The sequence below is a fragment of the Lissotriton helveticus genome, chromosome 4_1, assembly GCF_964261635.1.
Source record: "Lissotriton helveticus chromosome 4_1, aLisHel1.1, whole genome shotgun sequence".
Lineage (NCBI taxonomy): Eukaryota > Metazoa > Chordata > Amphibia > Caudata > Salamandridae > Lissotriton > Lissotriton helveticus.
In genome coordinates, this window is record NC_136063.1 from 938,241,199 (window position 1) to 938,385,377 (window position 144,179).

Consider the following 144,179-nt stretch of genomic DNA (forward strand, 5'->3'; position numbering starts at 1 on the left):
AACTCATAATAAGGCCCTAAGCCAGCTATTTTCACTGTTCTTCAAAAAGATGACTTCTCCTTTATAGATCTGGCTGTTTGCCTTCAAGACCTTTTGTAGTGAAATCATGCTCTTTCTGTGACAACTAAGATGGCTCAGCGAAACACGTTCTATACACATGTCCGGTATATAAAGAAGCGAGAATTTGCCTGCTAAAGTTATCATTGTGTCAATAATTGTATGAATAGTTTTATGTCCAGTGTGATTAAATAACACTGTACATTAAGTTATCAACGTCTTTCTTTATTACTTTTGATAAACATTGTTTCTTTCTATGTATAAGAAATATCCACTGGGATCACTGTTCCTATGCACTGTTTGATACCCAGGTCCCAGTGACTATTTGTGGGTTTACCCTTCTAGGTAACTGAACATGACATATGGCAGATTTTTTGCATGTTTTCCAAAACATGGCAATTCCCTCCAGTCTACCTCACAGTGTCATAGATACTTACCAAGAGGTGAACCTCATCATTATTTCTCTGGGTCTCCTGATCATGAAAGTACCTGACATGTTTATGTTTGCTATGGTTTTATGGTGCCCATGTGCAATAAACTGGGTGCAGTGCATTTTGAACATTTGCAAAGCAGTTGCAAGTGAAATGCTGGATGAGGATGCCTGTCTTGGGCTCTATGTAAACATAAGACAACCATTTCTTCCTAATATCTATAATGTGTCCATTGATGGGTGTCAGACTACCCTCGCCCTGATTGCCTCATTGGAGCAATGACCTAAGTACGACATTTGTCAGATTTTCAATTTTGTTTCTCCATACATGATTACTTCCTTTAGCGGTCCTCACACAGCAATGTATCCTTCCCAAGACTTTGATCCAAATCTGTATTCCCCTAAGTCTTCAATGTGTGGGGATATCAGACATTAATCAGTTCTCCAGAGTTTTGAGAATACATTTACAATCCAGACAACAGAGAATGTTCTTGATGAGGGACATTCCATGGGGAGATCTGCATTATTTGGGTGCAAGATCAGCCAGAACCCAGTGGAACCTACCAAATCGAGACATTTCCAAAAATATATGGGAATCTATGGGTAATATGGCCTACATGAATCCCAACATATGTTATCACCCAGAATACCCTATAAATGTCATGACTTCAGTCAAATGGCAAAAGACCTGCCATGCAATGTTTCCACACTTCTCCCACAAAAACTTGTACCCCGCATATCAGATTTCTTTTGCTACAAATCTAAAATCCCAAATCTGCAGGTATGACAGGTACAGGTAAGAGTGGTGGGGCGGCAAGGCGGCTGGGTGGGGGAAGGGTGAGGAAAAGACGACAGACGAAGGAATAGGGAAAAAAATAATAATTATTAAAAGCACTTACCTGGCGCCCGCCTGCTTCTTGTAATGTGTTGTAAATCGGTTCAGTAATTTTTGAAAAATTAGTGTACTTTAACTGGAAATAAACACCAACTGTATGACTAATTTATATGTTGTGTGTCACAACATGGATTACTGGTGGAGAGGTATATTTTACCCAGATTGCTCTAAAGAATAGATGCTACACGCACTGATGATGCAAGGACTATACACTGAGTCACAGAGGATGTATTTTATTTTTCAAATGTTAGTTGCCTCTGACTAATTTATATGGATAGCAGATTTTTACCCATGCCAGATAATATTATATTTAGATAGACACACTACAGTTAACACAACTATTTTTTACTTTTGAAGAGTGTCAGTAGAGGGAAATGGCCACTCCCTCTTAGCCAGGGGCCATATGTATGAAGCTACCCTTTTGCGATTCTGAATTTGCGATTTTTCGCAAATCGCAAATTCAGAATTGCAAAATGGTATGTATAAAAGAAATCGTAAATAATTTGCGATTCAGATAAAATCGCTATTTACATTGCGAGATCCCCAATAGCGATTCCTTAACTCAAAAAATCGCAATTTTGCGATTCCTTAACAGGAAAAATCGCAATTTCGCGATTTTCACAAATCTGCTAATCGGAAACTCAGGTGCAGCTTGATGACATCACAACCAGGAAGTGTGACTACCCATGCTGCACCTCAGTTGCTGATTCACAGTCAGTGAGAGGAGTGGTGGAGAGTGAACTCTGCAGTGCTGAACAGAATGGCAGACACTGTAGACATGGCCAGCTAGGAAACACAGCAGCAGCAGGCTGAAGGGCAGAGGAAGAGAAAGCAAAAATTGTCAGAGGCAAAGTTCGCGGTGTTAATCCAGGAAATGGTGGTCAGCCATGATAATCTATTCGAAAAAAAAAATCACTCAGGGTGCCTGAGACACGCAAGCGACGCATCTGGGCTGAAATTCAGCAGAAAGTAAATGCTGTTGGGGTGACACACAGGAGTGTTGACGATCTAAGAAAGCGATGGTATGACCTGCGCCAGCGCTCTAAGGAGAAGGTGGCTGTCAGGCTGGAGCAGTCCAGGAAGACTGATAGAGGAACCTCCACAGCCACTGACTCCACACCTCTTGAGGAACTGGTGGAGGGGACCCTGCTACCTGAAAGTGTCATGGGCGTGGCTGACCTAGACAGCTCCGAGCACCCGGTACCAGGACCAGGTAAGAAGCATGCCATCACACCCCTGACACCCCTGACACCCCCTCCAGTAGCGACCCAGGGGCAGGACAAAGTCCAGAGCAGGTACACAAGCACACACAGCAATGCATTATGGGAGATGTCGTCACATGCACATGACAGTGGTGCATTTACACCCAGCCAGTCCCCAATAGCATGTGCACATCAGGAAAGGCAAATGCAAGACACATGTAATACCAAACAGTGATATTTAATAATTGTCAAGTACAAGTCAGAACAGTTAATAAATGTGTGCATTTACATCCACAGCACCATCTGGAACACAGCCTACAGGCAGTGGGAGACAGGCAGATTCCACAAACATAGCAGCAGCAGGGCAGGAGGAGGAGGACAGACCCGTCAACCCTCCGAAACAATGCAGGAGACATGTTGTCACACCACTACCCCCACTGGAGGACGAGGGCCAGGACAGTGATGTCAATGTGCACCCTGAGCCAACACAGCCACAGTGACAAGAACGTGCGCGTGTTGACCTAAGCCAACAAGTCACAACCAGGCGCAGGTCACGCACATCCAGCAGTGGTGCAGATCCTGGGGAGGAAACAGTCTTTGCCGGCCTGGACTGGCACATGTTGCAGGTACAGCGCCTGCAAGCAAAAAACTTCAAAGCGTTACAGAGGGAAGTGAGGGCAGGCTTCAGGGGCATGACAGGTGCCCTGGAGGCACTCTGTGAAGAACTCAAGGCTGACCGTGCTGCTAGGCGCAGAGAGATGCAGCGCCTGGACCTATACACAGGGGTGGTGAACCGCCTGTCCTCTGCCACCAATGTTCTATCCAGGTGCAGCATCTGCATGCAGCCCGAGGTGGCACACAACAGCCAGGACATTGCAAGGGCACTGGTTCAAATTACATCAGCAGTAGATGAGCTGCAGGCAGTTCGCACTACTGGGCCAGGTGTCCTGACTCCCAGTGAAGAGGACGCACTATCAGGGAGGAGCAGCGCCACCCCCCCACCATGGATAGGCGCCATAGTGGCCGTAACAGTAGGCCTACTGGCCCAACTGAGGAGGGCTCTGTGCAACCCCAAACAGGGGCTTCCTCACGACAGCGCCGCATGTGAGGTGCAGCGAATGTGAACACTGGATGGGTGCAGCTACCCACTTTACTTGTTCACTTGCTCATGTTTACATTTTTGCAATGTGACAATACCATGTGCTAGACATTGGGAGAGACATTGGGTGTCATTCAGGTTGTGTGACATAATTGATCCTGCAGTTAAGGAATAAAACACAGTCGCACAAATGAGATCTAGCATTGTGTCATATTTTCTTACCTAGAAATAGTTGCCTGTGATCTCATCTCGCCTCTGGCGCCCAGCAGCTGCACCAGCTACACCGGCTGGCATACGTCCTGGGGCAGGCCCCTCCACGTCTGATGAATCCGATTCAGTGAACTCCACCGGTGTACCTTTCCTGGTGGCGATGTTGTGCAGCATGTCACATGCTACCACTATCTTGCAACAGGTCTGGGGGCTGTATTGCATTGCCCCTCCGCTCTTGTGAAGGCATCTGAATCTGCTCTTGAGTATCCCAAATGTGCGCTCAATGGTGCCTCTGGTTGCTATGTGTGCTCTGTTGTATCGCCGCTCCCCAAGGTTGGCAGGATCCAGGTAGGGCGTCAGTATGAAGTCGCGGACCGCATACGCACTGTCACCTGTGGGGTGGGATGGATGTAGTTACACATAGTTCTGCACATGCTAGTCTTTACAAATGTGGCCTCTGTTCAAATGCATTTACCTAGTAAATATCCCTCGCCAAACTCCCCACTTGAGAGTCTACGGTGTATCCCACCGTGACGGAATATGAAAGCGTTGTGCGGGCCTAGGTATTTTGCAACAATGTCTATGATGATGTGTTTGGCATCACACACCACCTGTATGTTCAGGGAATGGTAGCATTTGCTATTCCTGAACACCTACTCATTCTGGGAGGGAGGGGATATTGCGACATGTGTCCCATTAATGCATCCTATGACATGGGGGAATTGGGCTATTTGATAGAAGTCCTGCTTGGTCTGGTCTAGTGCCTGTGGGGTGCTTGGGAAGTGAATGTGGTGATGCAGCCTCTGTACCATGGCATCAAGGAACGCGTGAAAAAAGCGCGAAAGTGCACTTTGTGACACCCCTCCTGCTGAGGCTATCACCCCTGGAAACTACCTGATGCCAAGAGGTGCAGTGAGCACAGGACCTGGATGTGGGTGGGGATGGATTGTGTCCTTCGTGTGAGGTGTTCATGGAAGGGTTTGAGTTCCTCAATTAAATCAAGGATACTCTCTTCATCCAGTCTGTAGTGTGACTAGATGTCCTCCTCAGTGCGCTGGAAGATGGAAATGCGCACACGGAATATCCTCTCCTGGCGTCTCCTCCTCTGTGCATCAGCTCTGAGTCGCAGTCTTCTGGCTATCACATACAGCCCAGTCATTGTGGAGAACAGTCTGTTGCATTCTGGGACTCCCTAAATAGTTTGCATCTGGTTACCACCTGCTCCTACTTGGTGGTAATTGCGATTCTCTAAACTGTGATTTTCGTAAATTCGCAATTCGCGATTTTTTGATACATGCCATAGCGATTCCTTACTTTGCAGATTTTCGAGTCTCCCAAAGGAAGGATTTGCAATTTTTGCGATCTCCCATTTCGCGAGGCTTTTTGGCTTCATACATTGGAAAGGGCGAATTTTTATTCGCAAACGCTGTTTTTTGCGATTCGCAGCGTTTGCGAATAAAAATTGGCTTGAGACATATGGCTCCAAATAGGGTGAGTTAGGTAACTGAGCATTGACAGTGTTGCATCTTTCACCTTCATACGTCGGGGTCGATTAACAACTATATCTGTGGGAATAGTGCTGGGTGCCATCGACGAATGACATCTAAGAATGTTCACACACACTTGATGTGGAGGTTAGTGGTTTCACAATAGCATTTGAGATTGTGTTTTGCAGTGACCACTGAGATTAGTGATGCATATTATTAGAATTGACTCCCTGATCAATAAGGGCTAAATGAATTTATAAGAATATTCTCTTTCACTTTGCCTACAGGTTCTACAAAAACTGTGTTGACAGGTAGGGTATCCATCTGGCTCCTTGATAGATACACATACTTAGTGTAAGTGGTAGGTAGACAGCGAGTCTGTAGCCCTGATGGAAGCCAAGTGACCTGTATGGGGAGCTTGACTTTTGCTGAACCATGGAGGCAATACCATTATGGAATGCAGAAACAATTGTGTTTTAAGACACATCCAGACTGTGGTTTTTTATAATGACATAGATGTAGAAATAAAAAACCTTTTTAGGGGTTCACTGATACATCTGGTCCTTTAAACGAACAAAGAAGAGATTGGCATGGAAGTTGTAATATAAAAAGAATGCATTTATTAACCTCACATGAGGGAGACTGCGTCACACAGTACCCTCAGGCCACTGTAGGAGACAGTCTAAGGAGTACAGAGAACAGGGGCGCTATATATGCATTTGTTGCATAGTCAGCATAAACCCAAGGGGAGGTCCTGGCACATACAAGCATGGTTATTGACATATATGGGTATACAAAATGTGCTTGCTCAACAAAGTGGGACGGGTGACTAAACTGCTTACATCTGTAAGATTAGCCTGACAGTTCTACACTAGGAGCAGGTGCATTCTGGCAGCTACAGGTCTTTCTGAGCATGTGCAAGGCTCTGGAAGAGGGGGGAAACACATGGCGAGCACATGGCTAACTAAAATGGCTGTCAGGAACAAAATGGCTTTTAGCTCATGCTAACAGTAATTCCTGCAATCTTTAACATAGATACCCGCTAAATAAAGATAAATCCACGGTTTATCCATAGTCATTTTTGAGTGGAACCCTGCACTCGCCCAGAGGTACAATTATCTCTGTCTCCCAATTCCCTTCTTTTTGGTAAAACCGACTCATGTAGTATTCACCTACCTGAGTGGTATGAGGCACCTATGATGAAGCATTCCATCATAGACTGGGTGAGGTGTCTCTTCTAATATCTTAAAGATACTCCTTTAGGATGTTAAGTTGTGTCTAAAATTAAGGAATGACTGAGATACGAGCCATCACATTATTGTGTTGTAGATTATTTTCCTGATTATACCACAAACATTGTCTTAACCAAGAATAAACACATGAAGTGTGCCATACTTTGCACAACACCTAAAAAGCGTGTTTACACAAGTTCAAAACTGCTCAGTTTTGCAAATGTTATCCACATTTTTAGTTACCTAATTCTCCAATGGAACAGGGCACTTTTATTTTGGTGCCAGGGTATACCTATTTTGACCCAGACATGACTATGGATGCATGACTGCCTTCCTTACTGAGTGCATGTAAGTCTGATTGCAGAATGCTGTATGGTTTCAGGGAGTGCAGTATTCTTTAACTCGTTCCGTGTTAGTGACGGAACCAAGCCACATGAGCCACAGGCGCGCTGTGCTCATGACGGAGTGGTTCCGTCACGCCGCGGCCGCTCCACCCATGCAGCACTAATACCCCGCCTGTGTGAGCAAGTTAGTGAGTGGGCGGAGCCGTGACGGAACCACTCCGTCATAATCACAGCACGCCCGTGGCTCGTGATGGAGTGGTTCCGTCACAAGCATGGAGGCGCCGCGCGACCCTCCCCCCCCACAGCGCCGTGGAGGAATTACCGCTGCGGCCAAGATGAAGTACATGGTTATGCCAGAGGTCTATTCCAGGGTGAGTGACATGGATTGCATTGATTTGATTTGTGAAATATACAGAGGATTGTATGTTAGGTTTTGATGTTTCCAGAGATATTTCTATTCTACTGTATGACGTGGCACAAGTGAGTTGATAGCAAGAGGGTCATGTGTGACAGTCTTGTAATGCCTCTGCCCTGCTAATCAATGGAATGGGGCATAAAATGTTGCAATCCATAATACTGCATTGATTTCACCATGTGGACCCATAATTTCTGCAAAGGACTCTAGCTATGACCTAGCGGAATAGTCAGACAGTAAACAATGGTATTTTACCACATGTGAGAATTCGTAGTGTGGCAAAATAACACACTTATAACCCAATTCAGTCTGATTTTCCATAGATACATACTTGTAGATTACATAATTCTCTGGCATCTCTTTTATTCAGCTGTGCACCATTGGAGAGAAACTCAGGGGCATATTCACGAGGAAGTGGTGGTGAGAGGCGTTAGCCTCCTTGGCTTAACGCCTCTCACCGCCACTTTGAAAACGCCAGGCTGCACACTATTCTCAAGAATGTGGTGCAGCCTGGCGTTTCCCCCTGCGATGGCGCTATGTCTCACAACTTAACACCAATGCAGGCACCCTTGCACCAGAGTGCAAGGGTGTCTGTGAGTAGGGAGGTTTGTTTATGTACAGGAAGGTGTCCCTCCATTTTTGTATATATATTTCTACATGCCCCTCTTACCTGGCCCACCCAGGGCTAACATTCAAAACAAGAATGGGAGACCCCACTTGGCCTTTTCAATTCATGCCAATATTCGTGAATATACATGAATTTTGCTGTGAATTTTGTCCTGCCTGGATTTATCTTGGACACCCGGACCAAGACTAGGGGGTTAGGGTATTTGTTCCCAGCCCCCTTTTCTTTTTTTGTGTTATTTTTGGGATAGGGCTGAAGCGGAGTCTCAGTCATCAGTGATGTCACTGACCATGTCATAATTGATGTAATATGTGACTTCTTTAGCAGTGTAATGTGGGTGCGCGAGTTATAATTAACTGAACTGACTATAATGGGGGAATTTCTATGGTTTTGTATGAGAGAAATGTCCAACTAACTATAATGTCCCTGAAACCTATATTTTTTTCAGTGATTTTCTAAGGTTTTTTAAATGCTTATTTCTAACTATAACGTGCCTGAAACCTATGTTTTTTTTAGTGAATTTCAAAGGTTTTTTAAATAAGGAACTACTATTTTGCTATTAGTCATTAGTATTGTTTTTTGCACTGCTGTTCACGTCACATGTTACATCACTGATGACATGCTCAGTGACATCACTGATAACATCTCAAATGACATCACTAATGACATCACGGATGACATCATCCACAGACTGTGTGTTTCTAAAAAGTAAAAAAATGTTTTATGTTTATATGCTAATGTATATTCAAGAGTGATTTAACATCCAGAGCGGAACTAGGCAGGGGTGCCCGATCTCGCCCCTCCTATTCAACCTGTATGTGGAGACCCTGGCGCAGATGTTGAGACTAGATGATACAATCCTTCCATTTAGTTCAGAACAATATAGCTCCAAGTTAGCTCTGTATGCCGACGACGTAATACTGTACACAAGCGATCCAGAGGTAGCAATCCCCAGGGTGGAGGAGTGTATGAGTGAGTTTGGGTCCTTATCCGGGTTTCTTGTCAATAAGACCAAGACAGAGGTGATGTGTTGGAATTTAGAGTGGTCAGGAAGAGTAAGTAAAGAACTGAGATACCTAGGGATTTGTGTAGTAAAGGAATTGGAGAAGATACCTGAGCTCAATTTAAGCAGGGTGGCGAAGGAGATCGATAGTCTCTTCAGTAGAGGGAGGAACCTCCCCTTGACTATTTACGGAAAAACCAACCTGGTAAAGATGGTCATTCTACCCAAGCTGACATACCTTTTCTCCTCTATACCCTTAACATTTCATAACAAAAGTTTAATGAAGATTCAGAGTAAAATCGGGAGCTTCATTTGGGGTAATAAGGGAGTCCGTCTGGCGTGGAAAAAATTAAGACGCAGGTTAAAAAAAGGCGGGTTAGCCCTACCTGATGTTAGGCTATATGCTGCAGCATTTCATTTTAAAAGCATACGGACGCTTCTGGTTAAGCCGGGTGAGTCAGCCTGGGGGAGGCTGCTGGGTGAAATGGTGCGAGTAGTAGGGGGTGGAGACGGTGAGGCTTTTATGTACAAATTTGGCTCGCCCAGATTCTTCAAGCGGGTGCGCCTGAAGGTATTGAGGGCAGCTTTGGAGCTATGGTATAGACTTAGAAGGTGCTGGGGCATTGGGTACTATTCTGACAATGCTCCGGTTTGGGATGCGCCGGGAACGCCAGACTGCCTACGGGACAGTTTGGCATTGCCGATAAGAAGGGCAGGCATCACAGTATGGTCTGAACTGTTAGACTCCGGGGGGATACATCCATGGGAGTACCTGAGAGCAAAGATCGGGCCAGGGCTCTCAAGATTTAAATATATACAGCTAACATCTTGGTATGAGGCAGCAAAGGGGGAGATCAGAGGGAATAGAGAGATCGAAGCCTTGTGGAAATCCACTCTCCCAATAAATAAAGAAATCTCTGTTTGGTATAAAAATATGTTGGAGATGGAGGACCACGAGATGCCCCCCTCAGCGTTGGTATGGGTGGGAACCCCCCTCGGACAGTCAATAGAGTCATTGTACGAGCCATCCCTATTGACCCTATACAAATACATTAAGCCTGCTTGTTTAAAGAAAAATAATTTCTTTGTGATTAATAGACTCTATTATACCCCAGCGAAAATCACAAAATTCGCCCCAGATCCAGCTCCCAAATGCCCTAGATGTGGAACCCCTCTCGCAAATGACCTACACATTTTTTTTGAGTGTCCATCTCTTTAAAAATTTTGGAATGAGGTGGGGGATAACATTCGAGATATTTTTAACATCAACATTGTGATTAACATGACATTAGTGTTTTTCGGGGATGACGGCGGCCTTAGTCAAACCCTCCCCCAGAAGGCCAGAGGGCTATTACTTTACTTGATCCTGCTGGCCAGAAGGGAGATGTGCAGGAAGTGGAGGGACCCTCTACCGCCGCAAAGAGAGGATTGGCTCAAGGCTGCATTTTCTATGGCTCGCTTAGACTATGATGGTGTGGAGGACAAGATATTGAACATCTGGCACCCCTTTGTGAACTGGGGTAAGAATTTAAGTCTAACTTAATATAAATGGTCCAATGATTACACCAGGGTCCCTTACAAATATGGGGACCGGTCGGACGACCCAAGCGAGTGCGGTAAGCCGTGGGGGCCACAGATTACGAAGGCGGCTTCATAAGACCCGCAGAGGCTTGAAAGGTGAGATGAGGACAAAAAAAAAAGATGAAAAAAATAAAAAGAGTGATTTCTTGCGTTAGAACCTGTTTATGTGCTAAAGTGTCTGTAAGCGTGGGTGGCTATATGACTGTTTGCATGGATGTATGACTGAATAAATCTGTGCATGTATGCATTTATGAGTGTATGAGCCAAGGACTGTATTGGTGACTGAACGTATGTATAGCTTTGTTGGTAGATGCAACGATGTGTTACTGATATATGTGTAAGTAATTACAAATGTAACAGGCCGTATTTAATAGAATTAGAGTATATAAGTGAGTATATGTGACAGCAAGTGATTGTGACAGTGGGTCCATGGATAAGTATGTGATTATGTCACTAATTGTTAAACACAGTACATATGTATATGAATAAGTGATGTGCGTGTGTGTATAACTGTGTTATAAAAGTAAATGGCAATGGAAATAATTCTTTGGGTTACTCACTATGTTTTAGATTAACTGTTAAGGTAAGTAGCAGTGTGTAAGTATTTATATAGGTGTATGAGTGGATATATTAGTCGCTGTATTGAAGAATGATAGTGTGTATAACACACTGTATGAATTTGTCGGTGGATGTGTACGTAGACCTATAATTCAGTAAGCAGCTATGTAGTAACTGCTATTGGAATGACCATGGTTTCCATATTAGTGGTATGAACTTTTGAGTGAGTGTATGAAAGGTATTTTTTGGGTTGTGAAGAGCTGTATCAGATGATCAGTAAACAGCTATGTAGTAACTGCTATTGGTATGAGCATGGTTTGTATATAGGTGGTTGTACTTGTGAGTGTGTGTATGAAAGGTGTTATTTGGTTTTGAAGAACTGCATCAGATAATCACGTGAATGGTGTCATCAGTGATGTCATCAGTGATGTCATTTGAGATGTTATTAGTGATGTTATGAGTGATGTCACTGAGCATGTCCTGAGTGATGTAATATGTGATGTCATCTGCAGTGCATTGAGGGGGAGAAAGTTATAATTAGCTCCACTAACTGTAACGGGCAAATGCCTCTGCTTTTATATCAGCGAAATGTCAAATTAAGTATAATGTCTCTGAAACCTATTGTGTTTTAGTGAATTTCAAAGGTTTTTTAAATGCTAATTTCTAAATCTAACGTTCTTAATACCTATGGTATTTTCAGTGAATTTCAAAGGTTTTATAAATGCTAATTTCTAACTACAATGTCCCTGAAACCTATATTGTTTTTAAGTAAATTTTAAAAAGACGTGCATACTTTTTGTAGTGAAAAACTAACTGTAACAGTAGTCTGTTATAAGTTATAATTTAACAGTGATCAAAACTTAATTATCACTAATTAACATATCAGTGTGGAAAGAGTGTGATGCAGCAGCTATGATACCTGACTTCGATCAACAGCATTCACATTTGATTCCCGGTGGCATGTTAGCCTACCACTATGTCACTGTGGGCAATACTTTGCTTAATCTTCCCGACGCCCCCGAGCACCGGGACACCTCTCTGGACGTAGCTGTATGCTTTACAAATGATAGCATTTTTTTAATTTAAAACCATAGTGATAAGAAATATTAGCACATATTTTTTTTCTTTTATTCTGAACGATATTTTTATATGTCTTCTAATTAGAATTAAGGCAATTAATAGATGTTTTTAGTCATGAGAAAGGAAATAACACGGTTTGCCGGGTAACAGTTTTGAAGCTCCCAGAGTATGTCTATATTATGCTGCTTATATGTGTGAGGATCGAAATCGAAACCTTTACCTCTTCACATTTTGCAACTTTTCCCAACACGTGCACAAGTAAAACAGTGAAAACATGAGCAAGTATCAACTGTAAAATGTAACATCTAAATGGGCGGAGCCGCATGTTCCTTTCATAGACTACGCAATAACCTAAAAGTATATAACCCCACATCCGTTGATCGATTAGTTTTGTTTTAGCGAGTTATTTACGCGTGTCCATTCTGTGATTGAGGTTCCGTTTTTCAGCGTCAGGTTCTTCTTTTGCGAGAACAAAACATATTATGGAGTTATAAGTTGTTTGATTATAGCATAGTAGATATTTATAATACGTAGCTATTTATGAATATTTAAAGATTTGCATTTAGAAAAAAAGTGTTACTGGTTGTTTTTACCATTTATATGTAACGTCAGCATCTTGTATTTAAAAACATCCAGAATAGAGGAAACACTGTTCCTTTTCTGGCTCCTTTGAGGTCATATACTCTGACTATGTACATTGTAATAATCAAAGTATAGTAGACCTCAGAGGTGTTGGTGACCCGTCGATGCGAAGACTACAGATTTATATCTAACGTGAGCAGCTTCTGGTTGTTATTCTGTTTGCCCCCTGGGATCATATAGTGTGAGTATATATATTGTAATATTCACGCTATATATGCTCTCAGAGGCATGTCCATTCTGTGATCGAGGTTCCGTTTTCTAGCGTAGGATTCTTCTTCTGCGACAACAAAACATATTACAAAGTTGTAAGTAGCTTGATTGTAGCATAGTAGATATTTATAATACATAGCTATTTATGAATGTTTTTAAGATTTCTATTTAGAAAAAAGTGTTATTGGTTGTTTTTGCCATTTATATGTAACATCAGCAGCTTGTATTCAGAAACACCCAGAATAGAGGAAAAACTGTTCCTTTTCTGGCTTCTTTGAGGTCATATACAGTGACTATGTACATTGTAATAATCAAAGTATAGCGGACCTCAGAGGTTTTGGTGACCCGTCAACGCGAAGACTAAAGATTTATATATAACGTGAGCAGCTTCTGGTTTTTATTCTGTTTCCCCCCTGGATCATATAGTGTGAGTATGTATATTGTAATATTCGCGCTATATATGCTCTCAGAGGCGTTATTGACCCGTCGGCGCGAAGATGAAAGATTTCGAAGTCCCGGAGAAAAGAAGCTTTGAACATATTCACCGCTGGAAAACATTGCGTCAGAAGAGGAGTTGGAGATCTGTCGGCGCCAGGATTAATCTGAAATACAGCTTACTGACCTTTAAACTTACTTGATCAGATATTTTTACAGTGAGAATATTTTTCGAAATAGCAGTTTAAGAAAAGATTGTATGCATAGATATTTTCTTACTGAATGGGTTTGATAAACCCTACATTTCTGAATTATATTTTTGTATTTCTCTTTTTCTTTGTTGTGGTTTCTATTCTCCTTCTCCCTATGGAAAATATAGGAATAGTAGTGTATATTATACTGCTATCCTATATGTTCTTAAAGGAGTATGTGATCTGTCAGAGGGGCAGTGAGCGACCGCTAAGCACTACGACAGAACTTTCCAGAGTTCTACAGAATAGAAATTGTAAAAATTTAGATTTTTTTGTTGTGATCCTTGTTCTTGTTCTCCTGTGGAATACTATAAAGTCACTGTGTATATTTTAAAACTGTGACTTTATAGTAGTTTAAAGGTGTTGGACATCTATCTGTGCGAGAAATTAACAACATATACTATATTTATTTCCGTTGATAACTTACTACCTCACAGTTTGTAACACTGCTAATGTTTTATGAAAAAGTAGTTGCTAAAAAGAAATTGTATACATAGTGCTTCATTTAATGTTTTGATGAAGCATACATTTATATTTAATATGAGCATATTTGTGTTTAACTGTTTTTTACTTGGTATTGTTGTTGTGACTTGAGATGATGTAGTGTGGGAGTGTTTGTTGTAGCACTTCTTTTCTACATTATCTAAAAGTAACTGATGCCCTCTTATATTAACAAGAATATGGGGCAACACTTTTACAAACTATAGGCGAGAAAATATAGCCTGCGGGGAAAAAAGATAGGGTATGGCCACTCTTAAGGGATATCTTATGAATTGTATTTTTATTTGTTACCCCTTTGATATATACAGCTACACTTTCCTAAGAAAGTATATTTGTGATTACTTAATAAAAACTGGTTCAAATCTGGACTGTCTGCAGCGCAACCACAACTACTATTTTGCTGTGACAGAAGTAAGCACTGCACTATAAGTATACATTATAAGTAAACATTGCTCCCGAGAAGTAGTCTACTCAGAACCTTATTTAAATGAAGACCGCGACAGCGCACTTTGTTTTTGCAACCCCCTCCTCCATATTATAATATTTGCTCCAAAGATGTAGCACTCCCCGTCAGAAAAGTAAACACCACATTATAAGTAAATAGTGCTTCTGGGAAGTATCCCACCCACGAACTTAATAAAAGGAAAAAAGCAGAACATGATGTTATTTGCCCGCCGTGATTTGTAGGCCCCATGCAAATTATACAAATGGTCCTTAAAATATATTAAAAACATGATTTACCTTCACAGTCCCTGTCCACCACCATGTGACCACTGTAAAGACTTAATAGTGTTCCTACCCTCCCCTCTACTACTTTTTTCCCGTACTCCTTTGAAGTGCGTCACAAAATGGCTGACAACAGTGAACCATTCCCAGCCAATAAGGAGACACCTTGTACTGGAAACACTTTAGCCGAATAAAATGTCCAGGGTGTTCTGCAGAGGGGGAGGTAATGGCTGTCAACACTTCTACTTTTAATTCTTCACAGCCAATGAACATTAAGCTTGGGAAGGTCCTGCTTGGAACACGTTAGCCAATCAGATGTCCCTGATACTCCGCAGAGGGGGAGGGAATCGCTGACAACACTTCTGCTTTCAATGGTTTACAGCCAATGAACATTAAGCTTGGGAAGGTCCTGCTGGGAACATGTCAGCCAATCAGATGTCCCTGCTATTCCACGGAGGGGGGTGGGGAATGGCTAGCAACACTTCTACTTTCAATGGTTCGCTGCCAATCAACATTAAGCTCATTGTTGCAACACCTTAGCCAATTAAATGTTAAATTTGTTCCACGCACGGGGACAGAACACGCCCTCCCACATAATATTGCATTTCCTCTAACAAAGTGACACTATCTGTCATAAAAGTGAACACCGCATTATAGGTAAATATTACTGCACATTATATTAAAGGAAGGCTGCAATACGACGCGTTGTTGTTTTCCCGATATGATTTCCACAACCTACGGAACATTGAAGCAATACCACGCACCGTTGTTTTGCGGACGTTTTTTCCACGGCCTACGCAACATTCACACTAACTGTGTGTGCACCCTACACACTGCTTGCCGCAATACAGCGCATTGTTTTCCCATCGGGATTTCCACAGCCTACGCAACCTTGCCGCAATACCGCGCACCGTTGTTCTGCGGACGTGATTTCTACGGCCAACACAACATTCAAACTCCCTACCTCTGCACTGTACACACATTGTTCCTACTATACGCTCTTATACAATTTTTTTCTTTTTTTCCCCTACTCCTTTCAACTGAGTCACAAAATGGCTGCCAACACTTCCTAGTTTCAACTGTTCACAGCCAATGAGCCACAAGCTTGTGCTCATAACGCCTTAGCCAATCAGATGTCAGAATTCTCAAATGTCGATATCTGAGAATGTTTATATTTCTCAAAAACTACTGAATGGATTTACACCATTTGAACAAAAGCGTGCTTTCTGGACCAAGACCTTTCTCCCTGCAAAATTTGGCGTAATTCCGTTCAGCAGTTTGACCTGTAGCCTTGTCTAAAGCTTCCTATGGAAATTGCATGGAGACAACACGTTTTGGGGACCCCCCTTTTTTCTCAGCCCCCCCCCTCCCCCCTTGACGAATCACCCCCAAACTTTCAAGATAGGAGCTGTTCTGCAAAAAGAATATTTTGGGACAATTCCGTAAAGATTTGTCAAACAACGCCAAGTTATAAGCAAATCAAAAAATGCATTTCCTATTTCAACGTTATTTATTTAGGCAAAGTCACTCAACGTGTTTCAGAGCATCCGCTCCTTGCTCACGAGTATCGTGAATTGCAAAGTAAACATTTTTAAAGTGAATCATGTGACCTTTTGATCATAACAGGTGAAAACAGACTTGGAAATGCCTCTCTAGCATTCATCGTGGAAATTTAGAAAATCACAATAAATTGCCCATTAGTTACAAGTTGATGTTTACCATATTTTTATTTATACATTATATAATTCGGAGACATATACTTTTAAATGCAATCTTGCATGTTAGTTAAGTGATTTACTTAAAAGTGCTGTCAACGACCGCTATTGAATCTGGTCTGAGACTACATTTTCCATCTATCCCTTGCGATGGTGTCGTAAATGAAAACAATATAACTTTATTCAAATTTGTTAAACACTGCTGTCCTTGTAGCTAGTGAACTTTAACACAGAATGAAGTGCAATCATTTTAAAATATTTCTTACAATTCTAAACTTTAAAAGATTGAGATAGGGTACATACAAGAGCTTGGTTTAAAAAAAGCTTCCCCGGTGGGTCAGGTCCCGGGGGCACTATGAATTCATGAGCGCAGCCCCGAGGACCGCCACTTCCCGGTTAAAAAATGTATGGGGGATCCCAATCGCTCCCAAGTTGCCCCAGGGACTACCACCTCCCCGGGGCTTTCATGAATAACCACGTGGGCACGCGGCCCCCAACACTGCCCCGGGGACCGCCACCTCCCAGGGGCTCTATTTTTAATAAAAATAACCTGTGTGGGGGGCTTGAGCTCCCCCAACTGCCCCAAGGACCACCACCTTCCCGGGGCTTTGCAATGGATAGGAGGGGGGGGCGCACGGCCCTCGTCCTGGAGCCCTCCATGGCCCGGGGATCGCCATCCCCCAGGGCCGGCCCCTGCAGTGTGCCAGGGTGCCTCCCCCCGGGACACTGCTGTTTGCTATGGCAGGGCGGGAGCCGTGCGGCTCCTGCCCCGTCATAGCAAACAGTGGTTTGAATTTTGGAAGCGAGAGCTGGTTTCCTGCTCTCACTTTCAAAATCCAAAGCAGATTGCTTTTCGACAAGGGGAGCTGCATGTCAGCAGCTCCCCCTGTGACAAGAAATGCTGGCTCCCTCAAGAGGCAGGGAGCCACAGTTAGAATTAGCTCTAAGCAGCAAGCTTGCCCTTCTGTACCACCTTAAGAAGTTGCTTTAATAATCAGGTATTCATGCAATTGAACTTGCATTAGTGAAAGGTTACTGACATGTGCATTATAAAGAATCTTTAGTTCTTGTGCTTTGTAAAGAATCCTAAGTTCTTGAGCGTTTAAAACTTGGTTTTGTCAATGTTTGATAGCAGGGTTTAAAAGTCCTTCAGTCATGCCTCTTGTCTAAATGCAAATGAGCGCTGCACGTTTTTAAACTGTTCCTCCTGAAACGTGCAGCGCGTGAGAGTCCCGCCCGCCTCTGGCTAAAAAGCCTGCCTCGAGCCTTGCCGATTGCTTGTGCTCGTTTGACTTAACTTACCTGCGTGACCTTCAGTCTTCCTCTCCGCTGCAGTGCCGTTCATCCTCCCGTCCAGTCCGGATCTTCAGGCTTGGTGAAGGTTCATCCTCCGATATCTTCCCTGACATTTCCGGTGCTTCCAGCAGCTACGTCCTGATCACGAAGGTTCCGCCTGAAACAGAAAAAGACACAGAATGAAAACATATTTCAGGTATCGTGTTACAGCTGAACATCGATGCAAGTAAGTGATTTCATCATTTTAAAAGCCTCAACATTTTGTTCACGTGAAGACGGGATCGTCAGTGAAGGAAACAAATGACTTTCAAAGGAGTGTTGATTTATGCTAAAGAGAAAGAATCATTTATCTGATCAAAGCGCTTTGGTAAGTGATTGCAGAACTATTTCTATGAACATCGTGTTATTCTAGCAGCTTTTGTGTTCAACTTTAAAGGGCAAAATTCCATACTTTGTATTCCAGTTTAAACGAGCACCAAAGACTCATACCTAATTTGTTTCTACAATACTTTTGGGATATAAATAGACTTCAAATACAAGAAACAAGTTGGAAATATTTATGGGCAAACTTGAACAATAAAAGGGTGAGTAGCACCACCTTGTGGCTAAAACGATTATATATGATATTCAAGCTATAGGAGAGAGTGTACACATTTGACTAATAAGGTGTTATTTTACTTTAGGAGAGAAGCTTTACCTTGATTCAAGTTCACAGCTCTGGTGCACTCATTAACCAGAGAAGAGAGGTATTCTAAGGTTAAAACAAATGTTTATTCATAACAATTGTGGAATCTTAAAATATAATTAAGTAGTGTCATGTTATTTTGTTCTATGTAGACATCACAGTTTCCAGAATTCACGCAACTCGAAGACAAGCAACCAGTGAAGCTGTGTTTTGTTTCCCTGTTTATTATTTTCTCCACTTTCCCCCTTCCCTTGGGTTTCTTGATATCTTTGAGCTGTTTTCATTCAGTTCCAAGGAGCAAGGTATTCAGGGGCAGGTTAGAAATATCTTCATCTTCCCAACAGAAGAAAACAGGATACTCAGGTGAGCCAGTTTTGACAGCCGGGGGGACCGGGGGAATTGGGGCTCCCCCAACGGTTTCTAGTGGAGAATGCCAGGCCCCGGGGGATGGGGTCTCTGGGGCCAGGAGTGGCCTGGGAGGGGGGCCACCGGGCCCACCTCCCCTTTAAATAAAAAAAAATTTTTTTTAAAAGGCAGACCGGGCCCGGGTATGGGGTCCCCGGCGCCAAAATTGGCCTTTAGAGGGAGGCCACGCGGTCCCCCTCTACATAATTTAAAAAAAAAAGGGGGCAAGGCCCCAGGGTTGGGGTCCCCAGAGCCAAAAGTGGCAAATGGAAGGGGAGCCACACAGCCCCCACCCCCCATAAATTTTTATAAAAGATAAAAAAAGAAACGGCAAATCACCAGAGGCTCCGCCCCCTCCCTGCACCACTCTGCAAACGCTCCCTGTGGCGTGTTTTAAGGTGGGGAAATTAGTTCCCCTTGAACCCTGAGAGTCCCTGAGGGCTATCTAGCCCACCAGGTACCTCCAGTATGCACCAAAGGGATGTATTGCCGTGAGGTGGTACGAGGCCACGCCCCTTTTTTCACTGCTGCAATGCAGCTGTGTGGTGCTTACTAGAGGTACCTGGTGGGTTAGTTGGACCCTAGGGACCCTCAGGATTCAAGGGGACTTAATCCCTCAACTTAACACAGGGCTTGGGGCACAATTGCACAGTGGTGCAGGGAGGGGGCGGGCCTGATGTAAGAAGTTAGCAATCTTGCGTGTGGGACTTACTGGTGGTAATAAAAGGGATAGTTGGGGGCTAACTACTCCTCCTGTTACCTCCAGTAAATGTCACACAGTGGGATTGCTATGAGGTGTTTGGGAAGCCAAGCTCATCTTTCTCCACCACTCTGGAAACACAACTGGTATGTTATAGTTAGAAATTAGCAATTAAAAAACCTTTGAAATTCACTGAAAAAAACATAGGTTTCAGGGACGTTATAGTTAGAAATTGAAATTTAAATAACCATTGAAATTTGCAGAAAAGAACATAGGTGTCACAGACGTTATAGTCAGTTTGACATTTCTCTCGTACAAAACCATAGAAATTGCCCGATTATAGTTAGTTCAGCTAACTATAACTCATGCACCCGCAATGCACTTCTGATGGCTTCACATATTACATCATTCATGACATGGTCAGTGACATCACTGATGACTTCACTGAAGACATCTCAAATCGCATCACTGATGCACCTTCCCATACTCTAACATAACCTTTGATACACCCACTGTAAAATACAGACTACCATTTTCGAAACCATCGACACACCAATGCCAGTTACTACATATGCTCTCACTGATTCCTAGGTCTACACACACACATCCACTCATTCACCCATGAAGTCACTCATACATGGAGTCACTCATCAATACAACACTATCATAAGCACTCATACACCTATACAGACACTCACACTCCATCACTCATCCATGGAGTTACTCACACAGCTAGTAAGTCATGCAAAGAATCAATCACACTTCCATTTACTGACCTATACAGTTATACACACACCATATCACTTATTCAAACAGAAACAAAAATGCATACTTACTCTCTTATACAATCACTGATACAAGTACACACTCATCCATATATCCTCTCACACAATCATTGACTCTCACGCATAGTCATTTATATACTCCAACTCTCACATACACTGGCTTTTACATATGTAATTACTTGGACATGTACCACTGAGATGTTCATTCTCTCACCAACACACCCATACACACACTCACCCACCCATACAGCTGTTTGCACATGCACTCTTGAACCCATACACCCAGTGAATCAACCACTCACACATCTATGCACAGAGTCACATACCTCACACCCACACACACACTCAGGCACCCATACAAATACTCAGGCAACCATTCAAAAGCCCATATAGACACTCATGTAGCTACTGACCAACCCATGCAGTAGCTTACACAACAACAGACAGACTAATACAGACATTCACACAGTTTAGTTACTAACCCATGCATTCAGTAAGACACGTTTAATCACTCACTTATACAATCAGTCAAGCACCTACAAAATCCTCCATCCACACACTTATACACCCACTCATTCTTCAATACACCTTGGCATATATATATAAAACTTCACAATAACACACAGTCACTGGATGATGTCATCAGTGATGTCATCAGTGATATCATTTGAGATGTCATCAGTGATGTCACTGACCATGTCATGAATGATGTAATGTGTGACATCATCAGAAGTGCCTTGCGGGTGCGCGAGTTATAGTTAGCTGAACTAACTATATTGGGGCAATTTCTATGGTTTTGTACAAGAAAAATGCCCAACTAACTATAGCGTCCCTGAAACCTATGTTTTTTTCAATTAATTTATAAGGTTTTTTAAATGCTAATTTCTAACTATAACGTGCCTGAATCCTATGTTTTTTTCAGTGAATTTCAATGGTTTTTTAAATGCTAATTCCTAACTATAACGTCCCTGAACCCTATGTTTTTTTCAGGGTATATATATATATATATATATATATATATATATATATATATATATATATATATATATCGCAACTTCAGTGTCCTCCCAGCTGCCGAACTCTTAAAGGTGGGTGCTGTTCAGCGTAACGGAGGTATCACCACAATATAAAAGCGTCCACAGGGCACTCACGGGGAGAAAGATGACATTTATTATGCATACGCGTTTCAGAAAACTTCCTTCCTCAGTGCTCAAATGTCATTGCAAGCGCATGCCGTTCACTCCATTTTATACTGCAAACGCCCTACTCAATGATGCGTCGCAGATAGTGGAAAGCGAAAAGGGGCCGTTGCAGTGTCCTTTTAAATCCGCCATGTTGACGGGGCAGTGTGTTCCGTGATATTTGATATCCAACAATGTTCACACATCTATTTACAATGCCAGCATCTCCCGCATTCCGACTGTGGTTGAGAGTTATTCAAACTCTGGACTAGCGGGAATTGGACCGCTACCCACTTAACCAACCCGTTTCATCTTCAGCGGTGAGGTGCGCGGTGAAGGGCGCATGATTGGCCGTGCACCGCAGCGGGAGACGCTGGCATTGTAAATAGACGTGTGAACATTGTTTGATATTAACTATCATGGAATGCACTGCCCCGTTGTCAGGTCTGCCACATCCCGAACAAGGAGTAGGCATGTTGTCTGTGCCTTGAAGAATGCAGAAGACAGACAACAAGAGAAAAGAACAACGCGGGACCGCAATTGGACTTGGGCAGTTCACACGCGGAATTCCAAGATGGCCGCCAACTCGGAAGACGAGTTGGCGGTCTAGTGTTGTTCCCAGTACACAGGTGTAAGGCTCTAGGTGAAGCGCGCAAGCTAATTCTGCTGCGCACTTCACAAGAGCTTTTGGAGGATTCGGATGTTCTTAGTTCTGTCCAGTCTCCATAGTTAGTTTCTAGCGTAACGTTTATTGTTTTTTCCTAGTAGTTAGGTTCCGAATTCCCAAACCCTCCCGAAGTGATGGTAAAGATGAAAACATTAGTCTGACTAGAATATTTGGCACCGCTCAACCAGCAACGCTGAAGAAGGAAGACTCACCTTTTCCAGACGCCTCAGCCACGAAAGAAATACCTGAGAAGACAAGAGAATACAGATAAGTTGTAGAAATTAGCGCTTAGTTAAATTCATGACAGATAACGATACTCTTGTAAAATAAGAGAAGGTACAAGTACTATTTACTAGCGCAGAGAATACTTACCAGATTGACAGGATATTCAGAACTCCTCTAAGAGAAAAAACAAACAAGAGTTAGTATTCGTCAAGAAAAGTCATAAAGGATAGATGAATTAAATACAATGCCACAGAGCTCAAATAGGAGGTAAGTCAAATAAATAGAACAACATATCTAGAAAAGCCAGTAGGAATAGAGAAAAGAGTATTATAATATCTACTATTATTTCAGATAAATCCAGAAGTAAGAGAGCAGAAGAGACAAAAATAAAATAAGAAGAAAGAAGAATAGCAAAACCTGAGATCAAATAGGTGAGGAGAAAAGCGGGGTTTTCAGATAGTTTATAACAATATAGAGGCAGGGAAGGTTTGACCATTATATTTTGGTGTATTTCCATTAGGACTTCTACGGTTCTTCAGAATAAAACTAATTTTGGAGAAGCCAAGAAGAAGAAGATCAAGGCAGCCTCTTCTTGTTGTTTATTATTTTATCCAATTTTCCCCTTCCCCCTTGAGGAATCTTGAGAGTCTAGTTAAGTTGAATGACTGACCCTGAGTGTCTTTAGGGTGGAGTTGGGAAAAGGTCTTCAGCCTGTTCCTGTGCAATTCGTGGCAAGAGCACTATATCCTTGACAGACCTTTGACAGAGTGAAGTGCCCACGTAATTATATTGCACCCGAACAGGATGACTGAAGGAATCAATTTACAAACCTTAGGAACAGTTTTGGACGCAATCCAAAAGGAATTAATTGCTGTTAGAGAAGAGAACCAGAGTCTAAAAGTAGAAGTGGTCAAATCGAGAAAAGAAACTGCAGCGTTAGCTCAAAGAATGGGACAATCACTGGGTTCTGGTAGGGAGAGCTTGGGAAACTCGACAGAGGACTCCAATAGATTAACCACTCAAGTTATTCACTCCCTATCTCCAGTAATTCATTTGGCCCCCCCAAGAGGTTTAGTGGGAACCCCCAGAAGGCGCAAATATTTCTCACTCAATGCTCTCTTCACTATAGATTCCTTGATGCGCAGTCAAGAGTTGCCTTTGCACGGTCTTACTTAAGTGGCGATGCGGCTGCATGGTCAATGCCTTTGGTCTCTAGAGATGAGAGAATTTCTCCGCATATTCGACAGGAGAAGAATTTCGCAAGCTGTGGACAATGAGCTACTTGAACTACAACAAGGTAATCGGGACTTGGTGGCTTACTTGGCACAATTTAATAAGTTAGTAGTGGAGCCAAACTGGCCAGAGAGTAAGAAGGCGGCAGTCTTTTATGGTGGTTTGAGAGACGAATTGAAGGATGTCCTGGTACAGATCCCTAACCAACCCACAGAAATATCAGAGTTGGTGGATTTAGTGTCGGAAATTGATTTTCGCTAGGGAGAACGAAAAGGAGAGAAAAGGAAGGAGTTCAGACAGGTGGTCCCCAGATTTGATAGAACTCGATCAGACTATGGTAGAGATGGAGAAGGGCAACCTAACTCGGAACCAATGCAGATAGGGACTATTCGTGGCCCCCTAACCAAAGAAGAGAAGGAGAAGAGAAGAACAGGGAATTTGTGCCTGTATTGCGGTTTGAATGGTCATTATGTGAAAGGATGCCCGAAAAAGCCCAAAACTCCTTTCAAGCCGAAGGAAAACTTGCAGCACCACCTGTAGGAGGAGTTGGACGGGTGGATGCAATTCAGGAATCAACTCCTACAGAACATCAGTTGGCAAACACGCTCCAGTCCTCTTTGCCCCACCTAATTTTACCCATGGAAATTAAATTTCGAGAAACTGTAATCGCAGATGTATCGGTAATGGTGGATTCGGGAGCCACAGGATACTTTTGTGATTTGAAATTCGCAACGAAGATAGGTTGAAGAGCCATACCTAAAGCGAACCATTGAGAGCTGTAGATGGTACGAACTTGTCATCTGGACCCAAAGTGAGCCATACCGAACCCCTACAAATGAAATCCAAGGACAGACATGAGGAAACTATTCAATTTAATTTAATCGACGCATCTCAATTTGAACTCATTTTAGGAATACCTTGGTTGACTGAGCACAACCCTACCATAGACTGGAGTACTAGAACCATTACCATGAATTCGAGCGACTGCACCGAAAATTGTATGAGAAAAGACAGGCCCGATTATAAGAATAACCCGGCCATTTCTTTGTGCATGATGGAAACATCAATATGTGTCATTAATTCACAAGAGGTACCTCCAGATATCGAGACTTCGAAGATGTCTTTAGTGAACAAGAAGCGGAAAAACTACCCCCTCATCAAACCTATGACTGCACAATCGAATTGGAGCCGGGTGCAAACTTGCCATGCAGTAGAGTCTACGCCCTAACGGAAAAGGAACACCAGCACCTGAAAGAATACTTGGACAAGTATTTGGCAAATGGATTTATAAGACCATCTAAATCACCGGTGTCCTCGCTCTTGTTTTTTGTACCGAAGAAGGAAGGTGATTTGAGGATCTGCATCGATTATCGTGCAATCAATAAAATAACCAAGAAGAACCGTTACCCACTTCCTCTCATATCGTTTTTTTTGGACCAGGTCAAAGGAGCTCAAATCTATACAAAATTAGACCTGAGAGGGGCCTATCATTTGATCAGAATGAAAGAAGGGGACGAATGGAAGACGGCATTCAGGACACAATTTGGCTTATTCGAATATCAGGTGATGCCTTACGGTCTATGCAACGCCCCAGCTGCCTTTCAGCATTTTATTAACGACATCCTAGGAGAATATATTGACCAGTGTGCAATTGTCTACATAGACGATATTTTGATATATTCCAATGACACCCAAGAATACCAGAAGCAAGTTAGGGGAGACTTACAAAAATTGAGAGAGAACCGATTGTTTGTGAAACTGGAAAAATGCTCTTTCAATGTCACCGAAGTGGACTTCCTGGGCTTCGTCCTATCCCCAACTGGTACGAACATGGACGAACGCAAGATCCAAGCAGTGGTTGACTGGAGATCTCCCACTTGTGTAAAAGAAGTCCAGAGCTTCATAGGCTTTGCTAACTTTTACAGAAGGTTTATAGATGAATTCTCAAAAAAGATTTTGCTCCTTACAAAATTATTACGTAAGGGAGTCAAGTTTGAATGGACCAATGAAGCTGAAGAGGCCTTTCAAATATTAAAGAAGAGTTTTACTTCAGCCCCAGTATTGTTGCATGCAGATACTTCAAAACCATTCTTTGTGGAAACAGATGCTTCTGATCAGGCTATTGGAGGTGTTTTGTCCCAAGTGCATCAGGAAACTGGTCAATTGCATCCAGTAGCCTACAGGTCACAAAAACTAACATCGGCCGAGCAAACCTACACAATAACTGAAAAGGAATTATTGGCCATAAAAGATGCTTTCAAGGAGTGGCGTCATTATCTTATGGGAGCCAGGCATCAAGTAACCGTTTTTACAGACCACCGAAACTTGACATTTCTAAAATCCGCCAAGACATTAACTCCAAGGCAGCTGAGATGGTCATTGTACTTTGCCGACTATGATTTCATAATAACCTACAGACCGGGAGCTCAGAATGGTAAGGCTGATGCCTTATCAAGAATCGACACTGACCAAAAGAAATCGTTTGAGCAGAGCCAAGCGATTATACCAGATCCAAAAATAGTTTGTGTCACTACGCCCGCAACATTCGGAGAACAGATAATTCAGACAATGAGTCCTGAAAACATGCAAGAGTGGGCTATGAGTGAAGAAGGGAGAGAGATCCGACATCAACTGTCTTACCACACGGGAGCCCTGTATACACCCACCAAGGAATTGCAGAATCAAGTATTGCACAAATGTCATGATAGGCTTTTGGCGGGTCACAAAGGAGAAGAAAAGACCAAAGAATTAGTGAAAAGACACTACTGGTGGCCACACATGATTCTGAAATAGAAAAATATGTAAAGAATTGCGAAACCTGCGCTTATGGAAAATCAGAACAGCAAGCTCCTGATGGAGCAAGGATTCACACGAAAAGCTACTTGCTTGCATTCAAGAACCTCGAATAACGTTAACGAATTAACCAATATGTTTGTCTTAATAATTTGCCCCTCTTTCTTCATTATTGGGTATCCGAGTGAAGCTTACTAATGTGTTTACTAATCCTAATACGCTTGCATTTAAAATGGCTGCTGCTACGTGGGAATTTCTACTGCGCATGCATCTGTCATACCCACGTGACATGACGTACTCGCAGCTTTGGAGGGAATCTGTTGCTTCTGCGCACTAGAACTAATATGGCGGCTCTGTGTTCTCACATGCGAGAAGCTTGCACCGCTGCTTTTGCTAAGCTGTTTGTTCTGCTTAATCCTAATGCTATAGTTTATTATAAAGTAATGGGTATAGTGTAGAAATTCATGGTATACAGTGTACTTAATTTATTGTGTGTTCTAAAACTGTTTCTTTTCCCTTTCATGTTGCACTTTGAAACTTGGCCTGTCGTATTAAGCTGTACTCCATCTTGGTTGAAACTGCGACTGCGCGAGATTCGCAAGTCTCCAGAGCAGTGACCTTTGGATTTTAGCCAAGGAGCTGACTGACTGAGAAGATGCTCATGGGAAACTCACCTAATGAACTCTGGAAAAATACATTGTATTTGTGAATAGAACATCCATTGTTATATAGAATGAAGACGCCATGAGAACCTGAATTTGATGGGCGTGAACATAAATTTGAATAGGAGACGGCAACATTCAAAATATTAGGTAGTGTGATGACCTCTCCCCCTCTTTTGTCCAACCGAAATTGGGGATCCTTACACTTGCAACATTTGGGAGGTGGTATACTGACCTGAAAAACAGTATAACTAGAGTAGGTTTAGCTAGAGAAATTTTCCGACTTTTCCGAATAGCTGACCTGTCACTGACCCAACGGATTCAATAGGTGACTAAGAGCAGAGGGCTGCAGAGCACTCTGTCAGACAGACTTGCTGACCCAATCGGGGTTCGGGGAAGGTGAAGTGCTGGCGAAGCACTTTGCTGGTACATGCTGTAACCCAGTCGGGGTTTTGGCTGATTCCTTGCAGAGAGGGAGTAGCGCAGGCGTTGCAACTGAACTGCGGGTGCTGGTCTTAACCTTTGGTGGTCCTGTCCTGATCCAAATCTGGTCTACCCTGTCCTGATTTCTATACTGCACCTGTTGGCCTACTGGCGACTGTATTCTTTGGGGTTCTTCTGTCCTTTAACCGACCCGTGGCCAGGGTTGGTCTTCACACCATTCTAGGTAAATATAAATCTGTGTGGGTAATTGTCATTAAACTTGCATCCTTTTTTTTACCCTCCCTAATTTGCAAAGCTTTGATTATATATGTTCCCTTTCTCACCCTTCCCTTGGTAACTGAAAATCGTGTTTCCTGTTTATTAGTGTGTTCCAATTTTCTTACCCTCCTTTTAGTTAAATGCTAAACGTCTAAGTTTTGCATAAATTGTGTCTTTTTCTCTACCTTCCAATGAAAGTGATTTAATTTGACTAGTGTGTTCCTTTTCTTACCTTCCCTTAGTTATGTGCTAAAATTGAGTTTCAATATTGCATATTAGGTTCCCTTGTCCAAACGGTTACTAATTGCGAAAGTTGTTGGTTTAGTATGTTCCTTTTCTTTATCCTCCTTTAGTCAAATTGCAAAAGTCCGTTTTTCAAATTAGCATGTTCCTTGTTTTTACCTTCCCTTTATTTCAAACTTGCTAAATGGTTGGCATAATATATCTTTTGCATAGTTTTGCACTGTTCCTAATCTTGGTTATCGATAGTCTAATTGCTTTTACTTTGTGGCTTATGACTTTTGATGATGATTAGATAAAGAGTTTGAAACTTCCCTGAGTCTGTGGTTATTATATTGAATGCAAATGTTATGGTATTTTTGACAGTTTGCCTATTATTCTAAACTCCCTGATCCATTGTGGTCAATAGGTACCAGTGACAAGGATTGGTAAGTCAATGGTATAGGAATTTGTGGAAATAAATTAGACTGTTAGTAGAGCGAAGGTTACCCGATTGAGAAAAATATGGAGAATTGAATTATGGGCGCAGGTGAGTATTGGTAAATTATAGTCGGGTGACCTGCGCGCTCTTTCACTCCCAAGGGGTTATTACAGCCATTGCCCACTCCCCCTGGTCCGTGGCACACCATCACCATGGATTTGATTGTAGACCTACCTCCTAGTCAAGGTTATATCACCATTTGGGTGGTGGTTGAGGCATTCACTAAAATGGCCCGTTTTTTAGCCTTAAAAGGAGTTCCCACCTCAAAACAACTAGCAAATCATTTCAGTGCATGTATAGTCAAGATTCATGGAATTCCAAAAGTAATCGTTTCAGATAGGGGTTCACAGTTCCTCTCCCATTTCTGAAGGCCTTCTTGACTGGACTGGGGATAGAGGCTAGATACTCCACTAGTTTCCACCCCGAAACTGATGGACAAACGGAGAGAGTTAATCAAGAACTAGAACAGTATTTGAGGTTGTTCCTGTTAGAACAAGGTGGTGATTGGTCAGATTATTTGTGGGCAGCAGAATTCGCATATAACAATGCTAAAAATGTTTCAACCGGTTATTCACCTTTCTACTTAAATTATGGTAAACACCCTAATGCCACAGTCAAAAGTACTGAACTCTGAGTTCCAGCAGTTAAGGATTTGGTTTCCCATTTAAGAGAGATTCAGCAAGAGGCTTCCAAAAATCTAGTGCAGGCCAAAAAGAAGTATAAGATGCACGCAGATATAAAGAGGAGAGAGGGCCCTAAGTTACAACAAGGAGATGAGGTTTGGTTAAGCACGAGAAATCTGAGGTTAAAAGGAAATAGGAAGTTTCTCCCCAGGTTTATTGGACCCTATCCTGTAGTGAGACAAGTGAATCCAGTTACCTATCGTCTAAAATTGCCTGAAAAGATGAAAATCCATCCAGTGTTTCACGTCTCATTGTTAAAAAAGGTGTCACCAGAATTACGTAGGAAATCACCACCCAAACCTATTCAGTTAGAGTCAGGAGTGGAATTCAAAGTGAAGGGAATTCTGGACTCTAAGATGGTGAACGAAGACTTGTATTATTTAGTGGATTGGAAGGTCTACGGTCCAGAGGAACAATCTTGGGAGGTTGAATCGGATGTTCATGCACCTCGATTGGTGAAGTCCTTTCATGAAAAATTCCCAACAAAACCAAGAGGGAAAGAATCTCCTTTGTTAGAGGGTACTGTCAGGCCTGCCAGGTCCCGAACAAGTACTAGGCACGTTGTCTGTGCCTTGAAGAATGCAGAAGACAGACAACAAGAGAAAAGAACAACGCAGGACCTCATTTGGACTTGGGCGGTTCACACGCGGAATTCCAACATGGCCGCCAACTCGGAAGACGAGTTGGCGGTCTAGTGTTGTTCCCAGTACACAGGTGTAAGGCTCTAGGTGAAGCGCGCAAGCTAATTCTGCTGCGCACTTCACCAGAGCTCTTGGAGGATTCGGATGTTCTTAGTTCTGTCCAGTCTACATAGTTAGTTTCTAGCGTCACGTTTATTGTTTTTTCCTAGCAGTTAGGTTCCGAATTCCCAAACCCTCCCGAAGTGATGGTAAAGATGAAAACATTAGTCTGACTAGAATATTTGGCACCGCTCAACCAGCAACGCTGAAGAAGGAAGACTCACCTTTTCCAGACGCCTCAGCCATGAAAGAAATACCTGAGAAGACAAGAGAATACAGATAAGTCGTAGAAATTAGCGCTTAGTTAAATTCATGAAAGATAACGATACTCATGTAAAATAAGAGAAGGCACAAGTACTATTTACTAGCGCAGAGAATACTTACCAGATTGACAGGATATTCAGAACTCCTGTAAGAGAAAAAACCAATAAGAGTTAGTATTCGTCAAGAAAAGTCATAAAGGATAGATGAATTAAATACAATGCCACAGAGCTCAAATAGGAGGTAAGGCAAATAAATAGAACGACAAATCTAGAAAAGCCAAGAGGAATAGAGAAAAGAGTATTATAATATCTACTATTATTTCAGATAAATCCAGAAGTAAGAGAGCAGAAGAGACAGAAATAAAATAAGAAGAAAGAAGAGTAGCTAAACCTTAGAACAAATAGGTGAGCAGAAAAGCGGGGTTTTCAGATAATTTATAACAATATAGAGGCAGGGAAGTTTTGACCATTATATTTTGGTGTATTTGCATTAGGACTTCTACGGTTCTTCAGAATAAGACGAATTTTGGAGAAGCCAAGATGAAGACGATCAAGGCAGCCTCTTCTTGTTGTTTATTATTTTATCCTATTTCCCCCCTTCCCCCTTGAGGAATCTTGAGAGTCTAGTTAAGTTGAATGACTGACTCTGAGTGTCTTTAGGGTGGAGTTGGGAAAAGGTTTTCAGCCTGTTCCTGTGCAATTCGTGGCAAGAGCACTGTATCCTTTGATATTAATATATATATCGGAAGCACTGTATCCTTGACAGACCTTTGACACCCGTCAACATGGCGGATTTAAAAGGACACTGCAACTCCCCCTTTTTCGCTTTCCACTAACTGCGACACGTCAATGAGTAGGGCGTTTGCAGTATAAAATGGAGTGAACGACATGCGCTTGCAATGACATATGAGCACTGAGGAAGGAAGTTTTCTGAAACGCGTATGTATAATAAATGTCATCTTTCAACCTGCGAGTGCCCTGGGGAGTCATATATATATATATATATATATATATATATATATATATATATATATATATTCAACAGTTTTCCCCGTAGGGGAAGGCGGAGCTGCACACGACAACCGAATATTTGCCAATTTCTTTTATTTATTTCTTGGATGCATTTTCAGCACGGCATTGCACAAGACGCGTTTCGTTCACCTTTGAACTTCCTCAGTTGTAAAACACCGTTCATCTGGGAAAGTCGGTTTGCTGCCACAGGTGCGCAATATTTTAAATGTTTTTAGACCTCCAATGGTCCGTTCTTTTTGTAGGTCACTTCTTGTTGCTGGGCATGGTGGTACCTGTAGTGCAAGCGGCTCCCAAATTCCTCTTTTCAAATGTCTTTCTACCCTCCAGTGGGTATATATATCGTTCCGGGCGGTTCCCTTTCTCCCCAATATATTTATATATACATACATACATACATATATATATATATATTCACTGAAAAAACCATAGGTTATAGACCATATATAGTTAGGAATTAGCATTTAGAAAACCTTATTTTACTCACACAAAACCATTGAAATTCCATATATAGTTAGTTGCACTAACTATATATCGTGCACCCGCAATCCACTGCTGATGATGTCACATATTACATCATTCATGACATGGTCAGTGACATCACTGATGACATCACTGATGACATCACTGATGACATCTCAAATGACATCACTGATGACAACATCCAGTGATTATGTGTTTCTGTAAAGTTTAAATATGTTTTACATATTGAAGAATGAGTGGATGTATAAGTGTCTGAATGAAGGTTTTAGTAGGTGCGTGATTGACTGTATGAGTGAGTGATTAAATGCGTCTTACTAAATGCACGGGTTAGTGACTAAACTGTCTGAAAGTGTGCATCAGCATGTCTGTTGTTGTGCAAGCTGCTGCATGTGTTGATCAGTAGCTATATAAGTAGCTATATGGGTTATTGATTGGTTGCACAAGTATTTGTATGGGAGACTGAGTGTGTGTATGGCTGGCTGGGAGGTGTGTGACTCTGTGCAGATCAATGTGTACTTGTATCAGTGATTCTATAAGAGAGTAAGTATGTGTTAGTATATGTTTGAAAATGTAAGGTACTCTATGTTTAACTGTGTAGATTAGAAAATGGAACTGTGATTGATTCTTTACAGGACTGACTAGGTGTGTGAGTAACTCCATGGATGAGTGGCAGAGTGTGAGTGTCTGTATAGGTGTATGAGTGCATATGATAGTGTTGTAAAGATGAGTGATTGTATGTATGAATGATTGTATGGGTGAATGAGTGAATGTGTGTGTAGACGTAGGAATCAGTGAGTGCGTATGTAGTAACTAGTATTGGTGTGTCAATGGTTTCAAAAATTATACTCTGTATTTAACACTGGGTGTAACAGAGGTTATATTAAAGTGTGAGGAGATGCATTGTATTGTCACATTAATGATATCATCATTGATGTGACCATTGATGTCAAATGAGATATCATCAGTGATGTCATTTGAGATGTCATCAGTGATGTCATCAGTGATGTCACTGACCATGTCATGAATGATGTAATATGTGACATCATCAGCAGTGGATTGCGGGTGCGCGACATATAGTTAGTGCAACTAACTATATATGGAATTTCAATGGTTTTGTGTGAGTAAAATAAGGTTTTCTAAATGCTAATTCCTAACTATATATGGTCTATAACCTATGGTTTTTTCAGTGAATTTTCAAGGTTTTGTAAATGCTAATTCCTAACTATATATGGTCTATAACCTATGGTTTTTTCTGTGAATTTCATTGGTTTTTTAACAGCTAATATCTGTAGCTGTAAAATGTATTCTTCTTTAAATCCAAAAATATATTTTATATGTTTATGAATAATTTTTTTTTTTAATATTTTTTTTTCTACGTTCCCGCTTCGCGAATCGGGAAGCTTCCCGTTAGCTGACCTTGATGCCGCGAAATAGACCGCGAGCCGGTAAACGTTTCTTTACCGCAAGTGCCGCGTTAGAAAACAACATCGTGACGCCTCCCGTCCGCATGACGTTCCACGTTGTCGCGTGATACGTCATATGACGTGCTACGTTAGCGAACTGGTACGCGAAGCGAGTCGCAAAGCGCAGGTTTCTGGAAGCAAACCGTGAGGCCCTGCAAAGCGCTTAACGTAAACACAGCAAGTCATGTGACTTGGTAATAACACTTTTCATTGGTTCATTTCACTTTTGGTTTCCTAATGATGTAAGACTAGGTCATATAATCTAAAATGAACACTTTTGATTGGTTGAGAACTCTTGTTTTTCCCAAATGATGAAAATCCCTCCTTCTTTCCTCACTCTGACTTTCATCATTGTGAGAGAAAGACCCTTTGTGATCACTGAGCAATGGCTTCTTTAGTAGCTTCAGCTGGTGCTTCCCCACCACCTCCACCACATCCAAGGAAGAGTGGACCACCTGCTCAAGTTATAATTCAACAAGAAGAGGAAGAAGAGGAACAGGACGACGAGCACGAAGAGAGGCAGTTTTTGCCTGAGCAGCCCAAGACGTCTCACCGGAAAGAAAACTTCATTTGGCAATTTTTTAAAATTCCCAAAGGTCAGAAAAAAGTAAATGCAAGATACGTAACTTGCCTTATATGTCAAGATAGACTGTCCAGAGGAACCGAGAAAAAATACAGTTTCGGAAACTACACAATGCATCGCCATATGACTAGGTGGCATCCTAACAACTACAGTGCTGCACAGTTTCGGAACGACCTAGATAATCTCCCTATTATGGCCAGAAGATCTGTTGTACCGGAAGTAACGGGACCAGAGGGCAGGGAGATGGTGCCAAATATACAAATGAAATTTGGTGAAGTAAAACACATCTGCGTATTTTGCGATGGATTCATTTCCTACGGAGAAAGAAGCATCACTCTGATCAACAGAGCTATTGACTATCATATGCAAGTTTGTACGAAACGCCCAAAATAATAAATACTTCTTTTTTTGTTTTGTTGCTCCTGTTGAGCCCTTTACAATGAATCATTTTCATTGCCCCCTCCAAGAAAAACCCCAAAAAATATAAAACTGTTCAGAAAAATTCAAAAAAAGTAAAAAAATGTTCCGAAAAATAATAAAAAAAATATAAAACAACAAAAACAATAAAAAAAAAAGTTCTTTTCAGAACTACCTCCCCGTTATTAAAAAATTGGTACAATATTTGGAACTGTGCCAACCTCTATTTCTCTTAGTTCGCTTCCCAGTTCGCTCGCCGGTACGCGAACCGGAAGCGAACCAAAAACAGTAAGTATAAGGGAAGGAAACAGACACTTATGTTAAAAGAAAGACAGCTATAGGGGAGTAAACTAGAGATACTATTACCCGTAATCCACTGCTGATGATGTCACATATTACATCATTCATGACATGCTCAGTGACATCATCAGCAGAGGATTGCGGGTTTTTTGGCAACGTGCCTTATCCACGGTTTAATAACGCTGCCTTTTGCTTTATATAAGTTTTCAAATTGTATGAAATATATACCAATAGGTCGTTATGAACCTTTAGGTAGTGCTTTTCTTCATGAGGTCTGGTCGCTTCCATACACATACAGATGTTTCAAAGATGATCAAGAAGTTTATCTGAATGGAGAGGAATGCACTGAGACGCCAGATCATTCACTAATGTGTAGGCACATACAGTTACACGGTTCATGCAACAAACACCGACCAAATATGGCTTGCGTGTTGCAAGGCACGCCAGTTCCTGCTATCATCCCCACATTCAAGTTGTTGGAAAATGGTAGTTATTTGATGCTCAATAATGAAGATTGTTCTGAGTTAATTAAAAGTATTCCTTTTATCGTAACAGTAAGTGAACGGGTTATTTGCTGCAGAAATGTTCTATTTCCTCCCACACATGAACATAGGGAGTTTTCAATCTGGCCACAAATACCAACCTTGGGAGCACATTTCAACGGCATGGCAAGAATAAGAGCTCTTTTGTCTCAGAGAGAGGTGGCCTTGAGTTCGGCCCGTGAAACTTTCGTGCTTCACATAGCGAACACCCGTACAGAGGTGCAGACCCTTTTCAATTAAGATTTGCCTTTCAATTTCAGCAAGATGGTTCCGACTATCTTTAACGCATCCTCCACAAAGGCCCTGGCGCACTTTTTTAAAGTTGTTACCAGTGGTCTCGTGACTTCATTTGAGAAAATCTTTGGAGTCATCCCTGCTTCCTTTCATTATATTTTCTCCACTCTGCTTCGTGGATTGGCATTTTTACTTGCATTACCAGCGGACGCTCTTGTGCTTTTTTACATTTTTAAATATGGATGTCCCTCCTATGCAACCTCCCACCCTGCAGATGCTGACACTGTTCCGCAATCGCATGCTAGAATATTATGGCACAATGCCGTTGGCGATATTAAGCACGGCATATGGATTATCTTTTCGATTCTCCTACTTCACCTGTGTCCAGCCTGTATTTCACTGCCTGACCTGTGATTTCGATTGGGCCATTGATTTGTGTCTCTGCGGACCGGTTTCTCCTGACGTCGACTTTAATCAGCTGATGACTCCTATCATTACTCACGAGTTGGTTTGTCCTGGCGAAAGGATTATGGCTGTGGCATTGATGCATGGACTACTTGGTCCCTGGAATTTACTGGCGGCAGCACAGTCTTTCTTGGAACAGAGCTTTCTTGAAAACCCACCGAGCTGTCCTCTGATGGTGATAGAGGATCCGGTGCTGGGAGAGCACGTATGTTCTTTTCCGCTTTTAAATTGGATGGCTGAACTGTTTTCGGATGAAGACGGTGACTTCCTATTGGAGGCTGTTGCAGCTTATTTTGCATACACAGTTATGTCATAGACCTTTTTCATGTTTGATATGCTGAGTACTAGCATTTCATTGACAATTCATTGACTTATTTGTAAAGTTTTTATTATTTACCTTGCCTATTGGCTTAAGACTCGATAAAGTACTTGGCTGTTTTATTTTTCTTTAGCATTAAATTTTCCTAGTTTTTAATGCTTTACCTTGCGGACCGTCCACATATAAACTTGCAATCTACTCTCATGAGATGGCACTTCTATTATCTTATTCAGTTCGTTTCCGGATCATGGGGAGGTGTCATCTAGGTCCTGGATATCTTTACACCGTGTTAAGTTAGCATGGGCTCATTACCGGTTTAAACGCCATTTTTCCTTTTTTGCAACTTCTGCACACGACACTTAGTTGTTGCTTTAGCTTTCCACCTAGTAGTTCATCGTGGTTTACATGAGAATAATATGTTATTGCTCTACTATCTGCTTTGCTTGTTAAACTATATCTGTACAGCGAGTGCTAAAGTTTCAAGAACAACACGATACAGAATTGTTATGAGGTCTGATCTCCACGACTTCATACTCATAACATAAGTGCAACTTCTGCCAATTCTGGGCATGAGGCGGGTTTTATATTGCTTTGCCGAACACACATACACAACAGTTGATGCGGTTCACATGAAGAGAGAGCTGGTGTATGCTGATGTGATTCCTTCAAATCTAAGACACTAAAGTATGGGCACGCCCTAAACCAACACAAAGAGACCTTCTTAGCAAATAATATAATATGTGTATTAGGCAGGGTGAGATATAAGCAGCCGCGGGCCGTGGAGGGAGTTACGGTGAGGCAGGGAGGCAGGGAGGGGGAGAAGCAGGGTGGAGCCCTCTCTACCTTGCCCCTCCCCCTCCCCGCCTCCCTGCCCCACCGTAACTCCCTCCACGGCCCGCGGCTGCTTATAAGTGTTGCTAACTCTTATTCATTTACAGCATGTTAACATACTGTCACCATTCGCTTTTTATGTACTAGTAACTATGCTGGTAATTTTGCTACTGATAATATGTGTACTTGTATTCTCCACCCTGCTTCTCCCCCTCCCCGCCTCCCTGCCTCACCGTAACTCCCTCCACGGCCCGCGGCTGCTTATAAGTGTTGCTAACTCTTATTCATTTACAGCATGTTAACATACTGTCACCATTCGCTTTTTATGTACTACTGACTATGCTGGTAATTTTGCTACTGATAATATGTGTACTTGTATAATCTAAGATACTACGCCTCAGAAGACGGCATTAGTAAATAAACATTTCAAATACACATGTGTTCTTCTTAACTCCATGTTCTGGTTTCTAAGAAATATATAACGACCGACTGTTCATGAGTTCCACGTATCCTGAGGTACTATAAGTTCATATTCTGGATTGTCTAAACATTGAGAGTTTGTTATATCCAATGTGACACTGTACCTAGCTTGCTAAGGAGTTTTTGATTACTAACGTGAGTTTTGGGACACCCTAATTCGCCGAGGTTCCAATCCTCTGTCCACAGTTCTGTGTGAGAACAGAAACCCTGCGACAGGGGCACCCCCGACCCTTGCTGGAGCTTCATCACACTTGCGATACAACTCCAGCAATGCGCCACCTTTACGGCACAGATACATCACGCATCTGTGCTGTTTTTGCCCCATGATGCGCCGCATTGTAAATGCAGCACACCATAGGTGACGGAACAGCGGCACAGAATGACTAACACATCCCTGGTGATGCGCCAGTCATCATAAATGTATCCCTATGCTTCTTATCTTGTTAGAGATGAACCGCCATATGTATCATCAAAGTTTTTTGCATTTCCTAAATAGCGAACTTTAAGGAATAAATAGCGATTCTTTACCATTCCTAGTTTGCGATTAGCTATTTGCTAATTACAAATTACCCATTCATTTCCTTCATTTCCATAGGGCGGTTGGACTCACTTTTAGCTCGAACGGCTGAATGGATTTGCACGAAACCTGGCAAAATTGTAGGGACTGGTAGCCCGATGTGCCTTTGCTATGTCTCAAGATATATGCTCCAGTGGTTTTTACGAAAATTAACTTTGAAAAATATATATTGGGCTACATTGGCCTATATATATGTTGGAGCCCAAATGTAGCCCAATGTAGCCCAATGAAGCCCAATGTAGCCCAATGTAGCCCAAAGATGGCCGCTAGACACACAAAAAAACAAATGTAGCCCAAATATCAGCCAGATGTAGCCCAACTATAGCCCAGTGACAGAATGACCAATCCGCTTCGCAAACCTCCGTTACGCGAGGCGGAGCGCTGTTACAGATATATATCTTTTTTTGAACGTTAATTTCTCAAAATCCACTGGAGCACATATATTGAGACCTAGCAAAGGCACATCGGGCTACCAGTCCCTACAATTTTGCCAAGTTTCGTGCAAATCCATTCAGCCGTTCGATTATTGTTATTATTATTTTTTTTTGCCCCGCGGGGCCCTTTTAAAACCTCCACATCAAACCTAGGGGGTCAGCGAGGATCTACTATTCCCCCTTATGGTCATTTGCCCCTTCGCTTTGGCCTCCTCTTGTCTCTCGATCCTACCGAGAGACAAGATGGCGGCCGCTACGGACTGTTTGGAATGTTGACAGATGCCAGAGAACCAATCAGCTTCGCTTCACAAAGCTCCGTTGCGCGAAAAGTACGCGTCCTGGGCCGCTGCCCGGTCCGCTGTTACAGATATATATCTTTTTTTAAACGTTAATTTCTCAAAATCCACTGGAGCACATACATTGAGACCTACAAAAGGCACATCGGGCTACCAGTCCCTACAATTTTGCCAAGTTTCGTGCAAATCCATTCAGCCGTTCGGGCTAAAAGTGAGGCCAACCGCCCTATGGAAAACTCAATGTTAAAAACACGTTTTGGGACCCCCCTTTTTTCTCGGCCCCCACTGGACGAACCCCCCCCAAATTTTCAAGGGCTGCTCAGAAACAAAATGTGTCATGTTCCTGAAAATTTCAGCCAATTCCGTCCACAAACGCCAAAGTTATTAGACATAGAATTTTCAAAAAACCCATAGAGAAAAAATCCTAACTATATATACCTACTGGCGACCGCCAGTAGGTAATATATATATATCAGCATCATCATAATACTTTATTCGGACTATCCGCCCATAACCGTGCAAAAACAGTTAATAAAAAATCCAAAACTGCATCACTCAATTAATTCAGGTTAGCACAAATAAAGATATCAACATTTAATAAACTGATAATGAGGGTGCTGTTAAGATGATAACGGTAAAGGGTGATTATTCTCCATATGGCCCGCCATCTTAAAAACATACAATTTGTCATTTGGGGAATGCACACTTCAACTGCCATGGGACCCGATAAAATACCAATCACTGTTATAAAACATGATGGCTCCCTCTGGAGTAAAATTCTTTAACCAGTTTTTAAAAGCTGATGCGAAATACAAAAAAGTTCCCCCCTATTTAAGAAGAGAGACCATGACCCACCAGAAGACTTAACAGAGTGCTCTCCTTGATCCGGTGGGTAAAGTCTTTGCTAAATGCTTGCTCTCCCAGATTAGTGAATGGGCGGAAGATCATAAAATTATCCCAGTGGAGCAAACTGTGTTCAAGTCTAAGCACGGAACAATTGATAATAGGCTTGCTTTCCAGATAATATATGAAAAACATGTCAAAGATAGAAGGGGAATAGTATATATGGCTTTTATAGACTTCTCCACAGCCTTTGATAAAGTGAATTGCTATTTGCTGTGGAGTAAGATTTTAAGTTTGGGTATGCCGGGCACCCTTTTAGAATTGGTTTGTGATCTTCACACTGACACATGGTGTAGAGTTCTCTTGGGTGGGGATAGGGGTTTATCACATCCTATCCCTACCCTAAATGGGCAAAAACAAGGGGGCTTGCTTGCCGCTCTTCTCTTTTCCCTTTTTATTTCAGATCTCCTGAATCATTTGGCCTGAAGTGAAGGGATTGCACCGATAATTGGGTGAAAGCCTATTGTCTGCTTACTTTACGCAGACAACATAAAACCTTTGATCTCAAACTGAATGGCTTAAATAGCCATCTGGAGGCACTTCAACAATTTGATAAGACTGTTTTTTAAAGTTGTATTAAGGTGTATTCGTTTGTACGCCATAGAGGTTGATAGTGTCTCTTACACAATTCTTAATAATTGCACTGATGGTACGAATTACTTTGCACACTTTTGAATAAATAGGTTGCTGCTAGTTTTTAGAGCTTTGGATATCTTTTATGACTGTTAGTTATTTTGGTGGGGTGTTTTGTATTTATTATTAATGAATACAATTGTAACTCAGAATTGTATTACATTAATTATTATTGTAATTTTGAGATGTATGTGAACCTCCGTACCATAAATAAAGATAAACTTGAAACTTGATTTACTGATAATAAAGGGATACAGTATTTTAACATAAAATGCTGATATCATATTTCCTACCCCTATTAGTAAAACTAGAACATAGTGTCTACATAAATATGTATAAAACAATTAGCACAAATGTAAATGGAAAATAACATATTTCTAGCTTATATATATATATAAAACCAAGGGGGCTAAGGAAGTGATCCTAATAGGAGAGCTATCCTTGCTAATCATTCTAACGCCTAACTTCTGATGATCCAACTCCAATAAAGGTAACTTAGATACTGCACACACAACTTTCCAGCGACAATTATGTTTGGAGAAGGTGTACAGCGACCTCAAGCCTAATTGCTTGCACAGGGGAATAATCTATGTTTTGTAAAGTCGGATATAACCAGGACAAAAGAAAATAAAGTTCACTAATGTTTCTTCGGGCTGCTGACAGACAGGGAAGACAATGCTTGCAGTCTTTGATGGATTCCAATTTTTAAATGGACACAAAATTGGTAAGGTGTCATAGAGTAATTTAAGAAAAATCACCTTTGCTGTTAGTACTGCATTTTTATGTCACAAAGCTGAGCCAGTCGTCACATTAAAAGCTACAAGGCAAACTCAGCCTCTCATTTTTGTAGTGGAAGCATTGCTACTGATATCCACATGTCAGAAACAGAACAGAGAGGCCCAGGCCTTAAAGTAGTAGACCATGCCCATGAACAGTTCTGGTATTGTGGTTGCAATTCTATAATAATTCCTACCCCTGATAAGGCGCAAAAGTGCTTTGTGGAAGGGTAGAAAGCTAGGAAAATGCAAATGTGCAAATCACTTGGGAGCTTACTTGTTTGGCCCTGCCCACCTTAGTAGGATGCAAAGGTCTTCCTGTCTTTTGCCAGGATGATGGACAGCTTAACAAATGGCCCCCCAGGGAGTTTCCCGACGATTTTGGTGAGGAGTTCTTGATGCCAAGGAACATGGGGACATCTCCATCAAACAAAGAAACACTTACTTCATATAGTTAAGAAGAAGGGCCCTTGTTTGATGGATATTGCCCTCTCTGTAGTCTCATTGTCTTCACAATAAGAGGATTCATGTTATCACATATTTCTGGATAAAGATGCACCAGGAACAATCACACTGCCAAAACACACACAAGGTTACTGGTGACATTTCCTCATGCTCCATTACGCAGCTGTAGTGTGGAATATTGTACAGTTCCGCTGTGGCCCAGTCACTGACACAGCTATTGATATACCCGAACCGACACTTGGACACCCACTCACACACTCACTCAGTCACTCACACACCCACTGCCAGGCCCACTCAGACACTCATACCCCACTCACAGACCCACTGAGACAGTCACACACCCAGTCAAAGACCCACTCACACATCCCCTCACAGGCCTACTCAGACACTTTCACATGCACTTATTGACCCACTCAGACACTCATGTACCCACTCACAGACACACTCAGACACTCACACCCACTCAGGCACTCATGCACTCATTCACATAACCACTCACACAGTCTTACAGGCCCTCACAGACCCATTCAGACACTTAAGTAAGAGGTGAGATATTATCAAGAAAATGTGAAGGGACAACATTAAAGGGAAGTCAGAACCTTACATTTTGTTGTTTCGATGGAGCCATAAAAAATTTCCAGAGGTAAGCTTCATTCCTCCTGGACCCTCCCTGTTGAGAAGAAGAAAAAGGTCTAATTTGCCCAGTAAGTCACAGCAGCAGGCCCCTGCTGGGATGGTGCTGACTAATTGAGTACAGAAGGGACCTAATGCAGGGCTGAGTTGCTGGTCTCTGGGTTCCTGACAAAAGGGTGGGGACCAGGGTTCATGAACAAAAACACCACTCAAATAAGTTCATATTTCTAGGTGAATTGTGCAGGTGATCTGGGCTGCTGCAGGTGATGAAGTCTGGGCAGGTCCCGCAGATGCAACAGCAGGTTTATTCTGATTTTCATTCCAGGTGTGCCGTCAGGGCAAGCTAGAGAACCCTTCCTACAAAAGACCTCACATGGCTTCTTTCGCATGGATGATGAGTGTCGAGTTACAGGATAATTAAGGATTCACTATACATGTGGAATAGGAGCATCATGCCTGCTCTCCAACCAAGAATCTTAAAGAGAGGACAGCAGACACCCTGACTGAAGGGTGGTGCGATCCTCCTTTATTCACGCAATCACCTCACTACAGAGTGTAATCCAGAGGAAGCAGCCAGCCTTCCTTATCTGTTCACGCCCAAGTTCCAGGTAACAAAACAGCGATGGGTCTTGGCTCCAATCAGTAAGGCTGTGCCCTTATAACCAAACCAACCAACAATGCCAGTACTGATAATCAATTAGTGATTATTTCGCCAACATCATAGAAATAAATCTATGAAAGCATTAAATAATAATTAAATACTTCAATTTTATTTTAGAATTATTTTTTCTTTTTTACCTTAATGATACTTGTTTTTCGGATTCAGGACAAAGTTATACATGAATTTAATATACAAAATCTAAATTCACAGACCCCATACTCACACTTCAACAACCATTTATCACATCCATTAGTCTACATTCAAACCCATTCATCACCCATACTACACTCCAGCCGCACGAAACAATCCCTTCCTGGTTAAAAAGTCCTATTTAATGTTTTCAAAGCCAGAGGGGACTACCAAACAACGGAACCAATTCTATACCAGTCTTTCTAGTGCACTATAGAATGACATTTACCAAGAAATTCGCTAAGTACCAAAATATTTACAGTACACAAAAGCAAAATTATTACTAAACTTTTGTTTGGCAAACAACGGTAGGTCGAATCGTTTCAAACTCACTTCCTTTTGAGGGTTCTCTTCAGGACCAAAATCGCTGAAAAACAAACAGTGCTTTTTATTTTCACATTATAGCAGCCCAGCGTATGTCAGCTTACATTTACTTTCTATAAAACGGCCTACTGCTCTCAGTATCATTAAGGGCAAGTAGTCTGTGAAAAGTAACCAAAAATAATTCAAATTAAAATAACAAATAAATCAGCCAAAAGAACTGTGTAGTCAGTCATTTGTCAGAATGAACTTACAAATAGTGTGGTGTCCAAGTCTAATCGATGTCCTATACGAAATCTGTATCAGTTGCACTCAGGGGCTAAGGGGAGATAAGACAAATCTTACAAAACTGATCTAACTTGTATCTCTCCGAGAATTTCTTCTCTACTAACGAAATTTGTACCTCTAGTGATTCAGGCACGGCGGCGTTTCCTTGCTTTAATTGGTGGCTGACTCCACTGAGATAATTCTTTTAATCTGTTGAAAATAAAGCCACGTGTGAGTGTTAAAGCCCATTACAATGGCAAGGACGTCATCCATTGGTTTATTTGAATACACCTATGAAATGGGGCGCCAATGTTTCCGTAAAATGGCTGGCTGATTGTCTTTCTGTTGACACAAAGAAGATAATAATCACCGATGGTGCCAATTATGAATCTTTTGTTCTAGACCATGGGTACTCACAAACTTTCTCTCGGGGGCCAGATTTACAGTTTGGTTTGTGTCCGAGGGCCGCATCGGTGGGGGGCGGGGTCAGTGGGGGAGGGGGCGGGGCTAGAGCAACAACATAAAACTGACCATGAGGTTGATCGCCTTCGTCCACTGAGCCGTCCCAGCATACACACATCTCTCTCTTTCTCTCTCAGTCTCCCTCCCTCTCTCTAACTCTCTCCCTAGCTCTCCCTCCTCTGTCTCACTCTGATTGTCTCACTCCTTCTATCTCACTCCCTCTCTCTCACTCCCTCCCTCTCTCTCTCCCTCTCTGTCTCCCTCCCTTTCCCTCTCTCTCTCTCTCCCTCCCTCTCCGTCTCCCTCCCTTTCCCTCCCTCTCTCTCTCCGTCTCCCTCCCTTTCCCTCCATCTCACTCACTCTCCGTCTCACTCCCTTTCACTCCCTTTCACTCCCTCTCCCTCCATTTCCCTTCCTTTCCCTCCCTCTCCCTCCCTATCAGTCTACCTCCCTTTCCCTCCCTCCCTCTCCGTCTCCTCCCTTTCCCTCCCTCTCAATCCCTCTCACTCCCTCTCCGTCTCCTCCCTTTCCCTCCCTCTCCCTCCCTCTCACTTCTTCTCCGTATCTCTCTCTTTCACTCCCTCTCCGTCTCCCTCCCTATCCCTCCCTCTCACTCCCTCTCCGTCTCCCTCCCTTTCCCTCCGTCTCCCTCCATTTCCCTCCCTTTCCCTCCATTTCCCTCCATCTCACTCCCCATCAGTCTCCCTCCCTTTCCCTCCCTATCAGTCTCCCTCTCTTTCCCTCCCTGTCAGTCTCCCTCCATTTCCCTCCCTTTCCCTCCCTCTCCCTCCATTTCCCTCCCGTTCCCTCCATGTCATTCACATCAGTCTCCCTCCCTTTCCCTCCCTTTCCCTCCCTTTCCCTCCCTCTCAGTCTCCCTCCCTTTCCCTCCCTCGCCGTCTCCCTCCCTTTCCCTTCCTATCAGTCTCCCTCCCTTTCCCTCCCTATCAGTCTCCCTCCATTTCCCTCCCTCTCCTTCCCTTTCCCTCCCTCTCCTTCCCTTTCCCTCCCTTTCCTTCCCTTTCCCTCCCTCTCCGTCTCCCTCCCTATCCCTCCCTTTCCCTCCCTGTCTCAGTCTCACTCCCTCTCCCTCCGTCTCCCACTCACTCCCTCTCCGACTCACTCACTCCCTCTCACTCACTCCCTCTCACTCTCACGCACTCCCTCTCACTCACTTACTCCCTCTCACTCACTCACTTACTCCCTCTCACTCACTCACTCCGTTTCACACCCTCTAACTCCCACTTACTCACTCACTCCCTCTCACTCCCTCTCACTCCCTCTCTCACCCCCTCTCTCACTCCCTCCCTCTCACTCCCTCCCTCTCACTCCCTCCCACTCACTCCCTCCCACTCACTCCCTCCCACTCACTCCCTCCCACTCACTCCCTCTCACTCACTCCCTCTCACTCACTCACTCACTCTGACTCCCTCTCACTCACTCACTCCCTCTCACTCACTCACTCACTCCCTCTCACTCACTCACTCCCTCCCTCTCACTCACTCACTCACTCCCTCTCACTCAATCACTCCCTCCCTCTCAGTCACTCACTCCCTCTCAGTCACTCACTCCCTCTCACTCACTCCCTCTCACTCACTCACTCCCTCTCACTCACTCCCTCTCACTCACTCCCTCGCACTCCCTCTCACTCACTCACTCACTCCCTCTCACTCACTCACTCCCTCTCACTCACTCCCTCTCACTCACTCACTCCCTCTCACTCACTCCCTCTCACTCACTCCCTCTCACTCACTCCCTCTCACTCACTCCCTCTCACTCCCTCCCTCTCACTCACTCCCTCTCACTCCCTCCCTCTCACTCACTCCCTCTCACTCACTCCCTCTCACTCACTCACTCCCTCTCACTCACTCCCTCTCACTCACTCCCTCTCACTCACTCCCTCACTCCCTCTCACTCACTCACTCCCTCTCACTCCCTCTCACTCACTCACTCACTCCCTCTCACTCACTCACTCCCTCTCACTCACTCCCTCCCTCTCACTCACTCACTCACTCCCTCCCTCCCTCTCACTCCCTCCCTCTCACTCACTCCCTCCCTCCCACTCACTCCCTCCCTCCCACTCACTCCCTCACTCACTCACCCCCTCACTCACTCCCTCCCTCCCTCTCACTCACTCCCGCTCTCTCACCCACTCTCTCTCACTCACTCCCTCTCTCTCACTCACTCCCTCTCTCTCACTCACTCCCTTCCTCTCACTCCCTCCTTCCCTCTCACTCACTCACTCTCCCTCACTCACACACTCCCTCCCTCTCACTCCCTTCCTCTCACCTCCTCTCTCACCCCCTCCCTCTCACTCACTCCCTCTCCCTCACTCACTCCCTCTCCCGCACTCTCTCACTCCCTCTCTCTCACTCCCTCTCTCTCACTCACTCCCTCTCTCTCACTCCCTCTCTCTCACTCACTCCCTCTCTCTCACTCCCCTCACTCACTCCCACTCTCTCACCCCCTCCCTCTCACCCCCTCCCTCTCATTCACTCCCTCTCATTCACTCCCTCCCACTCACTCCCTCCCTCCCTCCCACTCACTCCCTCACTCACTCACCCCCTCACTCACTCCCTCCCTCCCTCTCACTCACTCCCGCTCTCTCACCCACTCTCTCACTCACTCCCTCTCTCTCACTCACTCCCTCTCTCTCACTCACTCCCTTCCTCTCACTCCCTCCTTCCCTCTCACTCACTCACTCTCCCTCACTCACACACTCCCTCCCTCTCACTCCCTTCCTCTCACCTCCTCTCTCACCCCCTCCCTCTCACTCACTCCCTCTCCCTCACTCACTCCCTCTCCCGCACTCTCTCACTCCCTCTCTCTCACTCACTCCCTTCCTCTCACTCACTCACTCACTCTCCCTCACTCACACTCCCTCACTCACACACTCCCTCCCTCCCACTCACTCCCTCCCACTCCCTCCCTCCCACTCACTCCCTCTCACCCCCTCCCTCTCACCCCCTCCCTCTCATTCACTCCCTCTCACCCACTCCCTCTCTCTCACTCCCTCTCACTCACTCCCACTCTCTCACCCCCTCCCTCTCACCCCCTCCCTCTCATTCACTCCCTCTCATTCACTCCCTCTCACTCACTCCCTCTCACTCACTCAGTCTCACTCACTCCCTCTCACTCACTCCCTCTCACTCACTCCCTCTCACTCACTCCCACTCTCTCACCCCCTCCCTCTCACTCACTCCCTCTCACTCACTCCCTCTCACTCACTCCCTCTCTCTCACTCACTCCCTCTCTCTCACTCACTCCCACTCACTCACTCCCTCCCTCTCACTCCCTCTCACTCCCGCTCACACACTCCCTCCCTCTCACTCACTCCCTCCCTCTCACTCCCTCACTCCCTCACTCACTCACTCCCTCCCTCACTCACTCCCTCCCTCACTCACTCCATCCCTCACTCACTCCATCCCTCACTCACTCCATCCCTCACTCACTCAATCCCTCTCACTCCATCCCTCACTCACTCCATCCCTCACTCACTCCATCCCTCTCACTCCCTCGCAGTCACTCCCTCTCACTCCCTCTCACTCACTCCCTCTCACTCACTCCCTCTCACTCACTCCCTCTCTCTCACTCCCTCTCTCTCACTCCCTCTCACTCACTCCCTCTCACTCACTCCCTCTCACTTACTCCCTCTCTCTCACTCCCTCTCTCTCACTCCCTCTCTCTCACTCACTCCCTCTCTCTCACTCCCTCTCTCTCACTCACTCCCTCTCTCTCACTCACTCCCTCTCTCTCACTCACTCCCTCTCACTCCCGCTCTCTCACTCCCTCCCTCCCTCCCACTCACTCCCTCCCTCTCACTCTCTCTCACTCCCTCTCACTCCCTTTCCGTCCCCCTCCCCCTCCCTTTCCCTCCCACTCCCTTTCCCTCCCACTCCCTCTGTCACCTCACCCTGCCTGTGTGCCAGCCGGGGCACACACACACTTACAGCCGCACCCGAGCACTTCACACGTCTTCAAAAGACCATTTGCATGTTAATGAGGCCTTTGTATTTCGCCTCTTCTTAGGCCCCTGCAGTTTTACTCTGGCCATTGCCAGGATCGCCCGGCCTGGCAGCCCCCACAGAGCAGCAGAGTCTCTCGCGCTGCTGCAGACACTTAAAAAAAAAAAAACGTAAAACTCTGGAATAATGTCTCGGGGGTCCGCGGGCCGCCAGGGAAGGCTTGCCGGGCCGCCCCTGGCCCGCGGGCCGTACTATGAGTACCCCTGTTCTAGACTGTAGTAATCGGATAACTCGTATTTCCGCTGTTTACCTTTCCCGATTCAAATTCTTCTTTGAATCAAAGGGGATGCCGACTCCATATACATGTATCCCCGAGTTTGGGCTCGTCCTGTCTGTTGAATGACAGCACAATCACTAGGTCAGAAGGTGAACAGCATTTACTTCGCATGCGATACTTCGCATGCCATTACAACGCGGTTGTTATAATGACCGCGTTGTTAGTTCGCATACCTTTACTCCGCAAGTCGGAACAACGACTTGCATTAGGAGGAGAATGTGTTGGATTTAAAATCCAACACCTTCCCTAGTGTCCGCACAGACTGGAGTTGGAATAGTAAATTATACTATTCCAACATCCTGCCCCCCCCCCCCCAATGCAATTATTTGTTCCGAATTGCGTAGTAAAGGTATGCAAACAAACAACGCAGTCGTACTAACGACCGCTTTGTAATGGCATGCGTACTAAATGCTTGCTAAGTGACGAGTGCTATTCTGTCAGAACAAAGGGGGGGGTTAATCGCCGGTACATACCAAAACTACCAATATCGCTGTGGCTGTATCACCCGCCTACCTCACTGTACTCATCACTGCCGACAGTTCCAATGATATCCGTAATACGTCTGTTAATCGCTTTGAGTGCAATGTGCATCTGCTTGTATTTGAATTTCCTCAGATGTTACGGACTCGCTTCTCAGAGGATCTTGGGATTTGCAGTTCGTGTTTTTATTGGAGGACCGCACTGGAGTGCTCACAACAAGCTTTTTCGTTTAAACGACCAATGTCACTTCATCAAATCAAAACGAATATCTATCCACAGCATTATGGGAGCAGTGGTCAAAATATTTGGAACTTGTAGTTCACATTTCAGTTGAGAAAATCGCACATAAATGTCACTTCCTGGAATTGAAAATCTATCCACATTATTAATGGAACAGTGGCATGGTTTGTGGAACTTAAAGATCGCATCTCCATAGGAACAAATAGGAAAAAATCGGAAAAAATAGGTCACCAAGCCCTTTCTATTTAAAAGGAACAAATTACCGAATAACATGAGGGGCCACTTTATTTTGAGCATGCAACTCAGTACACTATCAATTTTACCAACTATATACTGTTCTGAAAAAACTGCCAAAACATGACATTGAGGGACTAAGATCCACAGACCAGTTAATTGTGGCGTATCTTTATGTTGGATCATTACTGCCCCACAACTGCTAAAAAAGTACGCTTTTAGCAAGGCGGTGGCATCAATATGCACAAGTGGCAAAAGATTGCATGTTCACAATTTGTACAGCTCTGAAAATTCATTTAAATCATTCATCACAGGGTTGAATTTCACAATAAGCATGGCCTCCCGTTGGGTTAATTTCAGATCAAGGTTTCCACCTCTTGGGTCTGCTTCAACTTTTGAGATGACTGTCCATCTAAGGTCTCACTCTCTATATGTCCTTTTAATTTCCAGTGATTAACACAAGGGGCTGTTTCCACATTTCTCTTAATTCTAGATTTATGTTGCATGATTCTTTAACGAATTTACTGATTTGTCTTCCCAACATAAAGCGTCTGACACGGGCAAACAATTCCACATACGACGAACTTAAATTTACAATTGGTAAAAGTTTCCTGCTTCCAATGTATGCCCTCATGAGAGAACAAGGAACCTTCAATTGTCTGTTCACAGCAAGAACACAACACGCATTTATGGTGTCCTCTTACTGGTGCTAGACCCATATAATCTCTAAGAGTTGGTTTTGATGTTTTTGGTAACTCTGCGTGGACAATATGATTAGCAATGCTTTTGTCCTTCTTAACCCCTTCCCTGCTGATGACGAGCTGAGCTCGTCATGGCACACACTGCTCGTGTGCTGATCAGGCCCGGACTGGCCGTTGTGGGCACCGGGCAATCCCCCGGTCGGCCGCAAGGGTGGGGGCCGGTTTTGGGCCCTGGGGGCCATTTTTGTTATAGAGCCGTTTTTGCAGCATAGCTGCAAAATCGGCCCTGTAACAAAATCGGCCGAAAAGCGGCCCTGCCAAAGCGCTCGGCCCCCCGAGGGGGGGGCCGGCCGAGCACTTTGCCAGGGCCGGTTTTGGTTCCCAGTCCGGCCCTGGTGCTGATGACGAGCTCAGCACGTCATCACACCCACCCCTGGAAATCCCTCTGGTGCGGGCACCAGAGGGATTCCCTCTTCTCCCCGAGAGCCTCGGGAGCTGGGGAAGAGCTTCCCCAGCTCCCAAGTCCCCCCCCTGGTTTCCCTGAAATGACGATCAGCGCGCACGTCGCGCTGACGTCATTTCAGTGAAACCGAAACTGAAATGAGCCAAGAGGCTCATTTCAGTTTCCCTTTCTTCGTGCTCAGGGGGCTATCTCAGCCCCCTGAGCATGTACAAAGACGGGAGAGGTATCATTGGAAAGCCAGCGGATCCCTGCTTGGGGGTCACCACAGGAGGGCGATCCCCAAGCAGGGATCCACCCACTAGACCCCAGGGAGGGGGGAGCGGCCCCTTGGGCAAGGGCCTTTGCTCCCCCCAATTCTATTTGGCAATTTTTAGTCTTTTTGCCTCCCCTGGGGGGCAGATGGGGGCATAAGCCCCCAATCTGCACCCCCGGGGGGGCAAAAAGCCCACTAGACACCAAGGATTTTACAGTAAATCTCAAATAAGGGTAGGGGCTGCCCAAAACGGGCATGCCCATGCCCCCACCCCCTCACAATTGTTACAGTCTTTCGCCCCCCCCCCCCCAGGGTTCAGATGTGGCATTGGCTGCTAATCTGCCCCTTCGGGGGCAGAAAGCCCACTAAACACCAGGGATTTCTTTTTTGAAAGTTTTTTAGGGTGGGGGCTGCCCAAAATGGGCATGCCCATGCCCCCACCCACGCCCCACAATTGTTACAGTCTTTCTGACCCCCGGGGGGCAGATGGGGTATTGGCCCCTAATCTGCCCCTACGAGGGGGTGGACACCCACTAGACACCAGTTTTTTTTTAGATAGTAAAAGTAAGAGTGGGGCTGCCCAAAATGGGCATGCCAATGCCCCCCCCCCCGGAATCATTACAGTCTTTCTGCCCCCCGGGGGGCAGATGGGGCATAGGCCCCTAATCTGCCCCTTTGGGGGACAGAAAGCCCACTAAACATCAGGGTTTTGTTTTTTGACTTTTTTTTTGTTTGGGGGCTGCCCGAAACAGGTACGCCAATGCCCCCACCCACCCGCCACCATTACAGCCTTTCTTCCCCCCCTGGGGTGGTAGATGGGGGGCAATAGCCCCCAATCTGCCCCCCCGGGGGCAAAAAGCCCACTAGACACCAGGGATTTTTTTGGGCAAATTTTTATTAGGGTGGGGGCAACGGCATGCCCGTTTTGGGCAGTCCCCACCCTAATTAAAATTTGCCCAAAAAACTCCCTGGCATCTAGTGGACTTTCTGGCCCCCCTGGGGAGCAGATGGGGGCATTACCCCCCAATATGCCCAGCCGGGGGTGGCAAAAAGCCCATAGATGCTAGGGATTTTTTGGGGCAAATTTGAAATAGGGTGGGGCTGCCCAAAACGGGCATGCCCATGCCCCCACCCCCTCCACAACAGCAATTACAGCCTCCCTGCCCCCCTGGGGGGCAGATGGGGCAGTAGCCCCCAATCTTACCCCCGGGGGGCAAAAAGCCCACTAGACACCAGGGTTTTTTTTTGGCAAATTTTTATTAGGGTTGGGGCATTGGCATCCCCGTTTTGTGCAGACCCCTCTCTAATTAAAATTTGCACAAAAACATCCCTGGCATCTAGTGGACTTTCTGCCCCACCTGGGGGGAAGATGGGGGCATTCATCCCCAATCTGCCCCGCCGGGGGTGGCAAAAAGCCCACTAGAGGCCAGGGATTTTTTTGGGGGCAAATTTGAAATAGGGTGATGCTGCCCAAAACGGGCATGCCCATGCCCCCACCTCCTCTCCCACAACAATTACAGCCTTCCTGCCCCCCTGGGGGCAGATGGGGCAGTAGCCCGAATCAGCCCTCCCGGGGGAAGCAAAAAGCCCACTGGACACCAGGGATATTTTTCTGGCAATTTTTATTAGGGTGGGGTCTGCCCAAAACGGGCTTGCCAATGCCCCCCCCCCCTATTAAAAATTTGTTAAAAAAATACCTGGCATCTAATAGGCTTTCAGCCCCCCTGGGGGGCAGATGGGGGCATTAGCCCACAATCTGCCCCCCTGGGGGGGGCAAAAAGCCTACTTGACGCCAACGATTACGCTGGCTTTTTTATGTGTGGGGGTGGGGGCTGCCTAGAATGGGCATACCAATGCCCCCACCCCCCCAAAACATAGCCACAGTGTTTCTGCCCCCCTTGGGGGCATATCGGGGCAACCCCACCCCTGAAATTGCCCCTCAGGGCGGCAGAAAGCCGACAAGGCACAGCTTTGTTTTTAGCAATATGCCTACCTGTGGATTTTGGGCTCTAACGCAGCCGGCAAATAGGAAAATCTAGCAAACCTGTACATTTTTTAAAACTAAAAACACAGGGAAATCCAGAATGGGGTGACTTGACTGGCTCTCACTAGGTTCTATTACCCAGAATCCCTTGCAAACCTAATGAATTTGCGAAAAAAATACATTTTACTCACATTTCTGTGTTGGAAAGTTCTGGAATCTGCGTGGATCCACAAAATTCCACCCATCCCATGTTCCCCAAAGGCTTACGAGACAAATGGTACCTCACTTGTATGGGTAGGCCTAGTGCCCGCAACAGGCAAGGGCCAAAAACCTATTGAGGCGAAATCAAAATTACCTAACACAATAAAACCTGGTTTTGCAAGGGGGGGGTCCCATGAGTTGGTGGCCCCGGGCTTGGCGTCCATCTAGGGAAACCCACCAAACCGACACATTTCTGCAAAGTAGACACCCGGGGGCTTCCAAGGAGGTATGGCTTGCGTGGATCCTCCAACGTTCCTTTACCCAGAATCCCTTGCAAACCTCAATTTTAGCTGAAAAAATCAGTTTTTCACACATTTTTGTGTAGGAAAGCGTGCATCACTGGGCTCACACCAATTTCCTCCCACTCAGCGTTCCTCCACGTCTCCCGATAAAAATGGTACCTCACTTGCGTGGGTGGCTCAAGGAGCCGCAACAGGCAAGGGCCCAAAACCTAATGAGGCGACATCAAAATTACCTAGCACAAACCAACCTGGTTTTGCAAGGGGGTTCCCATAGGATTTTGGCCTGGGGCTCGGCAGCCATCTAGGGAAACCTATCTAACCCACACATTTCTGGAAACTAAACACCCGGGGGAGTCCAGCGAGGTATGGCTTGTGTCGGTCCCTCCTCATTCTCCTACCCAGAATCCACTGCAAAGCTCAAATTTCACACAAAAAAACGCTTTTTTCTCACATTTCTGTGGTGGAAAGTTCTGGAATCTTCGTGGATCAACAAATTTCCACCCACCCAGCGTTCCTCCAGGTCTCCCGATAAAAATGGTACCTCACTTGCGTGGATAGGCATAGTGGCTGCTACAGGGAAAGGCCCAAATCGTATGGTGGAGACTTAAAAATTACCTATTACAAAACTACCTTATTTTTGGGGGGGGCACCTGAGTTTTTGGCCCGGGGCTCGACGGCAAACTTGGGAAACTACCAAACCCAAACAGTTCTGAAAACTAGACACCCGGGGAAGTCCAGGGAGGTATGGCATGCGTGGGTCCCCCAACGTTTTCCTACCCAGAATTCCCTGCAAACCTTAAAATTAGGTAGAAAAAACACTTTTCCATATATTTTTGCGTGGGATCTCCGTGCCGGCACAAATGTCCTACCACCCAGCGTTCCCCTTGTTCTCCCGAGTAAAATGATAACTCACTTGTGTGGGTGGGCCAAAGGCCTGTGACTAGGATGACCCCAAAACAGTAGAATTCTCTGTGCTTTATTTGTCAACCCCGAACGCTTCAATTTCTTAAAAATACATTTTTAGCCTGTTCTGCTTTGGACACCCACACAAGTGAGGTATCATTTTACCCGGGAGAACAAGGGGAACGCTGGGTAGTAGGACATTTGTGCCGGCACGGAGATCCCACGCAAAAATGTATGGAAAAGTGTTTTATTTACCTAATTTTAAGGTTTGCAGGGAATTCTGAGCAGATTCCAGAACTTTCCACCACAGAAATGTGCGGAAAATGCGTTTTTTTTGTCAATTGTTTAGCTTTGCAAGGGATTCTGGGTAACAGAACCTGGTGGGAGGCAGTTGAGTCACCCCATCCTGAATTCCCCTGGGTGTCTAGTTTTCAAAAATGTATAGGTTTGCTAGGTTTCCCTAGGTGCCAGCAGAGCTAGGGTTCAAAAACGAAAGGTAGGTACTTTGCAAAAAAAGGGCCAGTTTTCACTGCTTAATTGAGGTGCGACCACGTTGCGTTTTGCGCCGTTTCCTGTCGCAGGCACTAGGCAGACGGAGGCAAGTGAAGTACCATTTTTCTCATTAGACTTTGGGGAACGCGGGGTGGGTGGAATTTTGTTGATCCACGCAGATTCCAGAACTTTCCACCTCAGAAATGTGAGGAAAATGCGTTTTTTTCTAATTTTTTAGACTTGCAAGGGATTCTGGGTAACAGAACCTGGTGGGAGGCAGTCGAGTCCCCCCATCCTGAATTCCCCTGGGTGTCTAGTTTTCAAAAATGTTTCCCTAAGTGCCGGCAGAGCTAGGGTGCAAAAACTACAGCTAGGCACTTTGCCATAAAAGGGTCAATTTTTAACTGCAAAATTGAGGTGTGACCACGTTGCATTTTGCGCCGTTTCCTGTCGCAGGCACAAGGCCGACCCACACAAGTGAGGTACCGTTTTTATCAGTAGACTTAGGGTAATTCAGATTTGTAAATCAACTGTTATTACCTATTGAGTTTTCATGCATTTCTCCCTCCCAATGAAAGACATTGTGTAAAAAAAAAATCATTTTGAAAAATGACCAATAATTCTCATGCTAGTATGAGTATTCCCAATTTTGAAAATGTGCAAATATATACTGTTTCTAAACTCTATAATGTGTACCCAATTCAGAAATTGATAGGTGTCTTTCATACCGATTTTCCCATGTATACATTTTCCAAGAATAAGTGCTCTATACCAGGTAAATAATAAAATACTATTGCAAGTTGCTGCTCAGTTTTTGGCTCTGGGTTCGTCGGGTTCTTGGTGAAACTACAAGTCCTATATATCCCCACAACCAGGAAGGTCAAACGGATGTAACGGTATATTGTTTTCAAAGAGCTGTCAAAATTACAAGAAGTTAAAGGTGAAGTGAAAACGTTGCGACAAAAGGCTGTTTTTTCAACTAATGTTCAATTATTCCAATATTTAACTGTTAGTTTCTATAAAGAAACCTTCATGGATTTAGACAAATACCCCTTTCTGAATTCAGAATTTTGTCTACTTTTCGAAAATGTATAGCTTTCCAGGATCCATTATTGCTTTCAAACTCATTTCTACCATTAACTGGAAGGAGGTTGAAAGTTCTAAAAATAGCAAAAATAGGCTATGTCCCAGAAAAATGCCAAAACTGTGTGAAAAATGTTGGTTCTCTGACAAAAGACCGTCTTTCCCTAAAAGCTGAGAAAATGGAGATTTCAGCCCCCCAAACCCTTTTTGATAACATTTGCAGGGAAAAACCCAGAGGCTTTCATTTGCAGCCCATTTTTCCAATTTTTCTGAAAAAACAAAACTTTTCCTGTATTTTGCTTAATTTCTGGGACCCCTCCAAGGGAATCCACAAACCCTGGGCACCTTTAGAATCCAGATGATATTGGAAGACAAGGACGCAAATTTGGCGTGGATAGCTTATGTGGCCAAAAAGTTACAGGGGCCTAAGCGCTCACTGACCCAAATCGCCAAAAAATGGCTTAGCACAGGAGGGGAAAAGGCCTAGCAGCGAAGGGGTTAAAAGCAAAGAGGGGGGCACATGACAGGGTCTCATCCAGATTCTTAAATAAATGCCAGCATTGTTGTATGATTTTCTGTAATTGATTGGAGTTAGGACAAAATGTGGTGACACATACAAATCTATCTATAGGTGATCGTTCCTTCCTTTGTAGGAGTGACTCGCGGGGTGTCCACCAGGCCCTCTTCATTGCATTTTTCAAAAGTCTTTTGAACCTACTAAACAGCAACCTACTAAACAGATTGTTTGCATGCAGGAAGTACTCATCTTTGAAAAAACGATTGCGTGGATCCTTAAAAATTGCCCATAGGGCACATTTTGTTTTAGACTTCTGGGCTGATTGCTGGTGTAGTGAAGGGCCTTATTTCTATCCGTCGGTAAGGCCTGACATTTTCTGGGACATCCAAGGACATTTCTTAGAACAGTATCTGGCCAAGAGAACTCTCCTGCAGAATGGGTGTGCACTGTCCCCATTAATCAAAATAGAGGCAGATCTGAAATGTATGGATCCTTCTCCTGAACAGGGGCATCCACTTCATCCCCCTTTGTTCTGCTTTGTCTGGAAGGAAGGAATTAAAATTCCATGTGAGGCCATTTCCCCCACTGGCAAGTCTATAAGCAAGGGAAAGATGACTATCCAGTCCTAGAGGAAAGGTGCATTCAATAGATGCGTCAGCTAAAGTAATCTGTTTCTGGGCCCCAAAGATACACTCATGAGCAAATTGTGTTACAGAGGTTAGAACACCTATCAACAAGTCATCTGCATCGTCTAAGGGGGAAAATCTATCATTGTTTGATATGAATTTAGGGCCTGGCATACTAAGGAATTTCTTGGTCACAAAGCCTTTGATTTGCCAAATTACATTCTTTGCAGTCACAAAATCACTGACCGCAATAAACAATAGCTTTGCCGACCCATCTCAACTTGCGAATGGGAAGTAATATGAAAGGGGTTCTTCTCCTCCCATGTGTTTTTTATGTGTGTATCCATGGCTTCCAGTGACAAAGAAATTAATGTTAGAATCATCCGATTTGGGGTGGTAACCAGTTCATAAAGTTGAACTGTCCCCATGTGAGTTCTGATGGGCAGTCTCAGAGAGAACAGGCGGTGTTGAAAGGGATAATTGCATGCTCTCCCAGTGCCAGTGCTTGTATGCCAACATTTTTATTAAACTACTTCCTATCACCTTAGGAGACATGGGTAGATTTGAAAGAAAAAAGTTGAATAATGTAAAGAACCCGAATTCAGGAACTAACGTCTGCTGTGCCTTGAAAGACTTCAACTCTGCGTTCTCAGGTATTTGCAGATTGTCACTAAAAGCACCCTGCCTCATTCATAATAGTGAGTCATAATTCAAAATGAAACCCTGACCATATACACACATTAGTCTGCGCCCCTGGCTTTTTATACAAGGCCTATCATTCCTAGACCAATAATATTGCATTGCTAGAGTATCGTATTTGACGAGGCGGCGTCATTCCGACCCTGCTTCCAGGTGAGATCAGAAGGATCAAAGAAGACGAAAACATTGGTGCACCGCCTTAAATTGCCCCCAAGGTCCTTGCTGTGCCTCTAGATGACGCCACTACCCACTCCCCAGCACCTGCACTTCCTGTGCACAAGCAGGGCTCCGGCCCATGGAGTGACTGAGGGCACCCCACCCCCAGTCGCGAGGCGCCTGCTCAAGAGCCTTCCATGGGGCCGAATCAGTAAAACTGCATTTTTATAGGACCTATGATGCACAAGTCTCTGCTCTGTGTACTTTTCTCTCTCGCAACAGAGCTGACTGGAAGCAAAAGTCAAGCTGATTTTACATCATTATCGGTCTCCCAATCCTGCTTGGATGAATTTCTACTCAGGATATTGAGACTTTTCATCCATGAGCACACAGCTCAAGACTGAGAAAACGTAGTATTATGGTCCGTTTGTATCAATGAACACAGGGACACGTTTTAAGTTAGAGGATTTAATAACCCGAGCGCCAGGAACCCGACTTGCCGCCAGCTATTGTCACGACATACAAAATGGCTGCCTACGTTCCCAGCCTGCCCGGGGCGCACGCTCTCAACAACTAGAGCGCGTCACCACATATCTCCTCCCTTTGGCATTACATCAATAAAAGTAACAAAACACTGGATGATGGGTGGAATAGACAAAGACTACCATGGCAGTTAAAGGGAATGAGTACATAACAGTCTTACTTGGTCTCCATGTCATAGTCCTCATATCTCTTGGGTGCCTTGATCAGTCTGCCCAACCTGGTACGCATTTTCATTGGGCTTCCTCCTATCCGCAGGTCGCTGACTGGTGGGCATGCATTCACCTTCGCCTTTGCTCGCTGCGCACCTTCCCTTCCATCGTTAACTGGGCTCCGAGGTGTAATTTGATAGGTCGACCCCTCACCATCACGCTGTACAGGAACGTACAGTACTTCGTCATCCCGCTCTGTAATGATGGTTTCTTGCATGGTTCCTTCCAATGTTTGCGTCCTTTCAGGTTCTTTGCTCTCCTCAGGGATGGGTGAACCCCAAACATCCGGGTCTTCCCACTTCATAACTTTGTTGCATCGTGCCATTCTATCCTGCAACCATACTTTACCATCGCTTAGCAAGGCTGATCTGGCGTATGGTTCCACTACTTGTAATGGGGGGCTAAATTTGCTGTCTCCTTTCTTCTTCATCACTGCTTGCTTCACTCTCACCCACTTGCCCTTTTCTAGGGTCACCTCCTTGATGTTGCGACGTTTGTTGTACTATTCGGTGTACAAGGCCTGCGCTCTGTCCATGTTGCGACGCACAACAGCCGGGGACCATTTGATTTGGACAACCAGTTGTTTCCATGCTAGATTGTCCTTCATGAAAGGGTCTCGTCTCCTGAGCACTTTGAATGGGCTATATCCCCTGTTGGCAGGGGTGATGCGATATGCCCATAGCATCCGTTGAAGTTCCTTCTCCCAGCCTTGTCCTGCACTTATTGCCGCTTGTACAGAGCCCATTATCACCCTGTTGAATCTCTCTGCTGGTCGGTTCCCCGCCGGATGGTAGACTGGGGTATGTTTTACCTCTATACCGTTGCGGTCCATGAATGCATTCCACTTTGCTGAAATGAACTGTGGTCCATTGTCGCAGGTGATTACCTTGGGAATTCCTTCTCTCAAGAATGTGGCAGTGAGGAAGGAAAGTACTGCATCGGTGTCCGCTACTTCACGAATGTCCACTTCCGGCCACTTGGTGTACCTGTCTACCAAGACGATTGCTTATTTAGGCACGCCATTGGTGTCCATTATGGGACCCAAGATGTCCACCAAGAGCATTTCCCACAGACTTTAGGGGCAAGCAAACCTTCCCAGAGATGGACGTAATAGTACTTGTGCTTTGTCTGCCCTGCTGCAACTTTCACATGTCCTGACATTTTTTTCTATCTGATTGTTCATTGCTGGCCACCAGTACGCCTACTTCGCCCTGGCTTTCATCTTCATTATTCCGAGGTGTCCTTCATATAGGATGGCCAAGAGGTGATCTACCAGTGGCTGTGGGGGCAACATTTTGTCTGCTCTGAGTAGAAACATTGGATTTTCACCAATGGACAATTCTTCCCTGACTTCCAGAATTTCCTCAACTGGCTGTCAGGGTGCTTCTTGTCTGGCCGCCCTTGCGTCACGTAGCTCTTCACTGTCTTCAACATTTCATCATTGGTATACGCTTCCTCCCATTCCTGGCTGTTGATCACACTTTCGTGGTCTTGCGTGTGTCCCACTATGTAATCCTCCCACTCTGAGGGTTCCTGTTCCGCTGCAGGTTCCAATGCAGCCGCTCAGCTCAAGAAATCAGCTACTTTGCTTTTTGTCCCGGGGATGTACTCCAGTTCGTAGACAGAGTCTAGTAGTCTCAGGGTCATTGTTGCTATTTGGGGCAATGCATGGGCATGCCCGCATAAGGTCAGGACCCTCACCAGCGGCTTGTGGTCTGTGCGTAATAGGAACTTCGAACCCCACAAGAATTGCCTGAATCGTTCTATGGCCCGAACTACTCTACTGCCAACATTTCCTTTTCTATAACACTAAACTTTTGTTTGTTGGGAGCTAAGGATCTGGAGGTAAAGCTGACGGTGGTGACTTCTCCTTCCTGGGATCTTTGCATTAGCAAAGTGCTCTGGCGCACTTGGTCCACCTTCGCCTATATAAAACTATTCAACATAAAGAAAATAAAATCACTGCCTGTAAATGGCTTAGGTAATGTGTAACCAAGGCTTGATTACAGGATGTAAGCTCGCAGAAAAGTCCAGTGCCAACAAGACTCGCAATCACTCACTAAGGAATGAACCATGACGTTGTCTCCTCCGTTTACTCTTAATAAATCGTTCCTTATGTGATAAATCCACGCTCCAATGGGTAGCTTTCAACTGAAGCTAACTGTACCGTGCATGCTATTTTTTAGCATAGCCATCTGGAACATCATTGACAAGAGCAATGAAAATGGGACACAAAAATGTAATAGCAGATTTTAATATATATGTACTGCACGGAAGTGCCTGCCTCACGTTCCTCAATTTTTAGATAATTTCAATAAAATTGTAGTAAAATATCGGAGCATATGTTTTAACAAAAAAAGCATTATTATTTTTAGATGCTCTTGCCTAACTCTAATATGAAAAATCAGGTGAAGTCCCTGTAGAGATGTGAGCATTACAGTTTTTTTCGCAAACACTTGACTTCTTTGCTTCATCTCAAATAGTTTACACTTGTGCAAAACAAGGGCAAATCCCTTGGCATCATGTGTGCTTTTTATGTATCACAGAATAAAGCACACTGATTTTTTCCTGTTCATATTACATAAAATTGTTTGCACAAGGGCAAAAATGAGGACATTTGATGTGAAAACGTGAGGAAAAGGAATTGCTTACTCACTGTTTTAAAGGAGCAACAAAGGTTTTCACAAAGAAACCTTAATCCAGCAATATCCCATTTTTAAGCAAGAGAACATAACTATATTGCACCGTTTTTTGCCGCTTCTGTCATAGACAAATGGGACAAGATGTTTTTGCCTAAAACATAGGGCCAGATGTATCAAGCGGTTTCCCCGTTCACAAATAGGCTGATTCGCAGAATCGGCACATTTGCGAATGGGAAAAAGCCTTAGGGGATGTATCTTCCCAAAAGGCATTCGCAAAACAGGGAATCGCAAAAGTTGTGATTCCCTATTTTGTGAATGCATTTAAGGAATTGCAATTTGCGATTCCTTAACCCCTTCACTGCGGCGGCTATTCCGCCGCAGTGCTAAGGGGGCGGGGCGGCCACGCGGTGGGCGCATGCTGGTGACGGAACCGCTCCGTCACCAGCCGCGGTTGCTCTGTGCTCATGACGGAGTGGTTCCGTCACGGCCCCGCCCGCTCAATAGAACGCTCAGCGCAGGCGCGGAATCCGCGCCGCGCAAGCGTGCTGAGCGGGCCATGACGGAACCGCTCCGTCATCAGCACAGCGCGACCGCAGCTGATGACGGAGTGGTTCCGTCACCAGCAGGAGAGGGGTTAAATGAAATGCAGGATGCAAAAACAATTTGCGACCTGCCTTTAAGGAATCGCAAATTACTACCAATTTCGAGTTGGTGGTAGTATGCAAATTCCATGAAATATGCACTTTTTTGCAGTTTTTCAAGGTGCCATATGGCGTACATACATGCCATTAGGGCATGTATGTGTGCCACATGGGCACACATGCATATTCCAAAGGTGCAACAGGGTGTCCATTTGGCACCCTTGATATTGAAACTTAGCACCCTTGAAATTGCACATGCAATTCCTATTCATTCCTATGGGCCCTGGGGCCCTTAGAAATGAATGGGAAACAATTCCTTATTAGCGACTCGCAATTTGCGAGTCACAAATAAGGAGTATGTAGGAATCGCAATTATTATTGCGAAACCTACATACATTGCATTTTGCGATTCCATAATAGCAAATCGGTAAAATTTGCTATTATGGAATCGCAAAGTCCAATATTGATACATCATGGCCCATAATTCTTAGATTTCAGAGCTTAAGAGTTGAAAAATATATTTTATCCGCTTTTGATTTTTGTGAAGTGAGTAACCTTGTAACATAATTTTATGCTATTTTTTTTATGGTGCAAATTATATTTTCCCATTTCATGTTCCAGAAGCTCCAAATGAAGTCGACTTCCTCAGAACTGTTCCTAATAACAATATCTAGGTATAGGCAAGATGTATTCAGAAGCTATGTCCATCAATTATATACTTCTCACATGTCAATGGGACAGTGCTCCACGTTCACCCACACCATATATCTGTGTATGGCGTTGTTTTACCTGTTCATGAGGATATAGGTTCTGTTACTTTTTAAAGAATGGTATCTTTAATGTTATTGATATGAACAACCCTGATGAAGCCGATAGAGCGTATTAACCCAGCGACAAAGCACATGTTGGCTAGTGAACAATTGAGCATAACCTATTAGGCCTAGACTTTTTTATTTAATGTATGGAACTCCCTGATTGTTATTCAAGGGTTTTAAGCTGTTCAAATATTTGTATATGAGTTATGGAACCAATCAGATAAAGAGAATAGGGTTTGAAACCTTGTTTTATGAAGTTTTAGACAATAGTTTTAATGTGATCGTCTTATGACAAATTATTGCGCTTATTAGTTGTGATGTACGTTTTTATGTTCTTTTATGCACCAAATCTAATGTGAATAACATTTTCTGACTGATTCATTGTGTTGGCTATTGTTATATACAACTTGTCCACTAAGGATACTTTGAATTCCAGTTAATAAAGTATTAAGAAGACTCCTCTTCTAATTTTGGAACTTTTACTATATACCATGGAGTGAGAGGGAATCAATGTATATTGTATGGACATTGTTCTCTTTGCGGAATTTAAGATGCCATTTCCTCCCCCTGGAGCACTCAACTCTTGACTCAAAACAATAGATTTTTTTGTTGATTGGTTTACTGAATTGTAAGAAAATAAATCATTTTGAACACTTACTTTGTGTGCGCCATATACTACCCAGAAAATTCTTGTTCGTATGATTCTGCGATATTTTTGTGATAATAACTGACTTTGAATGTGGTGCCATGCCATGGTGTGGTACAGCATCAACAATGAAGAGCTTCTAGTTCTGTGAGATGACCTTGGAGCTGGATTGTGAACTAGGTACTTTATCGTTTGTGGATAGCTTGTTTGCTGTTGGTAATTGTTTTTGTGGTTTGCATAAGTTATATTGGATGTCTTTAAGTTTGTGGCTATAATGAAGTCTTGCTTTAGAGCATCATCGGGAAGTGCTTGAAAGTGAAATATCCGTGTTTGATGGTCCAGGGTGGTAGTTGTGTTGTGACTAGGTATCTGAATGGTTGTGGCACTGGTCAATGGAATTTAGGGTCTTCATGGTAATGAAAGAGAGATTGAGACTGTTCACTTTGGTGGGACTGGCTCTGTGATGTGTTGATTATTGTTCATGGTGTTGCAAAGGTTAAGAATGTTCTCTTCATAATTTTGGTTGTGAGGTCTCCTCATAGATTTAAGTGCATGAGAAAGATGTTGCATTGGTGACTGATGGATTAAATGATAGCAAGTCCTGTCGTTTTTCAATGAATGTTTTTTTTGATAGATTTGGTAGAGGGTAACTGTTTCATAAGACAGGAGGGGGAAGTGGCTTGTTAGGAGATTCATGGAGCTAGAGATTCCTCTGCAGCGTACGGTCAGGAAGATTTGTGCATGATCATGTGACTTGTGACTTGTGTGTGCAATCAATGTGTTATGTCCGCACCACCAAAAGGACAACATTCAAAGAACGACTGGACAACAACACCCACAACAGCAAGGAACTCTTCAGCATCGTCAAAGAGTTCTCCAACCCCAACGCCAGAAACAACGACATCACACCCTCGCAAGACCTCTGCGACTCACTCGCCACCTTCTTCCACCGCAAGATCGGCGACATACACAACAGCTTCGGCGCACAGACCACGCACCCAACCACCGAACCAACGCCCCCACCACCACCCTCTGCAACTGGACCCCGGTCAGCACCGAAGACACCACCCGCACGATGAACACCATCCACTCCGGATCACCAACCGACCCCTGCCCCCACACGTCTTTAACAAGGCCGACTCCATCATCGCACCCCAACTCCGGGACATCATCAACATCTCCTTCAACACCGCCACCTTCCCGGAGAGCTGGAAGCACGCTGAGCTCAGCGCCCTCCTGAAGAAACCAACAGTGGACCCCACCGACCTCAAGAACTTCCGCCCCATCTCGCTCCTCCCTTTTCCTGCCAAAGTCATCAGGAAGATCGTCAACAGACAGCTTGCCACCTTCCTCGAGACAAACGGATCCCTCGACCCTTCGCAATCCGGCTTCCGTGCCAACCACAGCACCGAGACCGCCCTCATCACAGCCACCGACGACATCAGATCCCTGCTCGACAACGGGGAAACAGCGGCCCTCATCCTCCTGGACCTATCTGCGGCGTTCGACATTGGCTGCCACCGCACCCTAGTACAGCGCCTCAGCAACATCGGGATCCAAGGGAAGGCTCTGGAGTGGATCATCTCGTTCCTCGCCGGAAGAACCCAGAGAGTCCGCCTCCCCCCATACAGGTCCGAGGCCACCGAGGTCATCTGCGGCGTACCACAAGGTTCCTCACTCAGCCCCACCCTCTTCAACGTCTACATGAGCCCCCTCGCAGCCATCGCACGCCAACACAACCTCAACATCATCTCCTACGCCGACGACACCCAGCTGATCCTTTCCCTCACCAACGAACCCACCAGAGCCAGCCTTCATGAAAGGATGAAAGACGTTGCCGAGTGGATGAAGAACATCCGCCTGAAACTGAACTCAGACAAGACGGAAGTCCTCATCCTGGGATCATCGCCCTCCGCCTGGGACGACTCCTGGTGGCCCCCTGGCCTGGGCACCACCCCCAAGCCAACGGACCACGCACGTAACCTGGGCTTCATCCTGGACTCCTCCCTCTCGATGACCAGACAAGTCAACGCCGTATCGTCATCGTGCTTCAACACCCTGCGCATGCTCCGTAAGATCTTCCACTGGATCCCCACCGAAACCAGGAAGACAGTCACCCAGGCACTCGTCACCAGTCGACTGGACTATGGGAACACCCTCTACGCGGGAACCACGGCCAAACTACAGAAAAGACTCCAGCGCATACAGAACGCCTCCGCACGACTCATCCTGGACATCCCTCTCCACAGCCACATCTCGACCCACCTGAGAGACCTGCACTGGCTCCCCGTCAACAAGAGGATCACGTTCAGACTCCTCACCCATGCACACAAGGCTCTCCACGACATGGGCCCGAAGTACCTCAACAGCCGTCTCACCTTCTACACACCCACCCGCCAGCTATGATCGGCCAGCCTCGCCCTCGCCGCCGTACCACGCATTCGCAGAGCCACCGCTGGAGGAAGATCCTTCTCCTACCTGGCGGCCAAAACATGGAGCTTCCTCCCCATCCACCTACGGCTGACCCAGGACCACCTCTCCTTCAGGAAGCAATTCAAGACCTGGCTTTTTGAGCAGTAACGGACCCCTCCCCCCAGCGCCTTGAGACCCTACCGGGTGAGTAGCGCGCTTTACAAATTGATGATTGATTGATTGATTCTGTAGCCTCTGGGCATGGGAACATGTAGAGTATGTTCAGAGGTGGGAGTGCACCGTGTCTCTGTAAATAAAAGTGAATGTAATTGGAGTTTGGTGATTATATCAGTAATGTCAAGTGTCTGATATATTGTGGAATGCCCACTGAGGTTCATTGTTTGCTCAGTGCTTGGACTATGGGTTGAGGCGATTAGAATGGGCCCGATTTACAGAACTAACTTAAAACAAAATCCTAAACTTACTACCATTTTGGTATTCACAGAAGGCACTTACTCATTTTGGTGTTCACAGAAGTTAGGAGTCCTAACTTTAGGACTCCTAAATGCCTTCTGTGAATACCGAAAGTCTTAAAGCTAGGCCTTTACTCAGTTTAGGAGTAGCAAAGTTAGGACTCCTAACTTTAGGACTCCTAAATGCCTTCTGTGAAGACCGAAAGTCTTAAAGTTAGCATTTTAAGACTTTTTCTCAGTTTAGGAGTTCTAAAGTTATGAGTCCTAACTTTACTACTCCAAACTGAGAAAAATCCTAACTTTAAGACTTTCGGTATTCACAGAAGGCATTTAGGAGTCCTAAAGGTAGGAGTCCAAACTTTACTACTCCTAAACTGAGAAAAATCCTAACTTTAAGACTTTCAGTATTCATAGAAGGCATTTAGGAGTCCTAAAGTTAGGACTCCTAAGTTCAGTGAATACAGAAATTAGTAAGTGCCTTCTGTGAATACCAAAATGAGCAAGTGCCTTCTGTGAATACCAAAATGGTAAAAAAAAGTTTAGGATTTTGTCTTAAGTTAGTTCTGTGAATCAAGCCCAGGGTGCCTAGGGATTGCTGGGGTAGGAAGCATGAGTGAACATGATATGGGTGTGTGTTTGAGGGTGGCGAGATCATCCCCCTAGTGAGGCAACAGGTTTTTAGTGCTAGCTTACATGAGGTGCAAAAGACAAGGGTTCTGGCCCATGGCACTTCCAGGGCAAACAAAAAATTCTTAACATACAGCAATCTATTCCTCCCTTTGGATTTTGGCCCCTGATGGAGGATGCCATGTGTGGTAAACATAAAAATATGAGGCTGCTCCTCTCATCAGCAGATACTCAATACACAGGAAGTCTGAAAGCCCAGTAAAGACATCCATGTGAGGCACACAAGGTTGTGCAGCTGGTGGAATTATGAAATCCTTGATGGCCCTCGATAAGAAACATATATGAGTTCCACTACTGCGCTGTGAGCCCCCACAGTGCGGGACGTGCACGGGCCAAGGGCGGCCCGTATGCGCCCATCACCGACTGGGGAGGCTGGGTTGGTTCATCCCTCTTGGCATGGTCATCGGAAGACCATCAAAAGTTGTCAACTTCTGAGTAATTATTGCTTCCTTATGCAGAATAGGTAAGAGAAAAGCAAGTACTATAGCAGGTACTGTGAATGATCGCTAGGACTAATACCTACTAACTCACCACCGCCATGTTAGCCATTAACTCTGAAATAGAATATGTAGAAGAGAGGCTGGGGGTTACCATGAGATCATTGTCATTCATAACTAACAATGAACAAACCATTAATCCTCCAGAAACTGGTGCAGGTAGGAGCTTTCAACCCCACCTTCAGGTTTGACAAGTTTCGCTGCCCTTGCATTAGTAACCCCAGTTTATTTGTGGGACCTCTGAACTCATAACTGTGTCCCAAGAAAACTATCGTAGCACCTGAAAATGTCCCAATGCAGATGGTGCAGCCTTCCCACCTAATAAAAAAAGAAAAGTAGTTCACACCCGACCAAGGTACTAAAGTGTGGTGGAAAAAAAGCATGGCCTTTGCCCCGACAGAGTAGAGGCAGGCCCTCAGCTTCTGCAGATCATCCACAAGTTCAGTCCGAGTTGTCTTGGGATAAAAACCAGTGGCGTAACAAAAGTTGAGGGCGTCCCCCAGCAAAGTACATGGCGGGGGGGCCCTCCAGACTCACCTAGGAGCTCTCAGGCCAGGGTACTGTGCTGAGGGGGCCCCTGGAGCTCGCCCCCACTGCTATGGGGGTGCTGTGGGGGCCTTTGTTACACCACTGATATAAACGTATTTGGTATATTGGGGCACTTGGACGAAATGTTGACTAAACTAATGGCCTCTTATAGAGCATTGATAAATCTATGAAGAAACTGCTTGCACTGACTGAAAGCAAGCAACCCAGCATGGCCAAAGGTACAGCACCACACCATTGTTGCTTTGAGCTGGCCTCTTGCCCTTAACTCCCAAGGTGGTTATAGCAAAAGACAGAGGGTCTAATAAGGGTCTCAAACAACTTGTGTCCAGGTGCTACAATCTGACACTTATGGCCCGGCAGGATGCCTCGATAGAACGACTGTGCGTGCTCCATCCACAAAAATTGACTTCCTAGAAATGAAGGGCAGTAGGAAGACTCCCGAGGCTTTGCATCTTCCTCCTGAATGCTCCCCGTATATTGCAATTTAAAAAAATGTCCTCCTTTGCCGGCTACCTAAAATGAGGCAGATGCCCAATTAAAGAATAAGGCGATCCATTGGCTGAGCTCGAATCTTGGGTGTTTTAGTAGTGATCTTCTTTCAAGTAACATATTTGCAGTTCTCAGGGTACCGTGGGTTGGCAACACCATGATGCCCTTGTATTGTCATAAATTTCTGAGTCATCAAGTTGGTGGGGTTTATCTTGAAACAATTCTCAAATTTCCAAGGGACTTCATGAGGAATACTCCTGGTCCCCCTAAGTTTCTTTTAGAGGCCTAAAGCTATTGACCCTTAGCTCAACCAGGTGCTCGCCTAGCAAATAGCCGTAATTTCATATTCGCAATGTTTAACCACTTTAACTTCTTAGAATAATTAGAATGACTGCCTTGTGATATGGAGGCTAACACTGCTATGGAGGCATATGCTGATGTAGTGTAGTTCCTATATTAACAATAGGCTCTGCGCATTGGAATAACATAAACGATAGTTTAGACGTAGGACCCAGGTTGACTAGGTCTCTATTGAATATGTTAGACTTAATTATGAATGCCAGCTAGCTCAGAGGTCACTAGAAACTTTCTCGAGTAAACAGGAAGGTGTTAACTTTCCTGAATAGACAAGAAGGGATTCGTTTCTGACAACCGCATAAACATGACAACTTTGCTCCCTCCAGAATAAGGAGTATATTTCCAGAGTCGCGGAAACAATAGATAACTACTTTACTCAGTCAATCGTGCATGCTTAGTTTCACCAGAACCGCAGAGAAATAGAGAGACAGGCATTTTCAATAAAAGAGGTTATTTATTGAGCAGTCTTCTTTCTCATGCAAGAGAAGTGAGTTGCCACAATTGCAATATGATATGATAAATGATATGATAAAGGAATTTATTCAGCGCACGTTCACCAACGGCTTCTTGGCGCTTTGCACAAACAGAGGAGAGAACTGCCAGTGGATAACGTAGCCAAACAATGACTAATCGAAGGCTTGAGTGAATAACCAAGTTTTCAGCGCCTTCCTAAAAGCATGGTAGGAAGGAATAAGACGGAGGCCGGATGGTAGAGAGTTCCAAAAGAGAGGAACTTGGGAAGCAAATCTCAGTCCACCCAATCTTTTCAGTTTAAAAGGGCATGACAACAGCAGATTGGAGCTCGAGGAGTGGAGGGCACGAGAAGGGATATATCGATGAAGACGAGAATAAATAAAAGCCGGGCCTTGTTGTGCGAGAGCTTGATGAATCAGGCAGCCCACCTTAAAGAAGCAGCGCTGGATCACAGGGAGCCAGTGCAAGCTCTTCAGGAGGGGCTTTGCCAAGCATGTCCTAGGCTGCCGGAAAACCAGCCGGGCCGCTTGGTTCTGGATCATCTGAAGCTGTTGGGACTGGTAGAGGGGGATCCCAGCATACAGCGCATTCCCATAAGCAATCCGGGAAATAACCAGCCCAAGCATAGTCTGAACCAAGGCCTCGTGAGTGAGGAACCTGCTAATCTTCCTAATGCGACGGAGATGGTAGAAACAAGCCGAAAGCACAGATTTAATTTGGGGTTTCATCGTCAGGTCCTCACTAATGGTGACTCCAAGGCTCTTGACCGAACCCACCGGGCATGGGGCACTGCCCAGTGAATGCGGCTAGAATCTGGAGGTCCAAGGGTTAGGGTTAGCCGGGGGCCCAGTCAGTACAAGCTCGGTCTTTCCTGGGTTCAACTTAAGTTGGTTTGCATTCATCCAATTGCTGATGAAAGACATGGTAGATTGGAAGTTTTCAATACCTGTTATAAAGTAAAGTGCGTACAGTAAAAGGAGTATTATAAAATAATACTGTAAAAGCATGGTATGGTTTCTAAGCCATACGGTTTTTAAAATAGATAAAATATATACATATATAAAACCATGAATAAAAGTACTCAACTGGTGCTTCTAAGATACGCCTACCACGGTGTACCTAACCTAAGCCTAGTACGTGGGAAGGAGTAAGTGAGCTGCAGTTTAAGTTAAGATAGTTTTTGCCAAGAATCTGAATCAAGAATTCTCTAAGGGTCTAATCAGCTTCATTTTTTATAGAATGAAGAAGGTCTTGCATCTCTCTCTCAGGATTCGATCTCCCAGCAACCCGCAAGGGTGACCAGGAAACACTGGAGCTGGATTTCTCGGCAGGAGAAAAGACAGCGTCTCTCTCAGTGCCTCAATGGGAGGGTTGGCTTCCTTCGGCACTTACCACAGCAGGGTAGGGCGTCGGGCAAGTAGATAGCTGATCTGCTCCAAACCACCGTGTGTTTTGCTAGGGCAGATGCTGGTATATTTATACCTGGAAGGTGCCGAGTTTGACGTAAGGTTGGAACATAAGACGTCACTAAGAACTCGCAGTTCTTTCAGGACTCCAGGAGTTCTAGGACAAATCAATACAGAAGCAGGGGGAATTCCCGGGCTGCTGGAGGCTTGGTTTGTTTAAGAACGCGTTGTGCTTTCTAGGAGTCTATGGGAGTAGCCTTGCCATATTTGGACTGCATTGGCTATGACTTCATATGGATATGATTCTTATGCCTTTATAAGGATATGATTTGTTATACACACATAAGGGCATAAATCTGGGATATTTAAATAGGGTCCTACATATGACTATGCATGTGTTTTCCATCCCACCCCAAAATACATAAAATGCACTTGAAATGGTATATACACGAAAAATGAGTAATATACTGTACGTTTTCAAGCAGTGGTATCATTCAGATAATGCAAATATAGTACGTTGAAATATTGGCTGAATGAATCACGAAAATTACATTTATGAAATGGCTCTTAATACAGAAGAGAAGGTCGAGACCATTTCATCACATATTTATACAAGATTGTACATGTGCTAGAGGCTAAATCAAAATATTGTCTCTAGAGTTTCAAAACAGAAATCTTGTTCTCTAAGAATAGTTCTACTTTAAGCAGAGTATCATGTGCCAAAAAATAAGGTAAATATTTTGGGAACGGGGAAAAATAATTTCGCTTTCAGGGCAAAAAATAGTTCCACAGTTTTTTAGAAGTTTCTGTTTTTCTAAATTGAAGGTCGAATTCAGAGTACAGGGAACGCTATGTGCTCAAAAGTTATTCTCGTTGTTAGGAGAGAACATTAACTCAGATAGGGTGGCAAAGAATTCATCTACAACAGTAGGTGAAAGTTGGACCAAGTCCGAAAAAGTAGAAATAGTGCAGATATGAGAAGCATTGCTGTCATTGTTGTTCAGATCAGCAATGGTCACAGAAGGTGGTACCTGTGTGCTGCTTTCATCTCGTACCTCACCGTCACCTAATCGTAATGGTGAGGTCTCAACGAATGCCGTCATCAGAATAGGTAGCCGCTGGGGACAACACGTTTCATGAGCCGTTACCGAACCAAGCAAAGTATCGATATCCAAAGGTACTGCTGATGGTAGTGTGAGACAGACGTCCAACACGCATTCTTCTCCGCATAGCAGGCATCGTAGAACAGGTAGGATGCAATCTTGCCAGATTGGTCTGAATGAAAGAAACCAGGTAGTATTCAGATCTCTTAGCCGAGCCAAGCCAAGTACTTTAGTTATTCTTTCTCGGTATCTCATCGCTAGGATCGTTTCTTCCATGGTAGCCTGAGTTTTGTTTGTGGCTGGATTTGCCATATCGGAGCAGAAGGAACAAAAATAAAATTCCTGCTACGAGTCCCAAGATGAGAGGCAGGCCGCCAAACACAGAGTGCACAAAATTCGGGAAGATGCTCAGGACTGCTTCAAAGGGTGCTAATAATCCCGAAAAAAATGTCTTAAATGCATGTGCGATGCCACTGGTATCAGACATGTTTAAAAATTGACCTAACATTTCTAAGAAATGCACAGGGCAATTTGTTGATAATAATGCATGTATCTCTGCCGCTGTCCTTGCAACTTGCAGATCATACGTCTCTCTAGACAAGGTTAAAGGCACAGTTGTTTGTAAAAGAATGGATTTCATTCTGCTTAAAGTATCAATTCGAATAGAAGAGATATTCAGAGAAGGCCATATCGTTGCCTCCTTGTCTGGTTTGCTGTTTGGATACATACTTGCATACAGCAAGTGACCATGGAAGCTACACTGACGAGATAGGCCCTTCCTGGCACCATGCCACAACAGCTGCGGTCACTTATTATAACGTAACTGGCGTTGGAAAGTTGTCTGAAAAAAGGCTCTATCTGTGTAGCCGGGGTGCCGTGCAGGTGACATGAAAGGTTATTTGATGAACCTTCGCAGGCTCCATGCAAGTTAATTTCTTGACACAGAAGTGTGCCGCTTAGTGAATTTTTACAGTTGTTACCACTAAGAAACACCTCTTTTTTCCCCCCACTGTAACATCTATGTGTATAAGGTAGATTCCAGGTCGACTTGATGTAACCTTTACCCAACCTTTCATACAGGCCTGCTGGTATATGCTTTTGGCAATATTAAAACTGAAAAGTCGTTATCGGAATTGTAATTGTGCCATGTATTATCCATTCAATGACGGGTCTTTCGGAGACTGTCAATGGCAATTTTTCTAATTTTTCAATGCTCAGCACCGTATAGTCTGCTCCTTTTTGTGCCAAAGAGATTTGTTTATCAGTAAGGTTAAAGATTGAAAATAATGACGTTGTGTTGATTAGACGCCATGGCACGTAGCCTGAATGGAGGTTTTGTAACGTCCAGCCTAACTGTACAATAGAACGTAATTGGGACTGGCCATGTTGTAACATTAGCATATCCTGTTCTATTATATCAATAGCAGATGATACAATGCTGTCCAGTGAATAAATTCTGGAGGACAGAGTCGTTAACTCATTGTCCACTACAGACAGTGATTTTTCCAAATTATTACGATCAATTTCTCGTATTTTTCCAGCAGTTTCAATTTGCGTTACTTTCCAAGCTTCGTTGTAAGCAGTGTATATACCGGCGTATATGAAACATTTTTGACGCTGTTTGCGAGGTCCCAATATGAAATCTCGCAAGTCAGCACCTTCTTTGAGTAAAGTCAAATGTTGCTTAATTTCAGGCAGTGTGGATTTCTGTAGCCATTCGAGGCATAGTTTCCCTACACTGTATGTTGTAATTATCCCTGGATGTTGTCCCTGGGAATATCTTGGGTCTGGCCTGTTCTGTATGAACCCCTGTCTTTTATTCAGGAATCTATCTTGACAGTTATTAGTGTCTGTGGGCCAGATCAACCATTTTCTCCAATCAGGATTTGTTCTGTTTTGGTGTAAAATATGGAATACGTCTATTTCCGCATCTGTAGAGATATTACTATCAGGTATGGGCTTTGGTATAGACGGTTTGTTTAAGTCTTTTATCTTGGCTAGGCCAAGACAGGTTGTTTGTTGAATGGTGTCATTCAGGAACATTATTTGTTTTGGGATCATGCAGGCTCTGAAAAATGATTCTAGACCTTGTACCTGCCAATCTTTTGTACCCCAGATGGTTTTTGTTTCAATGTTGTTTTTCCAAAATTCAAAACCAAATGTAGAAATTTTTTCATAAAATTTTGTGGAATATATCAATTTAGTGTTTGTCAACATGTTTTTCATTCCTGTCTTATTTAACATTTTAAAATAAAACGTTTCTGGGTCAGTGATATTAAACCCTGAGAAGTATGGGAATTTCTCATAAAATGTTTTCGAGCTGCCTTTTGGCGGTGTTGGACAAAGTTCCCATTGATTATATGCAAAAACATTTCTATGATTAGCAGATTTATGCAAATAGTGATGCCCATAATGATTAAAGCAATACATTTCTTCATAGTTTGATGAGCCTTCTAAATAATCATATTCTGTAAATGTTGCTGACATTTCTAAATCTGGCATCATATTATTAATATTTTCAAAGTCCCAAACATTAGAGAAAGTACTAGGTGATACAAAGTCACTTAATGAAACCTTGAACTGATGTAGATATCTCAAAAGTTCAACCGGGCCATATATGTCATAATCAGTAGCGTCCCATGCTACACCACCAGGTATAGGAATGGCTGTGATGTTTACTGATGATAGTTCTCTTTTTTCAATGTGAGAAGATCTGTGAGGCTTTAGGACCAAGTGATGTTCTGACTTGCTGTGTCCATTGTACTGTATTTTCCTTCAATCATTCTTCCCAAGCTTAAAACCAAACTGAGCCAGAGTAGGAGGAAGTACACCTAACAGAAACCATAAGTCAATCCATGGTGAAATCAGATATGTTTTTCCAAGTTGATGAAAGAGTTCAGTCATTTTTTCTTTGAAAGTTTTAGTTGCTGGCTTTTCTTCATGTTCACTTGGATCCTCAGAAAAGTCATTGAAATTGATGAAGTAGCCAGATGCAGTTCTGTCAATTGTTGGAATTGCTTCCGGATTTTCATTAATCTTTGCAGTTGTATAGTCAGAGGCTACATCATTGTAGATTGGTGTCTCTTGACGAGCTGTTGCAATTTGGGTTTCAAGAGGCGCAAGTTCCATGGCATTGTTGCATAGTCCTTTTTTATTCACTGCAGGTTTATCAAATGTGATTAGTCTCTCAGTCTGAACCTCTTGAATTGTAGCAAGGTTTGGTCTTCTGCTACTTCTTGGGAGTCCACTGGGCCTACATGATTGTGGTTTTACCAGGTCGATTGATACAACTCTGTTCTCCTTTTTACCAGCATTGGGCGGTAGTACTACTGATCTTGTTCCGCTGATAGCTAAGACAGGTACTGCTTTTCTGTAAGAATGCCCAAATTCCTTCTTCACCGTGATCTTTTCTCTGACCAGATCCCCAATCTTTGGAATCCAGACAGGTCTAGCTGGGACAGGTGGTTTTTCTTCAGTGGCCTTTGGCTTTAGCTTTGTGTTACTTAGACTTCTTCTTGTTTCATTTAAGTCCTGTAAAACAGCCAAACGATCTTTGATATCAAAGGTTTTCTGTTCTACCACTGAAGTCTGACAATCAAGATCTTCGATTATCATTCAAGTACCAAACAATAGTTCATACGGAGTGATTCCCCCCAGAGAATGTCTTGGCAAATTATTAAGACTACGTTGGAAACTTGTTAGATGTTTGACCCACCCATCACCCGAACCTAATACCCTCGTTGTTATAGATTGCTTTATGTCACATTTTTTTCTTTTCACTACCGCATTTCCCTCAGGATGGAATGGATTAGAGTACCGCAATGCAATGCCCAAGCTGACCATGGCCTCCTTGTAAGCTCTAGAGATAAACGCAGGACCTTGGTCAGAATGTAGCATGCCAATTGCGTATGTGCCGATAAAGACTCGCAAATCTTTTATAACAGTTCTGGCGTCAGCCGAGCACTGGGGCCACATCTAAATGAATCTCGTCTTAATATTTATGGGATCGCATTTTTCCGTGTGGATGTCTGCGTGTAGATAGCCTGATGCTGTCTAATAGAGGTGTCTGGGCTGGTATCTGGCCCGGTTCACAACTGCGATCTCTGTTGCAGTCCTGACAATCCATTGCAAAGTTATAAATTTACACGCTCATCCCCGGCCACCAGTATTGTGATTGCAATTCTATTAGAGATTTCAAGATCTCTTGGTGCCTCAGACCCATTCCCATGTGTGCTTCTTGAATCAAGTTAGCCCTCAGGTTTGTGTTTGGAATTACTCTGTCCCCCACTCCAGGGATTCGAGCAAAAGGAACGGAGTTCGCATCAATTATGTATGTATTGTCGAGTGGATAGTTGAGAGGTAATGCTGCATAGTCGCCTTTTAATGAGGCTTTTACTGCCAGAATGGTTTCTCCATTTATTTGTTTTTTAGAACGCTCTTTTGTAGCTACGGAAGCCGGTTGAACCTCTGCCGTTCTAGCTCTGCTAGCCAATGAATTCCCTGCAACGTGAATGCCATCACAATGAAGACTCTGCGTATGTATCACGTCACTTTCTGTAAAAGAACTACTTGTTCCCATAGTTTTTTATGCTTTATTGTGACACCTGTCTCATCTTTGTAACCGTTTTCACTCCAGGTCTGCATGTATTCGTTGCAAGACTGGACACAATAATACGAATCGCACACTATTAGTGTGGGGCATTCTCAAGCGCCATCTTTAAAGATCTTATTTCAGCTCGCTGAGCTGTACAGTTTCTGAGTGTTTCAGTTTTAGTGACCATCGGTATGAATTTACCTAAGCGCCAGCGACCTTTAACATTCGCGCATGCTGCATTGTAAATTTGTTTTTCCACAACGTAGTGTTGTGCAAATCTGTCCGTGTAGATTACACAGGTGTATTGTTCGTGAGGCAGAATTTCGATTGACAGAGGACATTCATGTTCGTATTTCAGATCTTCTAGTTTTTTCATTTTGGGATCAAATGCGTGTTTCACGTCTGTTGCAGCGAGAGAATTTTCCCATTGTATCCATTTTGGATCTAAAGCTTTAGCATTCGGAATGCTTGGTCTTGTTACTGCCTCTAGGGCTGATACTACTGTTAAAACAGATATGCTCTTCACTTCGGCTAGGGCTCTTTCTTTTGCTACAGCAGTTTGAACCGCAGTCAGAATTTTTTCAGTAGAACTGAATTTAATTTCAGCTTGTGTGTACAAGTGTGATTTGTAAGCTATTGGTACCGTTTCTCCCTCTTTAGAGGTTAGGTACGTAAATCCGCATCTTCCTGGGATGACTCGGATTACAAGGTTACGTTCATTTGCGCGTGTTTGCAGTTTTGTTTTAGTTAACATATCTGTTTGTATTGATCTTAAAAATTTTGTGTGTTTCTGAGTCCAATTAATTGGTTTGAAATCAGGTTTTATTAATTCGTAGAGAGGTTTAACCCTCTCTGCATAGTTTAGAATGTAAGTTCTTCCGAAATTCAGGAAACCTAGAATTGATTGTAAGTTTTTCAGCGTTTTTGGAGCTTGGAGTACTGCCCACTTCTCTAAGAAGTTGTCTGCTAGGCTTTTGCCTTCACTTGATAATTCATATCCTAAAAATAGGACAGTGAGGTGGGCAATTTGTGACTTTTTAAAGTTGAATTTTTACCCTTCAGATGCGAACCCAAGTATAATGGTGTTCACTCTTTTCAAGTGTATCTCCAGGTCATCGTCTGTAAGATAGATGTCATCGACATAAGATAATGCCTCATCATCATACATTTGTAGTAATTCTGTTACCCTGGCTGAAAATAATCCTGGGCTGTTCTTGAATCCCTGGGGGAGACAACAGAATTGCCTTTGTGCCCCCATACTTGAGAAAGCGGTCAAATACCTGCTTTCTGGTGCAATGTTTTGGCAAAAGAAACCATTTGAGATATCTAATGTCGTTTTATATTTTTTGCGCATGATGTTATTCATTAGTGCTGCACTGTGTGAGTTTTGTACTGCAAATGTTTTGCAGCAGGAGTTTAGGTGTCTGTAGTCCAAAACTAGACGATATGAATCGTCTGGTTTGGAGACAGGAAACAAAGGATTGTTCATTTGTGAAGTGCATGTTTCAATCACCCCTGATATTCAAGTTGATCTAAGATCTCCCTGATTTGTTTTTTAGCTTCTTGCTTAACAGGATACTGCCTCTGTGCAGTAGGTTGATTTTTTAACTGAATTGTATGGTGAGGAGAATCCTCATCCCATCCTACATGATTTTTATATAATGCAGGGGCTTGGGCCACTGCCCATTTTCTAGCATATGTGTATTTTTTTATGAATTGGAATGTGATTTGAGAAGGCAGGCATAATCATTTCTTCACCATGTGGGCACTCCCTGACAAACTCTGGTGGCCAGTCTTTCTCTGCTAGAAGGATATCATAGCCTTTAGATAGGTTCTCCCAAAAGAGACCTTTTATTTTCCTAGTTTTGTCCCCTTCTATACATAATGTTATTTCATATAATTTGTGGGGCACACTAACTCTGGTGTCTGCAGTTTCCACCTGAATGTATTCATTTGTGTCCACTGTCTCCAGAAGATTCATCAGGATCTTGCGAGCTATGGTAACTTCTGCTGCGATGTCTAGCATTGTCTGAGCCCATTCTCCGTTCTTGAGTTGTGTCCTCAGAATCCTTGGCATGTTTTATTTTAATACTGGCTACCTTCTTTTTTGGAAATTGTAATTTTTTACTTTGATGAGCAGGTTCCTTGTCTTTGGACTTGACGCACTCTTCTTTATGTTCTGACCGTCCTCTTCTTTCTGATTTCTCTGAGGAAGTCTGAAAAGATCGAGAGGGACGTGTATCATTATCTTGATATCTGTCAGGTTTTCTTAAATTATCCCTATTTCTAAGGTTGTATCTTTTTTCAGAGGGCTCCCGTTGTGGGACCTGCCCCCCGTTCTGGAGATCTATTTCTCCATTGGGGAGAACTTCCTCTGGACTGGAACTGTTTTTCTCTGGGAGTTGTTTGTTTATTACCCTACCACTTCTTTTTTGGAGTAATGAGATTATTTTTTAATAAAGCTCTTTTCAGGGTTTTCAGTTGGTTGTGGTTTTAGTGGTTTCCCACCCAAACTATTTGTACCTAATTCTTCATAGGATTTTTCAATTATTCTGGCAAGTTCAAAAGGTTGTTCTGCTATATCTGTTTCTTTCAATTGTTGGCGGATCGCCGTACCGTCAATTGTCAATTGAACTAATTGTCTATATGCTTTTGTTAATTCTTTTAGCTTCACTAAAAGTTCTCCGCTTGACATTTTTTCAATGTCAGGATGTGGTGTATAGCCGGCTAGAACCGTCCATGTGGCTCCTGGTCTACCTAGTGGACCGAGCCTGGTGAAGTGATTTTGATGTTTTAGGGCACCATTAAACCAGAGCTGGTGCTCTTGGTACGTTAGTGGAATTTCAATGTCCTCGAAAGGAACGTATTCGGTTGGAGATACCTCTATTTTGTAGTAGTGGAACTCGTGTGTCACAGCATGTGCTGCTGGAAAATGTATCCTGGAATAGAATACCTCTGTCTGTCGATATTCATGGGCCTCTGCCACAAATATGACTGTACCACCTCTTGGTGATACTCCATTATCTATAAGTTTGTAAGTTACACTCTTCCTTACATTGACTGGTATTATTATAGCCTCCGGGTCATCTTGCCGGAGACTTGTGTCCTCTGCTTGACGTTGAGCTGCCAAAGCATCTCTTTCATCGTCACTTCCAGTCATTTTACTGACTGAAAGGTTTTTTGCAGAGCAAGTTTCAAGGAAACAAAGATTAGGTGCACAATATTTTGGAACACTGTATCCTTCAACGTTGACTAAACCAAAAACTAATACATAGGAATCTCTTTCTACTAAGTTTTGGCGGATATTAACCTTTCACCCACTCCAGACGTCTATTGGAGTATTTACGGGAAAAAGGGGTCTGTGTGAAAAGCACGACTGAGTTACTTTAGTATCTAGCGTTAAATTATCGCCTTACCAAACGTTGGGCGCCATGTAGTGTAGTTCCTATATTCCCAATAGGCTCTGCGCATTGGAATAGCATAAACGATAGTTTAGACGTAGGACTTAGGTTGACTAGGTCTCTATTGAATATGTGAGACTTAATTATGAATGCCAGCTAGCTCAGAGGTCACTAGAAACTTTCTCGAGTAAACAGGAAGGTGTTAACTTTCCTGAATAGACAAGAAGGGATTAGTTTCTGACAACCGCATAAACATGACAACTTTTCTCCCTCCAGAATAAGGAGTATATCTCCAGAGTCGCGGAAAAAATAGATAACTATTTTACTCAGTCAATCGTGCATGCTTAGTTTCACCAGAAGCGCAGAGAAATAGAGAGACAGGCGTTTTCAATAAAAGAGGTTATTTATTGAACAGTCTTCTTTCTCATGCAAGAGAAGTGAGTTGCCACAATTGCAATACTTGTTATAAAGTAAAGTGCGTACAGTAAAAGGAGTATTATAAAATAATACTGTAAAAGCATGGTATGGTTTCTAACCATACGGTGTTTAAAATAGATAAAAAATATACATATATAAAACCATGACTAAACGTACTCAACTGGTGCTTCTAAGATACGCCTACCCCGGTGTACCTAACCTAAGCCTAGTACGTGGGAAGGAGTAAGTGAGCTGCAGTTTAAGTTAAGATAGTTTTTGCCAAGAATCTGAATCAAGAATTCTCTAAGGGTCTAATCAGCTCCGTACCTTGTTTATAGAATGAAGGAGGTCTTGTATCTCTCTCTCAGGACTCGATCTCCCAGCAACCCTCAAGGGTGACCAGGAAACATTGGAGCTGTATTTCTCGGCAGGAGAAAAGACAGCGTCTCTCTCAGTGCGTCAATGGGAGGGTCGGCTTCCTTCGGCACTTGCCACAGCAGGGCGTCGGGCAAGTAGATAGCTGATCTGCTCCAAACCACTGTGTGTTTTGCTAGGGCAGATGCTGGTATATTTATACCTGGAAGGGGCCGAGTTTGACGTAAGGTTGGACATAAGACATCACTAAGAACTCGCAGTTCTTTCAGGACTCCAGGAGCTCTAGGACAAATCAATACAAAAGCAGGGGGAATTCCCGGGCTGCTGGAGGCTTGGTTTGTTTAAGAACGAGTTGTGCTTTCTAGGAGTCTATGGGAGTAGCCTTGCCGTATTTGGACTGCATTGGCTATGACTTAATATGGATATGATTCGTATGCCTTTATAAGGATATGATTTGTTATAACCACATAAGGGCATTGTAAGAAATGTGGTTACCCAAATCTCCAAGGGGGTAGCACGGAACCAAGCGGGCAGGCCAAACTTCGAAGGACATGTGAAGCACTCACGCAGTACCCACAGACAACACACCAGGCACACCACAAAAGAGGCAGGACACCCGTTTGAGTTGGAAAATTAAGAAGTTTAGTATCTCCAACCTGCAAAGGAAAAATGCATAACAGTGGTATCATCACATGGCGCCAACTGGCACCAGAGCCAAGTGTATCAAGGGGGGAATTATTTACATGGGAAGTAAGGGCTGAGTCTGTAAGTCCATCTGAAATATAAAAATGTGACTAAATTATCATTGAGCCTGGGGCCAATATGGCGGGGCCAACTCAGGCTCTCATCCTTAGTGATAGGCTGTAATGCAAAATACCATCAGCATCGATATACATCATGCACGATAATGCCAACCCAACCCCTGTAAGGGAAAAAAACATCCGGGCATCACGGCACATCATAAACAGGAGCACCTGTAATAAATCAGCACGGCTGGCCCATTAACCTGGGGCATAACCAAGGGCCTGGAATAACACGTCAGGCTATCATAGGGGTGCACCAGGCGCCAACCTGTAGGAAAAGGCACATTCACCTGCACTGGGGCACAAAAGCCTTGTTTACAAAATCACCCTCACAGGGGATATCTGACACCTTGAGCACCTCACCACTGCGTACGTTAGAATCACTTAGGCAGGTAAATAACATCTGCGGAAGCCCCACATCCTTATTTGTATAAACGCCTGGAATCAGCGTAATATCAACCAACAGGCAGGAAACATCAGGTAAGTAGGCACCTTTCCTTAAGTATTTACAATCACCAGGCTTCAGGCAACATTTCTTTACCAAGAAAGCATAGGTAAGCAATACATTCACGAAGAACTCATTTAGCAGCGCCTTAAATGAGGATAACCTTTCATTAACTGTAAAACATTTCAGTAGTCACAGTAACCAGGACATTGTAGATCTGTAGGCATTGAACTAACATCTCCTTATGCCAGAATAAGCAGTGCATTACTCTCCCTAATCCAGGATAACCATCTCATAGGCACAGGTGAACACTTCCTTAGGCCTAAACAACTTCTCTTTAGGTCCTGCCTAGAGGCAGGTACGTACAACCAGTACCCCACTGCGGGGTTAAATCCCTAATAGGCACAGGGCCCAGTTCCGGCACCTTAAGGGAGCCAACGGGGGCCAGTCTCTAGTCCTTCTGAGGAGAGGGGCAGTTCTGGGGCCTCCTACTTGCTTCCAGAAGGCCCCGTTTCTATGCAGGGTCTTCGCCCTCCCCGGGGCTTCCCTCAGCTCACTGGTGGCCCCGCAGCCTCTCCGTTACCTCCGCCCGGGTCCCTCTTTCTCACGGGGGCCCGGGACTCCCAAAGTGGTCTCCGTGAGGCCTCTCCTTACTCCGGGGCTGGGCGGGGGACTCACCGGCAGTGCGGGCACCCGCTCCGGCTGGCCTCCTTCGACGGCCTCTCTCCGAAGGCAAGGCTCCCTCCCGGCTTCGTTTGGGGAGGCGGGGCTGGCACCAACAGTGTGCCCCGGCCCCGCCTATCCTACCGGCCCCTCACTCAGGGGCACAGACCGGCGGGGTAGGCTCCCGCTCCAGCAGCTCTCAATCGGGGCTCCCCCTCGACCACGGGGGGCCCGCACCGGTACTTCACCTGGGTCCCCCTCCCTCACGGGGGCCCAGGGCTTCGCGTCAGCTCCTCTTCTCTGGCTGCCGGCCGGCGTCCAATCCCTGCGCGGCATTGGCGGAGGCGGGCCGATGACGCGGCCGGGCACCCCCGTCACGTGACGCGAGTGCCGCGCCCTCAGGGCCTAGCGCGGCCCCTTCTTCACTTCGGCGGCCCTCTCCTGGTACCGGGGGCCGCCGCGTCGATACCCACCATAGCGGGGGGCCTCCCTGACAGCGCCGGGTTCGTGGCGGTGATTTGCGGCGGCAATAAGGGGTAGGCTCCCTTTATTTCATTATTCATATGGTGGACAGTGCGCCAAAACGAGGGTAGGCTCCTCCAGCGCTATTTCTCCTCACAGTCTCCTCAGCAAATGGCGCAATTTCACAGCGCACTGCTCCTTCCTCAGACCACACAAAGGGGGCAGGAATTTAGCACTTCTCCAGCACTACACCACACAGCGCTATGCAGGGCACAGTTCGAGTTTCTAGCGCTTCACAATTATAGCGCTTCCCCAGCTGTACAGTTCAGATCAGCGCTTAACTTCACCCAGCGCTTCTTCCCAATTATAGCGCTTGACAGGCAGTGCCTTAAAAGGGGGTGACAGTTCCTAGGGGCAGACTCTTCCCCAGCTGGCGCTTTGAAGGGGGCCACAGCTTCACAAGGGGGCAGACAGTCCCACAGCAGTTCCTCAGGGGCACACTCCTCACCTCCTGGGCGCTTCTTCACGCAGCGCTGGCGTGGTACCCGGTCCAAACAGCTTCAGTGACCTGGGTAGGAGCCCTCCCTTGTCAGGGGCCCATGGGGACAGCAGAGGGGGGGGTTTATAGGGGTGCAGGGCCCAGCTCACAGGCCCATGTAGCGGTAGCACCTCACAGCAGGTCCCTTCTCTCCCGTGTCCCAGCGCTGAATGACTCTCTGGTGGCACATCCCCCTTACTTATACCCTCCTCCCAGGCAGTGCCAGAACCTTCTAGAATGTTGGCTTAACTAGCCTAAACTGGCTCAAGGGGAGGGGGTGAGCACCCTGGGTGCCTGGCTTTCCCTCCAAATGCTAGGGGTAGCTGGGTAATAATAACTAGACTGCTGACCTATGGCAGTACAGTGGCAAAACCCATGGCCATGGCATCCATTTTAAACACAGTACATTTTAGTCAGGTGCATTTTTAAACTGGGGAAATTTACAAGTGCTCACACCATTACTTGACATTACATTTTTAACAAGGTGTCTCACACCACTCATGGCCTATACAGGTTTAATCCCATGGGGGAGACATTTCAAATTGGGGGGGGCAAAAGCGAAAAATTTGGGGGGAAAAGGCCAAGTCCAACACAGCTCCCCCCCAGCCAAAAGCCAGGGTAGACCGATCAATACCTTGATGGGCTTCCCTGCTTGGGGCGGAAAAAGGTGGACGCAGGCCTGCAACTACAGGAGCACCTGCAGTCCCTTCTCCACTCTGGAACCCGATAGTTCATTCTCGCAACCCTCCCTTCATCAACAAAACCACCCCACTGGTGTTCCCTAGTGGGATGTGGCCAGGTCTGGCCTCTAGGCTATCCAGAAGTCTCTGGCCCGTGTTCGTTCCTTGAGTGGGAGGCTCTAGCCTCAGGCTTGTGATACTCTTGGACCACTCTCCTCTTTCCAAATTGCCACTGGTCCACCCACCTGGGGTCTACACCCTCAAGCTGACCAGCCCTCAGGGGCGAGGCTCTCCTCCCCCTACCTCTCCTAGGGTTCCGCCATCTCCTTCTCCTGGGGACACCCTCACACAACCACTCTCTCCCCAACCTGGAGTCGAAACCCTCAGGTTGCACCGGTGACAGGGGCGAGTCCTCCCTCTCCCTGCACCCCCTCCCAGAGTTCCGCACCCTCCTAACCGGAGTAGTACCCCTGAGAGTCAACTTTGGGGGGGACTCTGAACACAGATGTCCCACCCGCCAGGTCCGGAAAACCCTCAACCTGGCCACCCAACCCGGGATCTGCACCCTTTGGCTGAGCCGGTGACAGAGGAGAGACCTTGCTCCCTCTGCACCCCCTCCCAGAGTTCCGCACCCTCCCACCGGGAGAAGTACCCCTGGGAGTCAAACTGGTAGGGACCTGGGTTACAGGTACCCCACCATGTAGGACAGGCAACCCCTGAACCTGGAACCCCAGTCCAGGATCTAAACCCTGTGACTGGTCAGACCCCCGAACCACTGGAGCTCTGGTTACTGATACGCCGGGTTCTCCTGATACTAGGGGATCCCCTTCATGAGAAGGCACATCGGGACAGCCTAGGCTCCCAACCTGGGGTTCCTTAAAAGAACTCTCCAGGCCCTGTGACTGCAGTTGGGGCACTTCGGGACACCTCCCCATCTCACTCCCTCCTATAGATGAGATGTGAGGCCCTACAACCCGCCCACCATCCTGGGACCTAGCTGGGCTTCTCACCTCTCCCGCCACGCTGGGTCGGAAGATCCCTTCACCACTCCTTTCTGGATTACTCCCCAAGGTCTTCCCAGACGCTCTGGCACTTACCCAGAGGTCTGCCTCCCGTGCAAGTTCCCTGGGGTCTGAGAACCTACACTGCAACAGATGGTGACGCAGACTTGGGACACAACTCCTCAGCATGTGCTCCCGAATAACGGCATGGCACAGCCCTTCCCAATCCTCTACTGCTCTCTGATCCAGCGGGCTATAGAAAATATATCATAAACTACGCTACCCAACTTCATAACCTATAAACAAAATTCTATACTAAATATGGACCCATTTATGAACTTGATATATTTTGGGCCTACTGAATCAGGTGGTCAGAATAAATCTATATACACATTATCTACACACTATATACATATTTATACATTTGCAGAAAGAATATTGTCATTAGAATAAAACCCAACCATTTAAACGACCAGCATAGGTGACGTGATCTAGCTAATGGTAACCTATACTTCTAAATAATCAAGACCAGCTTGTTTGTCAAAAGTAAGATTTTATTTTCTAAATTATGGTATATAAGTTGTAAGTTTTATAAATGAAATTTATTTGCAATATAGCAAGCATGATGATAAGAAATATGGAAAAATACAATTTAAGCAATTGAATCAATTTTAAAGAAATTATATAAAGTTTAGCATTTCTAAAACCTATTTCCCTAACTGAGCTAAATAGACAGAAAATTAAAGTAAAGAATTTTGAGGATTCTTACGTGCTCCACGCAAAGTCCAGCAGCACATCACCCTCATCGGAAAGTCAGAAAGCAGCAGCCAGCCCAACCCTAAGGGCATGACTTTTTATACCTTTCTACGCTAACTAAACTAGCAAAGGAAAGTTTTCAGAAATCTACGACGTCCCATTGGTTGAGAGTGACAAGTGACATGTCACCCGATTCTTAAAAAGTTCCACAAAATCATGTCTTACAAAGACCATTGTCTCTTCCACGTGAAGCCAAAAGCTTCCTGCGATTGCAACTTTGTATTAAGTCATCCTCGCAGCTTCCATAGTCTTTCAGTGCAACTTCCGCGGATGCCAAGTTAAGGACTGACAAAAAAGTTCACTTTCGACCTTGGCCATGTCCGACAGAATGATGTCAGCTCATCAGTTTTTACTTTGTGAATGCAGCTTCAATAAACGTTTTAATTCAGAATGGGCGTCTCGTGACTTTCTGCAGAATTATAGATCAGCTCTTTTTCTGCGGCTCAAATAACTAGGCCTCAAAAGCAGGCAACTTATGATTTCTAGTATAAAACAAACACAAGAAAAGTATTAATGTAAGAAATAAAGTATATTCTGTATCCACCCCATGGTTTACTAATTAATTAACCCACCCGATTAATCAAAATGTTACCTAGCTAATGCAAACAAATAAAGCAGCGTTTATATTTACCAGTCTCCGTTTTTCAATGAGACCCATATGCACCTAGAATAGTAGAAATGACATCACACAGACAAGGAAAAGCAAAACAAGCACATGCTTCTTTTAAGTTTGCAGCAGTTAGTAATGACTAAAACGAAAACAATAAATTATTTTATTATTTTGTACGAACAAAAAGATGCAACATTTATGCACGTTTATGAGCACACATGTTAGTTCCCCCACGTGTAAAGTTTAATCTAGGTTGTATTAGCACGACATATCACAATTCATTAATAATTTTATTCATGTTATGGAAATGTGACTTTGCGAGTCTAAACAAAATTTTGTTTTCTATCTCGCTCCATCAACTCCCTCATCTGGTGATTAACAAATCACCACACCAGCACTCAAAATTTTGGTAAATTAAATTTTTAAGAAATCGATTCAAATTCATTTGTATTAGTAAACCTAAAAGTCTGTTTCAGCATAATCTTTGCAATTAACATGACGCTCTCTATGTAACTCCTGCAACTCGATCTCCCTTTCCTCTTCTTTTCTGAGTTTATAGATTCTCTTCTTTTCCTTTAAATGTTTCTTTCTTTTATGTAACAAACAACCTACTTTAGTCAAAATAAAAATGAATACTATTATAATCAAAGGTGCCAGAATCTTGCCAAGAATTGAACTTCCGATATTATGAAACCAGTTTTTAATTGCTTGAAACCTTTTTGAAAGTTTCCCTGTAAAATCTTCTTCTTCTAAAGGAATTATTTCTGAATGCATTTGTGTAATATTCTTAATATACATTTCAATATTCTTACTTTCATCAGGTATATATGTACAGCAATGTTGGACATGTAAAATGCCACAGACTCCTCCTTCTTTTGCTAGGAGTATGTCTAAAGCAAGACGATCTTGAATTACCATGGATCTAATAGCAATAACTTCAACATTCACTAATTGAAACCCATCAGCAGTGTCAGTCGATAATCTATCAACTATAGTGGACAATTTTCTGATTCTCCCTGCATTTAGGGTTATACCAACAAAAGGTATTACAGCTTGGAAAATATCTCCCAGAACTTCGGTAAAAGTTTCTCTTTTAGCTCTATTTACATAATTATGAATTTTAAATAATCCTTCTGAATCTCTGTCAACATGAAACACTTTAGGAAAAACAATTCCCACATAACAAGTTCCATACCAATGGTCTGGAAGGTTATAGTAAGCTTTGTCACCACAAACAAAATAAATTCCAGGGAAGATAGGATCTTTTCCACCTTTAAATCCCCAACCTCCCATAATCTGATAAGTATCTTCACAGTTGCTTGCCCCTACAAAATAATTATCAAAAAGTGTATTATCTCTTCTAATGCAAAGCTTTCCACTAACAGGTTTGTCTATATGAATTGCAATATTTTCAAGCATTTTGCCATTTAATTTCTCATCCTCTTTTTGCCAGAAGGATGACTTAGTCTGCTTGACTAATTCATTTCTCTTATAAATTGCTCTTCTCTCCTCAACCATATTCAAAAATTTCTTTCCTTCAGCACTTAATTTACATGTTAGATTATTCTTATAAGCATACTCATAAGTGAGTTCGTTAGTAACAAGGAAATATTCTCTCAATTGTTTAGCTTTCTTATGCTTATTTAAAGCATTATCAATTTTAACATTAGCAAAAATCTCATCATAATTTGAATAGTAATATTCTAAACGACCAGTTTGATAAAATAAACTAGTTAATACACTACATGTAACAGCATAAGTGAGAGGAAGCATATTATATGTTACTCCCTCAGAAACAGAAGCGGGTAACTTAACACATACATAACAGTCCTTTGCATCCATTACCTTTACATATTCACTCAAAAGCTTTGTGAATGTATTGCTTGAAAAATCACCTATTGATTTATCTTGATGAATGTTAGGCTGATGATCAATTACTTTTGCAGATGTACTATGTTTAGTTTGGCTAACCAGAGCTTTGCTTGTTATGTTAACTTTATGTAATTCTCTATTCATTTCTAAAGGTATAATCACAGCTAGTATCAACCAGAGCAGAACTAAAATGAGCAGACATACCAGAGTCATCTTACAGCATCTTTTAAAAACAGAACATTTTGAAGTGCTCTCCTTAACGTAAGGCATTTTTAGGTTAGTTTTAGCCTCAAAAATAAAAATAAATTTTAAAATTTATATACACCCCCCTTTTAAAATATATTTTTCTTTTATAACCCTAAACAAGATTTCTTCGACCTTATGTCATACATAAGTTTTCTTCTACTAAACAGTTTTTCTTCGACCTTGTGTCAACTAACAGGATTTCTTCAGCCTTTTGCCAATTTAATAATTTTGTACTTCAATCATTGTCACTAATTTCTTGGATTTCGTTTTCTTCTTCACTACTATCATATATGTCAATAACAGGTGGAATTACTAAGTAAGTCCACTCAGGAGACTTGTATTTCTGGTTTGGTCTAATTATTCTCTTCCCTTTTCTTGATATCACTTCAATTTTTCTTCCAACTCCAATTTCTTTTCCTGGACTCTTTTGACTACTTATTTCTTCAACTTGTTCTATTGGCTTTTTGATCAATCTGACTCTCAATCTTCCACCAGGCCAGTAGTCTGCTTTTCTCACGTACTTCTTCTTTGGTTCAGAATTATTTGATTCTGATTTCCAAGTCCTTTTCTTTCCGTTTTCACTTCCACCTTCCACGTCACTTTCTTCAGTTTCGTAGTCTGAAATTTCAATTGACTCAGGAACTTCTCTATTCGGCAATTTCACTCCTTCAGGAACTTCACTTTGTCTTCCATCACTGGTACTTGGTAATTCGTTCTCCTCCTCTTCCTCAATTACCTCTAACTTCCCAGATTTCGGATTTTTGTTCCTTACTTCAGAGCTTGTTCTCTGCCTTTCGATACTCTCCTGGTCTGAAACTTCCTTCGGTTCAGCTTCTTTGTCTTCAATATAGACAACTGAATCTTCAGTTATCTTTCCTTTTAACAGATTCTCTTCACCTTCAGAATCTATTTCAATTATTTCTAAGTCTTTTCTTGTCAGATTTCCATTCACTGTCACAGTTTCCAGATGTCGACTTTCTTGTCGATCTTCAGTATCTGGAATTACTTCACCTTCTGTTCTGTCTTCTGCTTCAGAATCAGAATCATCTGTAGTATCACTTTCAACATCAGAATTCTCAGGAGTTGGTATTGGAATAGTATGACTTGGATGAATCCAGCGCTTCAATCCTCTGCACTTTACAGCATTAGTAGTGATCAAGATTACCTGCCTAGGTTTCTGCCATCTAGGAGATAGACAATTCCTCCTCCGATGTACTTTCGTTCTGACCCAGTCTCCAGGTCTCAGATCATGTGTCAAAACTTTGTCATTTGATTGAGCTTCAGTTCCCACCTGATTAGACACAGAAGTTACCATATCAGATAACCTTTTACAGTAATCCAAAATTGCACTGTCATTTATGCTCAACAGTTTACCTACAGGTACAAAAGCTTGCCTCATAACTCTTCCCATTAAAATTTCATGAGGACTCAGACCTGTCTTTTTATCTGGTGTACTTCTTAATGACATCAAAACAAGTGGAAGAGCATCAGTCCACTTAACTCCTGTCTCTAGACACATTTTTCCAATTCTGTTTTTGATAGTTCCATTTATTTGTTCAACTACACCTGATGCCTCTGGTCTGTATGCACAGTGTATTTTCTGCTCAATGCTCAAAGCTTCACAAATTAACTTCAACAGTTTGTTATCAAAATGGCTTCCTCCATCACTCTCAATAGTGACTGGAAAACCGTACCTTGGGATGATTTCTCTGAGCATTAGTTTTGCTACTGTAATTGAATCACAATGTCGTGTAGGGAAAGCCTCTACCCATCTTGAGAATAAGCATACAATTACAAGTACATATTTCAAACAGTTGTGTAAGGGCATTTCAATGAAATCTATTTGTAACCTGGTAAAGGGACCACCCTCTCGTCCAATTATTCCTGTCCCCACCACTGATTTTCTGTTTGGATTCATTTGTTGGCATGATAAACACCTTTGACAAAAAGATTCTGCAATGGTTCTAAATTTGGTATTGAACCATGTTTCTCTAAAAAGTCTGACCATTGAATCTCTTCCTAAATGTGCAGGACCATGATATAATCTGGCCATGTCAGAAATCAAACAATTTGGTAAAACTACTCTGCCATCTTTGTAAACCCACACTCCATCTTCATCACGTGGTCTACAATCTGATCTTAACCATAGGTCTTTTTCTTCATCATCTGCTTCGTTTTGTAAATCTCTAATCTCATTCCATGTTTCTACAACAGTTGTTAGCATTAATGAATTTGAATCAGTTTCTTTACTCCTATTCCGATTGTAAGAATAATTTTTCCTTGCGCAGTACTTTGCTGTTTCGTCTGCGAAGGCATTTCCCTTGGAAATATAATCAGTTCCTCTAGTGTGCGCTGCACACTTGACTATGGCAATTTCTTTTGGCAATTGTATTGCTTCGATTAATCTTCTAATGAAAACTGCATTTTTAATTGGTGATCCTGTTGATGTCATGTATCCTCTCTGTGACCAGAGTTGTCCATAATCATGCACAACTCCGTACCCATACTGACTATCAGTAATGATGGTAACTCTTATATCTTTTGATATTTCACATGCACGAATTAAAGCAATCAATTCAGCCACTTGTGCTGAACGAACTCCTTCAAGACATGATGCTTCTTCAACATCTTCGACTGTACAAACTGAGTATGAAGCTTTCAAGACACCTCCTTCGGATCTTAAGCATGAGCCATCTACAAAGTAGACAAAATCCGATTCAGACAAAGGTCTGTCTTTGATGTCTTTTCTTGGTTTTGTGCAGAATTCCATGACATCTAAACATTCATGTTCTGTCTCAATGTCATCAACTATTTCAGAATCAGGCAGTAATGTAGAAGGATTCAGATTCAAACATCTTGAAATCGAAACATTATCTGCTCCCAGTATGATTTTCTCATACTTTGTCAATCTGCTACTTGTTAAATGTTGAGTCTTACCTCTTGTCAGTAATATTTCAACTGAATGAGGCACAAAAACTTTCACAGGAAATCCCATAATGATTCCTTCACTTTGTTCAAGGCTGATACTTGTAGCTGCAACTGCTTTCAAACAACCTGGTAATGCTTTTGCAATTGGATCAAGAACTGCAGAGAAGTATGCAATAGGTTTCTTTAAATTTCCATGTCTCTGTATTAATACAGATAATGCACATCCTTCTCTCTCACTGCAATACAGTTCAAAATCTTTCTCATAATTTGGCATACCCAAAGCAGGAGCTTGGCATAAGCTCTTTTTCAGGTTCTCAAAAGATTCCATCTCAGCATCATTGAGAATAATTGGATCTTTTACATCTGATTTGGTCAGTCTTTGTAGTGGTTTTGCAATTACTGAAAATCCACTTATCCATTGTCGACAGTAACCTACCATTCCCAAGAACATTCTGACCTGTCTTTGTGTTCTTGGCGGCAACATTGCTTGAATCATTTTTATTCTCTCTATTGTTACTTGTCTTTTTCCCTTTGCAATTCTGTGACCAAGATATTTTACTTCTTGTTTGCAAAACTGTAGTTTTGCTGGGGACACTTTATGTCCTTCTTCTGCAAGGCGATTTAACAGAATTATTGTGTCTGTTACACAATTTTCTCTTGTCTTTGCAGCTATTAACAAATCATCAATATACTGCACCATCGTAGACCTACCTGGTAAGTCTAAATCTTCTAATGATCTTTTTAATAATTCATTAAAGATTGAAGGACTTTCTGTATAGCCTTGAGGGATTCTTGTCCATCCAAGGGTCTTACCTTGGAATCTGAAAGCAAAAATTTCATAACTGTCTGGATGTAAGGGAACAGTAAAGAATGCATTGCAAAGGTCAATAACTGAGTACCATTCAGCATCATGTGGAATCTGAAATAGAATTACTGCTGGATTTGGAACCACAGGACAACATGGAATGACAATTTGATTAACCTTTCTCAAATCTTGTACGATCCTAAATGTTCCGTTAGACTTTTTAACTCCCATAATTGGTGAATTACAAGAGCTACTCTTCATTTCCTTTAATACACCTTGCTTGATTAATTTTTCAATTATAGGTGTAATACCTTCAATTGTCTCTGTTTTCATTTTATACTGTGGAGTGTTTGGAAATTCTATTCCCTGTTTCAACGCAATTTTTACAGGATCTACATTTTTCATTAGACCCATCTCATTTCCAGTAAAATCCCATATTTCAGATTTCACTGTTTCTTTTAGCTCTTCAGGTAAATCCTTTTCTTCAAATGCAGGAAACAATTTTGTTTCTTCTGCTTCCATCATCATCATTGTCATTCTGTACAAACCATCTTCCTCCATTGTTTGTAATTCAACTCCTTCAGGAGAACAATATATTCTGCAATTCATTTTACATAGGATGTCTCTGCCTAATAGATTTACTGGACTACTGTTACAAACCACAAATCTGTGTTTGTCTCTGTAATTTCCAATTTCGACTGGTACTGGATCAGTTAAGTCTGTTTTAATTTGCTGATTACTTACTCCCACAACTTGGATGGTATCCCCAGAGAGAGGTAGGTTTTCAATTTCCACTGATCTAACAGTAGAACGGGTAGCACCAGTGTCCACTAGAAAAGTGATGTCTACATCATTAACTTTCCCGTTTACATAAGGACCAGACTGGTCAACCTCAAGAGTGGCTCCAACAACACACTCTTCCTCCTCTCTCGGGCACCGTCAGCAATAATCATCAGAATCACTGTCTTGACTTTCTGTTAATAAAAATTGTTGTGAAGCATTTTGCATTTGAACCTTTTGCTGCTTTTGCTGTTTTTGTGGTTTTATTACCTGTTCACATCCCTGAAATCCCACGTTTGGATTATATTTTTGAACTCCCCCACAATTCGGAAAAGGTGGTTGTGGCAATTGGTCTTGACGATTATTCACCTGTTGTTGTTGCTGTTGTTGTAACTGTCGCTGAATATTAAATTCATTTAACCCTTGTTGCATCTGTAGCTGTTGCTGCAGGTTAACACCATTCTGCATCTGTGGATTCAATAAGGGATTCTTTGAGTTTCTAGGAGGATGAGGACACTCGTCCCTCCAATGTCCAATTTCGCCACAATTAAAACAAGGTAATCTTTGTTTCAGCTCTTCTATCTTTGGGCTAAATTTCTTTGGGAAATTATTATTACCTTTAAACTTTCCTTGTATCTGGTTTGTATTTCCAGTTTGAACAAAATTAGTGTTCTTGTTTCCCATGCTGGCAATCTGTTGCTCAGCCACCTTTACCTGAGCCCACATGGCTTTCTCCTTCAGCTTCTTCTGTTTTACTTCTAATTCATCGCTACAATATTTTGCTTTTCTTAGAATATCATCTACAGATAGTGCTTGCCATCCGACAATACTAGTTCTGATCATTTCTCCAATTTCAGGTTTTAGTCCATAAACAAATCTATAGATAAAATGACTCATGTCTTTTTCATCTAATTTTTCATAACCACTGTATTGTTTAAAGATTAACAATAGTCTTTCATAAAAAGAATGAACTGATTCTTTTGTTTCCTGTTCTGTTCTCTCTATTTTAACCCAATCAACTTCTTTGGGTGGAATTTTGTTTTTCATCCAAACAATTACTTTCTCGTAAAAATCCATTACAAGTGGATTTGGGGCACCTGTTTCTTTGATTCGTTCAGGTTCTGCTTTTGGCCAACTAATAGTTATTTTACATTCTGTCCAAAGATCAGATGGGACTACAATGTCAAAAAATCCATCTAAATCAATCCACAGAACTTTTGACACTTTGATAAATCTATCGACTTGCCTGTACCACTCAACAGGTTTCTCCCTCAATTTTGGAAAGTCATTTGTGAATAACAGAATGTCTTGTCTTGACCATGGGACATGAACATATCCTCCACCTGCAACTTCCCTCATTGGAAATTGTTTTGACAATTTTTCCAATCTTTCATCTTCCTTCCTTTTGGTCCATTTCACTCTCCATTTGTTCAGTTCTCCTAGCTTTTTGATATAGACAATCAAATCTTTAATGTGAACTATTCTTCCCATTGAGTTCAAACTCTCAATGTCACTTTCTGAAAAATCTAATCTGTAATGCTTTGCAAAATTCTTTTGTTTACTTACATCGATTTCAAGTTCTGCAGCTAGATCCTCTAATTGATCATATTTATTTTTCGTTTTCCACTGAATACTTTTGCAAATGAATAGTAGTTCATCATCCCGATAGTAATTTAAACTATCTGGGCCAATTGTTCCAATTATTAATTCTTCTATATTTGCTTTTAATTTGGCCACATCAAGTTTTGGTGTGGTTACCCTAACTTCAGGACTTCCTACATCTGACATAGCACCCATTGGTGTTTTTGGAGATAAATCCTCATTAAAGGTTAAATCAGGCATTCTCGATCTAGAAGTGTTTAATTCAGTCAAGTCTGAATAAAATTTTTCAGCAGCCTTTTGAGTTTCTGTATTTAAAGGAATAGTTAATCCATTTTTGTTTGTATCTCTTTGATCAAATACAGGCTGAACAGGACCTATTGTTACTGGAACTGTGACAGCTTCCATGCCTTTTGTCATTCTTTTAATTAATTCTTCTTTAGATCTTAAATATTCATTATAATCAACATCATCAACATTTCTTGTCTCTCTTGCATAATCTTTTGGTGGTTCCCTTGCTCTTGGAGTCATTGTAAAATGTCTGCCTTCATTTCGAGCATTCTCAAATTCTGATCTTCTAGGTGTTTCAGTGATTTCACTATTATTTGGATAAAGTTTAGGAGCTTCACTAATTGGAGGTGCACTCGGTGAAGTTTCAGTAGAAACCACCGGAGTAGACCATGATCTAGGAGGTCTCAAAGGCTGATTAGGCTGTTTCTTTCTAGCAGTTGTATATATTTCTTCCATAACTGCATCCTCAGATTCACTTTCCATAGATTTCCCTGTAGGAGAACCCATTACCATTTCATGAATTAAATATAATCCTTCACTCATGTTTCCCTGTCTCCACATTCGTAATCTATCTTCATGAGTTTCTCTTTTCCATGATGGATTTTTAGAAGGTCTTTTAATTCCACTAGCTTCTCTTTGTAACTGATACATCTCGTCTTCCCACTCAACTAAAGCTTCAAATTGAGTTGGTCTCGGTTTTGGAACAAGAGCATTCATTTTCTCTCGTAAGTTTCTTAAAACTCTTACATTAAATGAACCATCATCAGGCCAAGTTAAAACACCATCGTTTTTAGTATAACGTTTCCAACTGTCGAACCATAAGACAGTATGATATCCGTATTCACCTTCCATGTACGCTGCAGGTGTTTTATACTTATGAAGTAGTTTACCACCTCGCGTTTCAATTTTCTTGTCAGGTGAAAATACATTTTTGAATTTCTGAAATAATGTTGTCTTTTTCTCAACATGTTTAAAATGATAACTCATTTTTAAAAGTTAAATTTAATTCACAAAATCGTTCGTAAAATATTTCCGGGATGTTCCGCAAAACAACCAATCCGTGCGCGAAACACACCAACAGGCCAATGGCAGTTGAGCTACGTCAATTTTCAGCTCGACCAATAATTTTGGAGATTTTCCGAAAGACCAATCAGCTCACAGGCCGTCAGAGACTCAAGAGCCAATCAGAATACAGCTTGTGACGTAGGTCACCCAATCCCAGCGCGGCTCTGTGACGTACACAGCAGCTGCGGTTTCTCGCTTCTCACTCCTGGCGCTTACCCCTCCTTCACAAAATCTTTTCACAGCGCCATTTTAAGAACACTTTTCAGTGTAAATTAATTCTTAACAATGACTATAAAGACAACATCTGTTCGTTTCACTATTTAGGATAGTTTACATACATTCAAGTATCCACACTTCGGAATAGACGGCGCTATTCACACTAAGGATAATATTCAATTGTCAGTAGAGTAACCTTACCCCACCCTTCTAACACGTATAATTATGAACTCGCTTTGCTCTGAACCCACCGCGAAGTGAAAGTTCTAAGAGTTCCACTTGAACATAAAATACAATTCAAACTCGCACTTTTACACGGAAAATTCCCTAAATTCAAACACACATGAAATCCATACAGGACTCTCACCTGTTAACAGAATTCATGCACCGTTAGCAAAATAACGACGTTATCCGTACAGGGCTCTCACCTGTTTATAGATATTAAACATGTACCCGTACAGGACTCTAACCTGTTTATAGATAATCATGCACCGACGTTAAATTTTACCCTTCACTTAAGCTCGGATATAACTAATACTCTCATCACAGTGAGTTTTATGGAAGGCGCTTTGTCCCTATTCTCATGCTGCTTTGATTTCTTAGAAAATCCTCACTATACAAGATTCAGACCTAGCCCTAAAACTGTGCTGCTCGGCGACAACACTATGGTACACGGCGATACCTCTTGTGATACTCGGCGATATCACTACAAACTGAACAGATGGCTTGCGTGACTAATTTCTCGCCACACAATCTATACCGGTATAGCTTACAGATAGGCACGAAAAACGAACTTAACATGTGTTAAAACATCGATCCTATTTCCATACCATGACGTAACCCTTAGCAACCAACATATTACCTTGGTTACCTCTTAGCAACCATCAATTTCTGCTACCAGATAATTGATCCAGCGGGCTATAGAAAATATATCATAAACTACGCTACCCAACTTCATAACCTATAAACAAAATTCTATACTAAATATGGACCCATTTATGAACTTGATATATTTTGGGCCTACTGAATCAGGTGGTCAGAATAAATCTATATACACATTATCTACACACTATATACATATTTATACATTTGCAGAAAGAATATTGTCATTAGAATAAAACCCAACCATTTAAACGACCACCATAGGTGACGTGATCTAGCTAATGGTAACCTATACTTCTAAATAATCAAGACCAGCTTGTTTGTCAAAAGTAAGATTTTATTTTCTAAATTATGGTATATAAGTTGTAAGTTTTATAAATGAAATTTATTTGCAATATAGCAAGCATGATGATAAGAAATATGGAAAAATACAATTTAAGCAATTGAATCAATTTTAAAGAAATTATATAAAGTTTAGCATTTCTAAAACCTATTTCCCTAACTGAGCTAAATAGACAGAAAATTAAAGTAAAGAATTTTGAGGATTCTTACGTGCTCCACGCAAAGTCCAGCAGCACATCACCCTCATCGGAAAGTCAGAAAGCAGCAGCCAGCCCAACCCTAAGGGCATGACTTTTTATACCTTTCTACGCTAACTAAACTAGCAAAGGAAAGTTTTCAGAAATCTACGACGTCCCATTGGTTGAGAGTGACAAGTGACATGTCACCCGATTCTTAAAAAGTTCCACAAAATCATGTCTTACAAAGACCATTGTCTCTTCCACGTGAAGCCAAAAGCTTCCTGCGATTGCAACTTTGTATTAAGTCATCCTCGCAGCTTCCATAGTCTTTCAGTGCAACTTCCGCGGATGCCAAGTTAAGGACTGACAAAAAAGTTCACTTTCGACCTTGGCCATGTCCGACAGAATGATGTCAGCTCATCAGTTTTTACTTTGTGAATGCAGCTTCAATAAACGTTTTAATTCAGAATGGGCGTCTCGTGACTTTCTGCAGAATTATAGATCAGCTCTTTTTCTGCGGCTCAAATAACTAGGCCTCAAAAGCAGGCAACTTATGATTTCTAGTATAAAACAAACACAAGAAAAGTATTAATGTAAGAAATAAAGTATATTCTGTATCCACCCCATGGTTTACTAATTAATTAACCCACCCGATTAATCAAAATGTTACCTAGCTAATGCAAACAAATAAAGCAGCGTTTATATTTACCAGTCTCCGTTTTTCAATGAGACCCATATGCACCTAGAATAGTAGAAATGACATCACACAGACAAGGAAAAGCAAAACAAGCACATGCTTCTTTTAAGTTTGCAGCAGTTAGTAATGACTAAAACGAAAACAATAAATTATTTTATTATTTTGTACGAACAAAAAGATGCAACATTTATGCATGTTTATGAGCACACATGTTAGTTCCCCCACGTGTAAAGTTTAATCTAGGTTGTATTAGCACGACATATCACAATTCATTAATAATTTTATTCATGTTATGGAAATGTGACTTTGCGAGTCTAAACAAAATTTTGTTTTCTATCTCGCTCCATCACTCTCCTCACCACCCAATCTTCCAATGCAGTCCAACACTCCTCCTCAAACTCTCCCCAGGACTGGTGGGACAGTTTTCCCCTGCCCCTGAACACTAACCCGTCCCCCTCTTCCTGGGAATCAGGCACGGTCTCCTGGGCTTCCGGAATGGGACTCCTTGCACTGGACCTACACTCGCTGCCACCACTGGATCCCACCCTCTCTAGTGTATCCAGGCTCTTAAAACCACTCTCAGGGGACAACCTACCCACCTAAGCACCTCTCTCCCTGGCAAAGGCCCTCTCCGCCTCTGCCATCCTCTCCTGGGCTAGGACCATGTCTGTCTCTAGCCTCTGCTGTTGAATCGTCAGCTGCGCTAACTCCATGGCCTGCTCAAATCTGAGCTTCTCCAGCGCTAGCTGATGCTCCCTTTCTTCCCTCCTATCTACCCACTCTTCTGGGGACAGGGAAAGGGATGGGGCAGTGCCCCCGGGATGGGACGCAGTGCGAGACTCCCTATCTACGGTGTCCTCATCAGCTACTGGCGTCTCTGCCCTGTTAAACTCTTCCTCCTCTTCATCCAGGTAGTTACCCTCCAGGGTTGGCAATTGGGAGCCCTCCCACTGGGTTCCACAGAATCCACCCTTCAAATACTCGGGGGGGTAATCAGACAGGTCCCCACTGATCTTTAAGGGTTCCCCCCTTTTGAGGGCCTCATAAAGAAACAGCTTTCTCCTAATGTTCCCTACTGGGGGTATCCCTCTCTCCAGGAGGAAGTCTATCACCTCCTGTTCGGTGTACTCCCTCAGTTCCACCTCCTCATAAACCAACCCCATCGTGGTGAGGTTTCTCGGGACACAACCACAGTGGAACAAGGGGACACAATTCCAAGAAAAAAAACACTTTCAGGAGGAAGTAATAATCTGAAAATCAATATTCAGCCAACAATAATCCCCACAACAAGGCTCCGAATTCTCTCAAAGCTCTACTTGTGGTGTAACCTGTGGCTGCCGTGGTACTGCGCAAACACAAGTCCTATCCCACCGCTCGCCACCAATGTAAGAAATGGGGTTACCCAAATCTCCAAGGGGGTAGCACGGAACCAAGCCGGCAGGCCAAACTTCGAAGGACGTGTGAAGCACTCACGCAGTACCCACAGACGACACACCAGGCACACCACAAAAGAGGCAGGACACCCGTTTGAGTTGGAAAATTAAGAAGTTTAGTATCTCCAACCTGCAAAGGAAAAATGCATAACAGTGGTATCATCACATGGCGCCAACTGGCACCAGGGCCAAGTGTATCAAGGGGGGAAATATTTACATGGGAAGTAAGGGCTGAGTCTGTAAGTCCATCTGAAATATAAAAATGTGACTAAATTATCATTGAGCCTGGGGCCAATATGGCGGGGCCAACTCAGGCTCTCATCCTTAGTGATAGGCTGTAATGCAAAATACCATCAGCATAGATATACATCATGCACGATAACGCCAACCCAACCCCTGTAAGGGAAAAAAACATCCGGGCATCACGGCACATCATAAACAGGAGCACCTGTAATAAATCAGCACGGCTGGCCCATTAACCTGGGGCATAACCAAGGGCCTGGAATAACACGTCAGGCTATCATAGGGGTGCACCAGGCGCCAACCTGTAGGAAAAGGCACATTCACCTGCACTGGGGCACAAAAGCCTTGTTTACAAAATCACCCTCACAGGGGATATCTGACACCTTGAGCACCTCACCACTGCGTACGTTAGAATCACTTAGGCAGGTAAATAACATCTGCGGAAGCCCCACATCCTTATTTGTATAAACGCCTGGAATCAGCGTAATATCAACCAACAGGCAGGAAACATCAGGTAAGTAGGCACCTTTCCTTAAGTATTTACAATCACCAGGCTTCAGGCAACATTTCTTTACCAAGAAAGCATAGGTAAGCAATACATTCACGAAGAACTCATTTAGCAGCGCCTTAAATGAGGATAACCTTTCATTAACTGTAAAACATTTCAGTAGTCACAGTAACCAGGACATTGTAGATCTGTAGGCATTGAACTTACATCTCCTTCTGCCAGAATAAGCAGTGCATTACTCTCCCTAATCCAGGATAACCATCTCATAGGCACAGGTGAACACTTCCTTAGGCCTAAACAACTTCTCTTTAGGTCCTGCCTAGAGGCAGGTACGTACAACCAGTACCCCACTGCGGGGTTAAATCCTTAATAGGCACAGGGCCCAGTTCCGGCACCTTAAGGGGGCCAACGGGGGCCAGTCTCTAGTCCTTCTGAGGAGAGGGGCAGTTCTGGGGCCTCCTACTTGCTTCCAGAAGGCCCCGTTTCTATGCAGGGTCTTCGCCCTCCCCGGGGCTTCCCTCAGCTCACTGGTGGCCCCGCAGCCTCTCCGTTACCTCCGCCCGGGTCCCTCTTTCTCACGAGGGCCCGGGACTCCCAAAGTGGTCTCCGTGAGGCCTCTCCTTACTCCGGGGCTGGGCGGGGGACTCACCGGCAGTGTGGGCACCCGCTCCGGCTGGCCTCCTTCGACGGCCTCTCTCCGAAGGCAAGGCTCCCTCCCGGCTTCCTTTGGGGAGGCGGGGCTGGCACCGACAGTGTGCCCCGGCCCGCCTATCCTACCGGCCCCTCACTCAGGGGCACAGACCGGCGGGGTAGGCTCCCGCTCCAGTCGCTCTCAATCGGGGCTCCCCCTCGACCACGGGGGCCCCGCACCGGTACTTCACCTGGGTCCCCCTCCCTCACGGGGGCACAGGGCTTCGCGTCAGCTCCTCTTCTCTGGCTGCCGGCCGGCGTCCAATCCCTGCGCGGCGTTGGCGGGGGCGGGCCGATGATGCGGCCGGGCACCCCCGTCACGTGATGCGAGTGCCGCGCCCTCAGGGCCTAGCGCGGCCCCTTCTTCACTTCGGCGGCCCTCTCCTGGTACCGGGGGCCGCCGCGTCGATACCCACCATAGCGGGGGGCCTCCCTGACAGCGCCGGGTTTGCGGCGGTGATTTGCGGCGGCAATAAGGGGTAGGCTGCCTTTATTTCATTATTCATATGGTGGACAGCGCGCCAAAACGAGGGTAGGCTCCTCCAGCGCTATTTCTCCTCACAGTCTCCTCAGCAAATGGTGCAATTTCACAGCGCACTGCTCCTTCCTCAGACCACACAAAGGGGGCAGGAATTTAGCACTTCTCCAGCACTACACCACACAGCGCTATGCAGGGCACAGTTCGAGTTTCTAGCGCTTCACAATTATAGCGCTTCCCCAGCTGTACAGGTCAGATCTGCGCTTAACTTCACCCAGCGCTTCTTCCCAATTATAGCGCTTGACAGGCAGTGCCTTAAAAGGGGGTGACAGTTTCTAGGGGCAGACTCTTCCCCAGCTGGCGCTTTGAAGGGGGCCACAGCTTCACAAGGGGGCAGACAGTCCCACAGCAGTTCCTCAGGGGCACACTCCTCACCTCCTGGGCGCTTCTTCACGCAGCGCTGGCGTGGTAGCCGGTCCAAACAGCTTCAGTGACCTGGGTAGGAGCCCTCCCTTGTCAGGGGCCCATGGGGACAGCAGAGGGGGGGGGGTTTATAGGGGTGCAGGGCCCAGCTCACAGGCCCATGTGGCGGTAGCACCTCACAGCAGGTCCCTTCTCTCCCGTGTCCCAGCGCTGACTGACTCTCTGGTGGCACATCCCCCTTACTTATACCCTCCTCCCAGGCAGTGCCAGAACCTTCTAGAATGTTGGCATAACTAGCCTAAACTGGCTCAAGGGGAGGGGGTGAGCACCCTGGGTGCCTGGCTTTCCCTCCAAATGCTAGGGGTAGCTGGGTAATAATAACTAGACTGCTGACCTATGGCAGTACAGTGGCAAAACCCATGGCCATGGCATCCATTTTAAACACAGTACATTTTAGTCAGGTGCATTTTTAAACTGGGGAAATTTACAAGTGCTCACACCATTACTTGACATTACATTTTTAACAAGGTGTCTCACACCACTCATGGCCTATACAGGTTTAATCCCATGGGGGAGACATTTCAAATTGGGGGGGCAAAAGCGAAAAATTTGGGGGGAAAAGGCCATGTCCAACAGGCATAAATCGGGAATATTTAAATAGGGTCCTAGATACGTTTACAACACTGACAGTACCAGACCATTTGAGCCAATAGCTGGTACAACTATGCTGGGCAAGCCTGTGAGCACCATGAATGATGGTATCGTTATGCATTGACTTGCCCATTACTCGTCAACAGTTGAATTGAGGAAACAGATCTTGCACCACCCCACACAGATACCTGTGAGTGAAACTACTACTGATGTTGCCGCTTTACACTCTATCACCCTCAGCCTGACTCAAGTCCTCAACAATGACCCAGTTTTGCCACCTAATGAAAATCTTGGTGCTTTGATTCTGGACCTGAGTATCCTTTATTGGGACATTGCAGCATTAGGTGACAAACCCAATGTCAGTACCTGGTTAACATTAATTACTTGTCAACAGATTATTTGTCTGTAGAAATAGTGGTCCTGGACTAACACCCATATTAATGGTTTCTATTCTGGGTTTACTCCTGCAGAGATATAATCTTTTGGGCATCATAGTGGTGGCCTCTTAACTTTGTTGAGTTTCAAAGTGGGAGCACTAATACTCAAAGTCTTTGTGGACTCTCCTTTTTTCCAGATCATATGCTTTTCCATGGCAACGCCCCCCTTAGTGGTACTTGTTAGCTTTTATCATAATAACTTTTCTAGCAATAATAAATAAGAAGTGGTAAAAATGAATATTGAGATGTAGGGAAGCTCTGAAATACCGAATTTGCTTGAAATTCGGTATTTAAGAGTCGGTATTTACCATGGATTGAAATCAGGTGGTAACCAGGTGCAGCCCATAAAAAAGGACCCAAAATGCAATTCTTCTTGCACAATGGCGGCATTTTATGCCATTGCAAGACGGCTACGGCTACAGGAGGAAGGAGAGAGGGAATGGCAGAGAGAGGAGCAGGTCTATAGACAGAGGGTCACCTTGTTCATGCTCACAGAGGCAGAGATACTCTAGAGGTACAGGTTGGCCCCAGACACCATCACGGACCTCATCAGGGACCTCCACCCACTGTTGGAGCATACTACCCCAAGGGCACACGCTATTCTACCCCACGTGCAGGTGCTGTGCTGTCTACACCTGCTTGCGTCTGGGAGCTACCAGAGTGTGGTTGCTGCGGTAGGTGGGGTGACCCAGAGCAGCCTGTCACGGTTTTTCCACAAATTCCTTGATGCTATGTTACAGAGGATGGACCATTACATATATTTTCCTGCAACCCATGCGGAACTGGTCCAAACAAAATCTGACTTTCACCAGATGGCTCGATTCCCCAATATAATTGGCTACATAGATGGCACGCACATTCCCATTTGTCCCCCTGCTGCCACCGAATATATTTACCGGAATAGGAAGTCCACCCACACCATCAATGTGCAGGTGATATGCAATGCAAAGTGCGCCATCACCGACCTTGTGGCTAAATTCCCTGGTAGGACCCACGACTTCTATATATTTCAAAATAGTGGCATCTATGCACGGCTGACTGCAGGGGAATTTGGTGAAGGATACCTCCTAGGTGAGACACAGTGTGCGCCCCCAAAACACCTATTGCAGTAAGAAGTACAAGTATGCATGTGAGTAATGTATTCCCATTTCATTTCAGGAGACAGTGCATATGTCCTCCGGTCCTTCATACTCACCCCCTACCTCAATCCCTCAACACCCAGCCAAAGGAGATATAACCGGGCCCACAAGAGCACAAGAAATGTCGTGGAGCGCACGTTTGGTATCTGGAAAAGCCGTTTCAGGTGCTTGCACAAGAGTGGAGGGGCAAGGCAGTATACCCCCATCACCTGCTGTAAGATCATTGCTGCCTGTGCTATGTTGCACAACCTTGCTGTGAAGAAGGGTGCTGAGGTGGAGTTGTCAGACTATGAGGATCATGACGACGACATGGCTGTGCCTGAAACACAACCTGCTGGAGTGTCAACACCAAGTGATGGCAGATACAGACGTGAGGAGATTACACGCAACTATTTCTGAGTAAGTAATGAGACTGACACCTATGTTGAAAGCACATATTTAGTTTAATGTACTATATATCTCGGTATGTTAAATAACAAAAGTGCACCAGAAAGCATTTCACTGCAATCCTCACTGTCAGTGAACACACACAGACAGGTGTTGATAGCACCCACCGTAGTTGTATATTGTCACTACGCAGGTTTAAATGGCACAAATGTGCAACACAAACTTTCAAATTACTCAATTGTCTGTCCAATGGCAGTAGCCCATACTGATAATTGTTCATTTGCGGCCACGCTTTGCACTGCCAGATGTATGTGGCTCACTCTGTTCACTGGGCATTTGCCCTGTAGCCTCACCCTGTCGCCTGCTGCTCCTCCTTGTCTCTACAACAAGGGGGCTTTCCGTGCTGCTCGTCAATTGCAGTAGTTTGTGCAGTCTGAGCATGTAGTAGAGCCTCTAGCGCACCGGTCATTCCGGCTATGCCCCTTGTCAGCTGATTGCTGTTTTGAGTCAGGACTTCCTGACTGTTCATGCTACGCCTGCATAGCAGGGATGTGGCTGTTGCCAGGCAGTGAATAGCTTTCTCAGTTCTCTGTGCACGCTGCTTCTCCCTGCGCCTTGATGTGATTTCAGAGTCCAGTTTTGTGCACAGTTGCTGCATGGATTGGGTCATGTCATGTATCCCTGTAGCCATGTTCTTATTAACTTCCACCATTTCTCTGATGCCCTTACCAATTTCCTGCATGTTCATATTGAGGTTCCGCATTTGTCTTTGACAGGACATGATGCCCTTGCCCTGCATCCTCTGAATCCTGACCATGGATCCCTCCAGGCCTTGGAAGACACTGGACCCCTCCCCACGTGCACCTACACTCCTTCCTGGTGCTGTGCGGTGTCTAGTGGTACTGGGTACTGCCTCTGCGCTGGGCTGCAGTGTGGCAGAGATGTCAGCTCCAGGCAAGTTGTGTGAGTCTTCACCCACCATTTCACCAGCAGCTGTCTCCATTTCCATCAGTGGGGAAACGACATGCCTCCGGCTAGGTTGTGCTGCAAGTGTCTCAATATCCAGGGATGCTGGCATTTCAGGTGAAGATAACAGTAGTGGGGACTGTGATGGTCTTGGGGATGCCTGCATTTCTTCTGTAACGTCAGGTTCTTGGGAAGGTGGCTGCCCACTCGGTACACCTGTGTCCTGTGATGCACTGGGACCTGGCTCATGACTTTCCTCCCTCTCGGGTGCCGTGCCTTCTGCCTCCTGTGACTGCCTTCTGGATGTGTGACCTGTGGACATATGAGCGCATATCAGGTAGGTGCAAATGTCTCACAGCCACTACAATTAAACTTAGGAAATTGCACTTATTACATGCTGCCTGCCCTTGATTCTGTCTGCAATCATTTGCCTAACTTGGTGGTTACTGTGCTGTATGACATGGTCTTTCATTTACTGACTACATGCACCATGATGCATTGCTACTATTTTGCACAGTCACACTGGGACTGGGGTAACTTAGCTTCAAGGGGTGAGGGATGGCAGAGGGTGTGAGGGGGATTGCTGTGCATGCATCTTACCTTTTCTACTTGCAGCTTTCACCGAGCTGTCCACTTCTCCCAGTCCGTGGACGCTTTCTGGCTCCAAGGTTGTGGCCACCATCTCCTCCAGGTCAGTGAGGGGGGGTGCTGTGTTCTTTCCTCCACCTGTTTGCGAGGCCTGTTTGTGGTGGTCAGCAATTTTTTTTTGAGGCTCCTTAGGTCATAACACCTCTTTTTTAAATCTTCTGTGACTCTGGTGGTCACTCCCACTGCATTAACTTTACCAAGGATTTCGAGCCAAATCTTCCTTTTTGCTGATTCAGGCACAGTGAGGGAATGCCTTCTAAAAAGTTTGTGGTGCACCTTTACCACCTCCTCCACAAGGACCTGGAGTTCCATGCTGCTGAATTTCAGCTTTCTTTTTCTTTCTGTCTGCTCTGTGTCCTTGCTGCTTGCCATGTTTAAGGTTTAAAAGTGCACAAACTCTGTCTGCTGCTGCTCCCAGTCTCTCTGCTCCAACTGCCTCTCCAGAACCTTCTAATTAGTTGTTGCTGCCTGTGTAGTCACTTCCTGGTAGGAAGGGGGAGGGTGGTTGCACCTGATTGGCTGTTGTCTTAAGTTTCACTTTTGCTTGCTTTCCGATTCGGTATTTACCAAATCGGTATTTACCGATTCGGTATTTACCGAATCGGTATTTCCAATGCATTCCTATGGGCCTTTTGGCCCATAGGGATGAATGGGAATTACCGATTCGGTAAATACCGATTTGGTAAATACCGATTCGGTAATTTCCGAAAGTCAGTTATCGAATTTTACCGATTCGGTAAAAAATACCGAATTTTTCCCTACATCTCATTTACCGATTTTTAAATACCTATTCGGTAAAATTCGGTATTTAAGAATCGGTAAATGACATTTACCTACATCTGGCCCCAAGTATCTAAAAGATGACGAACTTTAATTAAGGTCTGTGTCTCATTATAAGCCACTGTATCTGATAAAGTACTACAAAACCAGACCCCTAAGTATTTGAGCTGTTTAGATTGCCATTTAAAACCAGCAGATCCCATATGGGCCGGAAAACAATAAGCATTGAGGGGAAACATCTCCGTTTTGTCTCTGTTTAGAGTGTAGCCAGAGACTGTGGAAAAAAGAGCAATTGTATCTGTGATCGTCGGAATAGCCGAAACAATGTCTTCAGAAAAAATAAGGACATCATCTGCGTACGCCGCTGACTTTATGCGCTGTGAACCAAACGTAAATCCTTTAATGTCTGGATGAAGATCAATTAGCCTCAGGAGAGGATCGATAGCTAATAAAAACAAAAGTGGAGACATGGGGCAACCCTGACGAGTACCTTGACAAAGACTAAAAAACTCAGAGGTAGCCCCATTTACTCTAATATTCACACGAGGCTGGGCATAAAGAGACATCACCATATTAACAAAGGAATCCCCAAGATTGTGAGCACGAAGAACGGCTTGCAAAAAATGCCAAGAGACCTTGTCAAAAGCCTTCTCAGCGTCAAGGGCTAGAGCTGCAGCAGGAAGCGTAGACCGTTTAGCTGCCTCCAAAATATGGCAAAAGGTACGAATGTTGTCCCTAGCAAGCCTACCCTTGACAAACCCAGTCTGTGATGGATGAACCAGAGAAGGGATATAGGACTCCAAACGTTTAGCCAGAATTTTGGCAAAAATTTTTGCCTCCATATTAAGGAGGGAAATAGGACGAAAGTTTTTAGGGTCCGTGATATCCTTCCCCTCCTTAGGAATGACCACAATAGTAGCATCCGCCGCTGTACCAGAAACCGCACTTTGTTGAATGAATACATCAAAAAGGGTCTTTAGACGAGGGACCATGAAAGGGAGAAAAGTTTTATAAAAACAAAATGGGAAAGCCATCAGGTCCCGGAGCTTTGCCAGAACCAGTAGCCTTGATAGCAAGAGTAATTTCCTCAGTTGTAATTGAGGCACCTAGCTTCTCCCCATCCTCCTCAGAAACAGAGTGAATAGGAATAGTGTTTAAGAACTCTTGACAAGCCTCCAAGGACAATGGATTTTAAGGAGTATACAAAGTATCATAAAAATCACGAAAGACCTCAAGGATCTCCTTAGTCTGAAATTTTTTAAGGCCGGATCTATCAGAGATAGAAGAAATTTGAGACGACTTAAAATTAGAATCTTGAAACTTCAACGTGGCCGCAAGTCCTTACCAGCACGATTTTTCAATACCAACCGTTTAGACTTTTGTGCTTGAACACCGATATGAGCCCTCTTAGTGACAAGAGCATTATATGTGTATTTTAGATTTTTAATAGACTGTAAAATGTGTGAATCTCTCGTTTGACGAAAAAGGAGTTCATTTCGTTTAATATTATCCGCTAAGTCAGAAAGTTCCTTTTTAATGGCCGCATTCCTCTGCGCCATAACTTTAATGATGTAGCCGCGAAGGGTGCATTTAAAGGCGTCCCACAAAACCACCGGAGAATCAACGGAACCTTCATTAACAGAGAAAAACTGTTCAATTTCGGCTTGCAAGGCACTGACCGTAGCGTCATCATAAAGAATTTCCGTATTTAATTTCCACGAAGGGGAGGATTTCTTAGGAGCAAGCCCTGAGAGGGAGAAGGAAACCGCAGCATGGTCTGAAACAAGAATAGGATGAATGTACGACGAAGACGAAGATTGTAGCAGAGACGAATGAACCAAGAGGTAATCAATATGAGAAAAACTAGAATGAGGAGAGGAAAAAAAAGAAAATTCACTGCCAGTAGGGTTATGAAGACGCCATATATCATGAAGATTAGTAGAAGAGCACATATTTAACGAGTGCTTATGAGCTCTGGGAGGGCGAAAAGAAAAAGCAGAATTCCTATCTAACAGAGGATCCAACGGCAAATTAAAATCACCACCCACTATGAGATTACCCTTATGAGGCGTTCGGGAAAGTAATTTAGTGATATTCTGCCAGAAAAGAGGATCATCATTATTTGGAGCATAAATATTCAAAGCATAAAGATCATGAATACCATCAGATAGTCTAGATAGTACCCAACGACCCTCAGAGTCATGGTCAGAAGAAAGGATTGATAAACCAGAGTTTTTAGAAATAAGGGTGATCACGCCATTACGTTTACCAAGAGGATCAGAACAAACCACATCCATAACCCAGCCTTGCCACAACCACAGAGCCTCTTTATGGGATAATTTTGTCTCCTTCAAGAATAACAGATCGGAAAACAAAGATTTGCAATAATCCAAAATGTTAGCCCTCTTAACCGGATGATTTAAACCCTTAACATTAAGGGAAACTACATTTAAGCCAGGCATAGATGACAGGAAAAACAAACAAATTAAGAAATACAGATGGACGGAAAAACAGAACACCACCAGCTGACACAAAGTAGAAAGGCACCACCAGGAGATCCAAGAGGAAAGAGAAAAAAGAAAAAGGAGAAGAAAGGGAAAGAGAAGGAGTAAAAGGAAGAAAGAAGAATAGAAAAAGAGAGCAACAGAGACCCGCCAGGGTAGGTCTATGAGAGACTAATCTCATACCAGGGGGAACATGGAGAGGGAAACCAAAGACCGTCAGGAAAAAACAGTAGAAAAAGTGATAGATCCCAGACTAGAGAAAAGGAAACAACAAGCAATGATCCTAGAGCAAGAAAAGTGGACCCTATAATATACTTGAAATCGGGAAAAGAAAAGCTACGAGAAATGGGCATAGAATAATCAACCCCGGACAATGACCGAAAAAAGACAGAAAAATACAATATGAGGCATATCAAATAACAGCTCATGAATAGAAGCTAAAGTGAGATAAACGGATCTTAGCTATATAACAACAATTAAATGGCAAGAAACTATAAATGCCATACAAAGAACAAGAAAAGTAGTTATGAAAAGCAGAACAAGGTGCAAATCAAGAACTAGCAAATATATAGATAAAAAGGCAATAATACATGGTATGCAGTTAGAGAAAGGAGAAACAATAAATTTGAAAATCGAAAAAATTAAGCAGATAGAATGTCAAGCAATGTCATATATCAACAGGAATAAAATTTGCAAAGTTAAAAAACAGGGCGAAAATATAGACAAAATACTACTAGGTGACAAGACGTAATACTAGGAAGGGTGCCATAAAATAAGTAGAAGATAGGCAAATATAGAAAATCAAACTATATGAATGAGCACAAAGAGAAAAACTGACACATCGAACGGCTGACAAAAACATACATATAAACCTACGCCAAGAAAAGGGAAGATCACCGTTTGGCAAAGTACAAAAACGAAAGATACCAAAAGTGGGGGAAAAATACAGCATGAAACAAATATCGGAAGATATGAGACACATGAACAAGGAATCAAAAATCGCCCACAACAAGGAGGGTAATCAAGAAAGACAAAATGGCCACAGACAAATATCGGGAAAAGTGGAGAAATAACAATAACAAATCAAGACAAAGCTGACAAGTGGCAGACAAATCATTTGGAAAATGAATAGCCACCGACTAACAACATATGGAGCGAAAATAGAACAATGACAAATAGCAAACTGCAAGACGCACTAAACCATGTGAAAACAAAAACAGAAACTCAAGTCCCAGAAGAGCCAGGAACTGGAGAAGAATCCATCTGAGACTCAAGTTGGCTATCCAAAAAAGGGGAAAGATCAGCAGGTTCATCAAAAATCCGATAGCGGCCCTTGAAAGTTATACGAAACTTGGATGGACCAGCAAAGGAAAAAGGAATATGCATGTCCAACAGACGTTTTCGCAGATTGAGAAATCCTTTCTTTCGAATTACAGTGTCTCTGGCAAAATCCTGGGAGATAGTAATCCGATGGCCCTCCCAAGACACCGACTTGACTTTCCTCATATGGGCCAAAATCTGTTCTGAATGCTGATGACGCAGTGGTTTAAGGATTACTGCTCTGGGATAAGTGGAGGTTTTAGGTTTGAACGCAGGCACCCGATGAGCTCTCTCAATTTCAAAGTCTCTTTGAAAGGAGATTTGTAGGGTAGAAGGAATCCATTTGGAGAGGAAGTCAATCATTGAGGGAGCTGACTGCTCTGCATCTTCAGGAAGACCAAAAATACGCAGGTTACTCCTCCGATTTCGATCCTCCTGTTCAGTAAGGTCTCTGGGTAAGGCCGCCATCGAACGTTCTAGCTGGAGAAGAGACCTCGAATGCTGATGTGAAGAGTCCTCCACCACACTGATACGAGATTCAGTATTCGTAACCCTGACAGATAAGGCTTTAAAGTCACTCCTGATAGCAGCTACCTCAACTTGCAATAAGTCGGTATTAGTTTTAGTAGACTGCGCAATATCATGGACGGCATTTAGACGCGTCAGAATAGCATCCAAAGTGTAGTTAGTATCCTTCGGAGATGACTCAGGAGAGGGGGACTGCTGCTTAGATCGTTTTAAAGTCCCTTTAGAGTCTTTCGCAGTAGGGGAAGTCCCCATGGTGTCCGCCATAGGAACAGGCCACAGTAGACAGCTCAAAAATACCACCACCAAAGGTACTCGACGTAGAGAAAATGAGCAAGGGCCAGGAAGTATATAAACAATAATTCATCAAGTGCCCCTGACAAGAAGCACCGTAGGCGTAGACTATGCCCGGGACACCAGCTCACAAAATGGCGGACAAAATCAGTTGAAGTAAAAGAGGAAGCCAAAAAGACCCTGGAGCGCCAAAAAAACAGATTTTGCCAAATAGTAAGCAACCTAGAAATCAGGTCACATAACACGAACCCCTCAGATAAGGCAGGGAATCATCATAAACGAGTCGAGTGAGGTGGAAAAAAGGCAGACAGAGATCCATAGAAGATAGCAAGCAGAAATTGCGTCAATTATGCAAAAAACGGCTGCATAGGACCATCAAAACAGAAAAGTAATAAATGTCACCTCAGTACAGCTGACTGAAAATGTTGCGCTCGAAGGCAAGGGTCTGGTCTCAAAGAAACGAGCGACGCCTCCACAAAAACTAAATGGTGGCCGCTCCCTGAAGTGCGGGTAATGAAGGTTGCAGGTGAGAAAAAGGACAGTTCAGGGCGTCGTGCGCTGTTGCAGCATACAGGAGCGCGCTCACGGCACCTTCCGACACCACATGGTGAGAACTGGAGAAGAAACACTCACAAACGGGATCCTTAAATCGTCCCGACAGTCTCCGTCTCCCTGGAGCTCAAGCGCGGCACGCCATCTCGCAGCGGCGCGCAAGCCACGCCCCCACGTTAAGTAACATACTAAGATGTTACAGCACATTAGCCTTCAATATCATATGAGTGTCTTCAATTACAGTCAGACTGACCGAAATTAAACTCGCGTTCATATACCATGCGAGCTGCAGCTGTAAGTGATAACAGTGTGGTTTCACAATGAATATTTATGTTGCTCTTTTGTCATTATTCAAATTAAAAAGTGTGTGTCTTAATGACTGGGGCAGCCGACTTTGAAGCTGGGAAACCAGGATCAAGTTCGACAGAGGTTCAAACATCTTGTGATTCTTGACATATCACTTAATTTCCCTGTGCCCAGGCCTTTCAGTGGGATGAAAAAACCTGGGGATCTCTCGAAGGGGCGTAGCTGATATAATTAAGGCGAGGCTTAAAACATTTATGCAAAAAATATGTGCTCAACATAATGCGCCGTCTGACTGGTATTTTGCTGCTTCAGTTATTGCCTCCACATATATAAAACAACAAGTAACATTACACCTACAACCAACCTTGGCTATTGGTTTTGCCAAATGTTGTTAGTTGAATAAGATAAGTATACTACATGCATGCATACAACTATGGCTTCGTTAGGGCCAGACCCGGCCCATTTAAAGCCCTGCCTGTGCCTAACAAGCAGCATGGAAAGTAAAACAGCTGCTGGCGATGAGCAGCAAACCATTTGGAATTTAAAAAGTGCTTGATCCATCTGCAGTACCAGAAACCCATTAAAGAAAATAGTGCTTACAGACGTAGGGTGTAACAACCAAAGTAAAAGGGCCAGTCCTCATGGGAGGTTACAAATGAACACAAGGCGGTACTAAGGAGGTACTAACAAGTCTAATAATGAACCAGAAGCCAGCATTTCGGAAGGACAATGACACAAACCAATGACAAATATAGGCGGAGAGTGAGCGGAGCTTCAAGTACATACTCCATTACAGCATGGCTCGCAGAGCATGAGCCGCCCAGGCGTGACCTAAAAACTGAAGGGTGTGATGGAAATGGCAGGATGTGGAATCAAATTCCTTTCTTGGATCACTCCTGTAAATGCACAGGGAGCATTTTGATGTCTGTCTTAATCTTGAATCTGGCCCAGAGAGTATACGGGGGTTTTTGCAGAAATGGGTAGACGGCTGTGTCGTGCCCAGACAGTGGGCAGCACTAGGACCCTGGGTCAGGAGTACGGGAGAGGGGACACCGGATACCACTTCCGGTCAGGGGAGGAGGGCGACACACAACAGGACCAGGAGGACAAGGGGCAGGACGCAAGCAGAGGCTGTAACCAAGAATATAATAAAGGTACCTTTTTCCAAGTCACGGCTTTGTGTAATCATTGGGGGCTCCACGACACGACAACAGGTGACGAGGCGACGAGTACACGTGTGTCGAGTGCCCAGCAGGAGTGCAGGAGCGAGACCAGGAGCCCACCCTGGGTCGCGTCGAGTGCCAAGCGATGACATCAGTGAGACCAGGAGCCCACCTTGGTTCGTGTATAGGAGAAGAAAAATGGCGCGGGAGCCCACCCCGACCGCTGCAGAAGAAGGGAAGAAGCATCTAAAACTCACTGGTAAGCCCCGACTCAATGAACCGAGTGAGCGCGAACATTGAGAAATTTGAGCGCGAGCTCTCGCGAGAACGAGAGCGACCATTTTGAAGTCAGGCAGACTGGCCAATCAGCGCGAGAGAAGATCGGGTGGCCATTTTGAAACCAGGCACCGCTCAGATTGGTCCCGAAGTCTTGCGAGAGTTTCGGCGGCCATCTTAAAGTCTGGCAAAACGAACCAATAGCGGAGCGGAAAAGACCAGCGGCCATTTTGAGGTCAGGCGGGGGAAAAAAAGCCACGAGAGAGCCGAGAAGAGCACCGAAAGAAGGCAAAACAAGCACAAGGCAGTGCAAATAAGTAAATAAGTGGAAAAAGGAGAAATATAGACAAGAAAAAGAAGAAAGAGATGCAAACAAGGGAAATATTCCAATAAAAGAAGGAATATAGAAGAATAGTGAAAAAGGACTAATACTGATGCAAAGGAGAAAGCACAAGTGCCACCAAGAGCACAAAGAAAAACAAAGATGACAGAGCCAAGGAGCGAAAAGCAGAGTGCCCAGTATCGCAGACCTCTCCCATTCAACCTCTCAGAGCCGCAAGTGGGAATAAAATGGGAGCGATGGGTTAGGAGATTCGCGAGGTTCATGGAGGCCACAGATGTGACAGAGGCCAAACAACTGGGTCTGTTCCTCAACCTAGTGGGTGATGAAGTAGACTATCTACTAGTGACCCTACCAGAAGATGAGACATCGACGTACAAAGGGCTAATAAAGTGCCTAACAAACAAATTTGATCCGCAGAGAAACATTGATTTTGAGCGATATACCTTCACAATAGCCTTTCAACACACGGACGAATCGTTGGATGATTTTGCGATGCGACTGCGGAAACTAGTAACTCACTGCGAATTTGGCAAGTACGACAACGAACAAGCGGTTCGCCTGCGCATCATTGAAGGATGTCGTGACACGGACTTCCGTGAGAGAATCCTGAAGGAACCAACCTCACTGGAGAAGATCCTGTCACTGGCAAGGGCAGAGGCAAGAGCGACAGTGCAAGCAAAGCAAATGGAGCGGGTAAAAGAACGGCGAGTCGAACAGGCAAACCGCATGGCAGAGAGCAACCGCACAAGCAGCTGGAAAAAAGGGCACAATGAACAGGCGACAAAGAAGCAACCCGAACCAACCTGCTACAGATGTGGACTTGAATTTCCACACCGAGGCACGTGCCCGGCAATGGGCCAAACGTGCAGGAAATGCAACAGAAGCAACCACTTTGCCAGTGTATGCAAGGGACTGCAGTTCAGAAGTGAAAGATGAAGATCGGGAAGACCGCGGATGACGACGAGCAGACATGTTAGACATGTGGAAACAGCAAACAGAAGCTCCTCGATAGAGTCAGGAGAAGAAGAGGCGGAAGAAAAGGTAGAAAGACTATACCTCATGTCAGACACTGCTGCCATGCCCACCGATGAAGGCAGAAATCAAAAAAGCATCTGCCTCGTGAACAAGAACACAATAAAGAAGACGGAGCCTGTGACCATAGACGTGGGACCACACAAAGCACGGTTTGTGCTAGACAGCGGCCCAACATGTAACATCATGTGTGTGTCGGAATATGAGAAGATGGAAGCGAAGCCAGTGTTGATGCCGTCAAAAGTTGAGGTATTCACATGGGGGTCAAGAACACCAGTGACAAACATGGGAAAATTCACAGAGAATCTGACATACAAAGGCCAAACTATAAAAGAAGAAATTCACATGCTGAAAGGTGACATTTCAGCACCGTGCCTACTGAGCAATGTAACAGCCCAGGTGATGGGCCTCCTTGAAATGACATAGAGCATGTCAGAGAAGAAAAGCATCTTGAAAGAATATCCCAAACTACTCCAGGGACTAGGGAAGCTAAAGGGTGGCCAAATAACACTGCACATTGACGTAGCAGTAAAGCCAGTAGCTGAACACCACCAGCGAGTACCAATACACCTGCAACCGCAAGTAAAAGAAGAGATTGAAGCGCTGCTCAAGCAGGACATCATAGAACCAGCCGAAGGACCGACGCCCTGGGTGTCGCCAATAGTGGCAGTAACGAAGAAAAACACGTCCAAGATTCGCATCTGTGTCGACATGAGAATACCGAACACAGCAATCGAACGCGAAAGACACCCTGGACCTCACCTCGATGATATGATCAGTTGCCTAACAGGCACAAGACGATTCTCCAAACTAGACCTGTGCAAGGGATATCATCAGCTAGAACTCGATTCGAGCTACTGCGCAAGGTACATAAAAGACTTTTCCACAGTGAGCGCACCGCTGCGAGAACTAACAAAACAAGGCCAGACCTTTGCATGGACAGAAGAATGCAGTAAAGCATTTGAAGAGATCAGGCACGCCGTGGCAGCAGTAGATCACCTGGCGTACTTTGATCCGCTGCTTTGCACCGAATTGACGGTAGATGCCAGCCCACTGGGGTTGGGGGCAATACTGGCACAACACAGACCAGGCAAGGACTCACCAAGGTGTGTAGTGGCCTACGGAAGCAAGAGCCTATCAGACGTTGAAAGAGCATATTCTCAACCGGAGAAAGAGAGTCTAGCAGTAGTGTGGACATGCAAACATTATCACATGTTCATCTATGGGAAACCGTTCACAATAATTACAGATCACCAAGCACTAATAACGATCTATGGAAATCCCAATGCAAAAATACCAACCCGAATAGAGAGGTGGGGAATACGGCTAATGGACTACAATTTCAAAATCATACATAAACCAGGAAAGGAACACAACCCGGCTGACTACATGTCAAGACATCCTCTGCCACATGCAGTTGAGGCAACCACAATGGCGGAGGAATACCTGAATTTCATACTAAGGCACAACACGCCGGCATCAATAACGATGGAAGAACTGGAACAAGAAATGAAACGAGACCCCACCATGCAAGCAATCCAGAAGGTGACAAGACAACAAAGGTGAAGGAATGTCAATAACATCAGCATCTTGGAAGAAGGAGTAATAAAAGAGGAACTGTTGGCATTCAAGAAGATCCATGAAGAGCTAACAGAGACCGAAAATGGCATATTGATGAGAGGAACAAGAATAGTGATGCCCCTAGCACTGAGGAGACAGACGATAGACCTGGCGCATGAATCACACCGAGGAATGGTAGCAATCAAGAAAATGCTATGGGAAAAAGTGTGGTTCCTGGGACTAGACAGCATGGTTGAAGCCACTGTCATGCATTGCCACGTCTGCCAAGTGGCAGGGCAGCCGCCGGAGCCGCTACAGATGTCTGAACTACCGAAAGCAGTGTGGACCGAATAGGCAGCCGATTTCTATGGGCCCTTGGAGACAGGAAATTACCTTTTAGTGATAATAGACAAATTCTCCAGATATCCAATTGTAAGTCAAGTAGCATCAACGTTGGCAAATGCAACACTGCCAGTCATGGATGATGTTTTTGCTGCATGGGGCTCTCCGCAAACGCTAAAGACTGACAATGGCCCACCTTTCTCAGGAGAAGAGTTCAGAAGATTTATGGAGTAGCTAGTGATCCGTAAACGGAAAATAACACCTTTGTGGCCACAAGCGAATGGATGGCAGAAAGATTCATGGGAACAATCAAGAAGGCGGTACAACGAGCTAAGATCACGCAGATATTGATAGGGCAGGCCCTATGACAGATACTAAGGGACTACAGGAACACTCCTCACAGCTCCACAGGACGGTGCCCCACCGAGCTCGTGCTAGGACGCTCGAGCAGGACAAGGCTACCGTAGATGGAAGTGACGCCAAGAGAGGAGCGAAGCTGCATAGCTGCTGAAGACGAAGAAGCAAAAGCAAAACTGAAGGCGTACGCAGGTCAAAGGAGGCATGCCACTAAAGTGAAACTAAAAGAAGGAGACACAGTGGTAGTGTGGCAAAGACAGCTGAGGAAGTCAGACAGCGCATTCTCAAAGGATCCGCTGACGGTGACAGAAGTGAGAGGACCTATGATAACAGCATCAGCAGGGCGGTACCACATCACAAGAAACAGCTCGCACTTCAAAGAACAGAAGACCAAAGAAGAAGAACAGCAGGCACCAGTGCTTAAGGAAATCAAACAGGAAGAAGGTGCACAAATGGACAACGGAGAAACATGGCCAAGAAGGGAATGCAAGAAACCAAAGAGACTGATTGAAGAGATGTAAAGTGACGAGGCCCTGTGAGGATCTCTCTCTCTCTCTCTCTCTCTCTCTCTCTCTCTCTCTCTCTCTCTCTCCCTCTCTCCCTCTCTCTCTCTCTCTACTTCTCTACCGGTGACCACAGGCGGCGTCACAGAAAATGTTTGTTTGCAACAAAGGGGAAGATGTCGTGCCCAGACAGTGGGCAGCAATAGGACCCTGGGTCAGGAGTAGGGGAGAGGGGACACCAGACACAACTTCCGGTCAGGGGAGGAGGGCGACACACAACAGGACCAGGAGGACAAGGGGCAGGACACAAGCAGAGACTGTAACAAAGAATATAATAAAGGTACCTTATTCCAAGTCACGGCGTCGTGTAATCATTGGTTGCTCCACAACTCGACAGGCTGTCTAATAATTTACCAGCACTTAAGCACCAACACACCCCCTAGTTGAACAAATGGTTCAACAAATCCTGTTCACAAGCCCACAGTATTCCCATTAAAGCAGTTAAAACTTCCCCAACGGACCAGAGAGAAATAGAAGTTGTAGAAAGCTTTATAAGAGGCGTTTAGGAAGAGGAAAGGGGAGATTAGAATGGAGACTTGGGAGCAGCTTGCTACTTCTGGCACCAGGAATGAGGCATCACAGTTTTGGAGGATTGTTAATGCACCATTTTTTGCAAATTCCCCTACTACTAGTACTGATGTGAATATCCCTGAGCAAGTACGGGTTGGCTATTTTACTAAATTGAATGATAGTCACTAACTGACCTCTAGCGAGAATAGTACTGCAAAGAAAGAAAAAACCCTGGACAGGGCTGAGCAATTAACATTTACTTTACCAACAAAGAAGTTATCTCTGTAGTAAATAGATTAATTTTAGTTTGTTGTGTGAAGGGGCAAATATCAGCAGTGGCTACCTAATTTATTTTAATTTGTTATGTTAATTAGATCCTTGATATCTTTTATTAATATTAACCAGTTGATTGTAGATGCAAGTTTTGGATTTGTATTTAGTTTGAGAGCAATAGATCTCATAAGTGAGCACAGAAATGGAAACCACGTCTATATCTGCACCGCCCACATTTTTACAAAATCCTGGTGTTCCAATAATGGTTTGGGATTTCTGCCGTGACTCGTTTGAAATTTATTCGAAGGCAATTAGGGGGGAGATCTTTATAGCTTTACACAAAGTGGCATTACTTAAGCACAATTTGGGAGTAGAAGGTAGGAAGGTTTTGAAAATATTACCTAAAAAACAGGGGTCTCATCTAACCAGGCTGGTGATGTGAGGAAGGGTCCAATTCTGATGAGGTAATTTGTGATGAGTATGCAGACGTTATGCAAGCATTGGAGGACAATTTTGGCAAAAAAGACAATATAGTGGTAGAAAGGCACAGATTTTTCTCCAGGACTCAATTGCAAGGAGAAACGACAGAAGAATATACTGCAGCATTAAGAACCTTAGCGACTACTTGTAGGTTCAAAGATCTCCAGGAAGAAATTATTGGAGATCAGTTTATTAATAGGACCAACAACATCAATATCCAGGAGAGATTTTTAAAGTTGAAAGATCCATCCTTGCAAAAAACCATAGAAGTAGCCAGGTGGGTGGAGGATACATCTAGGTATGTAAAATAACTCAAAGATGACGCAAAAGGTAACTTACAAAACATCGACAAAATTAATGCTATACAAAAAATTAAGAAGGGGGCTGATGTACCAATTAAGGCAGTGCTAATAAACGCATTAAGCAAATCATTAGTTAATGGTAACAGACGCATATGCTTCAGGTGTGGTAGAGAAAAACACACTGCATAATTTGACAGATATCCTGCCACAAGAGTGCAGTGTTTCAATTGTAAAAAAAATTGGACATTTCTCCAGAATGTGTAAGATTGTTGGGAATGGAACATGGAAGAAATCCAGTTAATACAGTGTTGCTGAATGAAGATGATCGTCTAGATGTAAATGTAAATGTATTGTGACTTATATAGCGCACGTATCACCCGAAGGCATCAAGGCGCTTGCTTAGGGAACCCGTCCTGGTATTCCCCTGTGAGATACCCCGGCAGGGTATCCACAAGGTGAAAGCCAGGCATTCCGCCGCGAGGGGCTGTAGTGGAGATTAAGCAAGCTATTGCCCAGAGTCGCAGAGTGTGACCCCGTGAGTCGAGTAGGCACCGGAGCGAGAATTGTCAAGTCTGTGGAATTTTTGAGCCCGAGACCTGCCGAGGCGGGGAATCGAACCCTGGTCCACAGCCGATCTCAGCTTCCGGGTCTGCCGCCTCTAACCACTGAGCCACGCTTCTCCACCCTAGATGGCGGTGAGGCAGATGATATTGAGGTATTAGTGATTTGTGACACTTCTGGGCGGTAAGCAATGGTAGATTATCATCCTCTCAAGTGTCAATGGGCAGGAAGTGACAGTCTGGGCAGACTCATGTTCACCATTCACCATCATTGATGAGCCAATGTCGGAGAGTGTAGACATGTGAAAGTTATCACCTCCCGATGTTAAACGTGAGGGATATTGTGGACAGAAACTGCCTGAGTTGGGGTATTTCAAGTGTCAGTTATATTTCAATGAAAGAAACCCTAATGGAAAAGTGTATGTTGTGGACAAAGGCAAGGCTTTGTTGGGGTGGAAGGAACAAAAATCTTTGGTATTGTGCTGGATCCCAACTATCCTGACCAAGTTTTGTTAACTCCTGAATCTAATAGTACTATGTGGAGCAAGACATTTCCAGAATTATTCATTGGAAAGTAGGGTTGCTTGAAAAAGTTTAACCACTGGATAATTTAGAAATCGAACTATACACCTGTGGTGCATAAGGTGAGGAATGTACCTTTCACACTGCGTGCCCAATTGAAGAATGAGTTGGATAGATTGTGCAACGCAGGGGCGAATGAACCAATCAAAGCATCTCAGTGCCACAGTCCCAGTGTGTTAGCATGCAAATCCAATAGAAATTTGCACATGTGTGTCGGCTTGAGGGACTTAAACCAGAATATGTGGGTGCACCGTCATCCCTTGCCATGGATAAGTGAGATGTCGGCTAGCATAAAAGGGGCTAAGTATTTTTCTACCATCGATTTGTCTCAGGCATACCATCAGGTCCCGTTGCATAAGAGTCAAGCCACTTGACCTCATTTGTCACACCGGAGGGGGCATTTCAATTTAAACGAATGCATTTGAGTTAGCATCCGCTTCTGCGGTCTTCCAGAGACTCATGTCCAGTATTCTTAGAGATGTAAAAAATGTAAGGGTTTTCAAGGATAACATTTTGTTGTGGGGTGCAGATATGAGTGTGCATGATGAGATCTTGAAAGAAGTTCTGGTGAAACTGCAGGATGCAGGGTTGACTGTAAGTGCAGATAAGTGCAAATTTGGTGTTTTACAGGTAGACTATTTGGGACACACTTAGTCAGGTGAAGATGTAAAACAGAAGAAAACACTGTTGGATGCCATAAAAAATGCTCCAGCTCCCTCCAATAAGGAACAAGTGTGTTCCTTTTTAGGTTTAGGAGAACATTTTTCAAAATTTGTGGCACATTTTGCTGACAAGGTACACAGTTTGAGGGCACTTATGAAGAAAGGTGTACCATTTGAATGGCCCAACGAGTGTAAATTGGCTTTCGACACCATAAAGTCTGACATCATCAACGCAGTGGTCCTCAAACCCTTTGATCCATGTGATGAGACCATAAATGTGGTTCATGCTAGTGCCTATTGTTTAGGAGCAGTTCTGATGCAAAAGAGGAATGGCCATGAACACACTGTGGCATATGCGTCAGGCACACTGAAAGGTGCAGAACCTACATTGTCAGTCTTTGAGAAGGAAGCTCTGGCATGCTGATGAGGTGTCAATCACTTTAAAACTTATGTGTGGGGAAGCAAATTTGAATTGAAGTCTGATCACAAACCTCAGATAGACATATTCACAACAAAAGATGCTGGCAAATCCACACCAGGAATTGCCAAGTGGCTCTATCGCCTTCAGGAATACGATTTCTCGTTGGTATATGTACCAGGACACAAGAATGTGAATGCCGATTGTCTTTCATGGCTGCTCATGCAGGATCAAGGTGCAGATGATGAGGGTGAGGTTGGAGAAGGAGAAGAGTGGTTGGTGGCCAGCGTGGATGAAGCATGTGAGGGTGCATTGAGTAAAGATTAATGGAAACATGCTGTGTTTGAGGATGACACATTAAAACAAATAATTCAGGATTTGGTCAATAATTCCATACGCCATGTAGAAGTAAAAATAAAAGTATGCTGAATACAGCATGGTGTGGTCTGAGTTATCAGTAGTTGATGGGATCATCAGGAGAGTGGATAGATTGGTTGTACCCTCTAACCTGGGTCACTGTGGAATGTCTGGAATGAAGAGACATGCAAGGTGAGAGTGGAGAGGGGTTGGCCTAACGGCTAGGGCGCTCGACCTTGGACCTGGGGATCTGGGTTCGAGTCTCGGTAACAACGCCAAAAACCTCCTGTGATTCTGGGCAAATCACTTAATCTCCCCGTGCCTAAAATGAATGCGTGTCCTCATGTAACGTAACTGGTGCTATGTAAAGCGCTCTGATACCTGATTCAGTTCGGGTCTAGTTCGCGCTATATAAAACTCTGCAAAAAAAAAAAAAAAAGTGTGATTTCTGGTGGCCGGGCATGGACAGAGATATCGAAAGGCATGTGCGTAATTGTGAGGCATGCATTTGTAGTGTTACGTCTCACATGTCAGGTGAGTCTCCCATTGTACCCACCAAATTGCCAGTTAGTCAATGGCAGAGTGTAGCAATGGACATAACAGGTCCTTTCAGTGTCACAGGAATTGAGGGGAAATATGTCATTGTTTTGATGGATTACTTTTCCAAATGACTGAAGGTAGCATTTGTGCAGGAAGTCAAAGTATCCAATATTGTAGGATTCTGCGAGGAGGTGTTCCTCAGAGAAGGTTATCCTGAATGCATAATAACAGATAATGGTCCACAATCCATTGCTAGTGAGTTTCAAAAATATTTATCCTTTTCTGGTGTGTCTCAAATAACCACTGTGGTATATAATCCCAGGGAAAATGGCCTAGTGTAAAGGTTCAACCGTGTTTTGAAGGAATGTTTGCAATTGGCTGAGAGGACTGGTGTGGCATTCAGGGATCCTGTCAAGGAGCTGTTGTGTAGTTATCGAACCACGCCCCATTCTGCCACGATGGATACTCCTTTTGTTCTTCTCAAAGGTTGGCAGGCATGCACTTCGGTAACACCTGCTTGAATGGACAGGGCTAGTTCGAGATGTGTGGGCAGAGAGTTGTTGGCTCACAGAATCCAGAATTACCAAGACAGGTATGTGCATAGGCATAATGATAAGCTTAAGAAGAAGATGCAGGAATTTAAGGTGAGTGACTGGATGACAACTCCAGTTTTTGGAATCCAGAAAACCAACATTCCAAAGTGGTTGAAGCAAAAGCGTGTGGTTGAAGTAGTGGGGAATTGTGTGCATTTGGAGGATGGAAGAAGGTGGAATATACATTGGGGTACGTTGTGTAATAAGTTGGAGCAGGAGAAGTGGAAAAGAGACTGGAAGAAGGGGTGAGATTTTACTTTTGCGGTTCAAGTTGATCTTGGACAGGAGCTTAGCAGAGCTGGGTGCATCAAGTTCAAACCAGCATGGAAAAAGAATTTTATCTGCACTTGATGTGTTTGTCTAGGTATAATAAGCATGTATTTTAAACTTCGTTTGTGTTTGTGAATAATTAAAGGGAGGAGATATGTGTTACATCGGACTCCTAGCAACCTCATTGGCATTCCAAGCGTCATCTTAAAATGGCTTAGGAAGAACCTCTGTTCTGCCGTAGTCCAACCTGCTGCTGACGAGGGCTTGGGTCACTGTTCTTCTTGTTTCGGTAGGGATCCACTTGTAGATTCTGCGAAGCATGCAGAGGGTGTTGTAGCAGGAGGAGGAGATGTTGCTGACCTGCTTTGACATAGAGAGGGAGGAGTCGAGGATAAATCCTAGGTTGCGTGCGTGGTTCGTGGGTGTTGGAGCTGCTCCCAGTGTGGTCGGCCACCAGGAGTTGTCCCATGCAGAGGGGGTGGGGCCTAGGATAAGGACCTCCGTCTTGTCCGAGTTCTGTTTCAGGCGGCTGCTCCTCATCCATACGGCGACAGCCTTCATTCCCTCGTGGAGGTTGGTTTTGGTGGTGTGTGGATCCTTGGTGAGGGAGAGGATAAGCTGGATGTCATCGGCGTAGGAGATGAGGTTCAGGTCGTGCTGGCGGGCCACTTGTGCGAGGGGGGCCATTTAGATGTTGAACAGGGTCGGGCTGAGGGATGAGCCTTGGGGTACGCCGCAGATGATGTTCGTTGCTTCGGATCGGAAGGGCGGGAGGCGGACTTTCTGGGTTCTGCCGGAGAGAAAGGACGTGGTCCAGTTCAGGGCCTTCTTCTGAATTTCGGCTTCTTGGAGGCGTGTTCTTAGTGTGCAGTGGCAGACCGTGTCGAAGGCGGCTGACAGGTCCAGCAGGATGAGGGCTGAAGTTTCGCCGTTGTCGAGCTGGCACCTGATGTCTTCTGTGGTGGCAATAAGGGCAGTCTTGGTGCTGTGGTTGCGTCTGAACCCAGACTGGGATGGGTCTAGGATGTGATTGTCCTCAAGGTGGCGGGTCAGCTGCATGTTGGCGATTTTCTCGATGACCTTCGACGGGAAGGGGAGCAGGGAGATGGGCCGGAAGTTCTTGAGATCTTTGGGGTCCGCCTTGGGCTTCTTGAGGAGGGCGTTAATTTTGACGTGCTTCCAGCTGTCCGGAAATGTCGCTGTGTCGAAGGAGGTGTTGATGATCTTCCGCAGTTGGGGTGCGATGGTAGCGTCAGCTTTGTTGAACACATAGTGTGGGCAGGGGTCTGACGGAGAACCTGAGTGGATGGAGTTCGTGTCTCTTCGTCGTTGACGTGGGACCAGGAGGTCAGCTGGTTGGTGCAGGTGGCGTTCGGGGTGTGGTCTGTTGCGGTCGGGGCGGATGAGAAGTTGAAGCTGTCGTGGATGTTGGCGATCTTGCGATGGAAGAAGGTGGCCAGTGAGTCGCACAGATCTTGCGAGGGCGGGATGTCGTTGGTGTTGGCGCTGGGGTTGGAGAGTTCCTTCACTATGTTGAAAAGTTCTCTGCTGTCGTGTGAGTTGTTGTCCAGTTGGACTTTGAAGGACGATCTCTTGGCTGTTCTGATGAGGTGGTGATGTCTGCAGATGGCGTCCTTGTGGGCTGTGTGGCTGTCTGGTGCGCGGTCGTGGAGCCATTTCTTCTTCAGCTTCCGGCATTTTCGTTTGGAGAACTGGAGATCTCCGGTGAACCAGGCGGCTTTCTTGCTGGGGTGGTTGATGGAGGGTTTCTTGATCGAGACGAGGGTGTTGGTGCAGTTGTCGATCCACTGTCTGAAATTTCGGGCGGCGTCGTCTGTGTCGGTGGGTGGATTCTGAGCGAGGGTGGAGGTCAGTTGGTCCTTGGTGACTTTGCTCCAGCAGCGGCGAGGCAGTTGTTGGGTGCGGTGGTGGGTTTCTTGAAAGTGAAGTGGATGCATCGGTGGTCAGTCCAGTGGAGTTCGGTGGTGTGGTTGAAGGCGATGTTGGTGCTTGTGGAGAAGACGGGGTCGAGAATGTGGCCGGTGGCATGGGTGGGTTTGGTGATGAGTTGTCGGAAGCCGAGGTTGGCGAGGTTGTCGATCAGGCCGGTGGAGTTGGCGTCGTTGTTGTTCTCGAGGTGGAAGTTCATGTCCCCAAGGAGGATGTAGTTTGTGGAGGCGAGTGCGTGAGTGCTGGCGAGGTCGGCGACGGAGTCGCTGAAGAGGGACCGGTGTCCAGGAGGTCTGTAGATAAATGTTCCTCTGAGGGTGGTGTTCGGGTCGGTGTGGATCCGGAAATGAAGTTGTTCGGCAGAGTTGAGGGAGTCATCTGCAAGGGTGTGGATCTGGAGGGTGGACTTGTGGATGATGGCTATTCCTCCTCCCATCCTGTTGGTGTGGTCTCTGCGGGAGATCTTGTAGCCGTCCAGGATGGCTATGGCGATGTCAGGTGCCGAGGAGTCGTTCCACCAGGTCTCGGTCAGGAAGGCAACTTCTGGGGCGGTGGTGTCGAGCAGGTCCCAGAGCTCGACGGCGTGTTTGCATGCGGAGCGGGTGTTGAGGAGTATGCAACAGAGGTGGTTGACTCTATTCCTTGGGGTTTTGGTGGTTCTGTTGCATGTGAAGTTGCAGGTGTGGCAGGTGAAGGGTCCGTGGGTGCGTTTCGGGGGGGCCTGGAAGCAGCAAGGCTTCGTTGCAGAGTTCCCAGAATTACTCCCATCTCTGGCTATCTCCGTGACCTACATTGGCTCAGGGTGGAAAACCGTATAAAATTCAAAACCCTGAGCTACATGTTTAAGATTAAACTGGGTTCAGCACCACAATACCTGCATTCTCTTGTTTGCCCTTATGTCCCTACCCGCCATCTTCGTTCCGCTACTCTTGAAAATTCATGGTGCCCAGGTTCAAACTTGCTAGGGTGGGTGGTCGGTCTTTTTCATATCTTGGCCCGATTCTTTGGAATACTCTCCCTCTCGCTATCCGTAAAGAAACAGTTTACACCTGTTTTCGCAGATCTTTGAAGACCTGGTTATTTAATCAGTAACTTCTTCCCACTTCCTCTCTTCTGCTTCCAGTTCCGTCCAGGCTCGGGAAACCCTTTTTGGGTAGCTGTTGCGCATTATAAATTCAATAAATACATACAAATAAAATAAATAAATCTCCACTGGGTTCTAGGTTGGGGAACCACAGGGGCAGATGACAGGCGGTTGCTACAGGTGTAGTGTCTACACATCGGTCGTTGCCCTTAGCTGAATAAATATCTACACTGATCTTCATCGCGTCAACATTTCTTCTTCCAAAACTTGTGTGCCGAATTTGTGGAATGAGATGCAAGGAAGCACACGAGGAGGATTGCTGAGGGAAACTCTTCTACTCAGGTACGTGGGACCAGTGCAGTCCAGGGACTTTCATTTCTGGTAGAGTATAGTAAAAAAAATGGCACTTTTCCATATTGTAAGCCAGTGCAGGGCTTCAATATGCATTCAGGTACCCCTACGTATAGAGATTTACCTCAGGCTGATTGGCCGGTGATTAATAGGGTGACCAACTGGCATTGGTGAAAATTCAGGACGGTGAGTGTAAAAATTCAGGACAGAGGGTCAAAATTCAGGACAAAACTTCAGGACAATAGTTAAGTTTTACAGACACATCAAAGATCGCGCAATAGTATATAATTAAGCCCAGCCATTTTCAAACATATTCAACCATTTGCAAACCTATCCATCATGTATCCTTCCATCTATCATTTCACTCATCCATCCCTTTATCCATCCTTTCACTCATCCATCCATTATCCATCCATCCACCCTTTCACCCTATCCATCTGTACACTTATCCATCCACTCTTCATCCTTTCCATCCATTCACTTATCCATCCAGCCATTTACCCTTTCACCAATCCAGCCATCCTTTCACTTACTAATCCTTCCACCCATCCACTCTTTTAGTCATCCATCATCCTCCCTTTCTCTCTCCATCGACCCTTTCACTTAGTCATCCTTCCTTCCATCCATCCATCCATCCCCCCACCCACCCATCCATCCATCCATCTACTCATCCACTCATGAATCCATCCATTGACCCTATCACTCATCCATCTATAATTTCACTCCTTCACACATCTATTCATCCTTTTGTCCATCTACCCTCCCTTTCACTCACTCATCCATCCTTACATCCACCCTTTCACTCATATGTACATTAATTCACCTTTGCACTTATCAATCCATCAATCCATCCATCATTTCACTCATCCACCCACCCACCCATCATCCACCCAACCATCCACCCACCCACCCACTCATCCATCCTTTCACCCACCCACCCACCATCCAATTCACTCATCCATCCTTTCACCCACCCACCATCCACCCACCCACTCATCCATCCTTTCACCCACCCACTCATCATCCATCCATCCATCCATACTTTCACCCACTCTCCATCCATCCATCCTTTCACCCACCCACTCATCATCCATCCATCCTTCCCCTCATCATCCTTCCTCCATCCTTTCACCCACCCCCTCATCATCCATCCATCCCCTCATCATCCATCCATCCTTCCCCTCATCATCCATCCTTTCACCCACCCCCTCATCATCCATCCATCCACCCTTCCCCTCATCATCCATCCATCCTCCCCCCTCGTCATCCATCCATCCACCCTTCTCCTCATCATCCATCCTTTCGCCCACCCCCTCATCATCCATCCATCCACCCTTCTCCTCATCATCCATCCTTTCACCCACCCCTCATCATCCATCCATCCATCCTTCCCCTCATCATCTATCCATCATTCCCCTCATCCATCCTTCCCCTCATCCATCCATCCTTCCTTCCTTCTCCTCATCCATCCATCCTTCCCCTCCATCCATCCATCCCCTCATCATCCATCCATCCTCCCCCTCATCATCCATCCATCCATCCTTCCCCTCATCGTCCATCCATCCTTTCACCCACCCACCCATCCATCCTTCCCCTCCATCCATCCCCTCATCCATCCATCCTTCCCCTCATCCATCCTTCCCCTCATCCATCCATCCTTCCTTCCACTCATCCATCCGTCATTCCCCTCATCCTTCCATCCTTCCCCTTATCCATCCTTCCTTTCATCCATCATCCATCTTCCCCTCACCCATCTATCCATCCATCCTTCCCCTCCATCCATCCCCTCATCCATCCATCAATTCCCTCATCCATCCTTCCCCTCATCCATCCATCCATCCTTCCTTCCCCTCATCCATCCATCCTTCCCCTCTATCCATCCATCCCCTCATCCATCCATCCTTCCCCTCATCCATCCATCCTTCCACTTATCTATCCTTCCCCTCATCCATCGTTCTCATCCATCATCCAGCTACCCTTCCACCCATACATCCAGCTATTTACATTTTCTCTCATCCATCCTTCCCCTCACTCATCAATCCATCAATCCTCTCATTATCCATTTATTCAATCTTTCATTCATCCATTCACCCTTTCACTAATTCATCCAGCCATCCACCCATCACAGGAGGGGGAACAGGATCCACCAGGGTGGACATAGGGGTGGGCATGCAGTATTCTAGTATCATCTTGGGCTCCTCGCCCCCTCCTGCACAAGACAACGAGATGACAGTCTCTCTGTCCAAAATGCCATCCCACACTTTGATGTACAGTACTTACAGGAGATACTCTAAGAGAACTGGTTTAACTGATTGTACTTTGGTAATCAGTGTGGGTGTGATTGCGCCATTTCTTAATGTTATTACATTATAGACTGCATGTTTGAACAACCGAGATTTGCTTACAATTTAGTGACAGTAATTAAGCTCTGTGACGAGAGAGATTGAGAGAACCACGTGCTGCCACTGTGTAATCTGTCCGAGTCTAGGATGTTTGGGGCCCTGGGTAGAAATGGAATGTGTGAGCCCCCCTCTAAATAGCAGAGACGCATTCAGGGCTGTTTGCATCTGAATAGATGCACCCCTGCTCCAGAAGCTGCAGCCCCTCCCTCTCAGTCACCTTCAAGCACCTCTTAACAGCTCATCAAGGGCTGAAGTCAAGGGCTGAAGGTGTGATGGTTGCCATCCCGCTGTGCCTCTCCAATGCTGCGGGATATCTGAGCTTTGGAACAGCATCGGTGTCAAGAAGGGAGGTGGGTGGAAGCTGTGCCTGGTTAAAATTACGGACAAATGGCGTCCGTTACAGAATCCTTCACGGACAACGGACGGACGGCCAAAATTACGGACTGTCCGTGAAATTTACGGACGGTTGGTCACCCTAGTGATTAAAGTCTGGGTGCCAGTCTTAGGGCCTGATTATAACCTTGGCGTTTGAACCGCCAGTCCATAGCAGCCAGTGTCATCCCAACTCCCAGATTTTGAATTTACCTTAGTGCTGGCAGTGTGCCATCAACAGTCTTGCGGTGGTAGCATGCTTCGGCTCGTATACAGAGCCTAAGGCAATTCCACTGCACTGCAGCGCCTCCACTGTGTGCGCGCACTGTTGACATGTACTGTGTCGTGCATGGTGCACAGTGCAAACACAACAGTGAAAGCATAGAGGGGGCACAACATGTGCCCCAGATCACCACCCCCACTGAGAAGAATTGCCCTGGGTCCCAGTTTGGGGCTCTTTACCTACCTTTCCGCCAACCTTTTCATGGCGGGATCCCCACCATGAAAAGGTTGGCGGAAAGGAAGGCTGTGATCTGCACGGTGGTGTAGGCTGTAGGGAGAACACTGCCAAGCCAGTGTCATCCCAACTCCCAGATTTTGAATTTACCGTAGTGCTGGCAGTGTGCCATCAACAGTCTTGCGGTGGTAGCATGCTTTGGCTAGGTGCAGATCACGCCTTTACCCACTGCTGCATCCGTGGGATCCTAGATGCTGGCGGTGGTCTTGTGGCAATCCCACTGCCGGGGTCCTAATCAGGTGGTTGGATCGTCAAGGATGCAGTGATCTGACAGCCACCACGAGTATGGCGGTCTTGGGACCACCGTACTCGTAATCAGGCCCTTAGACTACTGCGATTGGCCTTAACCTACGTGGCTCTTTCTGTTTCTCCTTATAAAAGGAAAGTCAAATCTAAATGACAATTCGCTCCGCCTCGCAAAAGTTGGACCCTTCATGACTGGGCTGATTGACTATCTAAGCCTTCCTTCTTAATGTGTCCCGAAGTTGTACGGCAGCGTTGTCCTCCAAGGAGTACTGTTGGTAGTTTGTAGTAAGTGTGGCACTCATGCAGTCCATAAGCTGCCATTTTGCTTGGAGAAGCTCCTGCAGCCACGTTCAGCCCTTGCTTACTTTGCTGGGATGCACAAGATTCAAGAACTGGGAACCACAATTGAACTTTGAATTCTTCACATGTAACTACTACTGACTGGCAGAAGAAAGGAGCTGTGCCTGTCGTATCACATTTCCCACTGTAACAGTTTCAACTGGGCATATCAAGATCTGAGAGGCATTAGAGAAGGCGCATTACAAATCATTAAGAAGGAAGGGTGTGAAGTATAATCCCTGTAGAAGAAAAGCATTATAGCAGTGCAAACAATCACTGTATATGACAAGCTCCAGGTTCTGCAGGACTTGTGGGAGGTTAAGAAAGGTCTGACAGGTCGGGCTTCTAGATTTTGCTAAACAATTATGGTCTAATACCCGAATCGCTCCAATTGTGACATTTGGTGAGGAACTTTAATTTAAAGACTATTTACTCTGGGCACAACTGGCTATGTTTCAACCAAGGGTGTCTGCACTTTCCAAAGTAAATACCTACCTGTGCACATTTTAGAAAACGTCGCCCGTCTGCTTTGTTATTCATTAGTATTAGCCTAAAAAGTATCTGTTAATACATTATTATGTACGGTTTTGTAGAAAGCATCATGGGTTAAAAGGGGTACTGTGAGAAAGGGGTCTGTCTAGTGCAAGCACCTTACAAGAACCAGAGGATTTGTTGTGGCATCTAGATAACACCCCACACAGAACTAGGATAGAATGCATGCAGCCTGATTCATCATTCTCCCGTTTTGCGAGCCCCTAATAGCGATTCATAACGAATCGCTATTAAGGACTTGCAAAACGGGATTCCTGAAGAAATTGCATAAAGAAATGCGATTCCTACACATTCCTTATTTGCGATTGGCAAATTGCTAATCGCAAATAAGGAATAATTCCCCATTCATTCCTATGGGCCAAAAGGCCCATAGGAATGAATGGGGAGTATTCCTTATTTGCGATTAGCAATTTGCTAATCGCAAATAAGATAACGATTTAAAGGGTGCCAGGGGTGTCCAAAGGACACCCTGTAGCACCCCTTAAATGCAAATTGAAACAGGTGTTGCGCACACACATGTCCAAAGGACATGTGTGTGTGCAACATGCAACTTAGAAAAATGCTTTTAAAAGCATTTTTCTAAGTTTTCGCTATTTACCACGAGGTGTGACCTCGCGGTAAATAGCGGGCCGAAATTGCGAATTCGCAATTTTTAAATGGATGATGAATTGCATTTAAGGAATCTCAAATAGAGATTCCTTAAATGTAATTCCTCGCTAAATAGGGAAATCGCTATTACCGATTTCGGCTTGATGAATCAGGCTGATGATTCCTTAAATGAGTCTGAGAATAAGGGCCATATGTATCAAGGAACCATTTTGCGATTCTGTTATAGCGATTTTTAAGAAATCGCTTTTTCAGAATCGCAAAATGGTATGTGTCAAGAAAAACGCAATTTTTAAGCGATTTCTTGATATTCCTTATTTGCGACAATTAAGGAATACTTTCCCATTCATTCCTATGGGCCAGGAGGCCCATAGGAAGGAATGGGAATTTTCTCTCAATTTGCGATTTGCAATTTGCTAATCGCAAATTGAGAATAATTTCAAGGGTGCAGGGGTGTCCAAAGGACACCCTGTTGCACCTCTGAAATAAGCATAGGTGCACATGTGGTGCACATACATGCCCTAAGGGCATGTATGTGTGTCACATGGCACTTTGAAAAATGCAAAAATGTGCATTTTTCAAGGAATTCGCAGCTTACCACCAACTAGACGTTGGTGGTAATTTGCGATTCCTTAAGGCCATTTAGCACATTTTTTTGCCTTCTTAGATTGCATTTAAGGAATCGCAAAATTTGTGATTCCTTAAATGTAATTGCAAAATAAGGAATCGCAAATTTTGCGATTCCTTATTATGCATCGGGATTTCCTTCCTACATATCATTCTGCGAATTTCGGCCTTTGCGAATGTGAATTTCAATGATACATATGGCCCATAATCTATACTAGATTTTCATTCTACTGCTTTGATAAGTTCACACATACAGTTCTAAAACAAACTCTTCCTTGTTTAACAGTCTGAGGAAGGCTTAAGTGTCGTCCATGAGATGCCATCGCAATTAAAATGCCGATAATGTGTTTATTTGCTTTCAAGGAGGTGATTGAACCGGAGGCAGATTACAGCTGAAATCATTTCATGGCGAGGAAGAGGGTCGATAGGAAGCAAGAAATGATAATAGAAACTGGCAAAGGCTGACAATGTAAATGTGCACAAAGCAAACATTTTGTGGGAAAGAGAAATTTTCATCTCCTCAGCTGCTTCTGTGCTGTGATTACGTTCTTCTGAAGAGGCAAATAAACGTTCGGTGCACTCACCTCTGTGAGTCTCTTTGCCTGTCACCAGGGGGAGTTAATATGCATGCAGTGTGATGGAGGGAGCTTTCTTGACTATCAATCTCTTAGTAAAATCATCATAGAGAATCCCCTGTGCGTGGTATGGACCTTTGATTGTCGACTTGAAGTGTAAGAAAAGAGCTAACATCGGAAATACATTTCAAACAGAGGCGTAACACAGGCCCCTGCAGCCCCCGCGGTGCGAGGGGCCCCCGGCTGCAGGGGGCCCCCTCAGCACAGTACTTTCGCCTGAGAGATCCTAATAAAGTTCAGAGCAGGGCCCCCTCAAACATCCTTACGCCACTGATTTCATATACAGTAAAACCAATGTGGCTGCACAAAAACGACAGAGAGGATGTTGTACAAACCTTAAGGGTTTTGCTAAAGTTCAGGTTACAAGTTGAATGAATCTGGAAAATTTACGAAAATATATTGTAAGAGCATACATAGTTAAATGATCATGCAGTCTGAATTTGCAGGAAAAGATGCAAAATAGAATCGCATACAGTATGCAAAATATCAACCAAGCAGGTCACATAAAATAACTTTCTTATTCTAAATAAAGAACTAAGGGGCAGATGTATCAACATCCTGATTTGCGAATCTAAAATAGCAATTTTTTAGAAATCGCTATTTGAGATTTGCAAATAGGGATGTATGTAGAAAATCGCAATTTTTTTGCGATTTCTTAAAATTCCTTAATTGCGATTAGCAAATTGCGAATCGCAATTAAGGAATAATTTCCCATTCATTTCTATGGGCCAGGAGGCATTGGAAGTTATTCTCAACTTGCGATTCGCAATTTCAGAATCGCAAATTGAGAATAGTTTCAAGGGTGCAAGGGTGTCATAAGGACACCCTGATGCACCCCTGAAATGAACATGTGTGTGCATATGGCGCACATACATGCCCTAAGGGCATGTATGTGCGCCATATGGCACCTTCACAAATGTCAAAAAGTGGATTTGTGAAAGAAATCGCAAATTACTACCAACTTGAAGTTGGTGGTAATTTGCGATTTCTTAATGAGAAATCACACAACTTGGGTGCTTCATACATAGCATTTAAGGATACTGACACAAAATTAAGTAATCGCTAATTTTCCGATTCCCTAATTTTGCGATGCGATTTTCATCATACATAGCATTTTCCGTTTTTTAGTTGCAAACGCTGCTTTTCTGCAAATCGCAGCATTTGAGACTAAAAAAGGGATGATACATATGCCCCTAAAAGTGGCAAGGGGAGAAGAGGTGTCTAAAGCGATAGGCGCATTACAATTGGGAAAGCCATGGGCCCGAGTGGCCTCCCAATCGAGCTTTACAAAGCTACCGACTCCGTTTTCTCAACCTTTTTATCGTGTATGTATGACGAGAGTGTTACCCGGGGTATTCTGCCGGAAACACAAAGATTAGCTAATATTGTCATTATACACAAAAAGGGCAAACCCCCGGATCATTTCTCTTCGTATAGACCTATTTCTCTCTTAGACCCGGAGGTCAAGATACTTGCTAAAATTCAGGCCCTTCGTCACTCCCTCTATCTCCATGAATTGATTCATCCAGAACAGTTCGGCTTTATGCCAGCTAGAAACACTGCGCTTAAACTTCGCTGCCTGTTCGGACCGTTGGGCTGGGCTTCCACAATCCAGGAGGACGTGGTGATCATGTCTTTAGACGCAAAGATGGCTTTTGACATGATTGAGTGGCCTTACCTGTTTGCAGCACTGAAGAGATATGGATTTGGTGGGCAGTTCTTATCCTGGGTACGTCTGCTTTACTCGTGCCCCCTGGCCTGAATTACGGTAAACGGTAGCTGAGCGACAATTTTTGGGTTGGGTAAAGGCACGAGGCAGGGTTGTCCCCTGTCCCCTCTTCTCTTCGCTTTTGCCCTTGAACCATTGGCCATATGGATTAGAGGTGACCTCTCGATTCGTGGACTCAACTGGTCTTCGAACTGGACAGATAAAATCTCACTCTATGCTGACGACATTTTACTCTACCTTGCCCTACCCCGGTTCTCGATCCATAGATAAATTGATATCACAAATCTGATCCAATATCCAATGTACTTCTTTGTTTTTTAAATCTCTCCAGTTCTCCATAATATGCAAATATAATTTGGGAACATCTTTCGGAACTATTGCGTAGGGCAGGGGTTCCCAAACTTTTTTGACCTGTGGCTCCCTTGACCTAATCGGCAGTTGGCAGTGGCTCCCCACCATTTTTTTAACGGTGGGTGGGTGGGTGGTATGTACCTCCTGTTATCTTCCTTAAAGTAATTGGGACGCAATGAAGGTATTATAATGGTTGGAATGCTTGAATTATTAATCTCATCCACTGGCAATCACTTTGGATGCATCCCAATCCATTGTTTTTTTCCCCAACAGAGTGCCTGGTCCCAAACCCTTATTTATGCCAGCTGCTGCTTTCAGTAGCTTTTGGTACTGAGACCCGCTCTGAGAAAATGGAACATTGAGTTTGGTCTGTCGTAATCAGTATACCCAGCCTTATTTTTACACTAAAAAGGTCTGTCCTTCCATCTGTGTGCCCATCTACATCCAAACATATTCAACCATTTGCAAACCTATCCACCATATATCCTTCCGTCCATAATTTCACTCATCCATCCCTCCATCCACCCTTTCACTCATCCATCCATTATTCATCTACCCACCCTTTCATCCCATCCATCTGTACAGTCATCCATCCATCCACTCTTCCACCCAACCATCCATTCACTTACTCATCCATCCACCCATTCACTTACTCATCCATTCACCCAGTCATTTATCCTTCCACCCATTCAGTCATTCATCCTCCCTTTCTCTCTCCATCCCCCTTTCACTTATTCATCCATCTACCCACCCATTTACTCATCCATTCATGAACCCATCCATTGATCCTATTACTCATCCATTCTTTCACTCATCCAACCATCTGTTCACTCATCCAGCCATACGTTCTCTCATCCATCCACCCTTTCACTTCACTCTTCCATCCATTCTTTTGTCCATCTACCCCCTTTCACTCACTCATCAATCCTTACATCCACCCTTTCACTCATCCATCCATTCACCATTTCGCTTATCAATTCATCCATCCACCCTTTCACTTTCCCATCATCTACCCTTTCATTCATCCATCCATCCATCCTTTCACACACCCATCCACCAATTCACTCGCCCATCAGCTGCCCTTCCACTCATCCATACATCCTTTCACACACCCATCCACACTTTTACCCATCCATCTACCCTTCCACCCATACATCCATCTATTTACCTTTTCTCTCATCCATACTTCCACTCATTCACTCATCCATCCATCCTTTCTTTCATTATCTATCCATTCCCCCCTTTCATTCATGCATTCATCCTTTCAGTAATCCATCCAGCCATTCAGACATTCCTTCACTTATTTACTCACCCACCTTTTCACATTATGAGTTGAGCCTTTGTCTGCAGAGTTGCAGGCAGAAGAGGCCTATCAAGAACGAACTACAGCAAGGGGTGGGGTGGTGGAGGGTTCACTGTGCCCCTGCACATAGGCACACTGAAAACGTAGAAGTCATGAGTCATGCATAATGCACAGTGACAGGATGTGAGGTGACTGTGACATGGTGTTGCTTCCAGGGCTTTAAGCGGTGTAAAAAAACTGGGGGGTCTTTTCAAAGGGGGTGTTGGATGTAATTAAGTGTAGGCAAAAACAGTTCCCAACAGGTATTATGTAGAGACAATTTCAAAGGTGTATGCAACAAGCATTACAAAGAAGGCAGAGACAAGGAGTCAATTGATTTTTTAGAAGAGGTAGTATTATTTACCAAGAAGCAAAGGGGAAGATCTTTCATGTGCAAATACAGTTAAACCAGCACTGTACAGAACGGATCTTGTGACAACCCAGTGACACTTGGTGCGAGGTGCTATATACAATTGGTGATAGTGAATGTGCAAGTGCTTAAAAACAACAGCATTTGCGACGCATTGACCAAAGTATGTACATCAATTAGAGGCTCCGAAAGACAAGTTACAGTCACTTGGAAGACAATTATTTATACAGGAGCACAAGACGTGATATGCGTCGTATAATTCAAGCTGTACAGTCGACGGCGTTTCGAGTGAGTGGGCTGCCGGCAGTGAATGCGGGAGCATTCACTGCCGGCAGCCCACTCACCCGAAGAGCCCCAATTGCCTTCTGCCGCCCTGTTTAAATCAGGCGCAGCAAGTCCCGCCCGCTGTTCAGACTCAAGCCACGATCAGCTTCCGATCATTGAATGACTATTCGGAATTCCTCTAGCCTCGCTCGTCTGCCTGGCTAAACTCACTGTTTCCATCGACAACCCTGTCCTGATGACGATCCCGACTAAAGGGGATCGAAACGCCGTCAACTGTACAGCTTGAATTATACGACGCATATCACGTCTTGTGCTCCTGTATAAATAATTGTCTTCCAAGTGACTGTAACTTGTCTTTCGGAGCCTCTAATTGATGTACATACTTTGGTCAATGCGTCGCCAATGCTGTTGTTTTTAAGCACTTGCACATTCACTATCACCAATTGTATATAGCACCTCGCACCAAGTGTCACTGGGTTGTCACAAGATCCGTTCTGTACAGTGCTGGTTTAACTGTATTTGCACATGAAAGATCTTCCCCTTTGCTTCTTGGTAAATAATACTACCTCTTCTAAAAAATCAATTGACTCCTTGTCTCTGCCTTCTTTGTAATGCTTGTTGCATACACCTTTGAAATTGTCTCTACATAATACCTGTTGGGAACTGTTTTTGCCTACACGATACACCCATCCCAACGAGGTTTATGGGTTTTCTCCTGTTATTCCTATACACGGATGTAATTAAGAGCGCAGTTTAAAACACCTCGGCTAAAAATCTACGCTTAGCATAGTGTTGCGCCCGACTGACATTATGTTGTTTCTGTCATTGCATCCAGATATATAATACAGCAAGTATCATTACACCAAGAACAAGCCAGGACTATTGGCTTTGTCAATGGTTGCTAGTTCCTTAAAATAAAAAAGCAGCAACCATGGCTCTGTTGAATATGATATTGAAAATACTTCAGTTCTAAATGACGAGACAGTGAAAGAACGATAACCCGTTCTTTTTAACTTGTTTACAGGTTTCTTTAAATTAACTGTTCTCTAACGTTGCAGCATGGGCGTTTTACTTTTTATCTAACAGAATGCCCTTCTGTACACTGAGGCTGGAGGAGGCCGCCACATGCTGTCACACCCCAGACTGCCCCATTGTCATTCAGTAAGTGGCAATCAGCCGCATATAGAATTTCAATGGGCGGGTGGGGCTGCTCTTGTGCTCCAGGAGGAGCACCAGGCGGCCCCATCAGGGGGGGTGACGCCTCTCACAGGGGAGCAGCGCTGCTCCCTGTGATGGCCAAAATTATAGACAAAAGGCGTACCGTGCAATTTAGGGACGGTTGGTCACCCCAGACTGTGCACGGCGCCCCTGGCATCTCATTACGGCGCACCGGGGTGCCGCGGCACACAGTTTGGAAACCACTGGCGTAGGGGGTATCATCCAGTAATAAATGCAAAGTGCCCGGTGTGGTCACCAAAATTCTTCTGTTAGTTTCACCATGATGTTGGGTGGTGAAACTAACACCACCCAACATCACACCATTCACATTCTACACCATTCACATGGGGTGTGAATGGTGTAGAATGTCCTTCCTGTATACTTTTCGTTGGATTTGTACTAAGTGTACCGAGTGTCCTGGTGAGTAATGGTCCATTAACTGGAGTCAAACACTTAGATTCAGCAGCAACATTAGTAGAAATAGCCATGGAATTGGGTTGTGACTTGTCCCCGTTCTGATTTTGCCAGAAAAGTTCTTAACAACCTGCTGGAGTGTATTGACTCTCCCTTTACTTCTTTTATTTCAAGTAGAAGCTTCCTTTCAATACTGTCCAATTTTGCATTAATCACCTCCAAATTCTTTGTTATGGACAACTCCTGCTCTTTATTGGGGTATTTAGCATTGCTACCTTTTCTGCAAGTCACTGGTGCTTTTGTGGGATTCTTAGACCTAGATCCCGAAGTTTCTATTGGCTTTGTACTTTTTTGCTGAGGGACAAATGAGCTAATCGCTGGAAGAGAGTTCTGTTCTTTTAAGGGGTATATTAGAGACACAAGGTGCCTGTTCAGAGTAGGATGCATTTAATGGCGCTTAGGCGACGTCAGATAAGCTTTGAGCCCCAATGGCTGATGAGGTAACTTCCACAATGGCACTGCATACAGCCTGGTTTGCTGTGTTCTTGGTCTCAGACAGTCTTTTTTCTACATTGAAAATTTAATTATTTATTAAATCCATTGCACTGGTGAGGTATTTTGTTATAGCTTTGGTAATGTTTAGGCTCTTTGGCCATTTCCCAGCTGGGCATGGAGTAATTTCTGCTTGCCCACGGTTAGTTTTCCTCTGAGGGCATTTTATCTTAAAATATTAAGGGCCTGATGTAGGTAATTTATTTTTACCGGTTCTAAAATACCGATTCATACCGAATCAGTATTTATGAATTGAAAAACCAGATGTAGGAAAATAATCAGTAAAAAATACCGATTCGGTAACATTCGGAATCCACACTCGGTAAATACCAAATCGGTAATCACCGATTCGGTAATCTCCGATTCGGTAACACCCATCCAACCCTATGGGCCTCCAGTCCCATTGGAATGAATGGGAGATACCGACTCGGAGATTACCGAAACGGTATTTACCGATTCAGTATTTACTGATTCGGTAAAATCCGATCTCGAAAATTCGAATAGATGACATGTGAGCCAGTGAACCAATCAGGGACACCCACCACACCCCACAACAAAGCAACTGAGAAAGCAACCAATCAGATGCAAGTACCATACCCCAGTACCTGGAGGTGGCCACACCCATGCAGGTGCAGAGCATCAGAACTGTAGAGAGAGCTGGAGGGGAGACAGAGGAGCAGGCTGCACTGAGCCCAGCAGAGCATCACCGTGGAGTCCCAGGAAGCCCAAAAAGATGGAGGTGACAGAAAGAAGAAGCTGAAATTCAGCACAACTGAGCTCCAGGTGCTGGTGGAGGAGGTAGTGCAGCATTACAGCCAGCTTTCTGGGAGACAGTCCCTGCAAGTAGCAGAGTCTGTAACGAGAAACACCTGGCTGGCAATCCAGAGCAAAGTAAATGCCCTAGGAGTCACACATCGTGAAATAGATGACATCAAGAAAAGATGGTATGATCTGAGGATCACCACCAAAAAGAAGATCGCCACCCAGAGGAAGGAATCCGCAGCCACAGGTGGGGGGAAGAGCCGTGCACCAAGCCTCACTGAACTGGAGCAGCTTGTGGAATCCACCATGGGGCCTGAGAGCATACACGGGATTGGGGATGCTGACAGCTCAGCCAGAGCTGCAAGAAAGAAAGGTAAGATGCAGGGACATGTACCCCACCCATTCCCTGGCCCCTTCCCCTATGTGGGTGACTCACTCACAATCCATAACACTTGACAGTAGTCACCAGCAATGCATCATGGTAGTCGTAGTCATAGGAACATTCATCAAAGCAGCCAACACTGAACACTGCATGCCATGCCACACTCCCCATACACAAGCAGTTGAGGCATATGAAATTGTGTGTTAGGAATTTGTGTGATGAAAACACACAGCTGATCATTGTCCATGTCTGCCCACAGGAGAGTCATCGCGCAGTGCAGCGCAGGGAGGGGAGTCAAGTGCACCAACAACGGCTGCGAGGGAGAAGCCCACAGACACAGCAGGACCTAGCACTGTCCCTGAGGACACTACCACAACGCACGCACCCACAGCAATGGAGCAAGACACCACTGCACAGCCACTGTCACCCCTGCTGTTTGAGACACAGACTCCGGCAGCACCTGCAGATGCCACAACACCAAGCTCAGGGTCCTCTGTGCATGTGAGGCCAAGGAGGCAGGACGTAGCACCATTCAGGATCCTGGAAAGCTCTGATGAGGAAGAGGTGGAGGCTCCCAGACCTAGCACTCCACCACTGGCTGGCAACGCAGGGCAACAGGGGTCATTAGGATCTGGCCGTGCAAGTGACCGTGGCCGTAGGGCATGTGAGCGAGACGAGGGGCAGAATGTGCAGGGGGTCTTTGCTGGTCTGGAAACCACTATGGTTAAGGTCCAGCGCATGCAGGCCAAAGGGATCATGGCAGTGCACAGACAGGTGCGCATCCTGAACAGCAGGATGTCAAACATTGATCGGGGGATATGCGCCATGGCAAAAGGAATAGAGTCCATGGCCAAAGGAATGGAGTCCATGGCAGAGGGGGTGAGGGACATGGGTGTGCGCATGTGTTCCCTCTGTGACAGGCTGCAGAGTGAATTGTAAAACAGAGGAGGGACCCTGAATCTAAGAAAAAACAACAATTGGGGAACAACCCGCCAGGGCGAGAACAAGAGGAAAAAACATGAAGGGGGTGTTCCCTTAAATAACAAGGATCAAAGTTTAACTAATATCAGCAATATACCACACACCACAAAAAGAATAAATTTATTCAAAAAAAGTTTTTAATTTTCATTTTTATATATATATAGATATCAACATGATTTTTTATAATAAATAGAGTAATTACATTTGAGCAATACAAAGCATTTCGAAAGAATATACATAATCAAAAACATGCAAAAACAGTCTAAAACCTAGGACACGCAGTGACACTTCAAAGAAGGCAACAAATAGATCCACTCATACATCCAAACATCCCTTTTATACAGTCAAATTCATACACAGACATTCACATCCATATCACTACACACAAGGACAAGAAAAGCGCCGACGCGCGTTTCGGACAAGTGCCAATAGAGGCTTCCTTCATCAGGGCGCACTTGAGATATTGCACAGACAGACAAAATAGATAATGTCTGTGACACCATTTATACTTGTACCGCCGGGCCGTTTCAGGCCCCCTATTCCCCGGGTTGAAGTTTCTTCATATCGTGATGTCTCCCGTCTACGTCTCACCGCAATTAAAGGACTGCTCATTTCTTTTGCATTGAGGTCGTTTTTCATTGTTGGCTCCGGTGCTACTTCCTGTACTGTATCAGTGCTTGTTATTCCTTTTGAGATACCTCGAATGTTTCCGTTGAATTGCTTTTAAACCTGGTTCCCTCTTACACCTGGATCCCCTGTGGGCCCATCCCAAAGTGCGAAATTTCTGACCGGTGGAACCCTGGGATTTCGATCCACGTTATTATGATTTTATAATCTGCTGACCTTTTTACATACTTAAAGGGGCCCCGTTTTTGTAGGGTATTTAGAATACCCACCCACAGCCTTGCTGCTACTAGTACCGCTTCTCAGGACCGTGTCACAGACATTATCTATTTTGTCTGTCTGTGCAATATCTCAAGTGCGCCCTGATGAAGGAAGCCTCTATTGGCACTTGTCCGAAACGCGCGTCGGCGCTTTTCTTGTCCTTGTGTGTAGTGATATGGATGTGAATGTCTGTGTATGAATTTGACTGTATAAAAGGGATGTTTGGATGTATGAGTGGATCTATGTGTTGCCTTCTTTGAAGTGTCACTGCGTGTCCTAGGTTTTAGACTGTTTTTGCATGTTTTTGATTATGTATATTCTTTCGAAATGCTTTGTATTGCTCAAATGTAATTACTCTATTTATTATAAAAAATCATGTTGATATCTATATGTATATAAAAATGAAAATTAAAAACTTTTTTTGAATACATTTATTCTTTTTGTGGTGTGTGGTATACTGCTGATATTAGTTCAACTTTGATCCTTGTTATTTAAGGGAACACCCCCTTCATGTTTTTTCCACAGGCTGGAGAGTGACCACACAGAAAGGCGCAGGAATAGGCGCGAAGTCAAGCAGCTGAATCAGTCAATCAACCGTCTGGCAACTGCAACCACACTGCTATGCCGCCGGTCAGTGAACATGCAGACTGACATTGTGCACTGCTGCAGTGACTTGTCCAGGGGGATGGGGAGGGTGACCTCTGCTATGGAGGTACTGCTGACACAGCAGACAGCCACTGCTGGTAACCCGTGTGTTGGGGACACAGAGGAGTCCACAAGCAGGAGTGGATCCAGCACGCCTGTACAGGACATTCGTCAGAGCAGCAGACTCCATGCAGATGACACTGGCACCACTGCGCAGGTTGACCCCCTGCCCCGTGGCTCCCACAACATTATGCTTAAGCGCAAACATTAAAAAATCATCATGAACACAAGACAGGTCACAGTGAAGTGAACTTTGGCCACCCAGTGTGAAAAGTGAATGTAATTTGGTTTATGTGGTCTTGAATAGTGCAGTAGTGCATATTAAAGTGAGTGCTTCAAGACCTGAACATGCCTGTGTTTCATCACTCTATTAAAAGTATCTGTTGGTGATTTCTGCGCGTCGCAGTCTACCATCTGTTGCTGGTGCTGCTCCTGCTGCATTGTGATCGGCTTGTCCTGTCCCATCATCTATGTCCTCATGATATGTTAGTTCTATCTCTGTGCCCTCCTTGGTGGCAAGATTGTGCAGCATGGCGCAGGTCGCAATAATCTTGCAACAGATAATTG